This window comes from Bufo bufo, chromosome 7 (genome assembly GCF_905171765.1).
Source record: "Bufo bufo chromosome 7, aBufBuf1.1, whole genome shotgun sequence".
In the NCBI taxonomy this organism is placed as follows: Eukaryota; Metazoa; Chordata; class Amphibia; order Anura; family Bufonidae; genus Bufo; species Bufo bufo.
The window spans coordinates 196,939,535-197,060,378 of NC_053395.1; the positions used below are offsets into that span (position 1 = coordinate 196,939,535).

Genomic DNA, 120,844 nt, shown 5'->3' on the forward strand with positions numbered 1-120,844 from the left:
AGTGCAGGATTTTTCCTGTGTTTGGTCTCTATGAGCCACAGTGTCCCTCAGCCGAAATCCCAGGTACATAGAAACCAAATTTGGTTATTTCTAGTGGTTCCGGTTCTCTGTGTTGGGTTAGGAGATCCTGACACATTTGGCAGCATTTAGGCAAAATACAAATCCTTAAAGTATTTACAGTACCTAAATAGGGAATTTCCAGTTGGGGTCCCACTATACAATTTGGGGTTTCTAGCAACCTGGAGAGATTGTACCACCACATTACAGTGTATATAGTTTTCTCCTCTAGACTCAGAAAAGTTATTTTGGTTTACACAGCTCACTGTCCGTGCGTTCATTCTTGTGTGTTTCTTTGTATCTCATCAGACTCCCTCGGGTCCCCCTCTTACAACTATAGCCCACAGTAGTAGTTGAGATGCTTAGGGTACATTGAAAAGTTGTGGTTTTGCCACAATTTTCACACCCCATTTTTATTTGCAGTTTTCTAAAAACTAAGCAACATGTTTTTTACCACTATACAGGCTAAGTTAAAACGTGGAATTTTACCTGTACCTTAAAAGATTTTATTATCCTCTCATGAGCATAGGCCATCAATATTAGATCGACGGAGGTCCAGCTCCCCCGCCAATCAGCTGTTGAAGTTACAAGCGGCATCCATTACACAATGTGCTGTGTAGTTCGGGAGCTGACTTCTGGAGCAGTAGCTACTCTGAAACAGCTGATTGGAGGAGGTGTGGGGAGTCGGACCCCACTGATCTTGAATTCAGAATTCGGTTCAAAGTTTAGGAAAACTACGTGGTAATGAATCATGTTTTCCTAACATGATGGTTGCACATGTTACAAAGCGAAACTAAGTGTAGAGGAGACAAGCCCCGGAATGTAAGATCACCCATAATGGTGTCCAGCCAGCCAATCCTCAGATGGCTATCCCCTGTGATGTCACAGCCCTATAAAACCCTCATCCCACGCGGTCTCTGCCATTGTCCTGTGAACTGAGCATAGGGAGAGATGTGGAAAGTGCTCATGGGCTAGGGACAGTGTTGCTGAAAATCACTAATAGAAGGATATTGGAGAGGGAGAGTGCAGAACTGTGCAGGGAGAGTACAGGGAGAGTGCAGAACTGTGCAGGGAGAGTACAGGGAGAGTGCAGGGAGAGTGCAGGGAGAGTACAGAACTGTGCAGGGAGAGTGCAGGGAGAGTACAGGGAGAGTGCAGGGAGACTTATTCTGCATCCGTTTTATTTATACCTACATTTATTTATTCCTACATCAGCCACAAACTAAGATATGTATCTCATTACCAATAAGATGGATGCCTTTATTATTTCACTGTCGGTGTGCCAATCAATACCATCCAGTCTTCACACTTAGGGGGGCCAGGTTTTAATGAGCCTTCAAAGTCTCCAAATCCTAGAAAAGTCAGCAAGATGCAGAGGGAGCAGGAGCTGGATGTTCCTGATGACATAGTCTCATCGATATTAGATGATGTGGAGAAGGAGGAAAAGCAGATGGCAGGAGAAGGGCTCCCACCTGTAGGGCAGGAGAGGGCGGGGGTTGGAGATGTGGGTATGCCAGGGCTGACTAATATTCTGTGTTTACTGTCAAATAATTGCAGGCCAGAACAGCAATAATTTGCATATTGTGCCCCGACCTAGCCAGCCAAACCCCATACCAGCAACAGCCCCTGTTTAAAGGTGCATTAAAGATGCTGTGTGGCCATTAACAATGAAGAAGGACTATGCAGAGCGGTCTTTATTATTAAATTAAAGGCAGCTGAGGGCTAATTGGCCGTGCTGTTCTTCAATGCAGCATGGCCGCAACCCAACCCCCCCCCTACAGCATGGCCGCTCCGTGTGTACGTACCATTAGGCACAGTGGCCTGGATATACCTGTTTTATAACGATTCTTGACAAATTAATTAGTAACTAATCAAATTTCTTAGCTAACTTCGACGAAGCTGCCGAATCGAATTTTTCAAATCTTTGCTCATCTCTAGTCACCAATATTAAAATCCTGGGCATCCCCTTTAACTCAGTGCACATCATACGTGTAAAGCCTCATGCATATGGCTGTTGTTTGAGTCCGCATCCGAGCTACCGTTTTGGCGGCTCGGATGCGGACCCATTCACTTCACTTCAATGTGTCACTCTGTGTGCTGTCCGCATCCGTTGCTCTGTTCTGAGGCCCCGCAAAAAAAAGATAGCATGTCCTATTCTTGTCCGTTTTGCGGACAAGAATAGGCATGTCTACAATGGGCCGCCCGTTCGGTTCCACAAATTGCGGAAGGCACACGGGCAGCTTCCGTTTTTTGCGGATCCGTGGTTTGCGGACCGCAAAAAACTGAACGGTCGGGTGCATGAGGCCTAAAGTGACTGAACCTCAGGCATTTATTTATTGAAGGGAATCTGTCACCAGTTTTATGGCATCCTAAGGCTACATTCACACGACCGTATGTGTTTTGCGGTCCGCAAATTGCGGATCAGCAAAACACGGATACCAGCCGTGTGAATGTAGCCGGCCCTATGATAGAAATGCCTATTCTTGTCTGCGATTGCGGACAAGAATAGGACATGCTCTATCTTTTTTGCGGGGTCGCGGAACGGATCTACGGATGCGGACAGCACACAACTTTTGCGGCCCCATTAAAATGAATGGGTCCGCACCCGTTCCGCAAAATTGAGGAAAGGATGCGGAGCCAAAAATACGGTCGTGTGAATGCACGTACATGAACATAATCTAGTGACAGCTCTCCTTAGCAAAATGCTGGGTCACTTTCTTTTAATTGACACAACTGCTTTGCCAAAATCTTGTATTGAACAGCTCCAGCCAATGCTATCGAGTCCATATTCATGAGCTCCTGGATCATCGTTTTTGTCATCGTGTCCATCATTTTGCTATACGTTTTGTCCAGCATTTTTTTATAGAATTTGTGATGGAGCTACCTAATAAAGACTCCAATGCAGATGGGAATGAAGCCTAATCTGTGGTCCTCCATCTGTAGTGAAACTACAATTTTCAGCATGTTTTCGCATCAGGATGCGGGGAACAAAGCAGCAGGAGGTCATCAGCGCAAGACCCCATGAAGATAGGAGAGCCGTGCGCATGGAGCCTGTACTGAGACTGCACTTCAGGTGCTGTATGTGGTCATCTAGTTATCACCAGAAGCAATATCCTGTGCCTTCAGCATCTGATGGATAATATTGCCCCCCATTATGCTTCTGTATAAAATACCAGGCATATGTACCTACAGTAGATGCACAAGAATGGGAACCCTATTACAGCTCTGTACAAAACGGAGCTACAATATTGTCGTGTGCATGAGGCCCATGAGACTGGACAGGCTGTAGCAGGAAAAAATAAAGAACATAGAAGACAGTCCGAGTCCAATTGTAAAAATTGAACATTTTTGTCTGGTATTTGCCAATAGCATATATGGTAGGATACCGAACCAATCAGAGGTTACATGTCAGTGAATGGAGATGTCACTCGCATTTGTGACAAGCCTAACACTTTTCAATTCTGTCACAATAAGCAAACACAAGAATTTCTTCCTGGAGTTAGAAGAGCGCGCCATATTCATCAACAGGTACATGCCATGGTGCACTACTTCTAGAGAATATCTCCTAGGCCTTATTAGGCCTGGGCTCCTCGGTGATAATATGCACGGTTATTATCACGCGGGATGATCACAGTAAATTGCTGTGCTATATTGTAGGTTATTGCCACTAATGTTATCTTTGGGAAAGTGCCTGAGATCGTGTGTATACATGGGGTTTTATGTGTCAATAATGTAACATATTATAAATAGTGTTGATCGCGAATATTCTAATCGTGAATTTTTATCGCGAATATTGGCAAATCGAGAATTTGCGAATATCTAGAATATAGTGCTATATCTTCGTAATCGCGAATATGTTAGATATTTTTTCATCAGTACCCATGATCCCTCACTGCTTCTTGCTTGTGGGCCAATGAGAAGGCTGCAATATCTTTGACTTTAGGAATAGTGTTGATCGCTCATTTTCGTATCACGAATTCTCGAATTTGCGAATATATGACGAATATTCGTGCAAATATTCGCGAAATATCTCATATTGCCCCTGCCGCTCATCACTGATTATAAAGCAGTGGAGCCCGAGCGATAAACTGAAGATACTAACCTAGCAACATAGTTTATAAGGCTGAAAAAAGACATTTGTCCATCCAGTTCGGCCTGTTGTCCTGCAAGTTGATCCAGAGGAAGTTGATACTGTAGAGATGATTTACCCTGCTGAGACAAATAATACTTGTTTGACAACCTTACTATAACAGGGAAAGAGACTTATGTTTGACCTAATAAGCAGAACCGGTTGGGTTGGTTGAGCTAAACCTTGTAACATGCGCCATCTGATTTCCGAAGCAGCTAAATCATTTTTTGTCTTTAATTTCAGCATGTTCTCAATGATGTTTGCAGCAGAGCTGGTTTAGATTCTAACTTAGCATCATAATGGCTTATACACCGCTCACAAGAGATCCCCTGTGTGAGGATGGTAAGTAACCTTTGCTATAAAAATCTATGGGAAAGGGAAGATAATTTTATTGTATCATTGACTATATATATCAGTGTTGTTGTTTGTAGGTCACGGTGTTAGCAAAGAGTGTGGCAAAGTAGCGATGGACCATGGCCACCTGTCATGAGAGGCAGCCAGAGCGCTTTCGTTCCTCCGCGCTGCCGGCGCTCTCCTGTCTCATTGCAGCCCGGATGTTCGCGGCGTCCGGCTGCGCTTCAGGGTTCCCGGCGTCTCCGTTGCCATGGTCACAGGGGACGCTGTACGTCCGACCGCTCTCCTTCTGCTGGAGCGGTCGGCGTTCCCCGTCGCCATGGGAACCAGGAGGGGCTGAGCGCCGAGCTAGGCACTCGGTGCTCCGCTAGAGTCAGGGAGGATGGGTCATGTGACGCTGGCCACGTCACATGATCCCTCTCCTCCATTATTTAAACAGGCAACCTGCTGGCCACAGGTTGCCTGTGATTTTGGTCCCTTAGGCTGTGTATTATTATTGTTATTTATCTTACCTTTGGATTTGACCCTTGATCTGCTTCCTGACACCTCTTCTGCCTGCTCCCTGAACCTTGACGCTACCTCTCGGATTTTGACCTCGGCTTGCTTTGGATTTTGTCTTTGTCTCCTCCCTAGTACTGACGTGACCTCCTGGACTTACCCGGCTAGTTGACCCGCCTCGCCCTTCCGTTTTTGGTGGTACCATGCTTGTTCCACCACTCTGCCCGCTCGAGTGCTACCTCTCATTGGCTGTCCGCTTTCCTGCTGTCTCTATCTCTCTGCTTGCACTTACACGGGTCAGGGACTGTCGCCCAGTTGCGCTCCGTCACCTAGGGCGGGTGGTGCAAGTAGGCAGGGACAGGGGACCGGGTGGCAGCTCAGGGGGTGCACCTCCACTCTATCTTTATACCCGTGACGCTACCCCGTGACAGCCACCACTGATTCTCTTACAGGTCCCATGTCTTGCCTTCCTGGAGGAATGGAGCTGCCTCCTGCTGCCCTCTTCCCAGTGGGCCCTGCTGCTGGTGCACCTTTATCATGCGCAGCCTAATCTTCACCAGCCAATAGATAGCAACCGTGGGGTACTTAAAACGTACCTGAGTTTAAAAAAAAAAGTTTGCATAATGGCCAAGCTTCATTGTAGAATAATAACTATGAAAGTTGTACCATATATCGATCGGCACAATGGTAAGTTTAGAGTGGCGGCGCGCGGATCCTAGGGCTGGCGTCCAGTGAAGATAGCAGTAAACATATTAGTGACACATTTCGGCACGCTATGTGCCTTTCTCAAACTGTCTCAAATGTGCCTTTCTCAGACAGTTAGAGAAAGGCACATAGCGTGCCGAAACGCGTCACTTATATGTGGCAATAAACAGGGTAATATTATTACTAACAGCGAGTGCCGATCCTCCTTTACTGCTATAATAACTATGAAAGAGCAGATCTTTTTGGGCTTGCCTAATGTCTTCCTCAGCTATATTATTCCCTGTTTCAGCTGCACAGCTAGATGCATTTCTCTCACAAACAGTGGGTGTCTCCCTTCTATGGAATCTGCCAGTACTCTATGCAGTGACCTCCCTTACCTTGCTTCCCACTCTGTTTGTTTTCTTCTAAGGAACTCAGAAAGCTGATAAGGGAGAAGACATCCCACAGACACACAGGAGCTTCTCTGCTCTTCAGAAGCATTGTAAAGGCAGTGCTTCTATCAGGCTAGCTCTGACATGCCACCATTTCCTGTGAACCGTCTTCTGTGTCTCTGTTACTAGACTGAAAGTTAGGTGGATGTGAGTCCTCTAGTGGCAATGACCTTACAGCTTTTTTCAGGTGGATGCAGGCATTTTTTTAAATAAAGTGATTTAGAAATTTGCTATTTACACCATTCTCGACAAAATTAAATAAATTTATTGTGTGAAAGCACAATAGCTCTTTAAGGTACCTTCTCCTAGGGTAAAACGCCTGAGCAATAGGTTCCATAGTTTGCTAGTTCAGGCGAAGCTAGGGGCATTAAATGTATGATGGTTGGACTTACAGTGGTGACTCGGCCATTGCAGGGAGATCCCACGACTCCAGGCCCTGCATTTAGCTCATAATAGTAGTAAGTAATCACAGCACTCAAGTAGTTGTGATGCAGAAGTGAATTTCTTTATTAAAGCTCCCAATATGACCATAGTGTAGGCCGACACTAGTGTTTCTATCTGTTCCAGACCTTGATCATGGCCAAAGCATGAGTATAGTGCGGGGAGCATGTTGGAGCATCTGGCCTACACTATGGTCATATTGGGAGCGTTCTAATAAAGCAATTCACTTTTGCATCACATCTACCTGAGTGCTATGGTTACTTACTATTATTATTTGTTGATCTACCCCTACCACTGAGCACCATAACTACAGTGTTCCAACCAGGTCATTTTCCACTACCGCTCATGTCAGATACATTTCAAACTGTGATGATTTCTTGTAAATGGCATTTTACTAAAAAAAAGACTAAAATGTGAGGACGGGTTCCCTTTAAACTCAGACGTTTTTTGAAGTCATAACTTGTAGGTTAATTCTAAACTTCATGAAAGATCCATGAAAGGAATAGAATTGGAAACGTAACGTAACTGACTGTCCCGCCAATTGGCATTGTCTTTTGCTGTGCTGGAAATAAAAAATCACTTGTTTTAACCCAAATGTTGCCAGAAATCATTTTAACATATGGTTACTGTAAGCTGCCATTCTCCAGCCCCATTCCTAAGACTAAAAGAAGTTCATTTACACAACAGGTATTAAATGTATTTCTTGTATTTGTCTTTTTTCTTTTGTTTTACATTTTGTTTTATTGTATGTTTCATCATCCCAGAGTGTACTATGTCATATAGAAAAAAAAGAAACCATTGGGTCAAAGCGTTATGAGAAACCAAGGCGGACATATAGGTCAGGAGTCAGGACACATCATCCATACCTGTAAAAACAATAAAAAAGACATAGCAAACAAAATGTAGCATAATATAAGCTACCTGTAGCGATTACTGAGGATGCGCATTCACAATGTTTGATAATAACAGCAGAAATGAAGCCTAGCCAAGAATATTGAGCTTCTTAAGGCCTGGAGATAAAAAAAATAATACCTTCTGGGAGAAATCCCTATGTGATCCTACTGGGAAGTAGTGGAAGGTGACACATAAGGTTTAAAACTACAAACATAATAAAGGGTTAAATTTCCATGCACTCAGTTAGAAGAGAAGGCAGACAAAGGCAAAGAAAACAGTAACACGGGGGTCATTTACTATTCAGAAATACGCCTATATTAGGCATATTTCTGGGGCAGATTGCGGCGCAAAGCTCATTTGCGCCCCAATCTGCGACTTATCTCCGCTCACACCAGGTCTAAAAAGGTGGGCGTGGAGTGGACGGGGAAGGGGACAGGCCGACAGGGGTTACTACAGGGGTTACTAAAATGCTGGTCTTAATAAATGACCCCGATGGTGCATATAACATGTGGATTTTCTGTGCACATTTTCATGTCGAAAAATTGTAATACAGTACCAGCAAATCTCATGGACATTTTGTGTGTTTTTTATGTGCGGAAATTGACCGTGCAGATTGTAAAATCCCCAGCATGTGAATTGTTTGTGTTATCCTGCTCCTTATATATAATAGCTTTTCCTAAAGAAAACCACTGTTAACATAAAAAGAATATCCGCAACAAAATCCGCAACCAAAAAAGGCCTAAAAATGCACCCAAACCACGATAAATAGTGCAGATTTATGTGGGTGTTTTTTATCCAGTTTTGGTGTGGATTTCATGCAGATTTTCAGCATACAAATATGCACCATTTGCATGTAGCCAAAGGGTGTCATTGAGTATCAATAAGCCTCAGTAATTAGGAGATACATCTGGACATTTGACCCTGAACCCTAACCAGCAGAGTTAAATGCCTAGACATGGACATTTCTTTAGTGCAGAGACCTGGCCAGAAGTAGGAGAATGACTTTTCTGTCGAATCACCAAAGTAGATTGGGGAAGAGAGTAAACAATATTATCCAGCACCAGGCAGGTAAGCTATAGCCTAGGCTTCAAAAAAAGGTGGGAGAGATCAAAGGTGTTATAGGAGGGGAGGTCGGAAAAAAATACTTTAAATTAAATATAAATAAGCTCCAATCCAGGAGAACAAAAGTTGGCTCTCCAGTGCCACCTATTGGATAGCTCACCTGTATGGCAATGCTTGATCCTTTAATTAGGCCTTGGAGCATAACTTGGGATATAAGCCAAAACCAGAATTGTTTCCATAGGATAAACACTCATCCATAAACAGTTTTGGATGAAAAGCAGGGTACTTGCTAGCTGGTTGAGAGACATTTGACATTGAGGACATTGACTTATAAGATAGGGATACAATAGGTAACACTAGAAGGACAGTGTTTGTCCACCTGGATAAGAGTTGTTTTTTTTTACATTCCTTTTTTTCCAGGGGTCTTTGCCTGGCCTTTACGACTCTTGGAAGTCTCAATGACACACTTTTTTTTCTGCCAAAGCCTACTTGGTGGCTGGGCAAGAGACCTTTGACATTGACATTGAGGACATTGACTTATAAGATAGAGATCCAATAGGTGGCCCTAGAGAAACAGCTTTTGTCCACCTGGATAAGAGGTTTTTATATTCCTTTTTTCCTGGGGGGGGGGTGTCATTGCCTGGCCTATAAGATTCTTTTCTTTACACCAACTTGGTAGTCTCCTCAAGGACACACCACTTTTTTTCTGCCAAACCCTACTTGGTGGCTGAGTGAGAGACTTGGTGGCTGGATGAGAGACCATTGACATTGAGGACATTGACTTATAATATATGGACCCAATAGGTGGCCCTGGAGAAACAGCTTTTGTCCACCTGGATAAGAGTTTTTTTATATTCCTTTTTTCTTAGGGGGGCATTGCCTGGTCTAGAAGACTCTGTACACCAATTTGGTGGTCTCCTCAAGGACACACCACTTTTTTTTACTGCCAAACCCTACTTGGTAGCTGGGTAAAAGACTTGGTGGCTGGGTGAGAGACGTTTGACAATGACATTGAGGACATTTACTTAAAAGATAGGGATCTAATAGGTCACCCTAGAGAGACAGCTTTTGTCCACCTGAACAAGAGGGTTTTAATATTCCTTTTTCCTAAGGGGGCATTGCCTAGCCTACAAACCCTCTTTTAATAAAGAAATGATGCATGGTCTGTGATTGTTGGCATATTTTAGGGAGTTAGTGTCACGGCCATGCCCATGACCGTGACTTCTTTACCGCATGCAGTTGCCTGCGGTTTTGTATGGGTGTTCAACCACGGGTGAGGGCCGCTTATTTGTGGCCTCACTTGTGGTTGCCGCGGGCAACTAGTATTGTATTTAGCAGCAGAGCAGCCTGAGCGTCACTGGGTGTGTCCAACCCTTGAGTGTGTCTTGCTAGTTGGAGCAGCCTCCTGTCTTTTCTATCCGCCTGTGAGAGCCACCTCTGTGGTCATAAGTTTAAGTTTAAGTTTAGCTAAGTCTGTGTGATGTTCGGTTTATGTTTTCCTGTATTATTCAGTGCTGTCATGTATCTGGGTTCCGGTGTGTGGATGAGTTTGTGCTGACTTCTGTTTGCTATTTGTGGACTTCAGCTTTCCTGCACATGGATCCAGTCAGCAGGGCTGTGGCAGGTGGCTGGAACTAGTGCAGCACCTGCCATATACATAGGCTTGCATTTGTTCCCCTTTTCCAGCAGCTTGGCCATTGAGACTCCTGCTCCTCCGTGCCTAGGAGGAGTGGGTTGTCTTACTCAGCTCCTAGTTTAGGGCCATCTTGAGGGCTAGCAGGGACTTCAAGGTTCCGGAGCATGAGCCCTCCTACCATCAAGGTCGGCTCATGTAGCTAGGAGTCAGGGTCAGGTTAGGGATGCGTTTAGGAGGTGACCTGCTCCCTAATCCTGTCTTCCCGGCCAAGCAGCCATAACATCATCTGGCTTCACACGGCTGAGGATTTCCCCCATCCTCAGCCGTGACAGTTAGATAACAAAGCTGGAAATCACCCACTCATCCACCAATGTCCTTTCAGACAGAAAAATGACTTCATTGGCCACAATCTGAATGAAACTTCAAAGTCACAACTGGCATCCCCTGCCGTAATTGTCTGCAGACTTTGTTCAGGTTGCCTGACAACTCTCTGCGTTCAAGTCAGAGTGACCACTATTTCCACACATGAACAGAAGTGATATCTAAAAATATTCTGCTACTCTAGAGACTCCTTCTTTATGTTATACAGATTTGTTACAGAACCCTGCAATTAGGCACAGTCATTTGGGCACCAACTTTTGGTGTGTAGGACTTTAAAAACAATTTTCTATACAGGGGGCAGTTGTACCGAACCCGGGCCTATAAATCAGCCATGCAGAGGGGTAATAGTATATCATGATAATTACTGGCATGACAAAGCACTCTATTGTTGCCATGGTAGAGATTTACGGCCTAGTAGATTCTGAAAACCTAAAGGTTCATCAAAGCAACCAATAAGAGCTCAGTTTTCATTTCCTAAACTGTTCTGGTAAAATGAAAGCTGCGCTGTGATTGGTTGCTATGAGTAATAAAGACAGTTTTGCTTTTGTTTGTGGGCCTGGGGTGCAGTGTAGCATTTACTACAATATAAGTTGTAACGGGCAATTTCCTATTTTATTGTTTTTCACTCCCAGCCTTCCCAGAGACATAGCTTTTTTATTTTTCTGTTCAAATTGCCATATGAGGGCTTGTTTTTATTTTTTTGTGGGACGAATTTGTACTTTCTAATGGCGCCATTTACGGTTGCATACGATGTAGTGGGAAGCTGGAATTATTTTTAAGATCAGAGTTTTATGGGTTATATTTTTACAGCGTTTCCTATGTGGCAAAACTGACCTGTTACCTTCATTCTTTGGGTCAATAAAATTATAAAAATACTACATTTATATAGTTTTTATAGTTTGCATTATAATACTGAAAAAAATCCCTTGGAAAGAAACAAACTTTTTCTTTGCATCGCCATATTAAGACCCCCATAACTTTTAGATTTTTATGTGTACAGAGCTGTGTGAAGGCTTATTTTTTTGCAGTTTTTATTGATACCATTTTGGAGTGTGTATGACTTTTTGATTACTTTTTATTATTTATTTTTTGAAGAAGTGAATTTAGATGTTTTTTCCATGCTATTCGTATGGCATAATTATTTTTATATTTTAATAGTACGGACATTTTCGCTCATAGTGATTCATATGGTGCTTATTTCTTTAAATGTTCATTTCTTTTTATTTTTATTTTGGTAAAAGGGGAGCGATTTTAATTTTTATATTTCTTATTTCTTTTTAATATTTTTAAACCTTCTTTTTTTACTTTCTTTTACCCTTTTTAATAGTTCCTCTAGGGAACTTGGACAAGCAATCATTACATTGCTTCTCGCAATTAGCATTGGAATTTGTGATAATTTCACTATATTCCTATGGGGCCCTGCCATGGGCAGGGTCTTCATAGGTACCTATCTGCAACACACCATCTGACTCCCCCACTTCCTGCTAGGTGGAGCTGTTGCGGGTTTTTGAGCTCCCAGATGGTCACATTTTACCACGGCATCTGAGGGGTTAAAGTGTGCGATCAACATTATTGTTTAAAACAGCAGGCACCCGGTGGTTATGGCACCCGCTGTGCTCACGAATGAGCGCCATATTTAAATACCCGTTTCTCAACATAAATTTACATTGGGTGGTCAGGAAGGGGTTAACATGGTCAAAATACATGATACTCAACTTGAATTGATGAACATTTTCATTCCTCTATTCCTGACTTGTGGTTTACACAACTTCCTTCCATCATTTGACTTTGTAACCACACCTCAAAAACAAAAGGTTAATGTTCCATGAGCTATGAGATGTAGGGATCTCCTTGCCTCGCTCCTCGCTGCCTAGTAATATACAGAAACATAACTTGAAGCTCCTGGGCCCTAGTGTAAAATCTGTATCAAGCTATTAAAATTTAGTATTAGTGTTGGCAGGGGCGGACTGGGAACTTAAAGTGGCCCTGGAAAAAATACAAAAAGTATTACTATATACCATATTGCAATACCATATTGTGGCACATTATACCACCCCAACAAAGCCAAATACCACAGTCCCTCACAAAATACTGCCAGCATCACAAAATACATCCCCAAAAACTTCCACTGGCTGGCCGTGAGGAGGGCCCAGGTGGCCCCTTGGGCATCAGCCCACTGGGAAATTTCCCTGTAAGGTCTATGGCCAATCCACCCCTGAGTGTTGGTGTCCTCGTCCTCAGGAGCAGAGAGCTTTTGGGCCCCCTCATGCTCCTGGCTGTACGTGCAGCATCTTCTTCACCCCAGGGGTGGACTTTACCACCATGCACACCAGGGAACCCCAAAGATCATGGGTCCCCTGTGGGTTACAAGTAGTTGGCTGATAAATAAAAAAAAAATGACAAACCATGGGAGGACATACTGCTTTCACAGCTTGTTCAGGGACCCAGAGGAGCAACAGTAGCAGAAGTTTCCCAAGCAGCACTGCTGACAGTGGGCTGATGAGGGTGGAGTTTAGCAGTGTGACAAGGGCCCCCAGAGCTAGCTTTGCTTGGGCCCGAGAAAAGCCAAATTCACCCCTGATAGTTAAAGACCTGGTGATATAGTAAAACTTACAAATATATTAACATTTCCATTTGACCAGCGGTGTTTGGAGGACCGGAATTAGAGAAATATGTGAAGGCCACTGTTTTTAGAACATTATACTGAAAGTTTTTGATGTTATTCTGGATGGATATTAGAAATATGGGCGCCTCCCTTGACACCCTGCCAGCTGATTCATGAACTAACATAATGAATTGTCAGAAACTGTCAGAGAGTGGAGGAACAGGGCATTCTGGAAATCTGTGCACTGATTACCTTGCTAAAGGGGCCGTCAGAGATCCATAATCCATAAAAAGCTCCACTCTTGTCCACGGCTGATGTCAAGTATTTCAGATCATCTGCAATCAAGTAAATAGGACTAAGCTGCAAAACCAGACATAGCCGATGGACAAAGGTGGTGCTGTTTCTGAAAAAAACTTAAATTTTTTTACTCCCTATGGACACACATACCTGGTCACTCTTGGCCATAATTGCCAAATGGCCAACAGGGTCCCACATTTTACAGGGAGGAGGGGGTTCCGGACATCAGCAGTGTATATGTTATCCATTTAAATAGTGCCTACCAGGCTTGCAGACAAAAAGGACTTCTGGTAAATTGCAAACTAGAATTAGCCTGCGGCCTTAAAGGGAATTTGTCACCTGGTTTGAGCATATTAAGGTGTCACTACTGCCATGCACAATAAAATACCATATTTCTTGCTGTAGTCTTCCTTTTTTGTTTCATGGTTTCATTATCGATAAAATCCACTTTTTGTGTTATGCAAATGAGTGTCCAAGGTGCCCAGAGGGGCGTTATTATCCTTCTCTGGAGCCCAGTAACTCCCCCCTACAGTGCCCAGCCCGCCTTACTTCAGAGCCCAAGCACGCCTCTTCCAGCATAAGTAACTGCCCACACCCAAACTCTTTGCCGCTGCCCCCCTCTGCTATGTGAAATCTCACGCAGGCGCAGTACCACGGACTGCCTGCGCCTACACAATGTAGAAGCTCCTGAGGGCAACAGCTTCAAATGTGTCACTGGGCATGCGCCGAGTCCAGTGACAAGTTTAAAGCTATTGCCCTCAGGAGCTTCTACATCGCGCAGGTGCAGGCAGTCCGCGATTCACATAGCGGAGGGGGGAGACGGCAAAGAGTTCGGGTGTGGGCAGTTACTTATGCTGGAAGAGGCGTGCTTGGGCTCTGAAGGAAGGCGGGCTGGGCACTGTACGGGGGAGTTACTGGGCTCCATGGAAGGATAATAACGCCCCTCTGGGCACCTTGGACACTCATTTGCATAACATAAAAAGTGGATTTTATCGCTAATGAAACCATGAAACATAAAATGAAGACTACAGCAAGAAATAAGGTATTTTATTGTACATGGCAGTAGTAACACCTTAATAAGCTCAAACCAGGTGACAGATTCCCTTTAAAGGTGAATTGAGAGGCAAGGAGACAAAACTGAATGGCATACTTGCCAAATTCGGGGCATGTAAGCCTTCCATATATTACATAAGCCCTGGCCATTTTTGGCCAAGGAGAGACCAATTTTGACAGGACTTTCTCTGACAATTAGGGACAGTCCCTGCAAATTTAGGACAGGTGGCAAATATGGAATGGCTTTGCATGTAATGCACAGATGCAAGGGTTCAGAGAGGGGTACCCTCTAAGATGCCCATCTACATATAAGTAGGGTCTCTCTTTTGGAGACAACCCCATTACAGACTGATGGCATATCCTAGCCCCTTCCAGGTTTTACCATACACAAGTCCACTCTCATCCATGTGTGCATGTGCTGGTATTGCAGCTCAACCCCAGTGACATCACTGTATTCTTGGAGCATGCTAGAAGTTACATGTTTGCAGCAGCTGGAAAGCCAAAAGTTGGAGATCACTGCTGTAGATTATTGTAATCCATAGCATAACTTGAAACTCCTGGGCCCCAGTGCAAAATCCCCCTACTCCAACTTTCATGTATTAATTATATCACTGGTCTCCAACAATGGTGCAGTGGGATCAAGGGTGGACACAGACAGGAGAGGGCCCCGGTGCAAAACCAGCAAAGGGGGCCCCTTGCTTTCAAACCACTCACTATAGAGCCCCACAATGTCGCTCTAGCCAACCACAGATGCCTGAGAATGAAATTCCTTAGCTCAGTACATTACATACAGTCTAACAAGTAGCAGAAAGCAACTTTCAAGATGACAGTGGGCCCCCCTACCTCCTGGGCGCCTGGCAGCTGGTGAGTGGGATCTTTCAGGCCTGTTCCACGGCCCAAGTGCAACTCCAACCTCTGCACCTCCTGATTGCAATAAAGACCAGTCAACTGCTCCACTTTTCCTTTGAATTAGAGCTCATGCAGAAAAACTTTTTTTTTTGTCCGCATCCGATCCACGTTTTTTGGATGCAGACCCATTCACTTCAATGGGGCCGCAAGAGATGCGGACAGCCCACCGTGGGCTGTCCGCATCCGTATGTCTGTTCCATGGCATCTGCAAAGATATAGAACACGTCTTATTCTTGTCCACATTACAGACAAGGATAGAACTGTTCTATTATGGGCCGGACGTTCCGTGCCACAAAATGCAGAACCCACATGGCCGGTATCAGAGTTTTGCAGATTCGCAAGTTGGGGACTGCAAAAACAGCTACGTTCGTGTGCATGAGCCCTTACGATAAGAGCAGGTGATATCCAGATGCTGCAGAAATATGGCACACACATGAGCCATGTTCCCTTCCACATCTGCTCCTGTCTACAGAACTTTTTATGACTGTGCCCTTTATCCCGTGCAGCTCAGATCAATCATTGAGACTCTGTTTTACTATATTATTAAAAGTCCATCTCTCCACCTTATTCTCGTGAATCCCGGACCATTACTTTTGAGTTTTACGTTGCAGTGAAATTCCCAATCTGATTGGGCTTATGTTACTCTCATCACACAGTCTGGTTTACCCCCACCCCTTCACAGTCCAAAACAGCTGGCAGAAACTTTCTTCTATCTCTTCCTTGCTCTGTTTGAAGCTGTTCCTATTACAGCCTGTACTTTTTCCTCTTCGTTATAATATACACTGCCTCTAGACCAGAGTCTGCACTTCAAAGATCATGCTGCAGTAGTAGTAATAGAGTGGCTGGGAGAATTGCCTGCAGGACTATGCCCAACCTCACCTCTGGATTTACTAATGTTTAACTATTTGGACTGGAGCTGTTGACTGGTCACGGGATAAATAATATTTAAACTTTTTTTTTTCTTTTTGTCTCCACTGCTCTCCTTCACCCTGGATCAGGGAACTACATTCCCCAGACAGAGCCCAAAAAAATGAAGGTAAGTCCATTGAATTTTAGATATTTGTGTTGCTCACCATAGGATTGTATGTCATTTCTTGCTGGTAAGGGTTATCTCAAATTTAAGAATGTGGAGTAAAATTTGGGAAAGGTTAAGCTAAATTAAGTGGATGAAAAGATTCTTATGCCCGGAGAAAAATGAAAAGTTTCCACTCATGGTTGAGGGCAAGACGGTGATTATGTTTATGTGTTTTGCAGACATGGGTGAAGTGGTTGATCGGATTGCTGGTGGGGGCAGTAGTTGTGGTTGCCATAGCTGTTCCTGTGGCTCTGCTGGCATTTAAAGGTAAGGACACAGATGTTTCTGAGATTAGACCTATAGAAATAGAGGAAACGCCATCGTGGAAACGTACGGTTTGAGTTTGGAAAAGTGTCTGTAAAATATATGTTTAAAGTGCAATTGTCGTTTCTGTTTATTTTTAATATTGTGATGTTAAAGATTTTTGTGATATACCATACTTTATTAGGGAAAGATGTTTCTCTATACTAGGGTGTAAAGAGCCTTCTTAGGACAGCAATAACTGAGCGTTATGGGCAACAGTATAGTTTAATTATGCTTTCCATCCTAGCAAAATATGACTATTTGTAAATGGGAAGCTCAGAATCAGGAGAGGTGCTATAGAGGATGCAGAGGCAACAGACGCACCTGGGCTGTGGTGTCTGAGGGGGTCCAGAGACCCCTTTAAGAAAGCACCAGTGTTAAAAAAAATCGCACATGCTAGGTGGCGGGCCCGTTAAAGATGCTTTACATTGGGCCCTGAGGAGCGTATGCCTGTGCTCAGAAAATTGGGGTCATAATTCGTCCAATTTGGAAGACAATTTTTCTTGAAGAATAATAATATACCATAGAAGACATACAGCTACAGTGGAAATGATAAGTTAATTTGGACCAAAATCGGTTACCAGATCAAATCAAATGTATTTGTAATAATAATAATAAAAAATAGTTGTTATTGTTATTATTATATTATTTTTTTTAATTTTTTTAATTATTATTTCCTTTTGCGTATTTTTATTTTCAATTTCCATACTGGACATATAATTTTTTTTTTACGGCCATCATAATATCAAGGCAATCATTTTTTTTCCCCATTCTCTTTATTTATATTCTACTGTTATTCTATGGTAGTAGAAAAAGATTGTAATTACTTTTATTACTCCCTATCCTCAAGGTCAAATATCCTTCTCAAAGGACTTTTCTCATTAAAATTACATTTCTCCCATCCTGTGGATGGGTCTCGTTAGTGGAGGTCCGACCACTGCCCTCCCCCTCTCCCAGTTATGAGTTTGAATAGAGTGATGGTCATACATGCATGCTGTCGCTTGTACTCGGCTACTGTTGAATGGAGCAGCAGACATGCATGCACCTCTGTCACTCAATTCAGATAAGGAGTATGATACCCTGTTCTTGTGATCACTGGACCCCTGCTGGACACCGTATCCTGTGCATAGGGCATATTTTGTTGTAATGGGATAACCTCTTTAAGCTGGCCATAGATTTTAGATTGCTGCCGTTCAAAGCCCTGTTTAGCAGACAACTTTCTTTCCCAGTTCCGCCATACACATACTTACCTGGCTGTGGATGCGTGTGTTTGGAATGTGTAAAGCCACTGCCATACACCTCTGGTCACCTATCTCCCGACAACAAAAAGAATTGGCAAGTTGATCAGAGCTGCTCAATCTTTCAGCAGCAGATGTCGGGGGGAGTGTTGGGAGACCCCCTTAGACCATTAGATGGTTGAATGGTCCCGCCAGCTTTATGCATATTCCTAGAACACCTCAAGGCTAGTGTCCTAATAGGCTAATTCTTTTATAGTTGTCAACCTGTTCAGTGTCACATAGTGGCTAGGTGATAAATGTTTGTAGCCCGAATACCTATTAAATATCATCACAAAGTGACCCATTGTTTAAATAATGTTTTATGTTAAACATATTTTTTGAAAGAAGTTTTGGTGATGTTATTTTTAATTTTCCTTGTCAATATCTATTCCTACAAAAACCCTAAAATCCTGCAGTTTTCGCACTGGTCACTAAGGGTTATATAACACGTGAAGATTCAGCAGGCGATTGTCGGGAGAGAAACGTTCCTTCTAGGGGAGGAGATCGCTGCTATGACAGGCAGCGATCTCCTCCTCTGTATGGGGACCAGCGATCTCTAATGCTATCACTCGTCCCTATACTAAATCACTGTTTGCCGGCAGCAGATGGTGATTACACGGCACGACCTGCCGGCGACAAACAAGGATTTCTTAACCTGCTAAAAGATTCCAGTTACCCGATAAGCGATAGTTTGGTAGTTCATCGGGCGATCGGCAGCGGTATTACACTGCCAGATCATCAGTAAGGCTAGGTTCACACCTGAGCGTTTTACAGCGCGTTCCTACGCGCTGTCAAACGCTCAACAGGCAAAAACCAATGTTTCCCTATGGGTATGGTTCTCACCTGAGCGTTTTACAGTGCGTACGAACGTGCTGTAAAACGCCCTACGCCCTAAGAAGTACAGAAGCTTCTTTGGGGCGTATTGTCGCGCGTAACACCTCTGTTTTTCATTGTACGCCTCTGTGGTCAACAGCAAGAACGCGCGTACGATGCGCGTTTCCAAAATACAAAAACGCCCCAAAATGCGCCTCAAAAACGCCAGATAAAAACGCCTGTAAACAGCGCTTATCGAATAGGCTCAGGTGTGAACCCAGCCTAAAGAGCGTTCATACGAACGCTTGTTAGCGATAATCTTCACGATTATATGCAGGTGTAATAGGGTCTTAAGTCTAATCATAGGCACCACTTTGTACAGATCATTTTACTGCAGTTATCTGCTTAGATAACATAGGATCCGCTATTCACAATAGGCGATATCACAGCTTATCTACTCCCTCATGACCTCTGCACAGGTCACAGAGCATGCACAGAAAACATTCTTATAGAAGTCAGTAAGGTCCTCTTCTGTCCATTGTGCCCATGGCGGCTGCTGAAAAAGCATATCTCTTTGATTATATCAGCTTTGATTGCTTATTATGCATTGCCTCTTAAAGTCCCTTTAAACGGGCCGATTCTTGGTCAGATGATCGCTAACAAGTGTTAATAGGAATGTTCATTAGCAATTATCGGGAAGTGTAAAAGTGCCGTTGATTACCTGATTAACAGGTAAAATACTTGTTCATCGTGTAATCACATCATTCATGCATGTTAACAGTATCTGCTGCCAGCAAACAACAATGGGGACAAGCGGTGGTATACTGTGGAGGACATGCAGCGGTCTCCTATGCTGTCAAGCAGGCTCTTGTCAGGAAGGAACGCTTCCTTTCTGACAATCACCTGCAAAATTGGCCCTTTTAAAGGGGTCTTTACAATGAACCTCAGAAATGCGAGATGATTTTTTGGGGGGCAAAAGGTTCATCATCACCCCAGCATTGATTGTGCAGGTTTTCTTATGTAATCACTGTTATTTAAGTGCAATCTATTGAGTGTAATTGTAGCTTTGCCAGATACAATCTTCTCTTACTAATTAAGTTATCAAACTTATCATCAGTTGGGGTTTTACTAATCCTCTGCTCGGTCATTCATTTCATCTGGGAAAGACAGAGTAGATCCAATTGACCTACAACTTGTTCTCATTCCAATCTGATTGTCGAGTTCGACCAAGGTTCAGAAACACTCAGAAGCATTCTAGCCTTAACCTTAGGCTACATTCACACGTCCGTATTTTTCTACATCCCGATTTTCGGTCCGTTTTTTGCGGATCCGTTGTTCCTGAAAATGTTTCCGTATGTAATCCGTTTTTTGCGGATCCGCAAAAAACGGAAACATGTGAAAACTCAAATCCGACAGTATATTCTAACACAGAGGCGTTCCCATGGTGATGTGGACGCTTCTAGTTAGAATATACTGAGAACGGTGTCCATGACTGCCCCCTGCTGCCTGGCAGCACCCGATCTCTTACAGGGGGCTGTGATCCGCACAATTATTGTGCGAATCATAGCCCCCTGTGAGAGATCAGGTGCTGCCAGGCAGGAGGGGGCAGACCCCCTCCCTCCCCTGTATTAAATGTGCCCAGTGCGGCCTCACCTCTCCCCCCCCCCCCCCCCCCCATCATCGGTGGCCAGTGCGGATTCCCAGTATTAATAAATGTGCCCGGTGCGGTCTCACCTCTCCCCCCCCCCCCATCATCGGTGGCAGTGCGGATTCCCAGTATTAATAAATGTGCCCAGTGCGGCCTCACCCCTCCCCCCCCCCCCCCCCCATCATTGGTGGCAGCGGAGAGTACCGATCGGAGTCCCAGTTTAAATCGCTGGGGCTCCGATCGGTTACCATGGCAGCAAAGACGCTATTGCAGTCTTGGCTGCCATGGTTACTTAGCAATAAATACAAGCATTATACTTACCTGCGACTGCGAGCTGCGATGTCTGACCGTCCGGGAGCTCCTCCTACTTGTAAGTGAAAGGTCTGTGCGGCGCATTGCTTTTAGCACAGACCTGTCACTTACAAGTAGGAGGAGCTCCCGGCCGGACACACATCGCAGCTCGCAGTCGCAGGTAAGTATAATGCTTGTATTTATTGCTAAGTAACCATGGCAGCCAAGACTGAAATAGCGTCTTTGCTGCCATGGTAACCGTTCGGAGCCCCAGCGATTTAAACTGGGACTCCGATCGGTACTCTCCGCTGCCACCAATGATGAGGGGGGGGGGGGGGAGAGGTGAGACCGCACTGGGCACATTTATTATTACTGGGAATCCGCACTGGCCACCAATGATGGGGGGGGGGGGAGAGAGGTGAGACCGCACTGGGCACATTTAATACTGGGGAGGGAGGGGGGTCTGCCCCCTGCTGCCTGGCAGCACCCGATCTCTTATAGGGGGCTATGATATGCACAATTAACCCCTCAGGCGCAGCACCTGAGGGGTTAATTGTGCAGATCACAGCCCCCTGTAAGAGATCGGGTGCTGCCAGGCAGCAGGGGGCAGTCATGTACACCGTTCTCAGTATATTCTAACTAGAAGCGTCCCCATCACCATGGGAACGCCTCTGTGTTAGAATATACTGTCGGATCTGAGTTTTTCACGAAGTGAAAAATCAGATCTGTAGAAAACTTACTGGGAATCCGCACTGCCGCACTGGCCACCAATGAATATAGAGGGAGGGGGGCACATTTAATACTGGGGAGGAAGCCTAATTTCCAGGAACGGAATCCGCATAAAACGGATGACATACGTAATGACATACGAATGTCTTCCGTTTTTTGCGGATCCATTGACTTTGTATTGGTCCAGGATCCGATTTTTCAGGACAAGAATAGGACATGTTTTATATTTAAACGGACATGCGGAACGGAACAACGGAAACGGACAGCACACATTGTGCTGTCCGATTTTTTCCAGGACCCATTGAAAATGAATGGGTCCAGATCTGGTCCTGATCTGTTCCTGAAAAAACGGAACAGATCAGGAAAGAAAAAACGGACGTGTGAATGGACCCTTAGTCATTTCAGATTTATTTATTTTTTTACCTAGCAAACAGGCAAATTTTTCTACATTTTGAGCTTTTTTCTTAACAATATTTAGGCCTACTGAGTCAAGTCTGCTTAGTTTTCAGCCTTTGGTATACAGCCCGATTGTCCCACCAGTGGACTAGAGCAGGGGTGCCCAACCTGCGGCCCTCCAGTTGTTGCATAACTACAACTCCCAGCATGCCTGGATAGCCTACAGCTATCAGCCTACAGCAGGGAATGGTGGGAGTTGTAGTTTTACAACAACTGGAGGGCCACAGGTTGAGCATCCCTGGACTAGAGGATCATCAGAACAAATGCATGCTCATCTGAGAATGGGAGGGTTGGCAGGGATAGCTATCTGATGTGTATGGTCAACTTAGGAGATATCTTAAGACAGGGATGCCCAACCTGTGGTCCTCCAGCTGTTGTAAAACTACAACTCCCAGCATGTCCGGGCAGCCTACAGCAGGGCATGTTGGGAGTTGTAGTTTTACAACACTTGGAGGGCTGCAAGTTGAGCATTCCTGTCTTAATAAGTTTATAAAGTTCTATATATGCTAGTGGGATCCATCATATTTCAAGTCATCACAGGATCCAACAAATTCCCAGGCAACTGGTTGTATGGTCTCAGGGGGCGGTTAGGCCATAGACCCTACAGGGAAATTTTCTGGTGGGCCGATGGCCAAGGGACTGCCCGAGCCCTCCTCTCAGCCAATTACATAATGAGCTGATGCTACAAGAAAATTTAGACTAGCACATTCATATACATAGTCACAGGTGCATATCTATCAAGCATACATGATTGATAAAAAAAAATGGCTGCACAACTTTACACATACAAACAATAGAGCTGAGAAATGGGGATCATTCTAAATTAAAATGGTATTATACCTACTATAAATGGAAAAATGGAAGCTCTTAGTGCACATTTTTGATCAAACGTGTGTCGGGGCTTCAGAGCAGAGTACAAATGTAGCTGGTTCCTACACTGCCCTGAAAATTGTAGGCTTAGGTAAGTCCAAGAGAGGCGGTATATTAGTGTTAGGTACCCGTCTGCGGAAGCCACCTTGATGCCTGGTAGATGGGCCCGATACACGTTTGATCAAAAATGTGCGCTAAGAGGTTACATTTTTCCATTTATAGTAGGTATAATACCACTTTAATTTAGAATGATCCCCATTCCTCAGCTCTATTGTTTGTATGTGTAAAGTTGTACAGCTATTTTTTTTTATCAACCATAATGATCTGATGGTCAGCATTAATTATTACTAGGAGCATCAGGTAATTATTCATCTGACCAATGGCCCCCAGGTTCCCCCTTAACTCAACAGTATCATTGTCCTCAGGAGGGTGAAACAGTTGAATACTGTGGTGAGGGTGGCACTGTGGTGTTTCGTTCTGCTGGGTGTTATTTTGTGCTGCATTGCAATATTGCAAGCCCTGCTTACTTTTATTGTCTCTGCCTATTTGTGTTGCCTCTCCTTCTTTCAATTTTGATCCGCCTACAACATGCGGCCACATTTGGATTTTTTTTCCAGGGCCACTGTAAGTCCCCAGTCTGCCTCTGTAGGGTCTTAAGGCACCTTTACATGGGAGACTGAGCATGCGGTTATCTGAAATGAACTATGTCTTCCAGATAATTGCCTGCTCATCAGAGAAAGTGAGAGCTTCATTTTCATGTAGCAATCATCTCCTCTGTATGGGGACCAACAATTGCTGCTGTGATCGTTCCTCCTCATAATTATTGTTGCTGGATAGCTAATCCCTGTTCACATAATATGATCTGCGCTGACATGAAACAGTGATTTTGGTGTTTTAGGAATGTTCTTCCCAATAATTGCTCCAGTTATGTAGGATCCTTTACAGGCCGCAGTGGTGATCTCAGTAATTAAGAGTGATAATGGATATGTTCTTTTTCGTGGTCTACAGGAAAAATCCAGCTGGAGTACGTATAATCTACATCATACCTTTCTATAATGAGATATGATGTCTTCTTGTTTGGCTGACTCTGACATTTTTTTCTTTATCATTTGTTTACCTTAAGACAGTACGAGGGGAGGTAGATGACTTTGGAAAGAAACCAAGGACAGACATTAACAGCTGTTCTATAACACTTCTTGCACAGAAGAGCATGTCTGATTGTGATGGAATAGAGTCTGGAGATCTAGTGATATTGTACGAGTTTGCGTTCTGCTTTTAAAATTGTTAATATATATACACAACTTGCTTTTCAATGGCTATTGTTTACTTACTGCTCCAAGTGCCAAGCTACATCTGTATTTACGGATGAAATATAGGTTGGAACTACAGTAGAGAGCCATGCAGTACAGGAGATAACCTGCTGTACTCACAAATACTACTTCTAACATCAGCACATTATTAGTTTTAAAAAAAATAATTATATGTTAAAGAGAACCTGTCAACATGATCAACACCATGCAAGTAGGCATACTGCCCATAGGGTAGATTCCTGGTGATTAAAATGATACCTTTATTGCTAAAATCTGTTTCTCCATTCCAGAGATATGGTAAATTGGGGGTACAGTGTACTGAGGGGTGGATCTTGGTGCCCCTCAGCTCCTCTACGTTCCTCACATTTCAACACCCCCATATCATCGAACTCTTGTTTGGCTTGGCCCTATAATTCTCCTGTTGATTCTATAATCCCCAATTAGAGAGTCAACTGCGCATGCATGGAATTACTGGGCTTGGCAAGAGCCCAACGATGCCTGGCTCTGTCAGTTATTTCAAAGGGTAGCATGACAAATTCGTAAAAGCAGAGTAGCTGAGGTGCACTGAGAAGCTAGGGCACTTCCCTCGGTGCACTGAAGCCTTAATTTACATATTAATTAAAACTACCAAATGTCTGGAATGACGCAACAAACTTTAGCCATTAAAGTGAAGTGAAGGGAAGATTAGAGAAGCGTCTTATAGTTCAAGAGATGGTTTTGTTAGTAATGAGGTTATGACAATGTTTGAAAGAAGAGGGGAAGATACTAGAAGAGAAAGATTTTCTCTCTGAAGTAATTGGCCAGATCTTCAACACAGAGGTCTGTAATAGACACCTACACTTTAGAACTGAGGAGGGGGGTGAAAAGTGTCAAAGAGTTTTTTTGGATTATTGGATAGTGAAGAGATCAATGTAATGATAGGTCTGTTTGGCGTGGTGAAGGGCACATTTAGAAGTTCGTAGCATAAATCTGTAATAGAGGAAATCTGGTGTATGAGATTTTCTCTATAGGCGTTCAGCATTCCTGGAGCACCCCTGGAGAAAGCGAGTTTGTGGTGTGTGCCAAGGTTGCTTTCATTTCTGTTCAGATTCTGCTTAGGTTCTGAGTTTAGGGTACGTACTTCTGAGGGTATCATTATAGTGTTTTGCAGCCAGATCAGGACATGAGAGGAAAGAGATTAGGGACAATGATGACTGCAGAGTGTCTATAAGTTTCTAAGGGTCAATGGGATGTAGATTTCTGAATGTGTGATAAGTAGGAGCATGCTGAGCTGGATAAAAATGTTCAATAGTGAAGGAGAGCAGAGCTGGAGGAAGACCAGATGAATATTGCTGTCTTTATGTGTCTGAGAATTAGAAAGTTGTGAAAGACCAAGAGATGAGGTTAAAGATAGAATCTGGGAGACAGACAGGGAGATCGAGTTGTCTATGGGAAAGTTAAAGTCACTCATAATGAGAGTTGGTAATTCTGAAGACACGAAATGTGGAATCCAGGTAGCAAAGGTGATCCAGGAACTGATGGGTAAGCCAGGGGGGCAGATAAACTACTGCCACTGTTAGGGAGAATGGTTGGAAGACTCTGAAGGGTGGACCTCAACAGATGAAAATGAGAGTGATAGTACTAGGGAGATGAGAAAAATTTAAGCCACAATAATAAAGAGCAGCAGAGTAAACAGTGTCAAATTACTGAATCCACGTTTTAGACTTTTTAGACTTTCTATTGAGTTTGTCTACAGTCTCGTGCTCAGCAGCAAGGAGACGCGGCGCTCGGCTGAGCGCTTCTGATCCCTCATTCTAACGATTGGTGGAAGTCTCAGAGCTGGGACCTCTGCCGATCAAAACTTCTGATATGTCCCTATGACATATCAAAAATTGAAAAAAAGTGTAGTTACCCTTTAAATTGCTTATCTCATCTCACTGTTTCTAAGGCAAGAGGAAATACAGTACCAATAATCAGTTTGCCAGGGAACAGCGGAGCGCACCAGCTACAGGAGCTACAGAAACCACACATGAGAGCTACGGAAACAACGTAGCACAGCAAGCTATGCTGGTTTACAAGTTATAGATACAGCATATCTTGTTGTGTTACGCTGTTTTGGCTAGTTGTCAGTACTGTGTCTTATATGTTTTTAGTAATGGCAAGATGAGACAACCCCTTTAAGAGAATTTGAAAGAAAGAGAGAAGTCACGAATATAGGAAAATTTGGTGCACACTAATCAAGTCCCAGATGGGCCCACCCCTTTAAGTATTGTAAGAAGGAAAATAAAAATAAGATGAACAGCATGGGAAAAAACACAGTCGTGGCATTTTTTTAATTTCCCACAAAATACTAATTAAAAATTAAGCACTAACGTATACAGATCTAGCCAGTGTTACCTTGACTGGCTTAACACGGTGTGGCAACAAAATCACATTACAGTAATACAAATTGCGACCAACCTGGCCTTCTGGAGTCAAGATAATGCTGGCTACATCTGTATTCACTGGTATATTATCCATCCACACAGAACATTTTCCTTACACCACTGTGTCACTGTGACAATTTGGGTCAATGTAAAAATACAAAGTCGTAACCAGTTGTAACCGATTCTAGCTTTTCTGCTGTCTTAGGCAAAATTGAAATGGCACCACTCTAGTGTTGATCGAGCACCAAAGTGCTCAGGTGCTCAAGTAGAACACTTCTGGATGCTCAGGTGCCCTACCAAGCACCTGAGCACAATGGCAGTCAATAGGAGAACCCGAGCATTAAACCAGGCATTTCCTGCTCTGAAGAGAGGAGGGTGTCTGGTTCACATGAAAAGGTCAGAAATTGATGGAAACACCACTTAAATGGTTCGGGAACAGCATGGGGAGGATGCATCTTGGACTCCCAGGTCGCTGCTGGGAATGATATTGTCCGATTAGTGACAATAATAAACACAAAACCGAAGATAAAATCGATTTTAGAGGAAAAATTGTTAGGAAACATTCTTTCCCGCCTATTTACTTGTATATAAAGTGCAAGTGCTGCCAAAAATTACAAGGAAGAGGCACTCCGATGCAACCTGTATATCACATAAAGGAGAGCCTCATTCACATTGTGGTACAATTGTTCAGGTAGTGGGACTCCTACACTTATAAAGCCTATGCACATTGTGGTACAATTGTTCAGGTAGTGGGACTCCTACACTTATAAAGCCTATGCACTAAGTGAAAGGGCTGCCAAAAATTAAAAAGGAATCGGCACTCCAATACACCCTTTATTACACATAAAGGAGGGTATCATACACACCCTTGAAAAATTGATGGCCTGTTGGTGACCCTCAAAACATTAGGAGCAAGGGCCTGCTGGTGACCCTCTAAAACATTAGGGGCAAGGGCCTGCTGCTGAGCTGACCATCGAAAAAATTATGGTTGAGGGCCTGCTGCTGAGCTGACCATCGAAAAAATTATGGTTGAGGGTCTGCCTTTATGTTGAGCTGCTTTACTCTGATGGAGTAGAGAATTCAGGGGCAATCCAGGCCTTCTTTAGTTTGAGAGTCAACCAGTCAGCATTTTCAGTTGACAGGCGGACGCACTTATTAGTCATTATGCCCCCAGCAGCACTAAATACCCGCTCTGACAAAACGCTGGCGGCGGGGCAGGCCAGCACTCCAAGGCGTAGAGTGCCAGTTTGTGCCACTTGTCTAGCTTGGACACCCAATAGTTGTAAGGCACAGAGGGAGCATTGAGGACACTGACATGGTCTGCTACGTACTCCACCATCTTCCAAAACTTTTCTCTACTTGTGACACTAGGCCGCGCATCAGCGTGAGGTTGCTGGCGGGGTGTCATTAAACTGTCCCAGGCCTTAAAGAGTGTTGCCTTGCCTCTGTTGGAACTGCTGTGTGTTCCCCTTGTCTCCCCTCCTCGGTTGCCCAAGGAACTACGTACTCTGCTGCCAGCATTGTCAGCTGGAAATTTTGGGAGCAAATTTTCCACAAGGACCTTCTGGTATTGCACCATTTTGCTAGTCCTCTCCACCACAGGAATGAGAGATAAGAAGTTTTCTTTGTATCTTTGTAGCGGGGGTCGAGAAGGGTGAATAACCAGTAATCGTTGTTGGCCAAAATGCGTATAACGCGAGGGTCACGGAAAAGGCAGCATAACATAAAGTCAGCCATGTGTGCCAGAGTCTCAACAGACAAGACTTCGCTGTCCTCATCAGGAGGATGAATCTCCTCATCCTCTTCCTCCTCTTCGGCCTATCTACGATGAACAGATGGAATAAAACTGCTGTGGGTACTACCCTCTGTGGCGGAGGCAACCGTATCCTGCTCCTCCTCCTCATCATCATCCAATTCGTGCTGTGAAGATGAACGGAGTGTGGTCTGGCTATCACCCTGTGTACTGTCTTCCCCCATTTCCACCTCTTCCACATGCAAAGCATCCTCCTTCATTGTGAGCAGCGATTGTTTCAGTAGACACAGAAGTGGGATGGTTACGCTGATAATAGCGGCATCGCCGCTCACCATCTGTGTTGATTCCTCAAAGTTGTGTAAAACCTCACAGAGGTCAGACATCCATGCCCACTCGTCACTTGTGAAGAGCGGAAACTGACTGGAAAGGCGACGACCATGTTGCAGCTGGTATTCCACTACTGCCCTCTGCTGCTCACAAAGCCTGGCCAACATGTGTAATGTGGAGTTACAGCACATGCTCACGTCGCACAACAGTCGGTGAGCTGGCAATTGCAAGCGCTGCTGCAGCGTTGCCAGACCGGCGGCAGCTGTAGATGACTTTCGGAAATGGGCACACACGTGGCACACCTTCACCAGTAGCTCAGGCAAATTGTGGTAGGTTTTGAAAAAACGCTGACCCAGTAAGTTGAACATGTGGGCTAGGCATGGTATGTGTGTGAGCTTGCCGAGCTCCAAAGCCGCCACCAAGTTATGGCCATTATCAGACACAACCATGCCTGGTTCTAGGTTGAGTGGCGAGAGTCACAGCTCAGTCTGGTCCCTTATACCCTGCCACAGCTCTGCAGCGGTGTGCTGCTTCTCACCTAAACATATTAGGTGGCACGGCCTGTTGCCGCTTCCCCACTGCAGTGCTACACTGCTTTCAGCTACTGACAGATGGCTGACTGGTGCTGCAAGATGATAATTCAGAGATGGAAGTGGAGGAGAAGGTGGAGGAGGAGAACGGGGGTTGCAGCCACTAATGTAGGTGGTGGTGGAAATCCTGATGGAAGTAGGGCCCGCAATCCTTGGCGTTGGTAGCACCTGTGCCATCCCAGGGTACTCGCTCCCGGCCTCCCGACTCGCTCCCGGCCTCCACAACATTCACCCAGTGTGCAGTCAGGGAAATGTAGCATCCCTAGCCGCAAGCACTTGTCCATGTGTCAGTCGTTAAGTGGACCTTCCCAATAACTGCGTTGGTCAGGGCATGGGTGATGTTACGGGACACATGCTGGTGTAAGGCGGGGACGGCAGACAGGGAAAAATAGTGGCGGCTGGGGACTGAGTAACGAGGGACCGCCACTGCCATCAGGCTGTGGAAAGCCTCGGTGTCCACAAGCCTAAATGGCAACATTTCCAGGGCCAGCAATTTGGAAAGGTTCGCATTTAATGCTATGGCGTGTGGGTGGGTGGCTGGGTATTTGCACTTTTGTTCAAAGGCCTGGGGTATTGACATCTGTACGCTGCGCTGGGACACAGAAGTGGATGTGCTAGCTGATGGTGCTTGCGAAGGTCAAGTTGCAGTGCGGGAGGCATCCGGGCCTACGTCTTGGACAAGGGATTGACCAGAACATAACACAGGGGAAGAGGAGGCAGTGGTGCGACCCGCAGATACTGATTGTGGACCCAGGCGTTCGGCCCACCTATTAGGGTGCTTTGATGCCATGTGGCAGATCATGATGGTGGTGGTGAGGCTGCTAGTGCTCACGCCCCTGCTCATTTTGGTATGGCAAAGGTTGCAAATGACAATTCTTTTATCGTCCGCACTTTCCTCAAAAAAGCGCCAGACTGCGGAACACCTACCCCTTGGCAAGGTAGATTGCCGCAAGGGGGTGCTCTGGAGAACAGTTGCGGGCCTGTTTGGTGTGGCCCGCCTTCTCCTTTTTGCCACCCCACTGCCTCTTCCAGCCTGTTGCGGTTCTGCGGATCCCTCCCCCTCTGTACTGCTGTCCTCGCTCAGCTTGCCACCTTCCTAAGTTGGGTCAGTTATTTCATTGTCCACCACCTCCTCTTCCACTTCCTCACTCTGGTCATCCTCCTGACTTGTTGACCTAACAACAACCTCACTTATTGACAACTGTGTCTTATCCTCATCATCAACCTCTTGAGACACTAATTGCCATTGACTTATTGGCCACTGTGTCTCATCATCATCATCCACCTCGTGATACACTAATTGCCGTTCCTCACTGTCATCTTCTTGTGACTGTGGATGCTCAAGAGTTTGGCCATTAGTGCACATGATCTCCTCATGTCCCTCTTCAAGCGGGTTTGGCGAGAGGCCCAAATCAAGGAATGGCGATGAAAAGAGCTCCTCGGAATATCCGAGTGTGGGATCACTTGTTTGCCAAGACTCTCCATGGTGGGAGGAAGGAGTATCAGGGTGAGGATTCTGTTGACCAGACTCTTGGCTACTGAGACTGGACTTTGTGGAAAACAGGGTGGTGCTTAACCGACTGGAAGCATTATCTGCTGAAATCCAACCGACCACCTGGTCGCCCTGGTTTGACTTCGAGAGTGGTGTCCTGTGCCGCCCTGCAAACTGGGACATGAAGCTAGGTATCGTGGATAAGTGTGTTTCTTGTGCTCTGGCAGCAGGCAAATTTTCACCGCGCCCAGGGCCATGGCCTCTGCGTACACCATCAGCAGCACGGCCACTTCCCCATCCCTTACTGCTCGCCTTCTGCATATTAAATGGTATATATACTTGCAAGTATGTCACACGTACAGTAGCGCAGTTTTTTAAAGTGTATGCGCAAATAAATTAGACTGAATGTTACAGATATTTATGATGCGCAAACGTTATACAGGAGATGTAGCGCAGGCAATGTCGCTGTCACCAGCAGCGAAAAAATTAGACTGAATGTCACAGATATTTAGGATGCACTAACGTTATACTGGAGATGTAGCGCAGGTAATGTAACTGTTCGCAGCGGACACCGTCTACGTTAAAAGTACACTGGATGTCGCAGATCATTTTAGTATGCGCACACGTTAAATAGAAGATGTAGCGCAGATAATGTTGCTGTCCGCAGCGTCTATGGAAAAAGTAACCTGGATGTCACAGATATTTTTAGGATGCGCACACGTTTTACAGAAGATATAACGCAGGTAATGTAACTGTCCGCAGCGGACACTGTCTACGGAAAAAGTACACTGGATGTCACAGATATTTTTAGGTTGTACACACGTTACACAGGAGATGTAGAGAAGATAATGTCACTGTCTGCAGTGGCCAAACAATTGCGCACAATTTAGCGCAGGTTGCACTAAAAATATATATTGCTGCCAGACACAACAATAGTCCTTAAAAGGACCTTTGGGTCTCTAACACCAACCCTGCCTAACCAAAAAATATAATTTAATTCCCTACACTCTCTGTCCCTTCTACAGCACAGCTCTCCCTGACTAAGACTGAGCCAAACCACGTGTCATTGGGTGCTTTATAGCTGATGACACGTTCCGGCCAGCCAATCACTGTAATGCCAGCAACCAACATGGCTACGGCATTACAGTGAGTGGCAGTACTTACCTGCATGTTTATTGGCTGCGTAGCAGCCAACAAACGTGCGGGAAGGAAACTCGAGCATGGCGCTTGAGCACACGCGGTATTCGGCTGAACAACGCAATGTGCCGTGCATCGCGATGCTCGAGCCAAACTGGTGTTCGGCCGAGCATGCTCGATCATCACTACACCACTCCCCACCCCTTGCCAAATTCTCAATCCAACCCTTTTCCCCCAACCCTACTGTTATAGAAAAGGTAGAAATTACACAAAGCACTACAATACATAGAGGGTAATACAGAGCTACATACCACTTACATCCAGTGATGCCTCCTCTAATGTAGACACTCTCTTTTCTCATGTGCTCCATTGGAAGCACACAGCCTTAATAAGGTTTTTTTAAGCCACGTCTTGTCTCTGCAGAGTGTGACAGACAGACATCTTAGATTTATCACTTTTCAATCATCATTCCCCTCCTGATACTCCAACATTATCATCCTGCTGCTACCCCCATAAGTGTGCCTGTTGTGCTTCCCAATGCCCCCAAATACTATACTGCAGTGCTATACAGATAGTGCCCCCATAGTAATAGTGCTCCTGGACTGCTCTCAATAGTAAAAGTACCCTCTAAAGAACCCCCAATAGCAACCCCATTAGTAGTAATGCCCTCCATGTTTTCCCCAATAATAATGCCCCCACAGTACCCCCAATACTGTGTCCACTGTGCTCCCCAACCATACAGCAGAAATAACAGTGCCATACATAATTTCCCCCCCCCCCTTCCATAGTAATAATGGTCTCAGACTGCCCTCAATAGTAATAGTGCCCCCTACAACAACCCCAATAGAAACCCCATTAGTAGTAATGCCCTCCATAGTGTGCTCAATAATAATATCCCCACAGTACTCCCAAAATTAATAATGCTCCCTATTAGAAATAATGTCCCTCTAAGCAGGGCCGGACTGGGGATAAAAACCAGCCCTGGAAAAAGTGGCACACCAGCCCCACAGCATTGCGTCATTATTTACTTGTTTATAAAAGGGGAAAGCATTCATTTTAAAACACGTGTGTAAACACGAATATGAACTTTGCCCCACAATAGCTCTTTTGTAGAACCCTCATTGTTCATATTATCACCGTAGACCAGCTTTTCCCAACCAGGATGCCTCCAGCTATTGCAAAACTACAACTCTCAGTATGCCCAGACAGCATTTGGCTGTCAGTGCATGCTGGGAGATGTAGTTTTGCAACAGCTGGAGGCATCCTGGTAGGGAAACACTGCAGTAGACCATTATCCCATCCAATTGGGTTAGAACTAAGAATATTCAACTTATATCAGCTGTACATAAATAATTATATATAAATATATATAGGAGATACCCAGGTTATACCAGCATGGTCCATATCAGTATATACAAGTAGATGTATAAGTTATAAATCTTCAATAGACCATGCTGGTATAACCTGGGTATCTCCTGTATATAATTATATATGTACAGCCGGTATAAGTTATACATCTTCTTGTATATAGTGATATGGACCATGCTGGCATAACCTGGGCATCTCCTGTATATAATTATATATATACAGCTGGTATAAGTTATACATCTTCTTGTATACAGTGTATAACTTATACCAGCTGTACATATATAGATATATACAGGAGATGCACAGATTATAACAACTGTACATATATCATTATATACAGGAGGTACCCAGGTTATACCCGCATGGTCCATTAAAGATTTATAATTTATACCAGCTGTTAGCTGTACATTTATAATGATATCCAGATGATGCCTAGGTTATTCCAACTTAGGCTACTTTCACACTTGCGGCAGTGTGATCCGGCGGGCAGTTCCGTCGTCGGAACTGCCCGCCGGATCCGCCGATCTGCCGCTGACTGAAAGCATTTGTGAGACGGATCCGGGTGCGGATCCGTCTCACAAATGCATTGCAAGGACGGATCCGTCTCTCCGCTTGTCATGCGGACCGACGGATCCGTCTTGTACATTTTTTCACATTTTTACCGATCTGCGCATGCGCATGCCGGAGCGACGGATCCGGCATTCCGGTATTCTGAATGCCAGACCCGGCGCTAATTCATTCCTATGAAGTCTTCAGGTTTTTTCGCCGGAGAGGAAACCGTAGCATGCTGCGGTTTTCTCTTTTGCCTGATCAGTCAAAACGACTGAACTGAAGACATCCTGATGCAAACTGAACGGATTACTCTCCATTCAGAATGCATGGGGATAAAACTGATCAGTTCTTTTCCGGTATAGAGCCCCTGTGACGGAAAAAAGCAAGTGTGAAAGTAGCCTTAGTACATATTTAATTTATACTCAGATATAGTCCTCCTGTAAGTACCTGGCCTTTCCCCTCTGTCCCCCTCTTCCTCCCCCCCTTCCCCCTTTTCCTCACCTCCCCTTCCCCCCCTCTTCCTCACCTCCCCTTCCCCTTCTGTCCCCCTTGTTACCCCCAGTTCCAGACGTGCGCCTTGTAGTCCCAGTATTCGCGGCTCCTCAGGCTGTTTACATCAGCATACACATGGGCTCTGCTTCCGGTCTGCGGGCCCGGCATAGCTGCTGAGAATCTGGAGGTTAGGCCCCGCAGCCCTGGGCTAGGGAGGTGGCGGGAGGCCACTCGCAGGAAGAGAGGGACGGCCACACACAGGACCGCCAGGTCGGGCCGGGATCACCCCTCTGTGGTATATATAGAGAGAGAGAGAGAGAGAGAGATGGCCTTGCGGTTCGCCCGGCAGTCGTTTTGCGGCGAACTTTGCGTGTTCGCGATTTGCCGATCATGCGAAGATATGGAGAAATTCGCGCCATATTCTTTTACATTGTGAAGAACTTTGACCCATGACACATCCATCGGGTGGTACAGGACAGCCAATTGAGACATTTCAGCACATGGACGTACCTCCTACCTTATAAATAAACCCGATCTGCCCGCCATTTTACATTCAGTGTTTTGCCAGTGTAGGGAGAGGTTGCTGTGTGGAGCAGGGACAGGCTGTTAGGGACGACAAACGCTAGCTAATAGGGCCACAAAAGTCCTTTTAAGGACTGGTATAGGTGTGCTATCGATAGGTGTGATACACTGAGGGGGGCGATATACTTGTAATATACTTTTATAATGAGTCAAAAACACATAGATCTATATAGTGATCACCTGGAAGTCAGGGGCCTAGGGGATAGGGGTTTACTAGGGCCATTTTTATATAGGGTAAGGTTCCGGATGGGGTTGCTCTTATCAGGGCGGGTGGTCTGTGGTTAGGCTATCAGGGCTAGAATAGCACCCCCTGTAGGGCAATATCAGGGACAGTTCTTTGCCCACCCTGTCCTTCAACACCACATCATCATCTAGCCCAGGGATGGATGTTTTTTGACTTTCCCTCCGGGATTTTTGGATGTGCACTGGAACCCCTCGGATTGTGGTAGGACATATGGTTTCTGATTTGGTGCCGCCGAGCACTTGTTATTGCCGACCACATCTATGCTTTTTGGCTAACTTTAATTATTTAATTTATTTTCATTTTGAGGGATATCTTTTCCATTCACACGTCCGCAAAATGGGTCCGCATCCGTTCCGCAATTCTGCGGAACGGGTGCAGACTCATTCATTTTCAATGGGTCCAGAATGTGCTGTCTGCATCCGCATTTGTGGATCCGCACTTCCGCATCCGTGCTTCAGTTTCCGAAAAAAAAAGGAACATGTCCTATTCTTGTCCGCAATTGCAGACAAGACTAGGCATTTTCTATTATAGTGCCGGTGATGTGCGGTCCACAAATTGCGGAATGCACATTGCCGGTGTCCGTGTTTTGCGGACGTGTGAATGGACCCTCATAGTAAAATTATTAAAGGTTACGTTTTATCATGTATATTCTAATGGATTGCCTTCCTTGTATAATGTTATAATATACTTTCTATGTTAGAAAGTACAGTACTGTATATTATAGTGCATTTGTATTGTGCGGCAGTTGTGTGCGGTTCTGCTGCGATACTGCAGGTATATAGAGGGACAAGCGCTATTGGAACAAATAATTTCTACTTGTGTGATATACCAGTCGCACCCCCAAAAAAACAGATTAAAGTGGGGTGTTATATACCAAAATACTTTCTTTATAGTGCATTTTGGTACTGTATAGTCCTTTTGCGCATGCGCGTATGCGAAAATTATATTGCCGATATTTCGCATTAAAAAAAAAATTATGGAGATCGCAAATTCGAATAATACATCTGATATGTCACTGTCCATGTTGTGGGACTATTTGTGCATTCTAGTAATTATTTCTTGGCTGCAAATATGAGCTGAAGTTTTTTCAGGTTCGCCTGCCATTAAAATGAATGGGACCCGCCGCGAACTTGCGGTTCGCGAACATTAGATCGCGATCGCGAACCGTCCCGGCAGATGTTCGTCCATCATTTTTTATATATATATATATATATATATATACATATATATACATATATATAATGGTGCACTACTGTATGGTTAGTATACATAATATCCCCCCTGCAGTATATATAATGCCCCCTTCTGTAGTATATATAATCGCTCCCTCTGTAGTATATATAATCGCTCCCTCTGTAGTATATATAATCATCCCCCTCTATTGATAGTATATATGATGACCTTCTTTGTAGCATATACAGTATAATGCTTCACTGTGTAGTAAACAATAATGGACCCCCTCTGTGATATATATATATAATGGCATCCTCTGTAGTATATATAATGCCCCCTTCTGTAGTATATATATATACTGCTATAATTCTCTCAATGGGGGCATAGTAAGTACCTCCAGTACTGCCAGCATATGTAGCGCCATTAATTACGGTAGTCCATTTTTTACATTTGTTTGCTATGGTTGTAAAAGTTCTGAAATTAATTTAGAAAAAATATATAAATTCATATTGTTAGCAGGAATCTGTCAACTCAAGGATGTTGTCTATTGCTTTTTAATCGCTATTCCCTCAGGCTGTGTGGAGAGCAGATGCTGTTGGGTTTATAACCCAAACATGAACATAATAACATTACCATCGCCCAGCTACAAGTTCTTAGAGATGTTTCTCCATTGCCAGAGGAACGGAAATCGACTGCTAAAGAGTCAAAGCATCTTCATAATTAATAAAGATCACTTCCTTTCTCAAGGATTTGGAAGTTTTTTTAAACTCTCAAAACCTTTTATAAAAAGAAATGTGGGTTCTAAGCTTAAAGGGAACCTGTCATCCACTTTACGGTGACCTCACTGAGGGCAGCATAAAATGGTGACAGAAATGCTGATTTCAGCGGTGTGTCACTTATGAGCTAAAACGAAGTGGTTGCTGAGAACCAGCATCATAATCATTGCAGCCCAGGCCTGGAAAAGAGTCCGATCTACCTGAGAAGAGTCCTGGTTATTCATAATCTCCTGCGTTCCCGCCCATCTGCTGATGATTGGCAGTTCTCTCCTAGACAGAAAGGGAGAAAACTAGGTATTAGACTGTCAGTCATCAGCAGGTGGGCAGGAGAGCAGGAACTCATGAATAACCAGGACTCTTCTCAGGTGGCCGTGACTCTTTTCCAGGCCCAGTCTGCAATGATTGTGATGTTGGTTCTCGGCAACCACTTACTTTTATCTTATAAATGACAGACCGCTGAAATCAACTCTCCTGTCTCTACTTTATTCTGCCGTCAGTATGGGCAGCATAAAGGTGATGACAGGTTCCCTTTAATGCAGTAGGTAGTTTGTTATAGTGATATTAATTTATGTTCACTTCAGTGCCACAATAAACTATTACTAGCTTTTACAACCTATAAATTTGAGGACATTGTATATAGAAAAATTGTGCCCAAAGTGCATCCACCAATCAGCCATAAGTTTTTATCTATCTGGGACTCTTTGTCACCCCATCGGTCCTCCCTTTATGCAATTATGGAGTGCCTATGGCAGTGGTGGTAAACTTATGGTGCAGGTTCCAGTAGCGTCACTCAGAGCCCTCTCTATGGGCACACACACCCTAGAAAAAGTCTACGGGGTACCAATATGCCGTAGGCCTCTTTCACACGGGCGAGTTTTCCGCGCGGGTGCAATGCGTGAGGTGAACGCATTGCACCCGCACTGAATCTGGACCCATTTATTTCTATGGGGCTGTGCACACGAGCGGTTATTTTGACTCATCACTTGTGCGTTGCGTGAAAATCTCAGCATGCTCTATATTGTGCGTTTTTCATGCAACGCAGGCCCCATAGAAGTGAATGGGGCTGCGTGAAAATCGTAAGCATCCGCAAGCAAGTGCGGATGCGGTGCGATTTTCACGCATGGTTGCTAGGAGATAATCGGGATAGGGACCCGATCATTATTATTTTCCCTTATAACATGGTTATAAGGGGAAATAATAGCATTCTTAATACAGAATGCTTAGTAAAAAAGGGATGGAGGGGTTAAAAAATAAATAAATTATTTAACTCATCTCATCCACTTGTTCGCACAGCCCGGCTTCTCTTCTGTCTTCTTCTTTGATGACCTGGGAGGAAAAGGACCTTTGGTGACATCACTGCGCTCATCATATGGTGCATCACATGATCCGTCACCATTGTGACGGATCATGTGATAGACCATGTGATCAGCACAGTGACGTCACCAAAGGTCCTTTTCCTCCCAGGTCATTAAAGAAGAAGACAGAAGAGAAGCCGGGCTGTGCGAACAAGTGGATGAGATGAGTTAAATTATTTATTAATTTTTTTTAACCCCTCCATCCCTTCTTTACTAAGCATTCTATATACTATATTGGACTGTAGTATTCAGGGTAAATTGCCGTGTTGGCACTTTGTGATAAATATGTGGGCTTTGGGTTGCAGTTTGGGCACTCGGCCTCTTAATGGTTCACCATCACTGGCCTATGGGTTCCCAAGGCAGCCAGAGACCCCGATGAAGGCCCCCAGGCCTGCAGTCACATATTAGGCAGTAAAAAACACAAAGGGAGCCATTTATTAGGAACAGGTGATTTATACAAATTTTCCTAAAATCCTCATATGGCCACATCAACAGGTCAAGGAACATGTAAAGGGCTAATTTTATTAATAAAAACAATGTCCAGCTTATCTGTGTTATATGTGTATATGTACACGTGGGAACACGTTCCGGAACACATACAGTTTAAGACTGTGCCACTAATTTTCCGCCCTGAAAATCTCTATTTTTCCATCCCTGACTATAATTCTCTTATGTGTCTGGATTAGAAGGGAAAGTAGAAAGGATGTTATTTTCTGGAGGTTGATCTCTGAACTTTTCCAAGCGAGTGATTTTTGACATAAATAAACTGGTTTATATGAGGTGAATGTACAAAGGTTACAGATCGGCAAAAACTGTTTTCAAGCAGACGTTTGAAAACTTTGGTTGACTAAAACACATACAAACGTCCAAAGAAAAGTAACATGTTCCCAGTCTTTGCATTAGGGGTTTTCCAGTGACCAATATTGATGGTCTGTGCAGAAGGGCCAACAATATCAGATTGGTGGGGATTGGACTCTTAGCACACAAACCAAACATCTGATTGAAGAGGCTGCCGCTATGGCGAGTGCTGCAGCCTCCTTTTTGTTTACCAGGCACGACTCTATACATGTTATGTGGTGAATGTGAAATAGGTTTGCACAATCCGTTTTCCCCGGTGTTTTGTGAACCCGTGGTTTGAGGTACGCAAAACAGACACAGCCATGTGAATGTGCCTTTGTGGTCTGCTCCCAATGATGGAGAAAGAGAACATGATATCTTTTAGCCACGTCTCGTCTCTGCAGAGTTTATGACACATGTATATTAGTTCCCTCACTTTTCCATCATCCCCGCGCTCCTGGTGCCACAACAGTGTTATTCTACCGTTACCCCTAATCCTCTGCCCACTGTGCTCCCCAATGCCCCTAAATACTATACTACAGAAATAACAGTACTATAACATTGTAATTAGGCTCTCAAAAATCCCACCAATATTAATTCTTTACCAGGGTGCCCTCATTAGTAATAATGCCCCCTACAGTGACAATGCTTATCGAGATTGCCTATAGGTTTCTGTGTAGTGCCCCAGTAGTCTAGTGCCCCTAGTAGTAATAAGCCTCTTTATAGTGCCCCCAGTAATAATAAGGCCCCTTTATAGTGCCCCCAGTAATAATAAGGCCCCTTTATAGTGCCCCCAGTAATAATAAGGCCCCTTTATAGTGCCTCCAGTAGTAATAAGGTTCCTTTTTAGTTCCCTTAATAGTTGATGTAGGCCCCTCTATAGTGGTCCAGTAGTTTATATAAACCCCTTGATAATGCCCCCAGTCATTTATGTAGGCTGCTGTATAGTGCTCCAGTAGCTTGAATAGACCCCTCTATAGAGCCCCCAGTAGCTATAGTGTCCCTGGAAGTGACGGGAAAATAAATACTCACCTGAGTCTTGTTCCTTGCTTCAATCTGCGAAGTAGGCTACAGGCCTCTTCCAGCCGGCAGCCTGTGTTCCAACTTACCCGCGTCCCAGCGTAGGTGGCTGCCATGAAGACACTGTGCCATCTGCATCCTGGCACAATGATCATCTGAGACCTAGTACAGACAGTTCAGATGATTTCCCCATAGATTGTAAGCTCTTTCGAGCAGGGCCATCACTAAAGTGCTACAAAACATAGAGGCTAATACAGCACCGCATACCTCTTACATCCAGTGATGCGTCCTCTGATGTAGATGTTCTCTTTCTTCATCTTCTGCATTCGGACCAGACCGCCATGATGATTTCTTTCATCCATCTCTTGTCTCTGCAGAGTTTAAAAAGACAGACATCTTCGTTTCCTACTTTCCAATCATCCTCCCCAACTTCTGAACACCCCATCCTATGCCTGCTGTGCTCCCGATACTATACTGCAGAAACAGTACCCCTGAAAATATGTACTAGCACCATGCAGATAGTGCTCCCTTCAATAATTATTGGCACCCAGTGCCCTAAAAAGTAACTGTACCCAGAAAATAGTGTCCCTGACACCAATAGTGTAAAAAATAATGCCCCTCAAAAATAATTGTGCTATGCTGATACTGTGCCAGGATGCCCCCCACAGTTATAGTGCTCCCCAAAATCCTATCAATAGAAATAATTATATGCCTGGGTGCATAGTGCTAACAGTGCCTCCAATAGTAATAATGCCCGTATAGTGCCCATACTAGTAATCATGTTCATATAGTCCCCTACTAATAATAATGCTCCTTATAATGTGTGCCACTCAAAAAAATACCCTTATAATGTGTGCCAATACAAAACTACACACTTATAATATGCACAGTACAAAAAGTACCCCCTTATAATCTGTGCCAGTGCAAAAAAATACACCCTTTTGATGTGCACAATACAAAAATACCCCTTATAATGTGTACCAGTACAAGAAATACCCCTTTATGGTGTGCACTAGTGTCAAAAATACCCCTTTAAAATGTGCACAAGCAAAATAAAATACCCATTATAATGTGTGCAAAAGTGTGCAAAAAATGCCCCCTTATTATGATGCCAGTGCACCAAATACCCCATTATAATGTGTGCCAGTACAAAAAATGCCCCCTTCAGTGTGCCAGTACAAAATATGCTTCCTCTTAGTGCCTCCAGTGCAGCCAATGTCCCCATAGCACCCCCTATAATGTGTGCCAGTACAAAATGCCCCTATTTTGTGCCCCCAGTAGATGTCCCCATAGTGCCCCCCTTCCTCATTTTGGCCCAACAGCATGGTGCCAAATTAAAACTATAAACTCAAATACTTACCTCCATGTGGCTGCCAGCGATGCGGTGGTGGCCTCTTTCAGCCTGTTTCCTGAACTGTACGCTGCTTGGCTCCAGTGGTGGGATGATGATTACATCATCATGCCGCCTGTACGGAAAAGGTGGAGCAGGGAGACATAGCTCCCTTGCCCCGCCGCGACACCTAACTATACTGCCGTCCCGAGAATGGCGATACATAATTGGTGATGCGTCACTGGCAAGGGGGGCCCGGTCTCAGTTGATACCACTGCTCCCCAATTCACGAAGTGCCCTCATTTAAATATTTGATGGCTCTTCCCTTTTTATGCTATACTGATACATTATAAACCTTTACTCATAATACAAGTTATGGTGGGAAGTCCGTGATTATGCTTTAACTGGTTCCTGCCAGCTCTTCAGTTTTAGGAAATACTTGAATTCTGCACAAATTAAAGGGGTTATCTGAGAATTACTATTGAGGACCTATCCCCAGGATAGGTCATGAATATCAGATCAGCTGGGACCCCAACCGATCAGCTGGTGCTCCATGAATGCTACGGCCTCTTCCTAGGCCATGTGACGTCACCATACATTGGTCACATGGCCTAGTTGCAGCTCAGCCCCTTTTATGTGAATGGGGCTGAGCTGCAATACCAAAAGCAGCAGCTATAGGCTGTATGGCGCTGTGCTTGGAAAGCTGCTCGGAGGGCAGCGGCTCCCAGAAACAGCTGATCGGCGGGGGTGCCGGTACTCAGACCCTCGACGATGTGATAAGGATGACCTATCCCACGTGGAAAAGGCATGCTTAATCCATAACGTGTGCAGGTAGCCTGAAAGCATGCAAAAAGGAAAGTGGCAAACGTCTCACGCCTGTGAGCGTGCAATCGTGTCATCTGAAGCGGCTGGCAAGACACAGGAAACTTTTCAAGCAGTAAAGAGATTTCCTGATATCAGAACATTAGGAGGTCAGAGTCAGATGTTTTACTGAGCTCCTTATCTTTATTATTTTCTCCTATTATCCTAATTAGTGCATAGCACAATAAGGTGTGATTGAGATAAAGGGGGAGATTTATCATGAGGGCAATTTTCAAAGTCATTTTTGCAGGCGTGTGTGCAGCTGTAATTTGCGCCAAGTTTATCAAACGTCACACAATGTTTGGTAAATTTGGTTCATCTTATAAGAGGCTCTGTCACCAGGATCAACCCTACTAAACCAGACATACTGCCTGGTAGGGCTCATGCTGATTAAAACGATAACGTTCCTTTTTTTTTTTCAAAATCTATTTATTAATTTTTAAACATATCAGAAAAATATATATATATAAATACACTTCGACATCTCTGACAACAATGCAGAATACATTAGGAAGCATAATCATCAGTGGATCAAATATCATAAAACAGAGCATTCCCCCCCCCCCCCCCCCCCCCCCCCCGATCCTGTGCCCTAACCCAGGGAACAAGTCACCCTGGGGGAACCTCAAGAATTAACCGAAATTTGTATAGGTGTCTGTCCATGAAGAATATCATATAAATACCATGTGGTGTGCTCAAAATGTGAAATAAGTTTAGATACGGTGGAATCGGAAAGAGTATTCATAAATAAAAATCGTTTGGTCATCTTTTCTTTATCCGATAATGCAAAGACCCAATCCATGTGAAACAAAAAGGTTATCTTGGCTTGGATAAAAGGGATAGAGGGTTTTTCTGGGTCTAATCAACGATGTAAAATGCTTTTGCGTGTGACAGCCGTCCAGATATGTAATAACGCTTTCTCATTTCTAGAGAGACCGTGTTGTTCATCGGATTATATGTTAAAGATAGCCCACTGAGGAGTGATAGTGAAGGATATATTGTGTGTTGTTAGTATATGAGATCTCACTTGCTCCCACAAATCTTGAACATATGTGCAACCCCATAAATGATGGTATAAATCTGTGTCGGGTATTTTACATTTAGAGCAAGAATAGGTGTAGTCCGGAGACATTTTATTTTTAATGCTCGGTGTCACATAAGCCCTATACAAAATCGGTAATGCCATATTCATATAGCTGCTGACTGGAGAGTGTTTATAATTTTTTAAAGTGGCGTCTAATAGTGTTTTGACGTCAAGACTTGGAAAATCCTTGAGCCACTTCCCCGGACCTGTGGTAACTATATCCCAGTCTATTAAGGGTTTGAGAAATCTGTAAAAAGTGCTGGTAGAGGAGATTTGTGTTCTGACCCTTTTAAGAAATATGTCGAGGCAGGCCCCTCTCGAGTTTCTTGGAATACCATTCAGACACTGTGGAGCAAAACTACCAGTATGCTTGGTGTAGGCTACTATCACATCTGCACTTTTCCTTTCCAGTATTGAGATCCGTCATTGTTAATGGGGACAAAACTGAATGGAACGGAATGCACCAGAATGCATTCCGTTCCATTTCGTTGCGTACCCATGCCAGACAGAAAAATGCTGCAAGCAGCGTTTTTGAGTGCGTCATGGGATGCGGAGCAAGACGGATCTGGTATGAAACACAATGTAAGTCAACGGTGCCGGATCCATTTTCTCGGACACAAAAGAAAACGGCGCCCATTGACTTACAGTGGTTTTATTCGCGAAACCGTCAAGGCTATAAAGATAATACAACCGGATCTGTTCATAACGGATGCAGCCGGTTGTATTATCCTAATGGAAGCGTTTTTCCTGATCAATGACGGATCCAGCTAAAACGCAGCTGTGAAAGTAGCCTTAAAGGGTTGATCATGCTGACTGAGCTTCTTTAATCCACAAAGTGAAAAACAACACGTTCTTGAAAGCTGTGACTATCCTTTATTCTTGATTACAGCATGCACATATAAAAAATCACGGCACCCCGACTCTAAAAGCATTTCGAACGAACTATATGTCCTTAATCACAATGATCAAGTTGGTCCGAAATGCGTTTACAGTCGTGGTGCCGTGATTTTACGTATGTGCATGATGGACTCAAGAATAAAGGGTCATCACAGCTTTCAAGAACGGTGCTGGTTTTTACTTTGTGGATTACAAAAGGTCGGGAATCGGTCTACAACCATGCACGCCTGGTACAAAAGAGGTACAGGTAAGCTGAAGGTTACTTTTGCATATGAGCTTCTTTAAGTCTGACACTTCTGTCTTGAGATGTTATACCCCTTTCAATGCCAATTTTGGTGACTTTTTAAAAAGTTGCCGCTAATAAATCTGTAATGAAACTTATTTTCATAGAAAACTACTCCCACTTCCCGGCCCACTTGTCAAAACTGGAATGAGTGGTGTAAAAATGCAAAATGTCACAAAATTGTTAGGCAATTATGCCCAAAAATGTAAACATATTTTGCAACCTTTTGGAGCCTGAATCCTAGAGTGCAGGATGTGATAAATTCCCTCTAGTGTCTTTCTTAGGCTACTTTTACACTAGTGTTTCTATTTCCCAGTATTGAGATCCCTCATAGGGTCAAGAACCGAAAAATGAAAAACACAACAGATCCTCTCTTCGGAGCATCCATAAGGCCTCTATCACACAGTTAGTATTTTGCCTCATGATTTGGAAACCAAAAGCCAAAAGCAGGAGTGGGTCCAAAACACAGAAGACATCTCTGTTTTGGACCCACTCCTGTTTTTGCCTTACCAATACTGATCAATTACAGACCAAATACTGACCATGTGAAGGGGGATGCTCAAAAGACAGGATCCATTTTTTTGGGGGGTTGTTCTTTTGACACATCAGAAGAATGGAAAAATAAACGTTGACGTCAACACAAACTTACTGCAGATAACGGCCCCAACTTGTAATGGTGACACTACTTGTATCAGTGGCTAACAAAATAGGTTATTTATCAATCTATGTGGAAGCAGCAGACGGTGTAAAATGAGACAGCTCTTTCCCACTATATTAGAATCTTGGGCCACTGCACGGTTAACATTGACCTGTAAGGCTGAGTTCACACTTCAGTTATTTGGTCAGTTAATTCCAGCAGTTACTGTGTGGTGAGCCAAGCCTACTCTTAGATAAGGTATAATAAAATGATCTGCACCTGTTCTGTGTTTTTGACCCATAACTGACCAAATAAGTGAAGTGTGAACTGAGCCTAAGAGTGACGGTTGTCACCTGCCTGTCATACTGACACACTAACTATTACACTACCAGAAAGAACCAGAATAAATGTTGCTGCAATGCACATTCATGTAAACTGAGGTAGACTCTCCCTGCATGCCGGAATATAGCTGATTTAACGCGCTTCGTGATAAATTAATTCGGAACGAAGCAATTTAATTTTTGAAAACTTTCTTAATATTATTTCTGATGATCACATTTTTTTTTTAACTTGACACTGAAGCTCCCCTGGAATTTGCCTCAATTGGAATATAGAAATACTTTTTGTTTTAGGAGTGTTTCAACTTTCCTCTCCGCTATGAGCATTGCCCCCTAATGGCACTTTCATGCCATGTTTAGAACTTTACATGCATTTTAATTTGCAGAGAAAAATACTAGCACATTCCTATTAAATTTCTATTGTGCTGACTTTGAGCATTTTCATGTTTTCTAGCAGATGTTTGAATATTTTCCTAATATCTGAATTAGGAAATAATGAGTCATTGTCATAAGAGACAGGTTTGAGTTCCAGGACATGGCAAGCATTACTTTATCTAACAAAGCAAAAGAGTGTTTTCTTGTTGTTTCTTTTAGCTATTTATTTTCAGTTCATCTGGCCTTTGATATTGCCTTTTTACCCAATTGTTATTCATAATGTGTGTCAGATGGGAAATTCTAAGACTTGGTCTTTGGATTTCTAGGACTTGCTATTGTCTTGGGATTGTGTATCTGGTTAGCACTTGGTTAATGAATGCCATTTCATGTGGTTTGACTTGGCATTATTGCGGGTAAAAGACATAGAGAGGGGCATTACCACCCATTAGACTCATTACTCAGGCTCCATAATGTAAGCTAGAGCAGAGATGGTGCTTAGACATTACTTGGACTGTGTGTGGGGTACCTTTAAGAGAATTCTGTAATAGACACCAGATATGAGTTTCTCTAAGATAGGCCTGATTTTTATTGCCGGAAATCCACAGCTTGGAATGTTGTAGGAATTCAGACGACCAATGCACTTAGATTAAAAAATTCCATGGGAATCTGATGAACCTTCTCTTATGCTTCACATAACATCTAGAGCATGAGGTGGTTTTTGTTCCATCTGAAAGACTCATTGTCATTTGGAGGATAAATTATATTTTTTTAGCCATTGGGAGTTAATATGTCTATAAAAGTATATAAAAAATGCCAACTGCAGCTACCAAAGCCAGACTGATGTAGATCACTCGTAACACAACTGGGTTTATTGTAATTTTCAGACTTTCTTGTCAATTGTAGCCATCAAAGAAGCCCATGTGACTGTTATTGGGGCCAAAGTGGGGAGCCCCAGCTCAGATTATCCCCATCCTCCTTTCCTATTAATGTATCAGTAGTAATAAGTCTTCTCTTGAAGACATTTAAATGGTCATCTGGCTGACTTTCTCAATTAGAATGACTTGTGCAGGAAATCTCCAGCATTAAAGGAGTTGTATCATCTTAGACATTGGTGGCATATCGCTAGAATATGCCACCAATGTCAGATAGGTGTGAGTCCCACCTTTGGGACCCGCACCTATCTTTTGAACAGGCCCCTGAACATAAAGGAGAGCGCACTGTGCGTGCTGTCCATTCATTTCTATGGGATTTCCAAAAATAGCCAAACAAGTGCCATAGAAATAAATGAAAATCACACCATGCAAGAGCAACCACTGCTCTATTTACTTCTATGGGATTGCCGGAGATAGCCGAGCCAGCGCTCGACTATTTTCAGCGTTCCGATAAAAATGAATGCAGGGCGGCCGCACATGCGTAGCTGCTCTTCGCTCACTTTGGGAGTCCTGTCCTGGAGATAGGTGTCGGTCCAAAAGGTGGGACCTGCACCTATCTGACATAGGTGGAATTTCCTAGCTATATGACGCCTATGTCTCACATGAGACAACCCCTTTAAATACTACTGACTCCAATAAGTGCTTTGTCCTGTACTAAAGCAAACCATTAGAATTAAGGGAGGGTTAATTTTTGCTTTTTTTGCTTACAGATCTCCTCTAAACATGCACCTGGTCCATTGGAACTTCTTTCATTGCATGTATTGTGTGCAATAGTATTATTATTATGCCTTTTTATTCTTATCTTTTCTGTCCCACTCTATCCAAATTTAAAAAAAAGTTGTCTAGGATAAGCAAAAAAGGCTTTTATTTTTAGAAAAAGGCTCTTGTTTGCAAGTTTTGTCTGATACTGCAGCTCAGTCTAATTCACATTATTGGTTGAAGATTATAAACTTTGCAGGATCCTTTAAGAATGTATGTGAAGAAACTGTCCTTCTACATCATGCAAAGTTTCTGCAATATAACAAAATAATCTGTGCAGTCATGTGGATTAGTCACTAAAGTCCAAGCAAATGCTCTCGATGAAAGGTTTGATTCTTCCCATATATTAATATAATTGGAGATGAGCGAATCAAATCCCACAAAGTGGAATTCCATCCGAATTTCAGGATAAATTTGATTCGCCTCGAAGCCGAGTTTCCTTGTGCTTTGTGTTAGCGATTCAATTTAACCTGAAATAGTGTAAACAACAAAAAAATTCATACTTAACTCCTCCATTTGCTCGTGATGGCCGCCAACCACCATCTTGATTGAAGATCTCGGCCGAAGTCCAGTGCGTGGTGACGTATGATGTCACCACACCGGCCGGCATGATGACGTTATCTCATTCCGCGCGAGATTTCGCGCCAGATCTTTAAGCAAGATGGCAGTGGCCGGCAGATCGCGAGCAAGTGGCGGGGTAAGTTTGATTTAACTTTTTTTTTTTATGTTTATTTTACACAGTTTTTACACTCAGATGCCGTGATCATGTATGAACGCGGCATCTGAGGTGTAAAATGACAGGGGGTGGCGCTATCACAGCTCCCTGTCATTGCACCCACTACTTACAAAAAAAATGCGCTTCGTGAGAAAGTAATTAGTCGCGAAGCGAAATTTTTTGTAAAATTCGGCGAATCAGCCGAATTGAACTTTTCAACAATTTCTCTCATCTCTAAATATAATGTTAGCATTCAGTTGCTCTTAGCAGGTGTCACGTGTCACACTTGTACAAGATCTTATAGCATCTTAGGAAAATATATGGACTTGTAGAACAGAGGGACGTTCATCTGTTTTTTACAGGCATGTGAATTGAAGAACAACTAGGAAGCATATGGTATTATTATTCATTTTCTAACTTTCTAACTTGTTTAAAAAGTTGGATTATTTCCAAAGGCAGGGACAGCTTATATAACACAAGTTGTGTACCGCTTAAGATACCACGGATAAACAGACTAGAAAATTTACATGATGTAGTATACATTATGTATCAGATCTGCTTGAATGTCCAAGGAAGCTCCCTTAAATAGGGGATACCTGGTATCTCAGTAAGGGTCCTACCGCTGGGACCCCATAGAGATTTATGGAATGCTCAACTGCTGTTCCATTCATATGAAGGGTACACAGGACCACTATTATCGTAATGAGTGGGGTTACCATTGGTTGGACCCCACCAATCTAACCGTTATTCCCTATCCAGTGGACCTCCACCACAGGTGAAATGAAGTATTATACGATTTCCATCATTATGTATGCAGGTCTGGGTCTTTGAGAGAGATTATTTATGACCTCCACTCTGTCTAATAGATGAGGGTCCTAAATAAGAAATCCTCCTTTAAGGGATCCATTCCTAACACTAAATTATTGAGAACAACATTTTGTAAAATACGACAGATTCTAGATAGTTCATTAAAGGACCTTTTCCCTTTTCTGTGTATTAAAGTGTGTTATGAGTTTGGTCAGAGACTTCATTATTGGCTGTTGCTGAGAACCTCCTTGGCCTTGGGAAACTGCAAAGTTTCTAAATATAAATAATGAACTGTAAGGACGTCCATTAACCACAGTAGGCTTACTTGTTATTTCTTTGCTCATCGGCACGTCTAGAAAAATAAATGTACGAGTGTCTTCCCCACCACAATGCTGATTGTGCACAAGACTGTAGAACTAAACTTCACCTATAGAAGTCTCCTTTCCAAAGTGCTGTGTATCTTGGTGCTCAAAACACCCCCAAGACTTACTGAACTGAACAACAATTCAGAGCAAAATGCAATCATGAAAAAAACTTTACCCAGCAAGTAGAATAGAATAAGGCCTGGATACATAAGAGCTAAACAATCAACAACTCCACCCTAATGAACCAGACCAAGCTAGACAATAACCAAACCCAATTTCAAATGCAAGGCAGTTGCACAGGAACTGTCCAAACAATAGGGGCACATTTATTAAGATTGAGGTTTTAGAGCCTTATAGCTGGTGGTGAATCGCCAAAGTTATGTAGAGGCGCCAGACTCTACATAACTTCAATCAGGGGTGTAGCTATAGGGGGTGCAGAGGTAGCAGTCGCTACCGGGCCCAGGAGCCTGAGGGGGCCCAAAGACCCTTGTGGTGCATAAGAAGACAACAGTATTATAGAAAGTCCATGCTGGTCAAGTTACACCTCTGGCTCAAGGGAAGGGGGTTAAATCAAGAATTTGGCATGGGGGCAGGGGTGCCGTTTCAATTTTAGCCCTTGGCCACAAAGCACAGAGGGAAGGGGGGCCCCAAGCTGAACTCTTGCACCAGGGCCCATGAGTCATTAGCTACGCCCCTGACTTCAACGCATCCATAACCACTTCTAAATGTAAGACACCGTCCTTGCTATCTTAAATTTAGACCATTTTCTACCCCTTAACCTGGCGTACCTTCCCTGTCCATGCCACACCCACTTTTTTAGATTCTGACTCCTAAATGACCCCCATAGTTTGTAAAAGTTAGTAACTAGGTGAACATGAAGCAACAGGGAAATCTCTATTGCCTGTAAAATCAATACAACTAACTAAGACCTCCTGCACACGAACGTGTGCTTCCCGTTGCCGTATTGCGGACCGCATTTGCGGATCCGCAATGCACGGGCGCCGTTCCATGGCCATTCCGCATTACGGATGCGGACCTATTCACTTCAATAGGTCCGCAAATCCGGAGATGCGGAATGGTGCGGAACGGAAGCACAGAACGGAACTCTAAGGGAGCACTACGGAGTGCTTCCATGGGGTTTCGTCCCGTACTTCCGTTCCGAGAAAGATAGAACATGTCCTATCTTTTGATGGAATGGCCGGATCGCGGACCCATTAAAGTGAATAGGGCAACGATCCGCTGCGGCTGCCCCACGGACGGTGTTCGTGCATAAGTGCTAGAATGTTTCAAAAGATTATGATGTGATGAGGTAAAGGGTGATACCCCAATAGCATGTTCCCCTAAATAAAAAAAACACTTAGGGGGAAATTTAGCAAAACTGGTATAAAGGAAAACTAGCTTAGTTGCCGAAAGAAGCTCTGAAAAATTGAATCCTATTGGTTGCAACTAAACCAATTGTCCTTTAGACCAGTAACAAAAAACAACTTGACATAAAGAGACAATGAAAGTGCCTACACATAGTGCTGCCACATTGAGTAGGAAAATGGTAAATCCTCTTTATAGCTGGAAGCTGACATGACCGGTTTTACCCCTTAATGAGCATGGTTCTGAATAGCCAGCTAACATTTTTAAAGGGGTTGTCTCATCTCAGTAATCACCATTTAATCACTTCCTTGTAGTTCTAGGATGGTTTCTGTAATATAGATCCATTTTCCAATTTGCCTCTGTCACCTCTTATTCCTCTTTATAGTGCCCCAAACTCCATGCTTGTTTCTAGGCGTTACGGCCACCACTGTAATGTTATCAGCGGTGGCCGCGCAGGCGCACAGAAAGCCTATCGGCCGGCTGATCTGGTGGGCGGGTTTCACGGGAGCGAGCGTGCACAAATTATAGCGCATGTGCAGTCACTACCGGCCCGGCCACCCCATCAAAGCTACACTACAAGCTCATAGGATGTACAGGGTGCCGCACGCACAAGCAAGGGGCAGTGTTGCATCCTCCCTGCCCCGCTCACTGTGCCTTCAGCTCCGCCCCCAGCAAGCAAGGAACTGAGGCCCCAAGAGCCGCGAGGGAGCCTGTAAATAAGGAGGTGAAACAACCCCTTTAATTTTGGACATTCGAGTGATGTATGAGGCTTTGTTTTACAAAGGAGCAATTGTGTTTCTTTCTGGACCTGTTTGGGGGCATATATGTAAATTACTGCATCATTTCTATCATTTTATTTTGCGGCTGGACTCCTGGAAAAAATTGATTTTTGCTATTTTTGTCATTTTTATAGTTTTTTTATAGATTGTTGGATATTTGCAAATGAACCACGTCATATTTTCTTGTATTTCACATCTCCTGCTAATCTTCAAGATGATGAACAATCTCTTGTCTCCTTGTATACGGTCAAATATACATAAACCAGGCAACCTAGGTTATAAATTGAGCTGACCTATTTGTGAAGAATTAGTTGAATTCTCTGGTACAGTACCAGAAAAAACACCAAGCAGTATAGTGTACACTCAGTCAATAATTATTTCCTCATCGTCTATGTCTTCACAATAACAGCCATTGTTTGCACAGGCAATTAATGAATGTAGTAAGAACGTATTATATGAACGTTTTGTAAAACGATAGAATTTGCTAGGACATAATCTCGCTACACTGCTGTAAAAGAGATGGTAAAGATGGGATCCTGCATATGATATGCCATCATGGCTGAGCAGCCTAACAGCAGCACTCACTACTGTGTAGTATATACAAGTGCCAGAGCGTAGTGTGTGGTGAGGCTCACATTCTAGGACAGGTTGCTGGTAGCCATTATTAGTGTTGGGCCCGAATATTCGAATCGCTAATTTTAATCTCGAATATCGCCACTTCGAGAATTCGTGAAGATTTTGAATATAGTGCTATATATTCGTATTTGCGAATATTCTAGATTTTTTTTCATCTGAACCCATGATCCCTCCCTGCTTCTTGCTTGTGGGCCAATGAAAAAGCTGCATTGTTTTGTCTGAGCTTAGCAACATCCCTAGCAACCAATAGGAAAGTTGCCTACCCCTTACTATATAAGAACCTCCCCAGCAGCCATTTTCTGCAGTTATTTGCAGTTCTGAGAGAGACAACAGTGTCATTGCTGTGCTCTGCGCTTTCATCTGGATCCTATTCCTTATCCAATTACATCAGATAGTTAGTTAGTTAGTTAGTTTATATATATAATACAGATAGTTAGTGGGAGATAGTCAGTGTAGGTTATATCCTGATATAGTGTAGCTGATAGGTTCTGCTGTCCATACATACATGCTACAGACATAGTGCTGTGATGTCACAAGTTCACAACAATAACACCAATCAGTAACATGTAGTCAGACCTGCTAAAATGTGAAGTTTCATGTATTGCGCCAAAATATGCACATCATTAATTGCCGATTTGCGCAATCGCGAATATATTGGATCACTTGACTCTATCTGCATATAAAGCTATTGTAATGTTCTGCCGTGCCAACCATTTTCTCCAGTCTCAGGAAACTTCTGGCAGCTTGGAAAATGTAGCAAAAGTGACCCGCGCCTGTATTGCGCACGCATTACGCGCATATTACATTGCCAATTTTCGTATTCCAGAAAGTAATGGCGAATTCTTGAATTCACGAATTTATGATGAATATTAGCCCAAATATTCGCAAAATATCGCAAATTAGAATATTGCTCCTGCCGCTCATCACTAGCCATTATAAATAATTCCCAGAGAAACTTTTCAATATCACTACATATAGCAACGATAAATATGTGTATATATATATATATATATATATATTTTTAATATTATTATTTTTATTTAGATTTTTTTAACAAAATCCTAAATAACTGTTTCTTCTCAACCTGAAATGCCTTCCACCCCTATAGTTGATGTACAGATAGTTTGTCACCAGGTGGCATTGTGTTCTGTCAATATAATGCCCTCTAGTGTCAGCAATAGGAAAAACAATGTTACAATGCCATATTAAAAATCTTGCAGTAATGCTCTAAGATAGTTTACTCTGACTGCTGAAGATTTTTTTTTACTAATTACTATTCATATATTAAATAATTGATAATTGTTTGTCCAGTAAATGATTGAGAAAATAAAGATTTTCTGTCCTGTCTGCAGATGAGGGAGAGTCAGACAGTCGGCTGACGTACACATTGAATGACTATTTTGGTGATCGGTTAAGGTATAAATCCTATGGACTGCAGTGGATTTCAGGTAAACATCTTACTGTACCATTGTGTGATTTATAAGCTGCATTTTCTTCCATACTGTGATTTTTTTTCCCCCATACTGTTGCTAAATAAAGAGTAACACCCCCACCCCTGCCAGCAAATCATAATCTATTGTATTCATTTCACTTTCCATCTGAAGTATCATACCATAGTAAGAATAATAGAAGAATGACGCAACATACCGTTTCAACTGGGGCACAGATTGCCTTGTATCAGCCAAGGAGAAGAGACTTGTTAGCCTCCCTTCCCTTGATACCTATATGCTTCATGTGCCCCTTTAGCTACACCCATGGATGGGGGATTTACTGAACTGTCATGTTCTCCAGTTCCATAAAACCTATATCATGTCTTCTGCCAATGCCGACACTGCGCATGCGCTAGCTTACGCATTGCGAGATTACGGAGCTCTAGCTTTGTGACGTGACGGAGCAAGGAGGGGATTCAGAGGATGCGGGGCGGTCCTGGGCTCCTTCACGCTGGACTCATCTCAGGGACAGGACTCTTCTCAGGTTAATTGGCATATCTATGAAATCGTTTTTTTACACAATAAAAGCACACAGAGCTATGGGGACTGGGTATTGCGGACGTGGTAGCGGCGATCTAGCAACCCATGTCCTCAGCTCTATTGCCAAATTCCAGGTGACAGGTTCCCTTTAATCATTTTGTGTCTACATTACTGTCAGAGTACAAACACTGTAGCACATGGGATTACATTGCACTTTCATCTACCCTGTGTAAAAGGTCAGTTGCTCCGATCATACAAAGCGATTTAGCCTCTGTTGTTTTGCAGATTTTGAATATCTCCGTCGGACGCCAGACTATAATGTGGTTGTATATAACGTGGACACGGAACAGACAACGATACTCCTGTCAAACACCACAATAGTATGTCACGACTGTAATCTGTCACGTGCGAATTAAACTTTCCATGTGTGTGTCTTACTATTCTTACTATTCTTTTGATGTATCCCCAGGATAGAAACAATGAATCATTCTACGAGGTGTCACCGGATAGGAAATATGCGCTGGTGCAGTACAACTATGAGAAGGTGACATTAATCCCTTTGCATTTTTCTACACCAATGTTATCGTAGAATTCTCCTTCTCTTACATGAGATAGTCAACTATATCATTTGGGATGTTTTTCTCTTGATTAAAGAGGACCTTTCACCAGAATAAAACCTCTAAACTAACTATACAGACATGTAGAGCGGCGCCCAGGGTTCTCCCTGCACTCACTGTTATCCCCGGGCGCCGCTCCGTTCTCCGGTTATAGCCTCCGGTATCTTCATAGTTAGGCTCCACCCAGGGGAACCTGCCGGCGTCTCATTCTCCCATGCTGTAGCGCTGGCCAATCGCAGCACTCAGCTCATAGCCTGAGAGAAAAAAAAACTCTCAGGCTATGAGCTGAGCGCTGCGATTGGCCAGCGCTACAGCATAGGAGAAAGAGACAGCGTTCCCCTGGGTGGAGCCTAACTATGACTATACCGGAGCCTATACCGGGAGAACGGAGCGGCGCCCGGGGATAACAGTAAGTGCAGGGAGATCCCTGGGCGCCGCTCTACACGTCTGTATAGTTAGTTTAGAGGTTTTATTATGGTGAAAGGTCCTCTTTAAAGGTTTTTTTCTGTGAGTACATCCTATCCTCCGGATAGGTTATTTATATCTGATCTGTGGGGGTCTGACTCCCTGCACCCCTACTGATCAGCTGTTTAAAGAAATCAAAGTGCTCCGGTCAGCGCCACCTCCTCTTCCTAAGCCAATGACGCTCTTCAAACAGCTGACTTGTGGGTATCAGACCCCATCAGATTTCTTTAACACAGCATGAAATATAGAAAATTCCTAGGGCATTGATCAACGTAACACTGGTCTGACGTGGCTGTATTATGGCCTCAACCTTAGCTGGATCCTGAACAGTTCTACTAAGCTCAAAGGGTTCTTCAGAAATCTGGTTTAGTCCAGAGGTTGAGGCATAACATAGACCCTGAAATACAGTCAAATTATGATCCTGTGAAACTGGACTAAGAATTTTTTGGAGTGAAGACAACCATGGCACTTGAAGGAACCACTATGCAGAAGATACCCTGAATACGCAGGCTGTGTGTGGTATTTCAATAGACCTGAGCTGTAAAACCTGTTGTGGTTGTGGTGCTGTTTTCCAAAGATAGCAACCGTGTTTTTCTGATCTTTGAAGAGTCACTGTAGTTTCACACTATTTGAATTCATTTAATAGAGAATGGTGTAAATAGCAAATGTATAAAATCACTTCACAAAATATGCCTGCATCAAGCCTGAAAAAAAGCTGTAAAGTCATGGCCACTAGGGGTCTCACTCCCACCTATGCTGCAGTCTACTGCCTGTTGTCAGGCAAGATCTATCCCTAGTAACAGATACACAGAAGATGACAGAAAGGAAGCGGGGTCATGTCAGTTAGCTGAGATCCTGATAAAAGAACTGCTTCTACAAAGCTTCTAAATTGACTGGTGCATTCTGTTTTTATGTAAGTCTGATCTACCTGCCCTGTGAGCTCTGGAGCTGAAAACTTATATAGTGGGAAGTAATGGAACTAGGCTCACAGTAATACAGTTCTGGCTGGCAGAGAAAGGAGATGCCCCTGTGCTTCTGAGAGAATTGCATCTAGCTGTGCAGTTGAAGAGGGGGACTAATTAGGGTTCATGCACACGGCCATTGGCTGTTTTGTGGTCTGCAAATTGGGGATCCGCAAAACACTGATACCGCCCTTGTGCATTCCACATTTTGCGGAACGGAATAGTCCTATCCTTGTCCATAATGTGGACAAGAATAGGATATGTTTGCGGCCCCATTGAAGTGAATGGGTCCGCATCCAACCCACAAAATATGCGGATTGGATGCGGACCAAAAATATGTTTGTGTGCATGAGCCCTTAGGCTGAAAAAGACTGATTAGGGAAGCCCAAAAATGTATTATTTTGCTGTTATGATTGCACAAAGAAGCACAGTCATTGTACGAACTTTTTTTTTAAAGCACAGGTATGATTCAATATTAAAGGGATTCTGTCATGAGATTTGAGCCCTATAAGCTAAACATATGGCCAGGTCCGTACTAATAACATGAATCCTAAACTGCCCTTATTAAACCTGCTTGTGGCTCTATTAGCCCAAAAAAATTGTTTTTATAAGCTGTCACTCACCTACCTAAGGTGCCCAAGGGGTTTTACGTTAACCCAGGGTGCCCATCCGCACCCCTCGCCGTCTGGTGCCCAGAGCCACCTTCCTCACCTCAGCCCCGCCTCCGCAATCCCCCCATCCCTCTGCTAGATCCGGCGCCTGCGCACTCGGCTCAGCCTGATGCGCCGCGGACTCCTGGCAGCGGCTTCGTTGAGCGAAGTGCGCATGCGCCGCCTGATGCGCATGCGCACTTCGCTCAATGAAGCCGCTGCCAGGAGTCCGCGGCGCATCAGGCTGAGCCTAGTGCGCAGGCGCCGGATCTAGCAGAGGGACGGGAGGATTGCGGAGGCGGGGCTGAGGTGAGGAAGGTGGCGCTGGGCACCAGACGGCGAGGGGTGCGGGTGGGCACCCTGGGTTAACGTAAAACCCCTTGGGCACCTTAGGTAGGTGAGTGACAGCTTATAAAAACAATTTTTTGGGGCTAATAGAGCCACAAGCAGGTTTAATAAGGGCAGTTTAGGATTCATGTTATTAGTACGGACCTGGCCATATGTTTAGCTTATAGGGCTCAAATCTCATGACAGAATCCCTTTAAAGTGTAGCTGCATAAAAGTACAATTTCCATTATATATGTCCCTTGCACTAATTAGGCTGTAATACAATGGACATTGTTTGTCATGCACTGAAATATCTTCATGTTTTCCAGGTTTGGAGGCATTCATACAAAGCCTCTTACCGGATCATTGATGTTGAGAAGAAGTAAGTAATTTTATTATACCAGGGTCAAAGGGTCCAGACACCCTCTGAAGGAAAAAATATATTTTCTACACTTGGACATCCTTACACATTCTTGAAAACAGAAGTAAAAAGTCAATAACTAAATGATGCATCACATTATAATCAAGATGTTGGCTATATTGTGTCTAGTATGAACCCTCTTGCTTCCAATCTCTTGACATTGTTGTTAAAAACAAAAGGATATTTGATAAACCCTAGCAGCAAATTGTCCTCAAATTGAGAGCAAACCGCATAGGGAAAATTGATGTGTCTGTGAATAGACTTTCTAGTGCTTGATCAAAGGTTCCACCAGAATCCAACTATAAAAAGAATTATGGCAGCAGTAATAAATTAACCAGATCTTTCTCTTCTCATTCACCTTCAAAACATTCAAGCTCAAGTGCTGAGCCTTCTCAAAATCTTAAAGGCTTTGCCTTGAGCTGTTCAATTCATCAACCTAATCTGGAGTACTACCATCATTCTTATTGTTTGCTCTTCAAGAGAGATGTTGTAATTCTTAAGGGTGGATTTAGCAGCCAATTGCCGGGAAGGACAAATTACATGCAGCAATCTCCTTCACTGTATGAGGACATACATCACTATTGTGATCCCTCGTTCTCATACAGATTCATGGTTTCTGAGCAGAAGATTGCTGTTTAGACCACATGATCTGCTGCCCAGAAACTATGATTGGTGGTGCCTGCATGAACGACAGGATCACTTCATAAACGAGCGTTTCGCTCGTTCATTGGGTGATTGGCGGCACATTCAGACGGGCAGATTGTCGGGAACGACCATTCGTAGGAACGGTCTTTCCCGATAATCTGGACGATTATTGGCTTGTGCAAATGCAGTTTAACTCTATGATCTCAGGGGTGGCTAGGATAGGATTGTGTGAAGACCATGGTCCACTAGAGAACTAGTATAAAACATTTTGAGGGGGTACCTTTCTCTGGCATATGTTATCTAGATTACACCTTCAGTAAGGATGTTTAGCCACACTTTCCAGCAGTTCAAGGTTAGGGCACTGTGGTGCCACATAGTTAACTGTGGTCTTTGGTCAATTTGTAGCTTTTAAATGACAATGAGTAAGAAAGTTGTGAACAACATTGAAATCAACGCAAAATATCCAACCTTTTACGAGAGAGAAACAATGAAGTTCTGGCTTGCCGGTGACCAAGAGTGGTCATGGAGTCCTAGCTTAAATGTAACTTTGAGTTGGAAATACGGGCAAACCTGTAGTCTATGCAACTGTACAACACCTGGAGCCACTGCTATAAGCTTCTATTACTTCTAGAAGCTTTCAGGGGAGGCTTACGTTGTAAGATTCCCTAGACTATAACTTCATACATGGCAAAAACCTTAGTTTTGCATGCAATGCTGCAAGCTGGACTGGAAAGGGGTGGGATTTATGCAAATTGACCCCAAAAGTGACAGTTTTAAAGGTGTTACTTAAAAAATTCGTAGGTTCACTAGTGCAACATATATATATATAGCAAATATCCGAAACCAAAGAAACTTCTTCAAGCTTGTCAGGTAATAGATCATGTATGTTTATAGTATGTGCACAAGTTAATGATGAGAAGTCTGTCTATTTCCTTCATTTTTACAATCATTTACAATAAAATTTAGAGTTGTAAAGCATTTCAGCATCTCTAATGAGTCGTCATAAAGACACAAACAAGTGGCCATAAAGTGCTAATTGTGCTGATTGCCTGTATGACATCTCATCGGATCCATTACCTCTGTGGATCTGGTTTATGATAGTATATTCTATGTTCAGGAGTTTCCATCACTGTGTTACTTTATCACCCACTACGTGTGTTTTTTGTTTTTTTTACCTCAGGCAGTATGTAACTGCACATGAACTACCTCACAGTATTCAGTATATTACGTGGGCTCCTGAGGGTCATAAACTGGTAAGTCCGTTTCTCTGCCTACACACACAATCACATTTTAATCCCTTGACGTGACAAGCCTGTTTTGGGCCTTACTGACTTTTTTTTTCTTTTTTTCATTGTCACCTTCCAAAAGCTATAACATTTTTATTTTTCCATCAATGTAGCTGTATGAGGGCTTGTTTTTTTTTGCGGGACAAGCTGTAGTTTTTAATGGTGCCATTTTGGTGCTCAGATAACTTACTGATTAACTTTTATTAACTCTTTCTGGGAGGGAGATTGGAAAAAACAGCAATACTGCAACTGAGTTTTTATGTTATAAATTGCACAGCGCACATTTTTTCTGGAATAAATAACACAATAACTTCATTCTCTGGGTCAGTACAATTATAGCATGATACTAGATGGTTGGCACTCCACCAATCCTAGGTCCCCAGGCTCAGTGATGGGATGATGACCCAGAATTATAGAACACAAAAATCACGGCACTCGGATATTCAATGCAAATTAGTTAGAATTTTTTTTTACATCCGAAATGTTTTCACTGCAATTGGCCAATGTTTCGGTCTATCCCGGACCTTGTTTACAGCCTAAAGATAAGTAGAATCATGGAGTCGGATGGCATTCAATATCCGAGTGCCGGGATTTTTGTGTAGTACAAGCGACACTAAATACATAGTTCTTTTTTTTTACATTTTACTACTTTTGAGCAATAAAAAACATTTTTTAAAAAGAAGAAAATCTTTTTGCATCACCGCATCCCAAAAGCCATAACTTTTTCTTTTTCTTTCTGCGGAGCTGTGTGAGGGCTTGATTTTTGTGTGACAACGTTTAGTTTTCATTGGTATTATTTTGGAGTACATAACAATTTTTGATCGCTTTTTATCAAATTTTTTGATTGGGACTAAGCAAAAAGCAGAAGTTCTGTCATTTTTTTGTTGCCTTTATTTTTACAGTGTTTACCTTATGGGATAATTTACATGATATTTGTGTCGTGTGGGTTGTTATGGATGTGGTGATACCAAACATGTGGGGGAGATTTTATTTTTGCTATTTTTTACATTGACAATGGAAAAAAGCGTTAATTTGAATTATTTTATTTAATAAATAGTTTTGTTTTTTTTTACTTTTTTTAAATAACAGGTTTAAAAAAACTTGGGGCCTATACTAGGTACCGGCCTGCATATATACACACAATGGCAGCCCGTGATCTCATTTGCGGGGAGCTGATGGGAGACAGAGGATGTCAGCTCTCTATGTAACCACTTATATGAGAAGGCGCCATTGCTCACAGCATGTAAGGGGTTAAACAGCCGAGTCCCTCATTTAGAGACCTGTGCAGCACTTACACTGGGCCACTGTAAAAAGACAGCAGCCCAAGGCCCCTTAGTGATCGTCATAAAAAGGTATATTAATGGTCACTAAGGGCTTAAGCTAACAGAAAAGTATTGTGTTCTCATCAACAATTTAATAGTTTAGATGGGAATGCTTAAAGGGGTTGTCCACGCCTATTATATTGATGGTCTATCCACAGGAAAGGCCATCAATATGTGATTTGCAGGAGTCCAACACCCAACACCTCCAGCTGTTTCAGAGTATCTCCAGTGCTGGAACTCGGCAGTGGAACTGTACTGTATTGTGCAATGGATAGAGCTTGTAAGTGCAGTGCTGACAACATTTATTTCAAAGGGAGCAGTGCTGCAGTAACCAGCTCTGTCCACTACCTAATCCAATAGATGGAGCTGTGTGGTTCTGGCACCAGAGCTACTGCAGAACAGCTGATCATCGGTAATACATGGTGTTGGACCTCAGATACTGATGGCCTAGCGCTACAGTGTGCTGCCATATTATGTCTATATATATATATATATATATATATATATATAAAACCTCTGTATTTCTCTGCATGAGATTAGAGGCATACATTGATACAGTAAGGCCCCAGAACCAATACAATTCAATACATAATGCATCAGGGGGTGATCGGCTTCAGCGACCCATCCCCTTCATTTGCCCAAAAAGTGTCCATTGAAAACTTCTTACTGTTCCTTAAGTTAGTAGCAAAGCATTTCCATTCCAATATTACCTAATCTTTAGTATCTGTGGTGTCAAAAGGAGTTGGCCAAGCCAGACCATACTGAAAGGGCAATTCTTTCTTTGCTTGCCCATATTCGAGTGCTGTACATAAATGACTGTGGGCCACCGTGGTCATGGACCCCGGAACACTATCCTGATGTCCAAATAGTCTATCCTGTCATGTTCAGTGTAAAATTTGCTGCTGCTTTACATGGTGATAACTATAACTAGAGATGAGCGAATTTTAAAAAAATTTGATTCTGACGTTTTACCGAATAAAAAAATAATAATTTGGTTCGATCTGAATTTATTCGTGGCGAATTGCGTTAAAAACAGCTATTTCCTGGCTGCAGAGAGCCTTTATCGTGGTGTAGAACACTGTGTCTTGCAGTAACACGCATAGGGAGTCTGCTGTGGTAGTGAAACAATACTGTGAGTCAGTATGACATTTAGATGGCAGGCGTCGCACTTAGAATCACTGCACACTTCACTTATTTGGGCAGTTACGGGGGCCAAAACTGACCAAATAACGCAAGTATGAACTCAGCCTTAGGCCTCTTGCACATGACCGTGTGCTGGACGGGCCCGTGCTGAAGACCACAAATTGCACGTGAACCCATTTACTTGTATAGGGTCTGCGATCCATTCGTTCTACAAAAGATAGAAGAAGTTCTATTCTTTTGCGGAACGGAAGCACGGAACGGAAACCCACGGAAGCACTCTGTAGTGCTTCCATGGGGTCCTGTTCCGTGCTTCCGTTCCGCACCGCATCTCCGGATTTTCGGACCCATTCAAGTGAATGGGTCCGCATCCGGGATGCAGATTGCACGCGGCCGGTGCCCCGTGTATTGCGGAACCACGATATGCGGCCCGCAATACGGCCACGTGAGCACTAAGGCCATGTGAAAGAGGCCTTACAGGTCAATGTTAGCGCCAAGAAGTGCACTCCTTTTACACCATCGTCAGCTGATTCCACATAGATGTCTACAGAACCTGTTCTATTAAACGCTTATACAAGTAGAGCCCCCCGACAGAGTGGAGGGGGTGTCAGCAGTAAGTTTGTGTTGATGTCACTGATTATTTTGCCCTTCCTCTGATCTGTCAGAACAATAACCCCCAAAAAACGGATCCTGTCTGTGGAGCATACGCCTTCACTCATTCAGCATTTGGTCAGTAATCCATCAGTATTGCTAATGCTCAAAAGAAAAGGAGTGGATCCAAAACAGAGATGACATGTGTATGGAATATTTGCATGTCTTCTGTGTTTTGTACCCACTCCTGCTTTTGGCTGCCAAATCACAAGCCAATTCTGATGGGACCATACAGGCCTTACAGCTGCTACACAGACAGGATCTGTTGTGCATCAAATTTTTCCTTCATTTCTGACAGATCTTAAGAAGGGTCAAATAAATGATGATGTCAGCCAGGCCAAAAGGGAAAATAGTGGCCCAGTCATGACATGGGGAGGGTGGGAACAGCATGAGAAGTCCACAGAGTGGCCCTATGACATAGTAGTGAGGTGGAATCAGCATGAGGAGGCCACAGAGTGGCCCAATGACAGAGTCTGGAGGTAGTGGTAGCATCCGGAGGAGGCCACAGAGTGGCACAATGACAATGTTGAGGTGGCGGCAGCATCAGGAGGCCTTAGATTGACCCAGTGACATAGTAGGGAGGTGGCAGCAGCATCAGAAGACAACAGAGTGGCAAGCGACATAGTGTGGAGGTGGTAGCATCATGAGGAGACCACAGAGTGGCAAGGTGATATAGTGTGGAGGGGACAGCAGCATCAGGAGGCCACAGAGTGGCACAGTGACAGTGTGGAGGTGGCAGCAGCAGCATCAGGAGGCCACAAAGTGGCACAATGACAGAGTTTGGAGGTGGCAGCAGCATCAGGAGGAGGCCACAGAGTGGCGCAATGACAGTGTGGAGGTGGTTCATTAGGAGGCCACAGAGTGGCATGGTGACATAGTGTGGAGGTGGAAGCAGGATGAGGAGACCACAGAGTGGCAAGGTGACCTAGTGTGGAGGGGACAGCAGCATCAGGAGGCCACTGAGTGGCACAATGACAGTGTGGAGGAGGTGGCGGCAGAATCAGGAGGAGGGCACAGAGTGGTGCAATGACAGTGTAAAGGTGTCGGCAGCATTAGGAGGCCACATAGTGGCAAGTGACATAGTGTGGAGGTGGCAGCAGAATGAGGAGGCCACAGAGTGGCAAGTGACATAGTGTGGAGGTGGCAGCAGAATGAGGAGACCACAAAGTGGCAAGGAGACATAATCTGGAGGTGGCAGCAGCATCAGAAGACAACAGAGTGGCAAGGTGACATAGTGTGGAGGTGGCAGCAGCATGAAGAGACCACAGAGTGGCAAGGTGACATAATGTGGAGGTGGCAGCAGCATCAGGAGACCACAGAGTGACCCGGTGACAGAGTTGGGAGGTGGGTGGCAATACCAGTAACAGCTGAAGATGGTGGGTGAAAGAAGGAGCACTTGGCATCAGATGTGTGGCATCAGGCAGGTGGCAGTGTCAGAATAGTAGCTTAGGAAGATAGCCAGAGGGAACCGGTCTCTTTTGTCAAAGTGTTAGTGTGGCACCATGCATGATCTAGTCTGATGCATCAGGCATTGGTGGGTGGAAATCCTGGCTGATCCATGCCTGACTCATCTTGACAAAAGTCAGTCTCTTCACATTTTGGGTTGACAGGCGAGTTCTTCCTGGGGTAACTATGGCCCCCGCCACACTAAACATCCGCTCTTATGCCACACTACTGGCCGGGCAGAATAGCTTTTCCAGGGCAAACTCGGCCAGTTGGGGCCACAAATCTAGTTTGGCTGCCCAGTAGTCCAGCGGATCTTTAATGACAGCTGGCAGGGTGTACTACAAGTATGCCACTACTTGCTGGTTCAGATTCTGCTCTACCTCTAGCTGCTGGTGAGCAGTTTCTTTACTATGCGGGTGAAGAAAGTTGCTCATCAGCGACTCTAGACTCAGGCTGCTGATGATGGAGCTGGTACTGCTCCTGCCACCCCACCCCTCCCCAGCAGCCATGGCAGTGGAACATGAGCACAGAGGGCCCCCCCTGACAGACCTGCAAGGGGATGGACGATGGCGCAGATAGGCAGCGGCCAACTGACTACATAGGATGTCTCTACAGTAGTTCAGTTTGTCCTCCCTCTCAGCGGGTGTAAAAAAGGCCCCCATTTTTGACCGGTATCGAGGGTCCAACAAGGTGGAGATGCAGAAGTCATCCCTCTGCCTAATGGTTTCAATTCGGCTGTCACTAAGCAAGCAAGTGAGCATGCATTGGGCCATTTGTGTAAGTGACTTGGAGGGACTACCTGCCTCCATATCCAGCGGGCTGTAAAGGACTGTATTGTCCCTGACCGTAGTTACAGCTCCACACATCGGCGCCGCCGTGCACTTTGGCAGACACCGACAGGACTGGCCCACCTTCTGTTCTACATGTATGTGCAGGGCTGGTACTGCCTTTTTGGCAAAGAAATGACGGCTTGGGACTCTGTCTGCACGTCACTGATGTCCTTCTCAACCGTCTCTGGGTCAGGAGCCTGACCGCTCGCAACACCAGCTCCCATGCCACTCTCCTCATCACTACTTGCCCGCCTAGTGGAGGAAGCGGCGGATGTCTCCTTCACATCTTGGCTTGCCAATAGCTGCTGACTGTCTTCTGGTACCTCGTCCTCACTGTATAGTGGACCTGAGCCCACAACATACAATACTTCTCTGGCTGATTGAACAGAAAAGGACAGAGGCAGGTTGAGGACAGGTGAGGGCACAGGGCCTGCTCCCAGGCCATGCCAACTAAGGGTTGTATCTGACGAACCCACCGACTCTTGGCTGGGGGTGTCTGATGTCACTTGTGACGAAGTCGAAGATTGAGTCAACCATTCAAGAACCGCTGGGTTGCTGGTCAATACACGACCGCTAGCTGACACTGGGAGCTCAGGCCTCTCGAAGTGATTCCTGCTGCCACGGCCCCTTACTGTGCTGCGACCTGTGCCTGCGCCAAAAAACATTTAGGCCTCTGCCACTCCCCTGTGCAGGGCCTGGAACTTCTTTGTCTGACATACTGTTAGATCAAATAAATAAATAAAAAATAAAAAAAAAGTCTGTAATCTTCTCACTTCACCACACAACACCTAAAAAGCCCTTTTTTCCCACTAATACACACAAAAAAGGGCTTTAGTGCATATAACTGCACCGCTGAACGGCAAATAGGGCCTTATTTTTTTCCACTTATACACACCACAGAAGGCTTTTAGAGCATATAACTGCACCACTGAATGGCAAATATATTTTTATTTTGCCACTAATACACGCCAAAAAGGGCTTTAGAACATAAAACTGCACCGCTGAACGGCAAATATATTTTACTTTTGCCACTAATACTGTACATGACAACAAGGACTGTAATTTTCACACTTCACCACACAATGGCTAATAAGCCCTTTTCCCCACTAATACAAGCCATAAATCGCTTTAGAACATATAACTGCACCGCACAAGGACAAATAAGACGTAGAAATATTTCCTTGTAATAAACCCTGTTAATGGCTGTATCAAACAGCACTTGCACCCCAATAACAAGAACGGTTTGCTGGAATTACAGAGCTGTATAATGGCAATTTGGATCCCCAGTCAGTGCAGCAAGGTGTAATCGGATTGTTCCTATTACCCAGGCTGTAACCTCCTCTACTGAACCCTGTTCAACATAAATGCTGTGGAATAATTCCTCCCTATCCTTTCCCTACACCTTGAATAATCTTTCCCTGCACTTGTAAATCGTTTTTTTTTAGCACAATGAAATTTTTTCTAGCACTGTCCCTAGCGCCTGCTGATGTCTCTCCCTGCGCTAAATACACTGGAAAGTGGCTGAATCCAAGCTGGCTAAGGCTATTTATAGGGCTGTGACATCACAGGGCTGACTGGCTGCTGATTGGCTGCATGCATGGCATTATGGGTGATCCCGCCTTCCCAGAGTGCCTTGCTCCATGTCCTCACACGTGCAGCAGCCATTTTATGCGAAAATGCAATTCGTTACCACGAAGCGTGAGGAAATTCGGATTTGGTGCGAATCGAATAATTCCTTAAATTCGGATCAAATTCCACTTTGTCAGCTTCGATTCACTTATCTCTACCTACAACCACCACAATTGATGGATATGTATGAAAATCCTTTTGGCTCAGAAAATAAAAATAAAAAAACTGTGTTGAGAGACTTCAAATGGTCCTACACTCCCATTTTAAACAGACCTCCATTCTCATTGGGCTTTGAATATTTTAAGTTACATTTCATTTGGTGACAATAAAAAGTCCTTGAATTTATTGACAACTAATTACCAAAATGATGTCATTTATAAACATTCACTTTGATTTTGTTAAGATATATTTAAATGATACTTGGCCTTAAAAACATCTCATTGTATTATAGAAATATTATAGGACTCGGTATTGATATTGTAGAAACTGAACAGGATTTAAAGTGGGGCTTAATATTAATGGCCTATCCTTAGAATAGGCCATCGATGATTGATTTGTGAGTCCAACCTCCATCACCATCGCCCTTTGGCCCACTCATATGAAAAGAATAGTAGGCCATCAAATTTCAAGTCTTGATAAACCATAGAAGCCAAGATTTATTAACCTTTAATCACTGTCTTATACAGTAACTTGCTGACTTCTCCTAGGTCTCAGTATGCACTCGTCTCTTCTACCTTCTTGTCTGCTTAATTCTTCACCAAGTTACTTAAAGGGTACCTGTCATCAACTTTATGCTGCCCATACTAACGGCAGAATAAAGTAGAGACAGGTGACTTTATTTCAGCGGTCTGTCATTTAAAAGTTAAAAGTAAGTGGTTGCCAAGAACCAACATCACAATCATTGCAGACTGGGCCTGGAAAAGAGTCATGGCCACCTGAGAAGAGTCATGGTTATTCATCAACTCCTGCTCTCCTGCCCACCTGCTGATGATTGACAGTCTTCTACCTAGTTTTCTCCCTTTCTCTCTAGGAGAGAACTGCAAATCATCAGCAGATGGGTGAGAGTGCAGGAAATTATGAATAACCATGACTCTTCTCAGGTAGACTCTTTTCCAGGCCTGGGCTGCAATGATTATGATGCTAGTTCTCGGCAATCACTTAGTTTTAGCTCATGAGTGACACACCGCTGAAATCAGCATTTCTGTTACTAATTTATTCTACCCTCAGTGAGGTTAGCATAAAGATGATGACAGGTTCCCTTTAAAGGGATATTCTCATCTGAGGCATTTATGAAGTATCTCAAGATATGCCATAATGCCTGAATGACTGCTGATCATTTTCATGCTTTCTGTTCTACATATTTTTTTTTTATGAAACCTGTCAGGAACTTCATGCTGCTTGAACCGCGGACAACATGAAATTCAGGCTCCCTGGTTACATGAAATGTTATAGAGTGGAAGCAAAACCCATAAAACTCTGGTGGAATTTAGTTTTTTTTTTTCAAATTCCATCCTATTTGAAATTTTTCCAGCTTCCCACTATATCTTAGGCAATAGCAAATGGGGCCATTAGAAAGTACAACTTGTCCCGCAAAAAAAAAAAGCCCTCATATGGCTATGTGGATAGAAAAATAAAAACATTATGGCCCGGAAAGGCAGTGAAAAATAAAAGTGCAAAAACAAAAAACCCTCCAGGGGTGAAGGGATTAATAATGAGTTGGACGGGGAGATGAGTCATCTTGGCAGCTTTCCACAAGATGGATTGATTGACAGGTCTCCCCTATAGGCAAATAGGGAGAGGCCCTGTCAATCAAGCCAAGTCAGGCAGCATGAAGTTCCTGACAGGTTGCCTTTTAAGTAATGCAATATATATGTGGTTAGATATTGTATTTTTTTTAATTCTAGGCTTATGTTTGGAAAAACAACATTTACGTCAGAGATTCTCCAGAGAAGCCGAGTGTTAATCTCACATCTGATGGTGAAGAAGATAAAATTTTAAATGGAGTACCGGATTGGGTGTATGAAGGTAGAGATCTTCCATGGTGCTGTGACCTTCACTGTGGAAATTGTATATAAATTATCCAGTAACATTTACCTATATATAGAGATTGTGGTCAGACAGAAACATTGAACCTATAATTATCATGTCAGCATAAAATGTAGGTGAGAGGGAAAACCAACGCGCAACTACAGATCTGGTGGCCGGAAAAAAAATACAATTAAATTTAGTTTAGTCATCTCCATTCCCTCCACAAGAAAAATGAAAATCTTAAAGAAGACCCTTCACATTTCTTGACATACCTACATGCAATATCTATTCTGAAGCATCTTCTCTCATGACTGCATGTTAGGCCTTTCCTTTATTATTTCTATTAGAAGTTTATGGATAAATTGCCATAAGGGCGTTACCATTGCCCTTTTTAAAGAGGTGTGTCCCTGCACAGTCTGCAACTGCCAGAACTGATATGGACACTGTCACACTGTGCAGGGACACACCCCGAACTGGTAAAATTTGGTTTGCAATCTATCCACAAACTTCTAATAGGAATAATAGAGGAAGGGCCTGACATAGAGTTAGATGAAAAGATACCCTAATTTTTTGAGGAATAAAATTAGTTACTAAAAGAGACATATCAGTCTCAACTACTAACTTCAAGACATTCTCCTGAATAATGAATAGGTGTCTTTCACTGGATCCTGGGAGTAACACAAACCAACAACAGCTTTTTATTTTTAAAAATATATATATATAATATAAAAATATATAAAATGTAAAAATATAAAATAAAATATGGTAGATCATTTTTAAATGGTTTTCTCTAGGGATTGTCTGGGATTAGCAAAAAGTAGTGCACAGGCAGGGGACTGCATAATATAAAGTAAGTATTACATGCCTATTGAAGCGCTGCTGTTCCAGTCCTCCATGCTGGCCTGTTTTCACAGACAAAGCATGACTGCTGCAGCCAGTCACTGACCTCAGCAGTGTGCATTTGTTGGTATGACATCAGCAGCCCTGTAAACAAAGACCATCAGGGAGGACTGCAGGAACAGTGCTGGAGCGGGGGACAACTCAACCGGCCTATTTCGTTATTTTACACCATCCTATGTTTGTGCCTTAATATTTGTGAATCTCAGACAGCCTCATATTAAATCCTTACATATATGTATCCCAAAATGGTGCTTAACAAATCTGCAACTCATTGTCTCAGCTAATTAACTTTTAAAAGCGCTTCTGTCAGCACGATCAATCCCATTAGACCAGGCATATGGCCTGGTAGGGTTGATCATGCTGATTAAAATGATACCTCTCTTTCGTCTGTATGTTGAACAGCTGCCAAGATATCTTTGTTTTTATTTACATACAAATCAGCAAGTTCAAGCACCAGGAGGCCAGCCAGACCCCTTGGAGCACTGCTTTTGTAACACTCCTGTGCTCTGCACACTCCTACCTTACTTTATGTGCAGCAGAGGAGCACTACAAAAGCAGTGCTCCAAGGGCTTTGGCTGGCCCATTAGTGCTCAAACCTGCTAATTTGCATATAAATAAGAACGCAGATATCTCTGCAGCTGTTCAACATACAGACAAGAGAAAGGTATGGTTTTAATCAGCATGATCAACCCCACCATGCCGTGTGTCTGGTTTAATAGGGTTGATCATGCTGACAGATGCTCTTTAAGTAAGACACATCAGCTCTCCTGACATGTCTCTTTAGGTAAATGGTAAAGTGTATAGCACTTTCTCTTAGATCTCTGCATTGTGCCATTCCTCTGTTGTTCCTCTTTAAAAAAAAAAAGTATGAATAAACTGTCAATTGGGTCTCTGACACCCCCCAATCAGTACAAACTGCCCCAGGACAAACCCCTTTGACAAGGGGAATGGTAATATCCTTTTGTCAATATATCCAGAAATGTCCAACTGCAATAGCAGAGGAAAGGCACCACACAAAGTTCTAAGAAAAAATGTTCTGGAATTGTTATTTTCAGGAGAATGCAAACCTCTTTACGAAGTTCCCTCATCTATGCAGGTGTACCTAATGTTTAAAGTGGCACCAGCAGCGCGTCTACCAGCGTGCGCTTGTACTTGCGCATCTTACGATCACGCTCCAGTGACGGAATTAAGGACGGAACTTTGTCCTTGTAGCGGGGATCCAGCAGCGTGGCCATCCAGTAATTAGCACTGGTTAAAATGTGGGCAACTCGGTGGTTGCGCAGGCACTGCAGCATGTAGTCGCTCATGTGTGCCAGGCTGTCCAGAGGCAATGACAAGCTGTCCTCTGTGGGAGGAGTATCATCTGTGTCCTCTGTATCCCACCAAGCCACGCACCAGTGATGCCCATGAGCTGCTTTGGGTGCCACCCTGCTGTGAACACGGTTCCTCCTCCTCCTCATCCTCCAGAACTGTGCCCTGGCTGGACAGTTGTGTATCTGGCCTCTGTTGGTGCTGGAACCCACCCTCCGAGCCACTTGTGAATGACTGGCCTGATAACTGTGAAAATGATCCCTCTTCCTCCTAATCTTCCTCCTGGGCCACATCCTCTTCCATCATCGGCCAAAGTGTTTTTTCAAGGAGACATAGAAGTGGGATGGCGTCATCGGCACTGGCCATGTTGGTGGAATACTGGAAACAACTCAACACGGCACACACGTCCTGCATGGAGGCCCACTCGTTGGTGGTGAAGTGGTGCTGTTCTACAGAGCGACTCACCGGTGCGTGCTGCAGCGGAAACTCCACTATGGCCTGCTGCTGTTCGCACAGTCTGGCCAGTATGTGCAAGGTGGAGTTCCACCTTGTGGGCACGTCGCATATGAGGCGGTGAGCGGGAAGGCCGAAGTTACGCTGCAGCACAGACAGGCGAGCAGCAGCAGGGTGAGAACGCCGGAAGTGCGCACAGATGGACTGCACTTTCTGCAGCAGCTCTGACATATCGGGGTAATTTTTCAGGAACCCCTGCACCACCAAATTCAGCACATGCGCCAGGCAAGGGATGTGCGTCAAACCGGCTAGTCCCAGAGCTGCTACGAGATTTCGCTCGTTATCGCACACCACACGTTTTGTCGTCAGCACATTGTCTGAAGAACTGCCACGCCAGGGAACTCCTTGGAGCTGGCTTTGGTGTGCTCAGTCCCTGGGTGTGGTGGGCAGTAGCAGGAGTACTGGCTAGGGGATGGCCACTCTGCTTTTGTACACTTCTCCCTCTTTTGCTGTGCTACTGGCGCTGTGTCACCTCCACCTCTTCCTCCGAACTGCACACGTCACTCGCATGACTTTGATTCCATGTGGTTGGGCATCAGTGCACTCAATCTCTTCCACTTCTGGGCCCTCGGAAACCCCGCCAGCAGAGTCATCAAAAAGCATAAGAGACTGCTGCATGACTTGGGGCTCAGACTGCTTGTCTGATTTGCAAGGGGGTGAGGTGAAAGACAGGTGCCCATGGGCTGGGGACCGGGTAGGAGACAATGAGAAGGAACTGGAGGCACTGTCAGCCACCAAATCTACTACCGCCTCTACTTGTTTTGGCCTCACCATTCGTACACCGGTATTCGGGCCTACAAAATAACGCTGAATGTTCGCCTAAGTGCACCTGAGGAAGGTGTTTCATTTGGGCTTGTAGCTGGCACAGATCGACCACGTCCTCTCCCTGCAACAGGAGCTCCACCAACACCAGCAGCACCACGACCAGGGCCACGTCCCTTATTTGATGCTCTCCTCATTCTTTGAGGTCACCCACCGAAGTAACAGATGGATTAACTATATCAATTTCCCTGTCACGTATGCAGTGCAGGTGTACTTCACGCAATAAATGGGTATATGACGTGCACCTAACTAACAGACGGATTAACTATTATATATGTGTGTCAGAGATACAAAGTACAATGTTGCATTGCACCCACAAAAAAAATTGCAGTAGGTCACCCACAGAATTAACAGCCAGATTTATGATTATCTTTCTGTGTCAGGGGTGCAAAGATGGTGTATTGCACCCACAAAAAATCGCACTAACACTGTCCCTCACTTCAGCCGCCTGCTTTCTGTCCCTTCACTACTGAGAGCTGATGGGCGGTGCTACACGTGATCCAGCTTATATAGAGACTGGGTCACATGATGCACCGGCCAATCACAGCCATGCCATTAGTAGGCATGGCTGTGATGGCTCCTAAGGGCACACAGCTTAAAAGCTTGTTGATTGGCTGCCCTGCAGCCTTTCAACAAGCTTTATTAAATGCCCGAACACCAAACTCGAACCCGAACTTTTCCGGCAAAGTTTGGGTTTGGGTCCGGGTACCAAAAATCGTAAAGTTGGGTACGGACCCAAAGTTTACAGTTCTGGTTCGCTCAAGACTATTATCTATCTATTCCATATCTATCTATTATCTATCTACTTATCTATTATCTATCTATGTGTGTTAGACCCATTTATTTCTCTATCTATTTATCTATCTATGTGTGTGCTGTGTAGACATCATTGTAGAAGCTTGGTTGCATGCCGTAGTACTGACCTATTATACAACTATCCATTATTCATACACTATATCTTAATATACAAATTTTGTACATAAAAGTTACATATAAATATATATATTTTTTCCATTTTCAGAGGAAATGTTTTCCACAAACTATGCTTTATGGTGGTCACCGAGTGGCAGATTCCTGACCTATGCTCAGTTTAATGAAACTGGCGTTCCAATTATAGAATATACATTTTATGGAGATGAGTCTGAACTGTATCCACAGACAATTCATATCCCATATCCAAAGGTATGTCTACTAAATAGTTATAGCAGGAGGCAATAATTGCTCTAACTTTAATCTGATTGACTTTTTACCCTCTGACAGCAATAAACGTTTTACAACATTCATGGGGTTATCTTGGATTAGAAACAAGGATCTACTTTTTCCTCCTTCAGAGATAGCGCCACCTTTTTGCATTGGCTGCCTCTAGTATTACAGGCCATGGTTAAATCTGGCGCTGTTCCCTGGCTAAAAAGGCTGACCTTGGGTAACAAGCTTATCCTGAATTATTCCTTTAAATTAGTTCTTTGTTTTAAAGTCACAGTAGTGTGTCACTAGCACTGCCCCCTTTAAGAAACACAGAAGCACCTCTTAGGTGCTCTATGGAAAATACATTAGCGGGTGCTTTAGCATCCTCTGAGAGGCACTTCCCAAATCCCCTCTGAAGGAGCCAATTAAATTATATCAAAAATCCCAAACGATCAACTGACCAAAAAGAAATCTCTTTAGGGGTCCCAACCCAATATATGTACAAATTAAAACTACATCTTTATTTTGTCATCCTTAAAACCTTATAAATGTGAAAAAAGGAAAATCATGTGTAAATAAAACTATCAGAGGACAGTGGAACAGGGTCGCCAATGGGTATTGTTAATAACTGGAGGGAGGGAGATATTTGTGCATGAACTCTGCTTTTTGTGTTTAAATAAACACTATTTTTATTTAGGATAGACAGTAATGGCGGCTCACTTCCAGTAGTAAAATGGCGGCGGTGCTCAGTCCGGTAAAGCTTAACCCAAAGCTTCGGAGGTAGTGGAGTAAATAGAATAAATGGACGGCACTCACAGCAAATGGGGTCTATGGATACTATTTATTCGATATTTATTGTAGCAATAGATGGTTATAAATAGTTGTAAATATAAGTATAAGTTATTAATGGCTTCTGAATGTTTGTGCTCTCTATAGGAGCTTCGACTTGTATTTAGGCAGGATCACAACCTGAAAGGCAAAGATCCCACAATGGGAACGTTACCACTCCTGTGCAGGATCTTCCTGTATCTTTCTGCGGCCGTCGGGGTGGTAGGTGGAGTCCTCCTCGCTGCGCGCGTGATTTCCACGAGTTCAGCCGCCGCGATCCTCCTTCCGGTGACAACACTTCCGGATAGTGGTGTGATTTATCGCGGTCGGCGTGCCACGTGTTCGAATGAGCGGGCTCTTTGAAAAATGGCGGGTTCTTTGTGGGGAGAGAGCAGCCATAAGTCCCATATTCACTACTATATTGGCCAATATACTTTACAACAACTAAAAAGATTGCGGAACGAAAGGATTGCGGAAAACACAAAGAACCCGCCATTTTTCAAAGAGCCCGCTCATTTGAACACGTGGCACGCCGACCGCGGTGATCCGAACACGTGACACGCCGACCGCAATAAATCACACCACTACCCGGAAGTGACGTCACCGGAAGGAGGATCGCGGCGGCTGAACTCGTGAAAATCACGTGCGCAGCGAGGAGGACACCACCTACCACCCCGACAGGAAGATCCTGCACAGGAGTGGTAACGTTCCCATTGTGGGATCTTTGCCTTTCAGGTTGTGATCCGGCCTAAATACAAGTCGAAGCTCCTATAGAGAGCACAAACATTCAGAAGCCATTAATAACTTATACTTATATTTACAACTATTTATAACCATCTATTGCTACAAGGGATCACCAACTACCCTGCATTCAGAGCGGCCAATATCTGGATCGCCCAACGACCCACATGAACTACCTTTTTTCATGACTTTTATATATTTTTCATATTTTCTTTACATTTTTTGATTGTATGACATTTTCTATTATATGAACTTTTTTTTTATTATATGAACTTTTATATGGACATAAACTAATATTTATTTATTTATTCACCTATCTCTTTAAGGAGAGCGCACATCCTAACTTTTAACAAAATCATATATTTTAAAGAATAAATACAAAACCACATGTCAACTACCATCTGGTATTTTTAATAACCCTATTTTTACAACCTATCTAATAAATAGTATCCATAGACCCCATTTGCTGCGAGTGCCGTCCATTTATTCTATTTACTCCACTATTTTTATTTAGTTTGTGTGGTGTTGTTATTATGAGTATTTATTCGCCGTCACACCTCTTAGAGTCTATTTACACTATATAGTGCTTTCTTTATACACTCTGTGCTACTACTCAGTAGTGTTGAGCGCGAATATTCGAATAGCGAATTTTATTCGCGAATATCGCAACTTCGAAAATTTGTGAATATTTCTAATATAGTGCTATAAACCGTATTCGTTATAGCGAATATTCGTCATTTTTTCCCATCTTAAAAGTGAACACATGATTCCTCCCTGCTTCTTGCTTGTGGGCCAATGAGTCATTGGCCCACAAGCAACTTAATCAGGGAGGAATCATGATGACTTTAGATGAAAAAAAATATAAGAATATTCGAAAAAAAACTAATATACTGTATAGCACTATAGCGAAATATATTAGTTTTTTTGAATTTTCGTCTTTTTTTTATCCTGTACAGTTGTTTCACTTTGGCATACTCCTCCCCGACAAGCGTCCCCTTCACCATGGGAACGCCTGGTGGTTAGAATATATAATCGGATCTGAGTTTTCACGATCTGAGTGAGATCGTGAAAACTCAGATCCGATGGTATATTCTAACCCCCCAGGCATTCCCATGGTGATGGGGACGCTTGTCAGGGAGGAGTATGCCAAAGTGAAACAACTGTACAGGTAGAAAAAAATTACGAATATTTGAAAAAATTTATATATATATCGGATATAGTGCTATATATTCGTTTTTAGAATATTCGCGAATATTCACAAATATAACGAATATTCTACAAAATAATTGAGAAATATCGCGAATACGAATATGGCCCCTGCTGCTCATCACTACTACTCAGCAGATATTATATTGGGTGGGGGTGCAAATACACCAGTTGTATTTGGTCTGAGATGTGTGCTACCAATGCTATTCTATAACCATGATAATTCTATTAAATGCCAGTGCTGCTCAGGTAGACCACATTATCTGACAGTCTGTTATCATGCAGCTTCATTATGCTGCATTCTCTTGTCAATTGCCTTGCATATTATAAACGCACACTGCTGAACACATATTCACACAAGCCTACATTGCTCAGTCCAATACAATGTGGCTACCAGATCAAGCACACTGATACAGAGTATCTTCTATACACACACAATTCAGGCACTAGGTAGCTATATCACACACATACACCTACTATTGCACATATGCCCTCCGTCTAAAACTAAATGCACTACACCACCCCTCCCTACATGTTTCGCCACGTGTGGCTTCGTCAGGGGAGATAAGGGTACCGCCGTCCGCGCGCTTGACATAGCCCTGTTAAATAAACAAACATTCATTCCCCGCCCTCCTTACATCAACCACGTGCTGTCCCTCTTACCATGAATGACAGGCGGTTTGCCTGTAGTGAACGCGAGCGCACACACGTCAGTGTGACGCCCGCGCTCCAGCCCCTCTATCTGTCTCCTACTCGCTCCAGCACTGCTCCCCCTCCCTTTTCTCAGCGCTCACCGCGCTATATCTATTGAGGAGAGAGCAAGTCTGAATGGATTATTCCTTATTCATGTAACTAGCGTATACTAGAGTCCCTCAGTATATACAGTGTGTCTATGAGTAGACTGCTCAAGAATTTTGGGGCATCTATAAGCTTTATTACAGTATAAATGAGGGACATACTTATACAGTACCTGGTTAAATACGATGTAAACTACATTATTTCATACATTATTAAATTTGATATAAACTACCTTAACTTATACTTACGCTTATACAACAAGAAGGACAGCGAGTGGTTGATGGAAGGAGGGCGGGGAATGAGTTTTTTTTTAACAGGGCTATGTCAAGCGCGCGGACGCCAGTACCCTTATCTCCTCTGACGAAGCCACACGTGGCGAAACATGTCGGGAGGGGTGGTGTAGTGCATTTAGTTTTAGGCAGAGGACAGTGGAGGGTTTAAATCAATCAATACAGGGACGGTCAGGGGCGTAGCTATAGGGGGTGCAGAGGTAGCAGTCGCTACCGGGCCCAGGAGCCTTAGGGGGCCCAAAGACCCTTGTGCCACATAAGAAGAAACCAGTATTATAGAAAGTGCATGCTGGTCAAGTTATAGCTCTGGCTGGAGGGAAGGGGTTAGGTCAAGAATTTGGCATGGGGGGGGTCCTACTGTTTCAATTTTTTGCCGCAGGCAGCATGAAGGCTATGTGCTTCCCTAGCCACAAAACACTGAAGGGAAGGGGGGGCCCAAGCTGAACCCTTGGACCAGGACCCATGAGCCTTTAGCTACGCCCCTGGGGACAGTGAGAGGGCATATGTGCAATAGTAGGTGTATGTGTGTGATATAGCCACCGAGGGCCTCAATTGTGGAATTGTGTGTGTATAGAAGATACTCTGTATCAGTGTGCTTGATCTGGTAGCCACATTGTATTGGACTGAGCAATGTAGGCTTGTGTGAATATGTGTTCAGCAGTGTGCGTTTATAATATGCAAGGCAATTGACAAGAGAATGCAGCTTACAAGAATAATGAAGCTGCATGATAACAGACTGTCAGATAATGTGGTCTACCTGAGCAGCACTGACATTTAATAGAATTATCATGGGTATAGAATAGCATTGGTAGCACACATCTCAGACCAAATGCAACTGGTGTATTTGCACCCCCACCCAATATAATACCGGCTGAGTAGTAGCACAGAGTGTATAAAGAAAGCACTATATAGTGTAAATCGACTCTAAGAGGCGTGAGGGCGAATAAATACTCATAATAACAACACCACACAAACGAAATAAAAAGAGTGTTTATGTAAACACAAAAAGCAGAGTTCATGCACAACTATCTCCTCCCTCCAGTTATTAACAACACCCATTGGTGACCCTGTTCCACTGTCCTCTGTTTTATTTACACATGATTTTCCTTTTTTCACATTTATAAGGTTTTAAGGATGACAAAATAAAGATGTAGTTTTAATTTGTACATATATTGGGTTGGGACCCCTAAAGGGATTTCTTTTTGGTCAGTTGACCATTTGGGATTTTGTTAAAATTACCCCGAGGGTCTCATCTAGGGCCTTTAATTTGATTAATAATTAAATCATATGCCGCACTATTTTAGTGCCTGATGTATTCACCATTATATGGTGCCTCTGAAATCAGGCAGAATGGCTTATTAATTTACATGTAGCCTTTAATTGGCATTTTGGACATGGGCCGTTTTGTGTATACAGCTCTTATACAGAACTATGTGTCCCCATGGTTATAGACTGCAAACAAGTTTGTATATGATCTCATTATACAAAATTGTGTATAATCTCATTCTGCAGTCATGTATTACTCTGTTCCTCTCAACCCCTTCAGGCTCGGACTGGCCCACAGGGGAACAGTTGAATTCCCGGGTGGGCCCCAGAGCGAGGTGGGCCCCTTGTTTCCACCCCCTGCATAAGCGGCACATGGCACAGTAGACGACTGACTGCACTACATATAGATAGGGAGCATACAATATCTCAACCAGCCTAAATAATCATATAAAAACTGGGTAGATTATTTAACAATAGTGATGAGCGGCAGGGGTCATATTCGAATTTGCGATTTTTTGCAAATATTTCTTAGAAAATTTGTTGAATATTCGCAAATTCGAATATTAGTTAGGAGTAGTGTTGATTGCGAATTTTCGTAATGCGAATTTTCGTAATGAGAATTTTCGTAATGAGAATCAATGAGATCAGACATCAGATCCGATGGTATATTCTAACCCCCAGGCATTCCCATGGTGACGGGGACGCTTGTCGGGGAGGAGTATGCCAAAGTGGAACAACTTTACACATAAAAAAAAAAAAAAAAAGAGGAATATTCTAGAAAACGAATATATTTGTTTTTTCTAATATTCGTAATATTCAAAAACAAGAATATATAGCAATATAGCGAATATTCGAAAAAATAAAATAATATAGAGCAATTTAGCTAAAATAGTGCTATAATCTTCTTTGTCTAATAGTTGTAATTTTTTTCTCATCTGAATTTCAGATTGGAAAAAAATTACAACTATTAAAAAAAAGATTATAGCACTATATTAGCTAAATTGTTCTAAATTAGTTATTTTTTTTTGAATATTTGCTATATTGCTATATATTCTTGTTTTAGAATATTACGAATATTTGATAGACGAATATATAGCACTATATAGAATATATTAGTTTTTTAGAATATTCATCTTGTTTTTTTTAATCTGCACAGTTTTTCCACTTTGGCATACTCCTCCCCAACAAGGGTCCCCGTCATCATGGGAATGCCTGGGGGTTAGAATATACCATCAGATCTGAGTTTTCACAATCTCATTGATTCTCATTACGAAAATTTGCAATCAACACTACTCCTAAAGTCAAAGATATTGCAGCCTTCTCATTGGCCCACAAGCTAGAAGCAGGGAGGGATCATGTGTACTGATTAAAAAAAAATCTCGAATATTCAAAATTACGAATATATATCACTATATTCTAAATATTCGCGAATTCTCGACGTGCTGATATTCGCGATAAAAATTTGCAATTCGAATATTCGTGATGAACACTATTTAACAAATCACACAGTTTACTATCGCTTAAAGTCACTGCAGGGGCCCCCAAGTCAATCATCTTGTAGCATCTTGCTGCTGCCACTGTGTGAGCAGGTAATATTTGCATGAAGCTTTACAGCGGGCCCTCAGAATCAATTTTACTGTTGGGACCTAGATACCCCAGTCTGACACTTTTTCCTATCTGTTTAGATTGGAAAGAAGAGGGGGCAGAAGCCATGGAGGGTCACGTGATTGCATGCTCAGACTACACAGGGCTTGTGTGTAGTCTGTTACCATGGGAACACATAGGAGCTCGATACGCAATATTGTAGTAGTCCATAGTACTCTCTACGGATGAGTGGTTTAGTAGTAGACCACTGCGACTTTTACTCCTTTTTTTTCGGTGGGGGGAGGGTTTGTAGTTACAGCTTTGACGTTGGAAGTCAGAAAACAAATGGTCTAGCAATAGTCAGTGGAAGGTTTGCACTAAGATGGGGGCCTTAATGTTGATCCTCCCTCTTCTAGTACAAATTATTGAAACAATAATATATGGAGTTTTTCGCTAAAATGTTGCCACAAACTGATTTTACATGTTCCATATATCTGACGTATCTGTGCTCATTTGCATGTAGTGCCAGAAGCAAGAAACATCACTTTCATGATATAAAATTTCATCTTTTCTTAGTATTTTACGACTGCTTTGACGATTAAACATATATCCACCCAAACGTCTGAGCTACTGTACATAGACCATAGTTATGTCATGAGAAGCACGCGCTCTTGCCAGGAAACAACCATTGCACATTTGATGCCAAGTCAAGTTCATCTGCCAAAAGAATGTTGGCACACATCCCCCATTCTCTTGTAGAGGTGATAATATGCCAGGCATATGTTTAAAGCGTCTGTATAATGAATCTAGCAGCAAATGGGCCTTGTATATCACTATCCAGAAGACCATATGGTGTCAGATTCTGGAGGAAGGCAGCTTTTCCAATTCGGAACATTTAGACCTAGTTGTGTTATTTCTTGAATATTATAACCATTAATACAGATTATAACTTATGTATAGTGCCCTACAGAAGATTAAAGGGGTTGTCCAATGAAAAATATTCTACAGTTTTCAAACCAGCACCTGGATCTGAATACTTTTGTAACTGCATGTAATTAAAAATTTAGCATAGCCACTGAGTTATTCAATAAAATGTATCTGTGTAGCGCCACCTGCTCTTTGTTTTTGTGTTTTTTCTTTGGCCGGCTCACTGAGATGGACGCACATGCTCAGTTTCATCCTTTAGCTGCCTCCTGAGCTGTGATAGAGCACAGACACACCCCCTGAGCTGTGATAGGGAGAGCTGAGACACGCCCCCTTAGCTGCAGCAGAAAAGACACTCCCCTTGAGTGGTCAGCTTGATATAAATGTAGCAGAGCCATGAATGGGGAGAACTCTGGATCCATGTGAGGTACAGAGCTTTGTTAGAAAGAGATTTTCATGTTTTACATTAATCATGGTATAACTCCTTTAAAGGGGTTTTCCAGAGAGATATTCTCTTAAAAGGAACAGAAAGAGTTAAAAAAAATAATAATAATCATGACTCACCTTACCGATCCCCAACACTCGGGGGGACATCCGGTCCCTGCTGCTTTCCACTTCCTGTTCCTGCCTCTACACACAGGAAATTGCTTGGAATGCCGCAGTGATTGGCTGAGGTAGAATGTCAAGCCATTTGATGAGTGTGGAGCCAGGATAAGGTCTGGTACCAAGGATGGGGCCGCACAGTGGAAGGGCCCATAAGGGACTGTATTTTACAGCTACCTCATTAAAACCTTTAGAGGGGGAACAATTCTGCCTGCTGGTTAAAAAATTTTGCGGCACCTTTAAGAGCCCATAAAGAAATGTTCTTGTCATGAGCTAATCATTTTCACAGTATATCCTTATGGATAAAATAACATAATTTTGGCTACATGTAGCCACCACTAGGGGGCACCAACTGTATATCAATTTATATAACTGGAATCAATCTCAAAAGGAGCTGTTTAAATCTGCAGGGGTGCACCACCAATGAGGCCAGGTGAGGTGATCGCCTCAGGCAGCACCAGGTAGGGGCAAGAGGGGGGCAGCGGAAGGGCCATGGGCTGAAAAGAAGGGGTTAGGTTAAAGAACTGGCATTAGTGAGGGAGGACACTGTTTCAGTTTTCGCCTCAGGTAGCAGAAAGGCTAGCTGCACCCCTGTAAATCTGCATGTAGTTACCTCCACCCAGTGGTCACATCAGGTACAACAGTTCAGTGCCAGGTTCCTTCTCACGTCAATGGTGTGCCATGCTTCTGAGGTAGGTACACCATTGTCAAAGAGGTTGTTTGTGGTTAACACTACATATGAAATTATATATCCCTATGGTGTTATTGCAAGGTAGATGACAACTAATCCTCCTGTAAGAGGGAAGCATTAGGGGTCATTTGCATGTCACAATTTTCCATAATCTGGGCAAAAAAATAATTCATTTTGGCCACAATTTTAGGACATTATGACAAAAGATGTGACGTGTAAACCCTACATAATTTCCAATGGAATAGGTGTAGTCATTGAATTCAATGCTTTTCTTATTGTTTAGTGGCAGCATGCTTGTAAAAGCTGGCGGTTATTATGTTGCTGAGCTTTATATTCCCTCCATATATGAAATGTTTCATATTATTGTACTGAATATATTTTTTTGCCTTCAAGGCAGGAACAAAAAACCCCACCGTGAGACTCTTTACTGTAGATACAGCATCTCTTGACAATTTAACATTTGTGGAAATTCTAGCACCAAACAGGATCATCTCCGGGTAAGAAACAATGATGATTATTATGAATTTTTCCCCGATTATTATATTACCGTACATGCCAGCGCTCACCGTGATGTCAGTTTTTTGGAATGTGAAGTAAAAAACAGCCCATAGAGGAGGACTGGTCACCTCCCCTGACATGTCTGTGTTAGTAAATGCTTGTATTCCAAGAAGTAAGGCCTCTTTCACACAGGCGTTGCGGGAAAAGGTGCGGGCGCGTTGCGGGAACATGCGCGATTTTTTCGTGCGAGTGCAAAACATTGTAATGCGTTTTGCACTCTCGTGAGAAAAATCGTGCATGTTTGGTACCCAAACCCGAACTTCTTCATAGAAGTTCGGGCTTGGGATCGGTGTTCTGTAGATTGTATTATTTTCCCTTATAACATGGTTATAAGGGAAAATAATAGCATTCTGAATACAGAATGCATAGTACAATAGGGCTGGAGGGGTTAAAAAAAAAAAAAAAAAATTAAACTCACCTTAATCCACTTGCTCGCGCATCCCGGCATCTCTTCTGTCTTCTTTTTTGCTGTGTGCAGGAAAAGGACCTGTGGTGATGTCACTCCGGTCATCACATGATCCATCACCATGGTAAAAGATCATGTGATGGACCATGTGATGACCGGAGTGACATCACCACAGGTCCTTTTCCTGCACACAGAAAAAAAGAAGACAGAAGAGATGCCGGGCTGCGCGAGCAAGTGGATTAAGGTGAGTTTAATTATTTTTTATTTTTTTTTAACCCTTCCAGCCCTATTTTACTTTGCATTCTGTATTCAGAATGCTATTATTTTCCCTTATAACCATGTTATAAGGGAAAATAATAATGATCGGGTCCCCATCCCGATCGTCTCCTAGCAACCGTGCGTGAAAATCGCACCCCATCCGCACTTGCTTGCGGATGCTTGCGATTTTCACGCAACCCCATTCATTTCTATGGGGCCTGCATTACGTGAAAAACGCACAAAGAGGAGCATGCTGCGATTTTCACGCAACGCATAAGTGATGCGTGAAAATCACTCGCTCGTGTGCACAGCCCCATAGAAATGAATGGGTCAGGATTCAGTGCGGGTGCAATGCGTTCACCTCACGCATCGCATCCGCGCGGAATACTCGCCCATGTGAAAGGGGCCTAACACTTCTAGAACCCTGCTGTTCCTTTCCTTAAGGGTTCATGCACACAAACGTATTTTCTTTCCATGTCTGTTTTGTTTTCTTTTTTTGCGGACCGTATTCAGAACCATTCATTTTAATGGGTCAGCAAAAGAAACGTAAGTTACGCTGTGTGCATTCCGTTTGCGTATGTCCGCATGGCTGTTCCTAAAAAAAAATAGAACATGTCTTATTATTGTGCGTATTACGGACAAGGATAGGACTGTTCTATTAGGGGCCAGCTGTTCCGTTCCGTTTTGCGGATCACAAAATACAAACGGTCGTGTGCATGAGGCCTAATCCTTAAGCGTCATTCACACGTCAGTGTTTTGGCCAGTGATTGTGACCCAAAACCAGGACTGGCGCCTCCACAGACATAAGGTATAAGGGAAAGATCTGCACCTGTTCTGTGTTTAGAGCCGCACCTGGTTTTGGCTCAAAAATCACTGATGGCAATCACTGACCGAACACTGAATGTGTGAATGAGGCATTATTCCTACTGGAAACGAACACATTGACAAGGTTTTACCATTCCTATTGTAAGTGGGATGTGCCCCTACAGTGCACTAATTAGAATTGAAAGGGACACATCCCACTGACAAAGAGAATGTAGATATCTAGTTGTCGACTGATTCATTCGTTTCCAGGAGTAATAACAGAAGAACAAAATAAAAAATGGCAATTAGTTACAAACTGAGCATTCTTGGTTGCTTTTGTGTTTTTGGTTGGAGTGGGGTTTACATTTTAGTCTCTAGGTTATCTGTTTTCTGGTTTTGAAATGTTGGAAAGTTCCGTCCCCACTCATCACATATCGTCACATATTTTTCTTCCTTATTTTCACCCCCCAGAAATCTGCCTTTCATGTTATGCTCTTCCCTTCCATCACTCACTGTGATGACTAACAGCATTTAATTTTTGCGTAATGATTGTCCTTAAATCCTTACAGACATGAATTTTTACCTGTGGAAAAATAAACACCAGAATAACTGCAGGTGTTTTTTTTCTTTTTTTTGGCCACCTGTTTTTTACAGCGCTTTTTCAAGTGTCTTTTAAACTATTTTGAAACGCTGTGAAAATAGCTAAAAAAAAACACCAAGGCTGGGTTCACACGGGCTTTGCGGGTGTGTTGCGGGAAAAAATGCGGGTGCGTTGCGGGAAAATGCATGATTTTTCCGCGCAAGTGCTAAGCGTTTTAATGCGTTTTGCATGCGCGTGAGAAAAATCGGCATGTTTGGTACCCGGACTTCTTCACAGAAGTTCGGGTTTGGGATCAGTGTTGTGTAGATTTCATTATTTTCCCTTATAACATGGTTATAAGGGAAAATAATAGCATTCTTAATGCAGAATGCTAAGTAAATTGGGGATGGAGGGGTTAAAAAAATAAAAAATAAAATTAAACTCACCTCATCCACTTGTTCGCGCAGCCTGGCTCGTCTTCTTTCCTCTTCTTTGAGGACCTGGCAGGAAATGGACCGTTGGTGACATCACTGCTCTCATTACATGGTCCATGTGATGAGCGGAGTGACGTCACCAAAGGTCCATTTCCTCCCAGGTCCTCAAAGAAGAAGAAAGAAGACGAAGTGGATGAGGTGCGTTTAATGTATTTTTTTTTAACCCCTCCATCCCTAATATACTTACCATTTTGTCTTAAGAATGTTATTATTTTCCCTTATTACCATGTTATATGGGGAAAATAATAAAATCTACACAACACCAATCCCAAACCTGAACTTCTGTGAAGAAGTCCGGGTTCGGGTCTGGGTACCAAACATGCCGATTTTTCTCACCCGCGTGCAAAGCGCATTAAAACGTTTTACACTTGCGCTAAAAAATCGCACATTTTTCTGCAACGCACCCGCATCTTTTCCCGCAACGTCCGTGTGAACCAAGCCTTAGGTCTCTTTTACACGGGCATCGCGTGTGATGGTCAGCTAGGATGCATTTTCCCACGCGAGTGCAAAGCGTTTTAATGCATTTTGGTCATAGAAGCCTTTTAGGACATCTATAGGAATCATAACGGATCCGTCTGGTTCCCGTTATGCAAGTTATGATTCCCATAGACTTCTATTATGACTGAAAGCAAAACAGAAAGCCTTTTACGGGCAGCAGAACGGATCCGTCCTGGTTTCCGTTATGCGGGACTGGACACCTGCATAATGGAAACCAGGACGGATCCGATCAAAACACCTATTAAAGGCTTCCATTTTTACCTCCATCTTGAGGATTCTGTTACTTTCCGTTATAACCATGTTATAACTGAAAGCCATAACGGAATCCATAACGCTGATGTGAACCCGCCATTACTTGCAGTGAGAATGTGCTGTGATTGTTTGAATGCAGCTAATCTACCGTAGTTTCACTGCGCCCTCTGCTGGTCTGTCTTGTAAAAGCAGGACAAAATGGGGATAAATAAGGTTAAACAGGGAGCAAGGAATAGCAGACATGCTAGGAATTTTGCAAAAAAGCCATGGTTTGCTAGAATTTTGTAAAAATCACGGCAAAAGAAAAAAAAGGATATAAACTCAACATGTGACCCTTACTGGGATGTAACATTTTGTATTCATGGTTCCAGATATTCACATTATGATATGTGGCAGCCTCATTTAATCTACTCTGTAGAGGGTACTTTATTAAGTAATTTGTGCCACTATTTTGCACTAAAATTGAGAATAAGTGGGGCCAGAATAGGGCATGGCTGGCATCAATTCAATCAAATGCAGGATTGATCAATGGACAGACAGAGGATTGATCAATGGACAGACAGAGGATTGATCAATGGACAGACAGAGGATTGATCAATGGACAGACAGAGGATTGATCAATGGACAGACAGAGGATTGAGCAATGGACTGACAGAGGATAGAGGAATGGACTGACAGAGGATAGAGCAATGGACTGACAGAGGACAGAGCAATGGACTGACAGAGGACAGAGCAATGGACAGACAGAGAATAGAGCAATGGACAGACAGAGAATAGAGCAATGGACAGACAGAGGATAGAGGAATGGACTGACAGAGGATTGAGCAGTAGACTGACAGAGGATTGAGCAATGGACTGACAGAGGATAGAGCAATGGACTGACATAGAATAGAGCAATGGACTGACATAGAATAGAGCAATGGACTGACAGAGGATTGAGCAGTAGACTAACAGAGGATAGAGCAATGGACTGACAGAGGATAGAGCAATGGACAGACAGAGGATAGAGGAATGGACTGACAGAGGATAGAGCAATGGACTGACATAGAATAGAGCAATGGACTGACATAGAATAGAGCAATGGACTGACAGAGGATTGAGCAGTAGACTAACAGAGGATTGAGCAATGGACTGACAGAGGATTGAGCAATGGACTGACAGAGAATAGAGCAATGGACTGACAGAGGATAGAGGAATGGACAGACAGAGGATTGAGCAGTAGACTGACAGAGGATTGAGCAGTAGACTGACAGAGGATAGAGCAATGGACTGACAGAGGATTGAGGACTGATGTAGGAAATGTCAGCCTTAGTAGATATGGGCCAGTGTGTGTTTACTTAGTCTACAACTCCATATTAGTCACCTTGTACCTTGAGTATTTTTGAAGTATCACACATGCATTCAAACTGATTCTTATTTTTTTATTTTTGTAATAGAGACCATTACTTGAGCACCGTGACATGGGCTACAGACCAAAGGCTGGCCATCCAGTGGCTCCGAAGGATTCAGAATGTTTCGGCAATTTTAATGTGTACACATCTAGACCCCTCATGGCACTGCGAAGATGTATGATCAGTTTTCATTTATGTGCCTTTTAGTTTGTTCTTGTTATTTAAAAATTGGTTCATTTCTCAATTTAGTTCTGGACAGTTAAAGTGGATCAGCTCATATAGACTCCGAGCAGCCTCTGGTGCACTGACATAAAGGGTTGGCCTCTAGGCATAGACCTTAAAAAATCTGTTGCCGTCCTGCACTCTGATAAAATCCAAACTTGATTAAAAAAATTAAGCATAGAAAAACAAAAACATCACATATTTCGAGCATTACAGTGCCCTTAAAGGCTATGTTCACCTTTGTAGGCAATTTTTTTATGATTGCATGTTACTCATTTTTGGCTAAAAATCTTTTTTTCAATTGGAAACCCTCTTGAACTCTTTTAGTGAACTCCCCATCACCACCTCCTCAGGCAGAGAGTTCCATAGTCTCACTGCTCTTACCGGAAAGAATCCTCTTCTATGTTTGTGTACAAACCTTCTTTCCTCCAGACACAGAGGATGTCCCCTCGTCACAGTCACAGTCCTGGGGATAAATAGATGATGGGAGAGATCTCTGTACTGACCCCTGATATATTTATACATAGTAATTAGTTCTGCCCTTAGTCGTCTGTTTTCTAAAGTAAATAACCCTAATTTTAATAATCTTTCTGGGTCCTGTAGTTGCCCCATTCCAGTTATTACTTTAGTTGTGATATGTCATAGTGATATAGCAGAGGTTCTGACTGGTGCTGGTCCGAGTGCTGAGACCCCCACCAATCTCTATAACGAGAAAAAAGAAGCGCTCACACTGAGCTCTGTCTCTCCTTTCTGCAGAAGAGTCCTTCTCCTGCAGCGAGGAGGGAGAGCACACTGTGTTAGGACTTCTTCAGTTTCTGTGAGATCGTTCATTGCATCCGAGGCATTAGTTCTGAGGCCGGATGTCTGTCTCCTTAGCGCCTATTTTTCTCTCTGGCGCTGTCAGGCTATGGATCCCAGGCCTGTGCACTAAAACGCACATACTGTAAATATAAATCAGTTGTGTCCGGCTCCAGCTAAAAAAACTAAAAACTATCCAAACACAAATGATATACTGTATATGCACCGAGCCTAAGGGTACAGCCACACGGCGCAGTCATGATGCAGATAGCAACCGCAGCATCTCATTTTCCAATAGAAGTCAATAGGAAAATAGGTTTCTGAGATGGACACAGGTGTTATTATTTGATGTTAATCAGAAAGCTAAAGAAAGGAAAATTCACACTTCAGATAACAGTTTGCAGACAAAAAATGCACCCAAAAAGCATGATTATGCATGTGGTTTCCTAACCGCATCATGACCACGCCGTGTGGCCGTACCCTAAGCCTCAAGATTTGGTCCAATTACCCCCTTTTTGATACATTTTGGGGGTCATTTATTAAGACCGAAGATTTTTGATGCTTTTGATGATGGTCCTAATAACCCCTGTATCTGGCGGTGGATCTGCCGAAGTTATGAAGAGGCTCCAGCCCCTTCATAACTTCAGCGGATCCACTGCCGCATCTAAATGTAGGATCGCTTCCGCGCTGTCTTACATTTAGACCATTTTCTACGCCTAAAACGTAGAAAGCGTAAAAAATTGTGAATTAGACGGGCCTGCTGGCCCATCCCCTTCCCCGCCCACTTTTTTTAGACATGGCGTAAGTGGGGAAAAGTCGCAGGACTTGCAATCTGTGCCAGAAATACGCCTAATGTAGGTGTATTTCTGGATAATAAATGACCCCCTTTGTTTCTACAAAGGATATTGTCACGGCTAAAACCCCCCTTTAGCTTCCTTCTAAATCAAGCATTGTAGATTAGAACAAAAGGTTCCTGCATTAGGAACGTGCACAGCATTTTATTTTTTGCTTTTATATTTAGTTTTTTTTTATTAAATTCTGTTGTACATGATCCTACTTTATATAATCTCTCTTTCTCTCTTGCAGATGTATAGTGAAGAGAGCCAAACTGGCTGGGTTGGAAATGTAAGTATTTACAATTTTAAGGTCTTGCTTTTATATATATATATATATATATATATATATATACACTCACCTAAAGAATTATTAGGAACACCTGTTCTATTTCTCATTAATGCAATTATCTAGTCAACCAATCACATGGCAGTTGCTTCAATGCATTTAGGGGGGTGCTCCTGGTCAAGACAATCTCCTGAACTCCAAACTGAATGTCAGAATGGGAAAGAAAGGTGATTTAAGCAATTTTGAGCGTGGCATGGTTGTTGGTGCCAGACGGGCCGGTCTGAGTATTTCACAATCTGCTCAGTTACTGGGATTTTCACGCACAACCATTTCTAGGGTTTACAAAGAATGGTGTGAAAAGGGAAAAACATCCAGTATGCGGCAGTCCTGTGGGCAAAAATGCCTTGTGGATGCTAGAGGTCAGAGGAGAATGGGCCGACTGATTCAAGCTGATAGAAGAGCAACGTTGACTGAAATAACCACTCGTTACAACCGAGGTATGCAGCAAAGCATTTGTGAAGCCACAACACGCACAACCTTGAGGCGGATGGGCTACAACAGCAGAAGACCCCACCAGGTACCACTCATCTCCACTAAAAATAGGAAAAAGAGGCTACAATTTGCACGAGCTCACCAAAATTGGACTATTGAAGACTGGAAAAATGTCGCCTGGTCTGATGAGTCTCGATTTCTGTTGAGACATTCAAATGGTAGAGTCCGAATTTGGTGTAAACAGAATGAGAACATGTATCCATCCTCTGATGGCTACTTCCAGCAGGATAATGCACCATGTCACAAAGCTCGAATCATTTCAAATTGGTTTCTTGAACATGACAATGAGTTCAGTGTACTAAAATGGCCCCCACAGTCACCAGATCTCAACCCGATAGAACATCTTTGGGATGTGGTGGAACGGGAGCTTCGTGCCCTGGATGTGCATCCCTCAAATCTCCATCAACTGCAAGATGCTATCCTATCAATATGGGCCAACATTTCTAAAGAATGCTATCAGCACCTTGTTGAATCAATGCCACGTAGAATTAAGGCAGTTCTGAAGGCAAAAGGGGTCCAACACCGTATTAGTATGGTGTTCCTAATAATTCTTTAGGTGAGTGTGTATATATATATATATATATAGAGCAAAATTATAGCATTATAGCCTCGATATTCAGTAAAACATGCAGCAGTCTATGAGGTCAAAAAGGAACCCAGCAACTAAAGGCTGTTACATTAAAGAAAAAGTCCAGCAATTGTACCCTATTAGATGATACGATGACAAAATTTAATGAGAAAAATAAATAAACCTCTACATAGTCAATCGGGTACCCGATTGACTATGTAGAGGTTTATTTATTTTTCTCATTAAATTTTGTCATCGTATAATCTAATAGGGTACAATTGCTGGACTTTTTGTTTTCTTTATTATTACCCTTATTCTTTATAAATTGATATCATTTTTGCTGGACTTCTGTTACATTAAAGGGATCGCAAATGCTCAGGGGGCAATGGCTATCGCTGAAAGTGCCCAGTGCCCCGGTGTTTCTGTTTCTGGTCGATAACTCCTCCCCTGTTTAGCTTTTACAGGGAGTGCAGAATTATTAGGCAAGTTGTATTTTTGAGGATTAATTTTATTATTTAACAACAACCATGTTCTCAATGAACCCAAAAAACTCATTAATATCAAAGCTGATTATTTTTGGAAGTAAGTTTTTGTTTGTTTTTAGTTTTAGCTATTTTAGGGGGATATCTGTGTGTGCAGGTGACTATTACTGTGCATAATTATTAGGCAACTTAACAAAAAACAAATATATACCCATTTCAATTATTTATTTTTACTAGTGAAACCAATATAACATCTCAACATTCACAAATATACATTTCTGACATTCAAAAACAAAACAAAAACAAATGAGTGACCAATATAGCCACCTTTCTTTGCAAGGACACTCAAAAGCCTGCCATCCATGGATTCTGTCAGTGTTTTGATCTGTTCACCATCAACATTGCGTGCAGCAGCAACCACAACCTCCCAGACACTGTTCAGAGAGGTGTACTGTTTTCCTTCCTTGTAAATCTCACATTTGATGATGGACCACAGGTTCTCAATGGGGTTCAGATCAGGTGAACAAGGAGGCCATGTCATTAGATTTTCTTCTTTTATACCCTTTCTTGCCAGCCACGCTGTGGAGTACTTGGACGCGTGTGATGGAGCATTGTCCTGCATGAAAATCATGTTTTTCTTGAAGGATGCAGACTTCTTCCTGTACCACTGCTTGAAGAAGGTGTCTTCCAGAAACTGGCAGTAGGACTGGGAGTTGAGCTTGACTCCATCCTCAACCCGAAAAGGCCCCACAAGCTCATCTTTGATGATACCAGCCCAAACCAGTACTCCACCTCCACCTTGCTGGCGTCTGAGTCGGACTGGAGCTCTCTGCCCTTTACCAATCCAGCCACGGGCCCATCCATCTGGCCCATCAAGACTCACTCTCATTTCATCAGTCCATAAAACCTTAGAAAAATCAGTCTTGAGATATTTCTTGGCCCAGTCTTGACGTTTCAGCTTGTGTGTCTTGTTGAGTGGTGGTCGTCTTTCAGCCTTTCTTACCTTGGCCATGTCTCTGAGTATTGCACACCTTGTGCTTTTGGGCACTCCAGTGATGTTGCAGCTCTGAAATATGGCCAAACTGGTGGCAAGTGGCATCTTGGCAGCTGCACGCTTGACTTTTCTCAGTTCATGGGCAGTTATTTTGCGCCTTGGTTTTTCCACACGCTTCTTGCGACCCTGTTGACTATTTTGAATGAAACGCTTGATTGTTCGATGATCACGCTTCAGAAGCTTTGCAATTTTAAGAGTGCTGCATCCCTCTGCAAGATATCTCACTATTTTTTGACTTTTCTGAGCCTGTCAAGTCCTTCTTTTGACCCATTTTGTCAAAGGAAAGGAAGTTGCCTAATAATTATACACACCTAATATAGGGTGTTGATGTCATTAGACCACACCCCTTCTCATTACAGAGATGCACATCACCTAATATGCTTAATTGGTAGTAGGCTTTCGAGCCTATACAGCTTGGAGTAAGACAACATGCATAAAGAGGATGATGTGGTCAAAATACTCATTTGCCTAATAATTCTGCACGCAGTGTAGAATGCCCAGTATCACATCACCGCCAGTCCTGGGCATGTACCGTGTACAATACCCACTGTGGACAGCGGCATCAATGAATGGACTGCACATGACATGTGTCACTTTTTGCACCAGCTAGCTGCGCATGTGCAGGCCATTCAGTGGGTATTTGTACGGCGCATGCCCAGTGGTGATGTAATGCTGGGCTAGCTAAAAGCTAAGCAAGGGAAGAGTTATTGACCAGTAACACTGGGGGCGCTAGGCACTTGCAGCTCACAGTTTCTCTTTAACTAAGGTAGAGGTTCAGGAGTCCACCATCAGGAGGACACTGAACAACAATGGTGTGCATGGTAGGACAGCAAGGAGAAAGCCGCTGCTCTCCAAAAAGAACATTGCTGCCCATCTGCAGTTTGATAAAGATTATCTGGACATGTCAGAAGGCTACTGGAACAATGTTTTGTGGACGGATGTGACGAAAAGAGAAATTTTTGGTTTAAATTTGAGGCATTAAAGGAATAGTACTGTACTTCAACATAAAAACCCCATCCCATCAGTCAAACACGGTGGTGGTAGTATCAAGGTTTAGGCCTGCTGTGCTACATCTAGGCTACGATAGCCTTCCATCATTGATGGACCAATGGAACAATATGTTCTGAATTTTACCAGAAAATTCTAAAGGAAAATGTCAGGACATCTGTCCATAAGCTTAATCTCAAGAGAACGTGGATCATGCAGCAAGACGACGACTCCAAGCACACTCTAAGATGTTATACTAAAGAATGGTTAACGAGGAATAAAGGTAAAGTTTTGGAATGGTCAAGTCAAAAGTCCTGACCTTACTCCAATAGAAATGTTGTGGAAGGACTTGAACAGAGCAGTTCATGGGAGGAAATCCATGAACATCGCAGAGCTCAAGCTGTTTTGTATGGAGGAATGAGCTAAAATTCCTCCAAGTCACTAATCAACAATTACCAGAAACGTCTAGGTGCAGTTATTGATGCACAAGGGGGTCACACCAGATACTGAAAGCAAAGGTTCACTTCTCATACTTTTTCCACGCACAGACATGTAATATTGGATCATTTTCTCCATAAATAAGGGACCAAGTGTAATATTTTTGACTCATTGAACAAATTGTATTAATCGATAGAACTGTAAGGAGAGCAGTTGCACCAGGGTCTTGGCACCAATAGCCCCTTTGCAATATAACATGTTAATAGTACTGTATAGATAGCATGTAATGTTGAGGGCTCTGCTAGAAATGTTGCATCTACAGATGTAGTAGAGTTAACACACATGCTTTATGAGAGGTGTTATCCAAACTAAATGTATTAAGCAAACACCTTGAATTGCTTTTCAATGGCTTTTGTTTCAAGATAACACGATGAGTTGAGAAATTTGAGTAAAGAGTTTGTGTGTTAACCCTGCTACATCTGTATATCCAGAAGCTTTAGGTTACAGCTGTTTGTTTAAAATCAAGTAGATGGCAAAGAGGTGGCTGGGGCAGCTGATTTGGGACCCTAAGTTTGACTTAACTCAAAATGAACAGAAACCGGTCAGGGGACCTTTTTGATAATGAAAGAGAAGAATGGGTGGTTGTAAACAAACTCTACACCAAGGAACATTTTAACACATTGTTGAGGTCATTTCCCCTTTCACTGACATGACTCTCTCACAGTATTATACATCATAAAACAATTCTATTTATTTAGTTATACCAATGGTAACATTTTGACCCTCATGTGATGTCTTCACTGATTGTAGTTTATCACACTTACTTCTCTATCTGGCCCAGACCACCATGAAGACTTCTTCCAGCCACAGGTTGCTGCCCAGACATCTTAAGCTCCTTGCTTTTCCCACATTCTCTCCGCCTAATCCCTATTTCTACACAATCTTTGCATCCCGCTATTGTCCCCAATACTGTTCCTTTTGCAGACATACTTTATCCCATCGCTGTTCCCGCTGTATTGCACATTGTCTCTTCAATGCTTCAAAATATACCTTATAACCAAAACATTGGAACAAAAATTAAGTAACAGAAATATTAGTCATATAACCATAGTCACTGCAAAAACGTCAGTGTCAGTATGCCAGTGACCTAAATAGTAAAGGTACCCATGACAGTAAAAGTGCCCCACACAATTATAATGCCCTTTTAGGCTCCACACATTGATAGTTAAAGTACCCAGACAGTAGTAATTTGCCCTTTGAGCACCATACAGAGTTAATGGTTCACTTTGTACCCCCACACACTACAATAATGTTCCTTTTGTGTCCCCACATGCAGCAATAATAGCCACTTTTTGGCTCTCCTACAGTAAATGCAACCCTGAAAAAAACACTGATAATAATTTGCATGGTGTCTTTCAGCCTGTGCTGTCCATATGGTGGTATATTGCATGGGCACCGCTGCATCACACCACCTATGCTGCGCCAAGACTCTTGTAGCTACAGACAATGGTGGTAAAGTGAGCCGAAAGCTCTCTGGTCCATCCAGAGGCCATGGATACAGTTAAAAAATGGTGCTGCCGCCAGGGGCCTGGTGGGAAAGAACAATATGCATTATGGCCTCCCTGGCCCAAGAGGTCGGGGTATTGCGGTCTGAACAAAGACCAGGAAAGTGACCATTTATATGTTCTGCTTTGGGATGCCCCCTGACCTCTGATTATTTGTTTACCTTCTCTTTCTAGTTTGGGCCCAGTGAACCACTCTTCGTCTCAGGAATTCGATTTTATAAGATCATCAGCAACGAATTTGGTTACAAACATATACATTCATATGGTGTAGGGGTAAGTAATCAAGAACTGAAATACGTGTACATGAGAATTTGGCTTTTTTTATAAAACATTTTTATAAACTACTTCATGAAAATCCACATAAAAATTACATTGGAAAGTAGTGCGGTTGTGATGGTGGCCACTGGAGCATACAGTATGGTACATACAGTGATAGGCAAGAAACCCATTTATTGGAGCTGCCACAAAGCATACACCATCCTGCTGCCCTTAATGATGGAGGGGAGGATGCACAATACACATACTACACCATGGAGTATTTTAGTCACTGGCAGATTTATGTGCTGATAATGAATTTCTAATGCTTATCTTCATTTTTAGATGCCGATGCCATTAACAAACGGAAGTTATGAAGTTACCAGCGTAGTTAAAATAGTGGAAAATGATTTGTGAGTACTGGGCCTGTTGCTTGTTTCATTTGCTGGAAAATGAAAACTTGATTTGTAGGCCTCATGCACACCACCATGTCCATATTGAGGTCTGCAAACCACGGATCCGCGAAATATGTACATTCTGTGTGCAAACCTCATTAGAAATGGCTATTCTTGTCTGCCATACCAGCAAGGACATGTTCTGTAATTTAAGGAATGGACATTCGCATGTGGAGAGCAGTCCATTTTTTGCAGACCCATAGAAATGAATGGATCCATGTGCAATCCTTAAAAAATGTGGATCAGACAAAATATGATCGTGTGCATGAGCCCTTACGCTGTATTCTTTCAGTGAGTAATAGAAAATAACCAAATCTGTTTTATTAATATGGTCCAGTGTCAGACTTGGGTTGCAACTCCTGTGGGAGCAGAGATTTCTGCTATAGAAAGCTGTTTTTATGGCCAAGGCATGGATTTCCAAATGTGCCCAACACCCCTGGTTACAGAAGTTGAGTTGGACAATAATTGACTTAATTGCCCCCCGTCACTCGCTCTTCCCTTCTTCACCAATTCTGAAACTAACATTTCATCTCCTCATTCCTCCACATATGTATCGTACTGGATGCAGGACTCATTGTCCACCTTACAACTTATCTGTAGTAGGGTTTGTTGGCGTCTGCATCTTGGCATCTGCATCTCCTTCTCTGGCTACAACTCTTACCGCTCTTCTATTTTACATAGATTGGTTACAGGTTGATTCCTGTGTAGCCTGACGCATATGTAAAAGTGTCATGCATGGGAACATATCCTAATGGCTAGAATTTTGGTTTAAAAGTAATAGAAGGAGCCAGTAACAGAGCTACTATGTAAAAGCTGATCGGTGGGGGCAGTGGTGTATCTTGGTTTTGTGCTGCCCTAGGCGAAACTAAACTTGGGCACCCCCCTAATATAAATTTGACCCACCCCTTCCTGTCAAGGCCAAACCCCTTTCTCTCTAAACCCCACCCCTTCCTATGTGCCACCCACAGATCCCCCTTCCCTAAACAGTGCCATCCACGGATTCCCCTCCCCTAAACAGTGCCATCCACAGATCCCCCCTCCCCGAAACAGTGCCATCCACAGATCCCCCCTCCCCAAAACAGTGCCATCCACAGATCCCCCTCCCCGAAACAGTGCCATCCACAGATCCCCCTCCCCGAAACAGTGCCATCCACAGATCCCCCTCCCCGACGCTCACAGGAGAACATATATAAACGAATCATAACTTTAACTTTAATCATCGCTAATCTCTTTACTGGATATCTTACTCTGTCTTGACTCTTAGCTCTGGTAACAGCAGGCAGTGCGGGCGGCGCTCACTCACTGACGTCACGCGCCTGCTCCTCCCACTAGGCGGCGCAGGCGCGTGACGTCAGTGAGTGAGCGCCGCCCGCACTGCCTGCTGTTAGCAGAGCTAAGAGTCAAAACAGAGTAAGATATCCAGTAAAGAGAATAGCGATGATTAAAGTTAAAGTTAATGATTTGTTTATAAATGTTCTCCTGTGAGCGGCGTGGCCCTGTATATTCTAACCCCCAGGCAAGCGTCCCCGTCACCATGGGAACGCCTGGGGGTTAGAATATACCATCGGATCTTCTGAGTATACCTGCGGCAACATATAAGACGGATGGGACAGGGGCAAACAAGGCATTTTGCTGCCCCATTGGCAAGTGCCGCCCTAGGCAAATTACTTGTTTGCCTCGTGATAGATACTCCACTGGGTGGGGGGTGTTGGACCTCTGCCAATCTGATATTGATTGTCTACCCTGAAGTTAGGTCATCAGTATTAAAAATCCTGGAAATCCCCTTTAAAATGACTCTGTATGCTTTCAATACTTCCAAGATCAATTTACTAGGCATCTAAGCAGCTCTCACTGTTCAAGACTATGAGAGCTGAGTTACGGTACGACCACAGTTAGGACGTCATCTTTCTCATTAAACCTTTTTCAAGCATTGAAAAAAGCTAAGTGAGAGTCAAAAAACAAGAGGGGGCAATAAAATAACACAACATGGAATATGGTTCAAGTCAACTTCTGTTAATTTTTGAAGGTTTGAGAAGCAACTTCAGCAAATTCCTGATGTGATTTGTAAGTCAAACTACTCGATGAGTAAGGCCAGACACACACGAGCAAGTTCAATACGAGAAACCTGCAGCGTGTGTCAGTGTGTGGTCCTCTGACGAGATCGCACAGCATTATAATGATTTATAAGGCTGTGTGTCCCTGTGAGACCTGGAATCTATTGAATTACAGTGACATAATGCCTTCAGTTTTATACAATAGATTCCAGGTCTTACAGGGACACAGAGTCTTAGAAATCATCCCAATGCTGTGGGATCCTGTCCGAGGAGTGGAGGTCAGAACAGGACCTCACTAGTGATGAGCGAAGTTTTCGTAAAATTCGATTCAGCTGCTTCACAGAATTTTACAAAAAAATATGCATTCATCGCTGATCACGGCATCTGAGTTTAATATTAGAGTGTATAATAAATAAATAAATAAATTAAATCATACTTACCTCATCCATTTGATCAGGAAGAGCCGGCCACCACCATTTTGATTGAAGATCCAACGCAAATTCTGGCGCGCTTCATAAGTCACAGCGCACCGGATCAAGATGGTGGCGACTGGCTCTTTGTGCTCAAACGGATGAGGTAAGTATGATTTTTTTTATTTATTTTTTAATCCATTTTAGGGGAAATAAATTTGTTACTACGAAGCATTAGGAAATTCGGCTCAACACCAGACCTCACACTGACACCCGATGCGAGTTTCTCACATTTAACTCACTCATGTGTCTCGCCTAAGAGTACTGCCACACAAGGTGGATTTTGCAGCCATTCCAGCAATTTTGCTGCAGATTTTTAACCTTATGCATTGCAAAGGATAAAAATCAGTTGGAGAAATTTGCAGCATAAATTGGCATGCTGCAAAAATAAAATCCTCACCACCGGTCAAATTAGCCCCCTTTCACACGAGCGAGTTTTCCGGGCGGGTGCAATGCCTGACGTGAACGCATTGCACCCGCACTGAAATGCGTCTGTGTACATGAGCGTTTTTTTTCACGCATCAGTTCTGCGTTGCGTGAAAATTGCAGCATGTTCCATATTCAGATTTTTCACGCAGCCCTGGCCCCATAGAAGTAAATGGGGCTTCAGTGAAAAACACATTGCATCCGGAAGCAAGTGCGGATGCGATTGCGTTTTTCACTGATGGTTGCTAGGAGATGTTGCTTGTAAACCTTCAGTTTTTTATCACACGTGTGAAAAACGCATCAAAACGCATTGCACTCGAGTGAAAAAAACTGAACAACTGAACGCAATTGCAAACAAAACTGAACTTGCTTGTAAAATGGTGCGAGTTTCACTGAACGCACCCTGAACGCATCCGGACCTAATCTGTCACGCTCGTGTGAAAGAGGCCTTACACTGCAAATTTCTTACAGTGTGACACTGCTGAGGTAAGTACTGCGTGCAGTCCTTTTTTTCTGTCCAAAAACAGATCTCAGATGCAAATGACTCAAACGGATGCCAAATGTGCAGCAGGATGTGTTTTTTTTTTTACAGGATCCTGTTTTTTTTCCTGTTCTTCTCACGAATCAGAAGAACAGAAAATGAGACAGATGTGAAATCTCCCTTAAAGACCTCTTTCACACGTCCGTTTTTTTTTTCCGTTTACGGGCTGTATTTTGCGTTCCGTATATGGTCCGTATATGGAACCATTCATTTCAATGGTTCCTCAAAAAAAACGGAATGCACTCCGTAAGCATTCCGTTTCAGTTTTTCCGTTCCTATCATTGCCCGCAAATCACGTTCCGTGGCTCCATTCAAGTTAATGAGTCCACAAAAAAAACGGAACACATACGGAAATGCATCCGTATGTCTTCCGTATCCGTTCTGTTTTTGCGGAACCATCTATTGAAAATGTTTTGCCCAGCCCAATTATTTCTATGTAATTAATGTATACTGTATATGCCATACGGAAAAACGCAACGGAAAAAACAGAACAACGGAAACAAAAAACGGAACAAGAGATCCATGAAAAACGGGCTGCAAAACACTGAAAAAGCCATATGGTTGTGTGAAAGAGGCCAAACGCTGAGGATTTTCGGTATGTAATTCCCCTGCAGAAAATACACAGCGTTTGCTCCACTTGTGACTCCACTCTATTTAGTGATGACTTTATTTCCTGGGGCAGAGAGTCAGTAACCAATCCGTTTTCTTCTTTCTTAGGTATTATATAAGTAATGAAGGAGAGCCATCATTCAGACATCTTTACAAGTAAGATTTTGTAGCTTATTTGCCTGCAACTACACTGCGTGCAGAATTATTAGGCAAATGAGTATTTTGACCACATCATCCTCTTTATGCATGTTGTCTTACTCCAAGCTGTATAGGCTCGAAAGCCTACTACCAATTAAGCATATTAGGTGATGTGCATCTCTGTAATGAGAAGGGGTGTGGTCTAATGACATCAACACCCTATATCAGGTGTGCATAATTATTAGGCAACTTCCTTTCCTTTGGCAAAATGGGTCAAAAGAAGGACTTGACAGGCTCAGAAAAGTCAAAAATAGTGAGATATCTTGCAGAGGGATGCAGCACTCTTAAAATTGCAAAGCTTCTGAAGCGTGATCATCGAACAATCAAGCGTTTCATTCAAAATAGTCAACAGGGTCGCAAGAAGCGTGTGGAAAAACCAAGGCGCAAAATAACTGCCCATGAACTGAGAAAAGTCAAGCGTGCAGCTGCCAAGATGCCACTTGCCACCAGTTTGGCCATATTTCAGAGCTGCAACATCACTGGAGTGCCCAAAAGCACAAGGTGTGCAATACTCAGAGACATGGCCAAGGTAAGAAAGGCTGAAAGACGACCACCACTGAACAAGACACACAAGCTGAAACGTCAAGACTGGGCCAAGAAATATCTCAAGACTGATTTTTCTAAGGTTTTATGGACTGATGAAATGAGAGTGAGTCTTGATGGGCCAGATGGATGGGCCCGTGGCTGGATTGGTAAAGGGCAGAGAGCTCCAGTCCGACTCAGACGCCAGCAAGGTGGAGGGGGAGTACTGGTTTGGGCTGGTATCATCAAAGATGAGCTTGTGGGGCCTTTTCGGGTTGAGGATGGAGTCAAGCTCAACTCCCAGTCCTACTGCCAGTTTCTGGAAGACACCTTCTTCAAGCAGTGGTACAGGAAGAAGTCTGCATCCTTCAAGAAAAACATGATTTTCATGCAGGACAATGCTCCATCACACGCGTCCAAGTACTCCACAGCGTGGCTGGCAAGAAAGGCTATAAAAGAAGAAAATCTAATGACATGGCCTCCTTGTTCACCTGATCTGAACCCCATTGAGAACCTGTGGTCCATCATCAAATGTGAGATTTACAAGGAGGGAAAACAGTACACCTCTCTGAACAGTGTCTGGGAGGCTGTGGTTGCTGCTGCACGCAATGTTGATGGTGAACAGATCAAAACACTGACAGAATCCATGGATGGCAGGCTTTTGAGTGTCCTTGCAAAGAAAGGTGGCTATATTGGTCACTGATTTGTTTTTGTTTTGTTTTTGAATGTCAGAAATGTATATTTGTGAATGTTGAGATGTTATATTGGTTTCACTGGTAAAAATAAATAATTGAAATGGGTATATATTCGTTTTTTGTTAAGTTGCCTAATAATTATGCACAGTAATAGTCACCTGCACACACAGATATCCCCCTAAAATAGCTAAAACTAAAAACAAACTAAAAACTACTTCCAAAAATATTCAGCTTTGATATTAATGAGTTTTTTGGGTTCATTGAGAACATGGTTGTTGTTCAATAATAAAATTAATCCTCAAAAATACAACTTGCCTAATAATTCTGCACTCCCTGTAGTAACTTTAACAAGACCTTTAGGGGATGTTCAGATGACAGATTTTGAAAACACGCTGAAAAAAACGCTGTTGCATTTTTTCTTTCAGCTTCTCATTGATTTCAATGGGAGAATTAGCGCGGATTCCGCTCCAAGATAGAGCATGCTTGTTTTTTTTTTCCACGCTGAAAAAAACTGTGTGGGAAAAAAAGAGTGGGAAAAGTTCTTCCTACCATGGAAATTAATCTGACCCTTTTTAGAGTTTTCTTTGGGCGCAGATTCTGCACAGAAAACGCATGAAAACAAGCACCAAAAACAAATTGTGTGAACAGGTTATCCAAGATTTATTGCAGTTAGAGTGCCTTCAGACCAGTGTGTCCTGCATGGAAATTTATATAGCACTACTATATTCAGCATCAGGCTGTCCACAATGGGGCTCACAATCTACTTTCCCTATCAGTATGTCTTTCACAGTGTGGAAGGAAACCAGAATAACTGTAGGAAACCCACACAAAGATGGGGAGAACATACAAACTCCATGCAGATGTTGTCCTTGGTCGAAGGCACTAATGCTAACCACTGTGATTCCCTGTTATGGACACTGCTTGTTTCACAGGAGCACACAACATTATACTGATTTAGGGCTCATGCACACGACCGCAAGCTGCCCGTGGTCCGCAATACACGGGCACCGGCCGCGTGCATCACGGATCGCGGACCCATTCACTTCAATGGGTCCGCAATCCGGGAGATGCGGAACGGAGGCAAGGAACGGAAGCCCACGGAAGCACTCCATGCCACCGCACCGCAAAAAAAGTAGTGCGTGCACTACTTTTTTGCGATGTGGACAGATCACGGACCCATTCAAGTTGAATGGCTGCAGCAGTCAGGTGCCATTCACGTTATGCTGCCGCTATGTACGGTATTCACACCATCCATGTGAGTACAGTACGATAGAGCAGCGATTACATAGGAAAGGACTGTATCATAAATCACTATGATGCAGTCCGTTCGGGTCAGGGGATATGTGGTGGGTCCAGAAAATGCGGCCGACACACGGGCCGTGTTTCCCAGGCCCAGCACGGTCGTGTCAATCAGCCCTAACTGGTTGTACACTGGCAGCCTTCTACAATAAATGTCAATTTTGGAAAAAAATCTTCCCAACAGGATGAAGTTGGTTTACCCACATACTGCACAATGTGTTACCTGCAAACTGCTCCCTGAAAGATGCCAACATTACTCTGCGTATTTTAGCAAAAATGGAAAATATTATTCGCTAAACTGTAATGGTGAGTACTGTACATGCCGTTTCCAGCTTTATAAATACATTTACATTTTGTGCCAATTCATAAAAAAAAAATTTGTAATTAAAATAATATTTTATTTATTCATTATGTTTTTGGTTTTTATTAAACAAAAAGTTTTTTGCACTTTTTATTTTGTACCAAGAATTGTGCCAATTTGAAAATTCCATTCCACCTGTAGTTATATTGGTATAATTACAGAGAAAAAAGGGAATTTTAGGTCTCCCTAACACAAGTTTTTCTGCATTTTTAAACTGCCTGTTACTTGCATTATGCAACATTTTGTACAAGAAGTTTTTTTGGAAATTTTGAAGTTCTATTGGGAAGACTATGGAGAAAAGGCAGAAAAAAACATTAATACCTAAAGCTACAGAAATTTCAGAATGCTACAAAAGTGGCAAAAGGAAAAGTGTTGTGTATATAACCTTTCAAATTATTTTACTATATACCGGTACATCTGCCTGCTGTGTTTTTGTCCCAAAAAAAGTACAAAAAAACGCTACTGAAAACATGTGTGTGAAACTGGACACATTTATAGACTATCAAAATTTACCATCTTCACCATCTTCTCATAAATTTACACATTTTACAATATTGATCGCTCTCATTATTCAATGTAGACTAGTATTATTATTATTATTATTGTATTATTGTAAATTATTGGGTTAAAGAGGTTTTCCAGGAGTATATTATTGATGACCTATCCTTAGGCATGGTGACTACGCAGTGTTCAGAACTGTGCTGGAATCAGTAAGGGTGACGAGGGTCAGATCCCAACAATCTAATATCAATGACCTACAGGGGTAGACTGGGAATTTTAAGTGGCCCTATAAAAAAAACTAAAAGTGGCCCCATGTTGTAGGTGGGTCCAAATTGATAGAAGGCAGAGCCAACATAAGTAGGCAGAGCCAGAAATACCATTTTGAGACACAAAATACCACTCCAGCAAAACTAAATACCACAGTGCCCCATGCAATACCATCCAGCACCACAAAATTCCCTCCCAAAAGATTCCCGACTGTGGTGGCAATACAGTTGAATTCAGGAGTCAAAAGGGCACCTGCCAGCCAGATACATGTACTTGACGCTCCCAGCTCTAGGAGCGTCAGATCATTACTTACATTGAGGAGGTCTCAGGTGGCCCCCTGGGCATCAGCCCAACACAAAGTTTCCCAGTAGGGTCTATGGCCAGGTTGCCCCTGATAATCAATGCTAAGGATAGATCTTGAATTCTAAAATCCTGGAAAATCCTTTTATCCAAGATGGTGGTGGAAATTCACTGGGTTAACCCTAATATCCAACATTTTTGACATCTTAAACATATTTACATATGTCCCTGTCTCTCCACTGAATAGGTCCAGGAATCCCTTTCTATACTCTTTACAGAAGCACCAATGATACAAGTAAGATATGAGAATGGTCTTTTCTATTTCTTTACATCTTTATCAAAAAAAATTATAAACAAATTAAAAATGTCATTCTTATTGTGTTCCTTTAACCTTAGTAGTCTTCATAAAGCATTCTTGTTGTTATGTTCTTTTAGTGGTAAAAGTTTTGGAAAGTAACGAAGAATTAAGTGCTTTGCTTAATGATATCCAACTACCTACAAAAGAAAGAAAATCTATAAAACTTCATAATTTTGGTAAGTTTCCATATCTGTAGTTTTATTGCATTCAAAGTCTTCTAACCACAGGATTAAAGGAATAGTTTATCATGAGAGAAGCATGGCTGGTTTCTTCCCCAACTAGTGTCACATCTGTTCTTGGGTTCGGATTGATCCCTATCAGACTACTGAGCGCTGTGATAATAGTACGGAAGTGGCAGATTACACTGGTTTCATATAACAAAAATACTGCCGTTCTCACCACAGTATTCAACTGTATCACCATCATGAGAACAGTAATACAGTTGAATTCAGGAGGGCAACTGCACCCGTTGAGCATCAAATCATTATTTACCGGGCCTGCGGCCATCAAGAGGGCTTCAGGGCATCGGCCCACTGGGAAATTACCCTGTAGAGTCTATGGCCAATGGCCCCTGTCTGCAACACCCGGACCCTTCATGATTCCACTAAAATAATCTTATTTAACCATAAAGTTCTATGGTCATCTGAACTTGGTTCAGTAAAATGGCATGAGACGCATTGTCTTGCATTCAAATGTGACCTTTGACAAATTAAAGTGGTTTCCCCACCAAAGAATTTTGCGGCATACGATTAGATTTGCCATAAAGGTTTGAACACTGAGGATACTTACCCAAAAATCCCAAGAATGAGGGAGGCCAGTGTATACACATGTAAATTCTGTCCATGAATGGAGGATATAGAAACATCTGAACCCGCACCTATATCGAGAACGGAGCCCCGCAAGGTGGTGGCTGGAGGACTCTCGTCTGGCCACCACCAAGCCGGCTCCCCATAAAATTGAATGGGAGCGTACCGCGCATTCGCGGCCCCCGCTCCCATTCATTTCTATGGGGCTGACAGAAATAGCCAAGCCAGTGCTTGGCTATTTTCGCCGGCCCCATAGAAAATGAATGGAGGGCGGCTGTGCATGCGCAGTGCCCCTCCTTCACTTGCGGGGCCTCGTTCTTGATATAGGTGCGGACCTACACCTATAAGACAATGGGGGCATACCCTAGCGATATGCCCCCATTGTCCATGATGAGACAACCCCTTTAAGGACTGCTAATGGAGTAGACAGAGTAGAAAGGAGGTGCTTGCCTTAGGGATGACATTAATAACATATCTGAGCCCTATACTAAAGTCATATGGGCAAGCAAGGCGTAGAAGCTTCATGTGTGTTGGATGAAGAATGCAATCGTTGTTAAGAAAAAAACTGCTTGTCACAAGCACAGCCACGTAGAATAATAATTCAGCTTTATGGAAGATTCAGAAGTCCAGTAAAATAATTACTAGATTTCTCGATCTTTAGTAAAGCTGCATTCTTTTTCTACTTGCCTTTGCTTGTGCCTCCCAAATTTTTCTTGACTTTAAAGGCTACTGTATGTACACCTTTGGGGGCAATTTTTTTTATTATTGCATTGTACTTATTTTGAGCTAAATATCATTTGTTTAATCAAATTTTATACAAAAAATATGGAATCCTTTTTTGTATACATAGATGAGATGCTCCACTAGCTGCCTGTGGATTTATTGTCTTGTCCATCATCTGGGGAGCAGATAGACTCTTTATCTCTCTGGGGACCAGACAGACTCCTTATCTCTGCTCTCAGACCTTATAAACACTCATCAAAATTCAATCCTTGTCTTACTGATAAGAATGTGTTTTAAAATAAGTGTTTATGATCTCTAAGTAGTTTAGAGATAAGGGTTATTAGAAGAAAAGTGACAGTGAGAGTATCAGTCACACAGTTAGAAAACAATTCAACATTTTTAATAAAGGCCAATTGAAAATAGGATTTTTGCCAAAAATTTGTAAAATGCAATCATAAGCAAAAATTGCCTCCAAAGGTATACTGTACATAGCCTTTAAACTCCTATCAGCAGGAATAACCATATTAAATCAGGTATATTGTCTGGAAAAGTGGATCCAGATAATTAAAATAATGCCAACTACTAGGTAGTATACCTCGTTTAATGGGGTTGATCCTCCTGCTGACAGGTGTTCTTAAAGTGATTGTACTCACAGATCTATAACATGTAGCTGAAGCTCAGAATAAAACATTACATGATTGTTTGACTACAGCATTTTGGCAGCCACCTATTTCTTTGGAATCTGTACTGGTATACCATGTGTGATGCCTTTTTAAAGGGCCAACAAACCTTAAATGCTAGTTGCTATCATAACCCATTGTATTATACAAAGAATTGAATGCAGTGTCCTGCTGCTTTATTTCCAATATCTACCAGTGGAAACAATCTAATTGGTTCATTTCTATTAATGAAAAATGTATTCAATTTTTTTAACCTTTTAGTTTCCGTCATGTAAATGAGGAGAACAGTACTAGTTACCATTCCTCTGTATGAAAGTGATCTCTAGATCTACAAATATATAGAACTAGTTGTTTTCTTCTTTCAGATTTGTGGTATATCTTGACTTTGCCTCCACACTTTGATAAATCAAAGAAATACCCTCTGCTGATCGATGTGTAAGTACTCTTTACATTTCACATAAAAAATACATTTTGTCTTCTAAGTGAATTAAACCTTTAAAGGGTGTCCACTCCTGAAAATAAGCGAACAATATCAGATCGATGAGTTCTGACAACTTCACCACCCTTGCCAATCAGCTCTTTTTTAGAGAAGCAGTAGACGGAGCTTGTAACCAGCTCTGTCCAATACCCAAGGGACGGAGCTGTATAAATTCAACGCCAACTACCGGCGCCAGAGCTACTGTACTGCAGAACAGCTCATCAGTGAGAGTCCGGGGTGTCTGACCTCCACTGGTCAGATCTTGATGGCTTATCCTGAGGATAAGACATCAACAGTAAAGGAATGAACAACCCCTTAAAGGAAGACAGACCTTTTTCAAAAAAGAAGTTAGCTGGCTGCCATTCAACCAGATTCTCTCACTCCTTGATGACATTAAGCTACCCTTTCAATGACATCTATAAGCCCTAATAGGGCATATAAACAGAGGCTGTCCTAATGGGGCGACCCCTTTAATTCTTTTTTTTTTATTTGATATAGAATTATTTAATAACAAGTGGCATGATGTCATTTGGCACCTGCTGTATGCGTAGGGAAACACGTGACAGTTCATGCATGCTCTTCACTTGGGCTATGCTATTCACGTTGGAGATTCTGTCCCATGGACGTAACTGAAAGGACTCATTATAAATCCATGGAGTCCAGTATCAGAATGGCCCACCAGACCCAGACTCTGATACTATATTGGGTCCCAAAGGTCGAAGAGAAAAAAAAATAACATTTGGAGCTGCCTGTGGAGACAATAACTTGCCACTAGGGTCTAGTCCTTTGAATAAAAACGTATTAGACTTTATTGTCGATATGGGTGTTGGGCCCCGAAAAGAATTTCCTCTGGTGAACCCAAGGAACCCCAGTGCGAACCTGATTATTGATGATGTAATGGCAGCTTACCCCCATCGCTAATAATGGTATTTTTATACATTCATCACCTATACATAGTCTTGTGCTGCTGACAAATCACAGCTCTGGCTCCTTAGCCAAAAGCTGACCTTTTATCACAATTGCAAAAACTGAAGGACTGCAGAAGCATCTACCATTTATGCCTAGGAAAAGATTTTGGGGCACTATTTATTAAGACCGGCGTTTTAGACACAAGCCTTAATAAAGCCCTGCGCTGGCGGTGGATCTGTCACAGTTATGAAGAGCTGCAAGCCTCTACATAACTTCGGCGGATCAACCCCCACTTCTAAGTGTAAGACAGTCCCTTGACTTCTTACATTTAGTCCATTTTCTACGCATAGAAAAGGCACCAAAAAATGGTAAATGAGATGGGCCTCCTGGGCAGTTCCCTTCCCTGCCCATGCTACATCCACTTTTTTAGAACTGGCGTGAGCAGGTAAAGGTCGCAGATAGCGGCGCAAAGGAACTTTGTGCCGCAATCTGCTCCAGAAAATCTCCTAATTTAGGCTTATTTCTGTTTAATAAATGACCCCCTTTGTACTGAAGATAATATTGATATTCTCCTAACAAAGGTATTACTCTCTGCAGATACGGCGGTCCTTGCAGTCAGAAGGTTGATCAATATTTCAGGCTCAACTGGGCCACTTACCTTGCCAGTACTGAGAAAGTTATTGTAGCCAGCTTTGATGGCCGAGGGAGTGGATATCAGGGTGACAAAATCTTACACCAGTTATATCGAAGACTCGGAACAGTAGAGGTAGAAGATCAGATCGAGGCCGCCAGGTGAGATTATATATTCTGTTAGTGTCAATAATAAAGCACTAGCTTAAAGGCAATGGACACCTTTTGGGGACAGTTTTTTTTATTGTTGCATGTTGCATTTTACTTATTTTGGGCTAAAGATCATTTTTTTCATTTGGTCTTTATTAAAAATGTTCAACATTTTTTGTCTACTGCTTTTTCACTTTAAGATGCTAAATTCTTATGAAACTGGTACAAATATGGCTTAAATGAGTGTTTGTGAGCTGTCAGGAGTTCAGAGAAAAGGGCTACAGACCGAGTCTCTGACAGACTCAATGTAAAACTCATAGCTTGACTGGGCCACAGATGCAGTAAGTTGCAGTACCGCATTCAGCCACAACAAAATGTAGATATCATTTTCACACAATGAGCTTCATGGCTTTCTGGCACTGAAAGAGTTATGGATTAAAGGGTTTAATCAGATTCTTTCAGACAGCTGAGGAGTAAAAGGGGTTGTCTCACTTCAGTAAGTGGCATTTATCATGTAGAGAAAGTTAATACAAGCCACTTACTAATATATTGTGATTGTCCATATTGCTTCCTTTGCTGGCTGGATTCATTTTTCTATCACATTATACACTGCTCGTTTCCATGGCTACAGACCACCCTGCAATCCATCAGTGGTGGTCGTGCTTGCACATTCTAGGAAAAAGCACCAGCCTATGTGCGCTCCCATGGTCCCGGCCACCAGAGAGGCTGATGCTTTTTCCTTTAGTGTGCAAGCACGACCACCACTGATGGATTGCAGGGTGGTCTGTAACCATGGAAACAAGCAGTGTATAATGTGATAGAAAAATGAATCCAGACAGCAAAGGAAGCAATATAGATAATAACAATACATTAGTAAGTGCCTTGTAGTAACTTTCTCTACATCATAAATGCCATTTGTTGAAATGAGAAAATTCCTTTTAGGTGGATTTGGATTTAGACATGTCGAGCAGAATGCTTTCTTCCCCAAAACTGGCTGCTCATTCAGTGAGGGTGAAGCAGTGCATTTACATGCAGCGATCACCTCCACAGTATGAGGATGAGGGATTGTTATTATGATCGCTCTTCCTCATACAGCTGCATTGTTTCTTGGCAGCAGACCACTGTTTAGACAGCACAATCTGCTGCCCAGAAACAATAATTTACTTGTCTGCAAGAACAGTTTCACCCGATGAACGAGCATTTCACTCATTCATTGGGTGATCGGCTGCACCTTTAGAAGGGCAGATTGTTGGGAACGAGCATTCACAGGAACATTCGTTCCCGATAATCTGCCAGATTATTGCCCAGTCTAAATCCAGCTTTAGGGTGCTTTTACACGGGCTGAGGATCAATAGAATTATTAAGAATGATTGCATCTTTAATGTGGCACCAAAGAGCCCTTTTACATGGGCCGATGCACAGGCCAATGCCCTGATCATTGCCCGATCATTCAGTGCAGTAGAGATGCGTTTATATGTAACAATTATGCCATCTGTATGGAGATGAATGATCTACACTATGATCACTCATCCCTGTAAGGATGCATTGTTTGTCAAGAGCACATCCCTGTTTACACAAGACAATGTGCTGTCCACAAATAGACCATCCTATGTGCTGCTGGTGGTCACCTGATAAACAAGTGTCTGGGTGATCACTGCACCTTTACATGTACCACTTAACAGGAACAAGCATTCATATGATCCTCAGACCTTGTAAAAGAGCCATAAAATCATTAGTCTGCAGTAAATCTCCCTGTGTAAAGAGGCATGTGCTGCTGACAAACTGTATGAGGATGATTGCACCAGAATGATCAGCAATGATCAGGAACAAATGGTTTGATCCCAATCATCGCCCTGTAAATCAACCCATGTAAAATGGCCCTTAGTTATCTCCAGAGAAAGAAACTCAGTGGTGCACCACCAATGAGGTGAGGCGATTGCCTCAGGCAGCACCAGGTAGGGGCAAGAGGGGGGCAGCGGAAGGGGGATTATCTGTTTCTACAGTATAGTATTGGGAAGCACAGTGGGCACAATATGTGGCGCTGTATTACCCTGTATGTTTTGTAGCTCTGTATGTAATGTTTTCCAAGTATGTCTTTAACAGTAGGACTGGAGAGAAGGGGTTAGGTTAAGAAATTGGCATTGGGGGGGTTGGGTGCCGTTTCAGTTTTCGCCTCAGGCAGCAGAAAGGCTAGGTGCTTCCCTAAAGACACTGAATAGGCCTCTCAACATAACCACTCCAAGGAGACATAGGGCCAGATTTACTAATCCTGTAGATAGTGTACGCTTAGACCGGCTGTCTAGACCTGCACCAGATTTATCACAGGTGCTCAGGCTGGAGGAGAAATCTGGTGCAGAGATAGACATGTATTAAGATCTACTGAAAGTAGGGGTCCCATTTGCTATTCTCCTAAAGAAGGAATCTTTAAATTTCTTCCTTGGTCTTTGATGACACAGAGTAACCAGTACCAATAGGTGTCTAACCTCAGCTTTAGGGTCTTTTTGCTGCTGGAGATCTTCTCATGAACACATGGATATCTTTTCCGAACACTTTGGGTTATTGAAAGTAAAAAGTACAAACACAGTTTTCTCACTCAAGGCTTTTAGTAAGGGAAGAGAAGAGGAAATCAAAAGAACCTACTAACATACCCCAAGGTCCAGGGTTCTGCCCTTAATCAATGCCTGCACATAGGGTACCTCTTAAAATGCATATTTACCTTTGAACACCATGTTATAGTTTTTGCGGGTTTGCCTCTGACAGGGGGAATAGATGGACTAAGCATGCACTACTATTACAATTTTAGACTATTTTTTCTCTTTTTGGTTTACTTGTGGCATGTGCTTTCTCATTTAGGCATTTCAAATCGCTGGGATTTGTTGATGAAAAAAGAATAGCTATTTGGGGCTGGGTAAGTGTTCAAATACTCTTTTCATAGAACTGATGGGAGATTTCTCATGGGATAGAGTCTTGTGACATTGTTGAGTAAGGCCGCTTTTACATAGCTGTATTATGGAGCCCGTATTAAGTCTTCAGTTCTATGGAGTAAGACTCACAACAGGGTTAAAGGGGTTGTATCATTACAATAAGGTTTGGACCACTGATCATGAGAACTGGGCCCTGTGTTCCCCTATTTGAATGGCGCGGCAGACGTGCATGTGTTTCCACCTAGCCATTCAACTCTATGAGACTGCCATAGATAGCCAACAAACGCTCAGACATCCCCACAGAGCTGAAGGAGGCAGCAGCGCACATACTACTACTCTATTCAAACGGGGAAACACAGCCACATGATCACAGAACACATGATCGGAAGGAGACCCAGTGGTCAGACTCCTGACGATCAGACACTTATTCCCTATCCTGTGGATCAGTGGCGGATCCAGAGCCTGGTCTCGGGAGGGGCACTTCCAGATTATTTTCTGTCTGCCGCCACAAGACTACACAGTGTAGCGGTATACTGTATATTGTGTGGCACAGTGTAGGCTATATGTGTATAACAAACATATTTCACATGAAAACTTACAATTACTTGGCTTGGCCCTTGGGATCTCGGACACCACTTCAACACTTTGGCTGATGATGTGTTTTATCCTAATGAGAAATATTTCATAATAAGGATTTGGAGAAGGGGCAGAGGGATAGCAGAGCAGAGAGAGGCTGGTTCTGCTACTAGGGGGTAATACCATGGGGGAGTAATAAAGCCCATCATAATGCCCCCCCAGTAGTAATAATTCTCCTCCAAAAAATACCCCCTTGTAATGCCCCCAGGTGAGCTAATGTCCCCATAGTGCCCCCATAATGTGCCAGTAGAAAATACCCCTATACAGTGCCCCCAGTAAATGCCCCCATAGTGCTCCACACCCCCTTCCTCCTAGTGCCCCCATAATGTACCAGTATAAAATGCCCCATATATAGTGCCCCAGTAGATGCCCTCAGTGTCCTTCATAATTTGCAAGTATAAAATACCCCTTCTTAGTGCCCCCCGTAGATGACCCCATAGTACTCCTCTCCCTCTTTCCCCATAGTACCTACCATAATGTGTCCCAGTATAAAATGCTACTGTACAGAGCCCCCATATAAAATACCCCTTCTTTGTGGCCTCAGTAGATGCCCCTATAGTACCCACCAATAATGTGCCAGTAATAAGTGCCCCAATCATGTGCCCCCATAAATGCTCCCCGATCATGTGCCAGTAACAAAAGGCCCCCCTAATGTGCCAGTAACAAGAGCCCCCCTAATTTGCCAGTAACAAGAGCCTTTCAAACATGTGCCAGTAACAAGAGCCCCCCAATCATGTGCCAGTAACAAGAGCAACCCCCAATCACGTGCCAGTAACAAGAGCCCCCCTAATGTGCCAGTAACAAGAGCCCCCCTAATGTGCCAGTAACAAGAGGCCCCCTAATGTGCCAGTAACAAGAGCCCCTCTAATGTGCCAGTAACAAGAGGCCCCCCAATCATGTGCCAGTAACAAGAGGCCCCCCAATCATGTGCCAGTAACAAGAGCCCCCCAATCATGTGCCAGTAACAAGAGCCCCCGCCAATCATGTGCCAGTAACAAGAGCCCCCCTAATGTGCCAGTAACAAGAGCCCCCGCTAATGTGCCAGTAACAAGAGCCCCCCTAATCTGCCAGTAACAAGAGGCCCCCCTAATCTGCCAGTAACAAGAGGCCCCCCTAATCTGCCAGTAACAAGAGGCCCCCCTAATCTGCCAGTAACAAGAGGCCCCCCTAATGTGCCAGTAACAAGAGGCCCCCCTAATATGCCAGTAACAAGAGGCCCCCCTAATCTGCCAGTAACAAGAGGCCCCCCGTAATGTGCCAGTAACAAGAGGCCCCCCCTAATGTGGCAGTAAAACTATTGTACATATAAAAAAAAAAAAAACACTTATACTTACCTCCATGTCAGCGATGCGATGCAGGCCTCTTCCAGCCTGTGTCCCATGCTGTACGGCTCAGGGCGGCGCGATGACGTCATCGCGCCGCCCTCTGACGTCATCGCGCCGCCCTCTGATAGGCTGCCGGCCTAGTGCCTGCAGCCTATCAGAGGAAAGTGAAGGGACACACCTCTCCCTCCCCTGCCCGTTCGCATTTTCAGCACAGCCATCTATGACTATGGAGATGAGCGCAATAAAATTGCCCCCCCCCCTGGATCCGCCAGTGCTGTGGATAGAGGATAAGCTGTTGTAATAGGACAACCCCTTTAATGAACATTCAGTTGCCACTAATGGCTGAGGACATTTTATCTTCATGAAATAATTTCACAAAATGTGGCCAATGTTTTACAGATAGATAGATATGAGATAGATATAAGGCATCTGTGTTGGTCCCATGTTTATATGTGCCCTCATTGCTGAGAAAAATGATGAGAATATAAGCAAATGAGCCTCTAGGAGCAACGGGGGCGTTGCCGTTACACCTAGAGGCTCTGCTCTTTTTGCAGCTGCTGCGTCCTCTGCACTTTGATTGACAGGACCAGACAGTAAAAATCTCATCACACCTTGTCCTGTGAATCAAAGTGCAGAGGGCGCGGCAGCTGCAAAGAAAGCAGAGTCGCTAAATCTAACAACGCCCCCGTTGCTCCTAGAGGCTCATTTGCATTTATTATAACATCATTTTTCTCTGCAATGCGGGCACATATGAACATGGGGTCAACACAGATGTCTTCAGCTGCCAAGTGCACATGTAACAGGTCGGCCAGTGTCATAGGTACAAATCTGCTGACAGATGTAAAATTATACCCTATGAGTAAGTAAGGGTTCTTATGTTTTCACAGTCTTATGGGGGTTATGTAACTTCTATGGTGCTTGGCAGTGGAAGTGGCGAGTTCAAATGTGGCATTGCAGTAGCCCCAGTATCAAGCTGGCATTATTATGGTATGTAACTGATTATTGCTAAATTATTTCTCATTGAAAAATAAATCTGTTTTATTGATCTATTCTATAGCAATTACACCTTTTCAAATGTGTAAGAGACTCACAAGATTACTGAGAAATTCTAATGCTTGCAGATTAAACTGTAACAAATGTATCCATATATAAAGAATGTCCTTTGGTCATGTATCCCATAATCTTTCCATTGTAGACACTATTTACACAGAGAGGTACATGAGCCTTCCTACACCAGAAGATAATCTTGAGAATTACGAGGTAAGAGAAATAGAACTGCTCATAGAAGAAGTAATTGAGATAACAATGTCATTTCATTGATCGGATTTCTTTGTTTCTAACTTCTGTGATCAAATATGGTCAACACAATATTCTTTCTTCGCATTCAGCGCATTATCTGTTCCATTTGAGGATTGACTAAGGTGCCCATTTTCAGTAAAAAAAAAATCTTTAATACAGAAGAAAGTTTCTCAAAGGCATTTGATGGCATAAAACATGATGGAAAAGTCCAATAATATGTGGCAGAAGCAGACTGCCTTTGGGCCCTTATGAAAGCTGTAGGTCAGCAGTGGCGAACCTATGGCATGGGTGCCAGAGGCGGCACTCAGAGCCCTCTCTGTGGGCACCCATGCACTGGAAAAAGTCTAAGATGTACCAATATGCCTTAGACTTTTCCTGCCATTCATCAGCGCAGGGCGCGCTATGAACGGCACAGGCAGCGCACTGAATGTAGGCAGGCTATTATAGCTAAATCATAAAGTACATGGAAGATATACTATATTGGTATTCAGGTTAAATTGCTGTGTTTGCACTTTGCAATAAATAAGGGGTTTTTGGGTTGCAGTTTGGGCACTCAGCCTCTAAACGGTTAGTCACCACTTCCCTAGGTTCTTCCATGATAGCCATGTCTGTACAGTATAATACTTACTTGTCACACAAATCTCACAAAGAAAAACTGTTCTTCATCTAAGCTCTCGGCTAAGGAGGAGCTCTACCACCAAGGCCACTTGAGATCTTTGCCATCCAAATCACATTGAATCTCTGTACCATATCATGGAAATGGGCCCATAGGTAAACACCAGCATATTGAATACTCTTGTTTTACAATCTGTAGCTAACATTTGCAAAGAGCAGCTGAAATTACCTGCCAGTGTAAGGCAAAAGAGAAGACTCCAAAGAGCTCCTCGTCTCAAGAGACACCTAACTCTAATACAAACCTTATAACGCTCTAGTTTTCCTAGTGACCCAGATGTCTTCGCTGTCAATTTAAGTAGCGTCATCTTTTGCCACTACATTCAACTTTTTTAAAATTCATGGAAGACATGATAGTTAAAGAAAAACTAGAGAAAACAAGAAATTCATTCCTATTTTTTTAACTTTTCTACAATATCTCTTTGACCTATGGCAAAGAAGAAGACCCAGTAAGACATTGGTTGGGAGTGCCAGATCTCCAAGAGTTTCAGTTATCCCGCACTGTTACCTACATGTTAACCAATGCTTCCATTACTTTGGGCAGGAGTGTAGTCTTATTGAGCCCTATATCTACTGTAGTTGGTAGACATTATAATCTGAATACACCACTCTGCCAAATGAGGACAGGTCAACTTGAGCTATTTAAGCTATTTGAGCTATTTAAAGCGGTGTTGCTGGGACAATTTAAAAAATTGGCCAGAACATGGATTACCCCCTCCCCCCATGCCATTTTGACACTACTCTGCAATGTCCACCCTTAAAATGCTAGAAACGCTGGAAAAGGCCTGCTCAGCCAATCACTGACATTAAGGCACCTTTCCTAGTGTTTCTTGCACGTCAGACTGGGACTGGAAGTGCAGAGCAGCAGAGACCAGAGCAGTCTCTGTACTGCAGTTGTGGGGAATCAGTAGAGGGAAGTAAAGCTTGCCATTTTTAACATGTCCTAGTCCATTATTAGCTTTTTTTTAATTTTCCATGGAAAAGCACTTTAAGATTTCCTAATGCAAAAAAAAGCAATGCATACACAGAAAGAAACCAAGAATGTTTAATTTCTTAATAAGATAAAGAATCACGGTTTTCAAAGGAATAATTAGGCAGAAAGCAGAGTCTGTCTTTATCTTGATATATGATTTTATTTCTCAAAAGGGGCCCTTTAACTTCATTATAGCATTGCAAAAATCAAATTAATGAGTCAACTGTTTTTTTTTGTTTTGCAGAGTTCAACAGTCATGGCAAGAGCATCGAAGTTTAAGGATGTGGGATACCTTCTAATCCACGGCACAGCAGATGGTAAGCCTTCTCTAATTAGTCTTCTAGTACCCGTGACAGATTTCTACCATCAAAACTGACAAAACAGAAACTTGATGGCCAAATGTTACATCATGATGACCGAGACAGAACTCTTTATTTTAACACTAATTGTCTGCAAATGTAAATTATTAGCAATATAATTATTTCATATGAATCAATGTCTGGATCTACCATGATGCCAACACATGTTCATTATTAACCACTTTTGATCCTCACAAAGATGAATAAAAAGACATCAAAATACAATGAAACCTCTTTGAGATGACTACCTTAAAAGTAAGGTCTTCTGGTTGGGTGGCACTCTAAGAGAAGAAGGTTAATATGCATAGAATATACGGGAACTAAAAATTTGGCCTAGATAGGGTGGTCTGCTCAAAGAGGTTTCACTATACATGTATATGATTAGTTCAAATCTCTTTCCATCTTTGACAAAATAATTTTTAATTTATTTTCTTAGACAATGTTCACTTTCAACAAGCGGCACAAATTTCAAAAGCTCTTGTTGATGCCGGAGTGGACTTTGAGACTATGGTAAGTTTATTTTCCGTTTATTGTATATCTATCTATTGCAAAATGTCTAACAGAGCTCATCACCTACCATGTGCCCTTTGTAAAATGGTGGAGGATTCATGGGGCCCCCTTAGGCACCAATGATCCAGGTGCGACTGCTGCTCAAGAATCCTCTTCACATACTGTTGGTAAGGTTTAAAACATCCGGTGTCGGGGGGAGCAGCCAATGGCAGATTGGGACGAGGGGGAGCCTCCCTAGCGTCACCTGCGATGCTAGGGAGGCTAGTCCCCGTCCCCGCCTGCCATTGGCTGCTCCCCCCGACACGGGATGTTTTCATCCGCGCATGGGGATAAACAGCAGCGGTGGTGCAGGGACCAGGAGCAGCGCGGGGAGCCAGGTAAGTATATTCCCTGTGAGGGGCCCGAGCACCTGGGGGGCAGTTTTTAGTATTGAATAACCCCTTTAATCAGACCTCAACTCAGACCTCTAATAAGACCTTCAATGTTAATTAGACTTCAGCTCAAACCCCCAATATTAAGCAGACCTCAGCTCAGTCACCCGACCACAGATCAGACCCCCAATGTTAATTAGACCTCAGCTCAGACACCAAATCAGACCTGAGATCACACCCCCAATGTTAATCAGATCCCCAGTGTTAATCAGACCTCAGATCAAACAAAAAAATAAATTAATTAACTCGCCTCTCCTGCTCCGCACTGGGCTATCACTGGAGATCCAGCTCTCTTCCTGCTGTGCTGTGACCTGACATAACATAGCGTGAGGTCACAGAGCATGCCTACGTTCTCACGCTGTGTGGAGGTCACAGCACAGAGCTCAGCTTCTGCAGGCTAGGAAGGGGCGAGTACAGCCAGCACAAGGAGCACTGTATTCAACGCTCCCTGGTCCTACTGTACTAATGAGCACTTCCGTAATGGAACTTTTGGGGGGAAACAAAGTACATCTTATAGAGTGAAAAATACGGTAAGTTACTGGAATAGCCTTTTACAACTGTATGTTCTTTGCCTTCTCAGTGGTACACCGATAAAGACCATGGAATTGGAGGGCTGGCCAACAGGCACATCTACACCCATATGAGCCATTATCTGAAGCAATGTTTCAATCTACAATAACGGTGGACAAATCCATTATGGAACCTCGACCTTTACACTGTGACAAATAAAAGGAGACTTTTTTTTTCCCGAAATGATCATAAATAAGCAAAGATCAATAAATTTAGACCCAAATACCAAAGCCAAGGACACCATTTTTTGTAACTCCTGTAGGAATGAATGAAACACACACAGTCTAGTGGACATACACTCCTGAATAGTATAAATGTATTTTAAGATATTAGATCCCATTACCTAATGTATAGCGGATGAATAATTAGGAGGATAATCTATTTATATGTCGAAGTAAACTCCTCAAATGCCTGAGGAATTGTTGCATTAATATACATATCCCCTTATACTGCGAGAGATGTGATCTTCAGGGAATACTCAAGCACTTGGAATTGTTCCTCATGTTTATGAATTTTTAACTACTGTCTAATTAAAACAGAAAGTACTCAATAATATTGTCTTAATTAGCAAACCTATTAAGCCTGTCTAAAATTCAAGAATAATGAAAACAGGTTATGGACATCTCATTTCAAAGGGAAGTTTTAACCCATTGCTTTACAATTTGCAGAAGCGAAAACTAAGAAGGCGTGCGAGCCAAGTCAGACCCACGCAAAATTGTCAGCAATTGCTCTCTTCTTAGCAAGAGAGAGTCATTTTTACAAGTTAACCTTTATCTCTGCATTGAAGAGATTAAAACATTTTAAATGAATATATTTTGGATGTTCAGCCATTGCTTCATATGAAACATTGGTGACAGTCCTTGGAGGCGGCCATCATTATGTACAGTGGTATTTAGAGAAAGGCGGATGATCATTCAAATAGTGACTTCAAAGAGGTTTCCAGGACATGACTATCCACTATTGCGTCTCAGTCCTATTCACTTCAATGGAGTTGAATTGCAATACTAGACACAACCCATGGTTCATGTTTGGCACTGTTTGTGAAAGAAAGCAGCCACTTTTTTTAAAAATTCTGATCAACCTATTTAACTTTTTAGAAAGTGAATAACTGTTGCCACTAAGGAATCAGCATCTGGCTGTACCAGGGGTAACCATCTAAAGCAGGGATGTCAAACCTGTGGCCCTCCAGCTGTTGCAAAACTACAACTCCCAGCATGCCCAGACACCCTACAGTCATCATCCTACAGCAGGGCATGATTGTAGTTGTAGTTTTACAACAGCTGGAGGGCCGCAGGTTTAGCATCCCTGATCTATAGCACTCTACGCATTCCTGTGGGCGTTTCGGGAATAGCTAACCAAGTATACATGAAAGGCATTAAAGTTTAATCGAATTACCATTTTGGCTCACAGAGGGGGTCCTGTGCAGGGGACCTCCTCTGTGACATGCATTTTTCCTTATAGGGTGTATGGACAGGAATTGTCATGGAACAACCCCTAAAATAGCTGACCACCATGTAATGCCTAGCTCTCAATTAAGAGTCAACTGTGAGGATTAAGGTCACTATACTTGGGTAGATAGATAGATACATAGATAGATAGAGTGAGTTGTGTTTACTGCATTAATCTCAGATATCCTGCTGTCCGATTATCCTTTGTTAAAACTACTAAATTAATAGGGACCTGTCACCATGAAATCTGCAGGCAGCATGTTATAGGGCAGAAGGAGATGAGTAGATTGATATATAGTTTTGTGGGAAAAGATTAAAAGGGTTGTATCAGCTGGGATTTTGATAACATATCACTAGGATATGCCATCAAAGTCAGAAAGGTGCGGGACCCACCTCTGAGACCTGCATCTATCTCTAAAACGGGCCCTCAAAAGTGAAGG

At 43.1% G+C, this 120,844-nt stretch overlaps 1 protein-coding gene across 1 annotated transcript; it reads left to right on the top strand.

Annotated features, from left to right (window-relative positions):
- Positions 1-16,163: 16,163 nt before the first annotated feature.
- On the top strand, positions 16,164-119,506 carry LOC121008290 (dipeptidyl peptidase 4-like). Its single transcript, XM_040440737.1, has 26 exons — positions 16,164-16,488; positions 16,707-16,794; positions 53,843-53,938; positions 54,746-54,840; positions 54,930-55,004; positions 57,811-57,863; positions 59,728-59,800; positions 68,756-68,876; positions 73,447-73,607; positions 82,935-83,038; positions 87,828-87,957; positions 89,889-89,927; positions 95,745-95,843; positions 96,171-96,238; positions 100,489-100,536; positions 103,279-103,400; positions 104,771-104,818; positions 104,959-105,057; positions 107,456-107,525; positions 109,075-109,269; positions 112,111-112,165; positions 115,030-115,129; positions 115,338-115,402; positions 117,331-117,403; positions 117,882-117,955; positions 118,967-119,506. The coding sequence occupies exons 1-26, from the start codon at positions 16,483-16,485 to the stop codon at positions 119,063-119,065; spliced, it is 2,256 nt and encodes a 751-aa protein (XP_040296671.1). The 5' UTR covers positions 16,164-16,482; the 3' UTR covers positions 119,066-119,506.
- The last annotated feature ends 1,338 nt before the right edge of the window (positions 119,507-120,844 follow it).

Bases quoted from the DNA above. Each gene is read 5' to 3' on its own strand.
- LOC121008290 (XM_040440737.1), top strand. The intron at 53,939-54,745 runs GTAAACATCTTA...GTTGTTTTGCAG, and splicing joins TGGACTGCAGTGGATTTCAG to ATTTTGAATATCTCCGTCGG. The intron at 117,956-118,966 runs GTAAGTTTATTT...TTGCCTTCTCAG, and splicing joins GAGTGGACTTTGAGACTATG to TGGTACACCGATAAAGACCA.